At 41.6% G+C, this 142,443-nt stretch overlaps 5 protein-coding genes and 1 pseudogene across 16 annotated transcripts; 4 read left to right on the top strand and 2 right to left on the bottom strand.

The window, feature by feature from the left end:
- The first annotated feature begins 3,935 nt into the window (after positions 1-3,935).
- On the top strand, positions 3,936-15,944 carry LOC129845674 (citrate synthase, mitochondrial-like; annotated as a pseudogene).
- Positions 15,945-16,626: 682 nt separating this feature from the next.
- LOC129845642 (coenzyme Q-binding protein COQ10 homolog B, mitochondrial-like) lies at positions 16,627-21,914 on the bottom strand. 2 transcript variants are annotated; one of them, XM_055913501.1, is made up of 5 exons: positions 21,772-21,914; positions 20,626-20,772; positions 19,940-20,132; positions 19,704-19,805; positions 16,627-18,781 (listed from the first exon to the last, which is right to left on the bottom strand). In XM_055913501.1, exons 1-5 carry the CDS (start codon positions 21,912-21,914, stop codon positions 18,614-18,616), a joined length of 753 nt encoding a protein of 250 aa, XP_055769476.1. In that variant the 3' UTR covers positions 16,627-18,613. The 2 variants fall into 2 exon arrangements, with proteins under 2 accessions (XP_055769476.1, XP_055769484.1); XM_055913509.1 differs by having other exon boundaries at positions 20,626-20,739.
- A 919-nt stretch (positions 21,915-22,833) lies between these two features.
- LOC129845547 (serine/threonine-protein phosphatase 6 regulatory ankyrin repeat subunit C-like) lies at positions 22,834-61,751 on the top strand. Of its 4 annotated transcripts, none has more exons than XM_055913430.1 (29): positions 22,834-22,981; positions 23,458-24,574; positions 26,710-26,793; positions 31,214-31,292; positions 31,671-31,741; positions 31,989-32,189; positions 32,424-32,511; positions 33,002-33,144; positions 33,344-33,556; positions 33,833-33,911; positions 34,723-34,837; positions 40,039-40,121; positions 40,416-40,533; positions 40,638-40,706; positions 40,852-40,992; positions 41,075-41,134; positions 45,258-45,369; positions 45,870-45,941; positions 46,244-46,445; positions 46,621-46,708; positions 46,882-46,999; positions 47,965-48,184; positions 48,317-48,404; positions 48,612-48,695; positions 48,833-48,978; positions 49,227-49,309; positions 49,738-49,820; positions 50,061-50,152; positions 50,325-61,751. In XM_055913430.1, the coding sequence occupies exons 2-29, from the start codon at positions 24,548-24,550 to the stop codon at positions 50,567-50,569; spliced, it is 3,204 nt and encodes a 1,067-aa protein (XP_055769405.1). In that variant the 5' UTR covers positions 22,834-22,981; positions 23,458-24,547; the 3' UTR covers positions 50,570-61,751. The 4 variants fall into 4 exon arrangements, with proteins under 4 accessions (XP_055769405.1, XP_055769408.1, XP_055769407.1 ...); XM_055913433.1 differs by having other exon boundaries at positions 50,061-50,171; positions 50,325-50,447; XM_055913432.1 differs by lacking the exon at positions 23,458-24,574.
- A 3,594-nt stretch (positions 61,752-65,345) lies between these two features.
- LOC129845652 (SOSS complex subunit B1-like) lies at positions 65,346-75,871 on the bottom strand. Of its 2 annotated transcripts, none has more exons than XM_055913529.1 (7): positions 75,802-75,871; positions 69,968-70,103; positions 67,476-67,614; positions 67,148-67,219; positions 66,918-67,002; positions 66,699-66,741; positions 65,346-66,317 (listed from the first exon to the last, which is right to left on the bottom strand). In XM_055913529.1, the coding sequence occupies exons 2-7, from the start codon at positions 70,044-70,046 to the stop codon at positions 66,145-66,147; spliced, it is 591 nt and encodes a 196-aa protein (XP_055769504.1). In that variant the 5' UTR covers positions 70,047-70,103; positions 75,802-75,871; the 3' UTR covers positions 65,346-66,144. The 2 variants fall into 2 exon arrangements, with proteins under 2 accessions (XP_055769504.1, XP_055769496.1); XM_055913521.1 differs by lacking the exon at positions 75,802-75,871 and adding an exon at positions 75,062-75,258.
- On the top strand, positions 74,650-102,004 carry LOC129845632 (E3 ubiquitin-protein ligase NRDP1-like). 2 transcript variants are annotated; one of them, XM_055913485.1, is made up of 7 exons: positions 74,650-75,128; positions 77,330-77,469; positions 88,790-88,905; positions 93,845-94,116; positions 94,439-94,574; positions 98,627-98,730; positions 101,307-102,004. In XM_055913485.1, the coding sequence occupies exons 3-7, from the start codon at positions 88,816-88,818 to the stop codon at positions 101,659-101,661; spliced, it is 957 nt and encodes a 318-aa protein (XP_055769460.1). In that variant the 5' UTR covers positions 74,650-75,128; positions 77,330-77,469; positions 88,790-88,815; the 3' UTR covers positions 101,662-102,004. The 2 variants fall into 2 exon arrangements, with proteins under 2 accessions (XP_055769460.1, XP_055769452.1); XM_055913477.1 differs by lacking the exon at positions 74,650-75,128 and adding an exon at positions 75,414-75,538.
- A 3,922-nt stretch (positions 102,005-105,926) lies between these two features.
- On the top strand, positions 105,927-140,334 carry LOC129845589 (diacylglycerol kinase alpha-like). 6 transcript variants are annotated; one of them, XM_055913459.1, is made up of 24 exons: positions 105,927-106,038; positions 113,116-113,245; positions 117,877-117,953; positions 118,076-118,220; positions 119,808-119,882; positions 120,048-120,097; positions 120,218-120,292; positions 121,265-121,381; positions 122,152-122,269; positions 122,735-122,823; positions 123,045-123,155; positions 123,239-123,337; positions 123,542-123,616; positions 124,059-124,132; positions 124,219-124,293; positions 124,788-124,873; positions 124,973-125,062; positions 125,270-125,430; positions 128,864-128,928; positions 129,066-129,156; positions 134,529-134,715; positions 135,194-135,314; positions 135,411-135,471; positions 138,950-140,334. In XM_055913459.1, exons 2-24 carry the CDS (start codon positions 113,149-113,151, stop codon positions 139,028-139,030), a joined length of 2,220 nt encoding a protein of 739 aa, XP_055769434.1. In that variant the 5' UTR covers positions 105,927-106,038; positions 113,116-113,148; the 3' UTR covers positions 139,031-140,334. The 6 variants fall into 6 exon arrangements, with proteins under 6 accessions (XP_055769434.1, XP_055769417.1, XP_055769448.1 ...); XM_055913442.1 differs by having other exon boundaries at positions 105,928-106,038; positions 123,539-123,616; XM_055913473.1 differs by lacking the exon at positions 105,927-106,038 and adding an exon at positions 106,720-106,911 and having other exon boundaries at positions 113,091-113,245; positions 123,539-123,616.
- Positions 140,335-142,443: the final 2,109 nt, after the last annotated feature.

Here is a 142,443-nt window from a genome sequence, read left to right as displayed (position 1 = left end):
GTTTCCATCTGTACATATATGGACGACAAGTCATTGTGGAATCCGACCACAAGCCCCATGAGACAATTATGAGGAAACCACTAGCCGCAGCCCCGCCAAGGCTACAAAGAATGATCCTTCAACTACAAAAATACGACTTCACAATCACTCACCGTCCAGGCAAAGACATCCCTGTCGCAGTCACGCTCTCCAGGAAGGACAGCAGCCTCAGTGAAGGCATAGACATGCAAGTGCACACTGTGTACAGCAACTTACCAGTTAGTGACACAAAACTGAAGGAGATCCAAGCAGAAACAGAAAAGGACTCGCAACTCGCACAGCTGAGGAAAGTCATACAGGATGGATGGCCTGAGGAGAGGAGAAAATGCCCTCAGAGCGTCTCAGAATTCTGGAACCATCGTGATGAACTATCACAGATCAACGGAATAATTTTCAAAGGAGAGAAAATCATTATTCCTACCAGTCTCAGAGAAGAGATTTTGACAAAAGATCCATGCTGGACACATGGGCATGGAAAAGTGCAAACAGAGAGCACGGGACATTTTGTTTTGGCCTGGAATGTGCAAACAAATAGAGGACATTGTTGGTAAATGCGCCATATGTCTTGAGCGACGCCCCTCAAACACCAAAGAGCCAATGTTACCTCACTGTATCCCAGACCGACCCTGGCAGGTCGTGGCAACCGATCTGTTTACTTGGAACAACGAGGACTACATCGTAACAGTGGACTACTACAGCAGATACTTCGAACTCGACAAGCTTCACAGCACCACATATGCAGCTGTGATACACAAGCTGAAAGCAGCCTTTGCCAGGCATGGCATTGTAGAGACTTTAATATCTGACAATGGGCCCTGTTACAAATAAAATGAGTTTGAATCCTTCACAAAAGCATGGGAGTTTACACATGTCACCACAAGCCCGCATTACCCTCAAAGTAATGGCCTTGCTGAAAAATCTGCGCAGATTGCTAAATCACTCATGGATAAAGCAAAAGCAGACAAGAGAGACCCCTACCTTGGTCTCCTTGAATACCGCAACACTCCAGTTGACAACTTCAAATCACCAGCCCAGCTGTTGATGAGCTGCAGACTTCGCTCAATCCTTCCCAGCACCAACCAGCAGCTGCAACCTGAGGTCGTCAGCTACAAGGAAATGCATGAAAAACGTGCACAGAGACAACAACAACAAAAGCGATACTACGACAGGTCAGCTAGACCACTGCCACCACTGATCGACAGAGAGTCAGTTAGAATCCAAGAGCATGGCCTCTGGAAGCCAGCAGTCGTCATCCAGCCAGCTGACACTGAACGTTCATGTCACGTCCGCACCGCAGAAGGAGCGGTGTACCGCCGCAATCGCCGTCACCTACTGAACACAAAAGAACAACACACTGATGAGATGAACTGTTCCCCTGAAAGAGAACGTGATGGACTAAACACACACACAGCACAACATACACCATACTTACCTGCAACACCACAAGAACTGTTGACTGACACAGAAGCATGCTCAGCATCATATCGCACAAGGTCAGGAAGAGAGGTCAAGCCCAGAGCTGTCCTAGACCTGTGAAATGTCAAAGGGTGTAGGCGGATCGCTGCCCTAAAAGAGTTCCAGACTGTAAACTTGTTATTGAAAGTTCACTTGAAATGCTTTGGTATTGTATTTATTTGAAATGTTAAGATGTTATTTCTACAGTGAAAGCTGAGTTGCTGAGAATCCCTTGTTTGAAAAGTAACAGTATGTTGGATTATTGTTGGATTATTATTATTGTTTCAGAGTCTATGTTGATTCAGTTGGTATAGTATGCAATATAAATGGTTATTTACCTTGAGTTCAAACTACAGAGCATGTATTCAAATGAAACGCTTAGAATATGTAAACATTTTTCTTTTGTTTTAAAAGGGGGATGTAATATTCATATGTGTAAACATACTCAATTGTAATTGGATGCATTTTACCGCCATATCATACTGTGCTATGATTGGTTAAGACCACCCAAATGGTTAGTGATGGTCAGTTTTATCCTGGTTGGCGATACGTGAACATGCCAGTTATAGCTAGCTAATAAAGAGCTACGTTAAGAAATATCCTGTAGTACTGCATTTTATTATTTTGTACAAAGTGTGCAAAACAAGACAACATGCTTTTAGAAATTAGGTAAAATGGATTTGTTTCCCTGCATTAAAGTCCCCGGCCACTAGGAGCGCTGCCTCTGGATGAGCGTTTTCCTGTTTGCTTATGGCCGTATGCAGCTCATTGAGTGCGGTCTTAGTGCCAGCATCAGTCTGTGGTGGTATGTAGACGGCTACGAAAAATACAGAAACTCTAGGTAGTGTGGTCTATCTACAACTTATCATGAGATGCTCTACCTCAGGCGAGCAAAACCTCAAGACTTCCTTAGATAACATGCACCAGCTGGTGTTTACAAATATACATAGACTGTCTTACCAGAGGCTGCTCTTCTGTCCTGCCGATACAGTGTATAACCTGCCAGCTGTATGTTATTCATGTCATTGTTCAGCCACGACTCTGTGAAACATAAGATATTACAGTTTTTAATGTCCCGTTGGTAGAATATACGTGCTTTTAGTTCGTCCATTTTATTATCGTTCCACCTTTTCCTGTAGTACTGATAGCAAAGGCAGATTAGCCACTCGTCGCCAGATTCTCACAAGGCACTCCTATCTCCTTCCGACAAACATGCGTCTCTTTCTCCTGCAATTGATGGGGATGAGGGCCTGTTCGGGTGTCTGGAGTAAATCCCTCGTCGGGATCATTAAAGAAACATTATTTGCCCAGTTCAAGGTGAGTAATTATTGATCTGATGTCCAGAAGCTCTTTTCGGTCATAAGAGATGGTAGCAGCAACATAATGTACAAAATAAGTTTAAACATTGCGAAAAAACTAACACAATTGCAAGGTGTGTAAAGAGCCCATAAAACGGCAGCCTTCCTCCGGTGCCATACCGAGCTGTGCAAAGGTGATGTGTTTTAGTGTTGCATTACACACGTTTGTATGAAGAGCAGACTACTGTACTATTAGATAATGCTCACGCAGTTAAGCCATTGTTTATTTGCATGTTACACTAACAAAATAACAATCATGTCTGTAAAGACCACACTATTGTGGCAACCTAATTTAAAATCTTTGCTTGTTTAAGACACCTACCAACATGGGCAGATAATGGTCAAAGACAGTACAGTATGAAGAAAGGCTAAACCTGCTTCTCCAATAAAAATCCCCGATCACACTTGTAGGCGATGGCATGGCCACGTTGGCTAACTAAACTAGAAACACGTCATCGGGTCCGGTCGTCTCGCGTCGAACTGCGCATGTGCTTGTCGTTAAATCAAAGGCACTCCTTCGGTATAAAGTTGTTTTTGTCGAAAATGAAAACGTGTCAGTTCGTCACTTTCACGAGGTTGGGCTAGTAACATGTTCCAGTAAAGAAATTGGCTCGAATCTAGGTTGCGCCTTTAGATTGAGAGAATTAACAAGTCAAAAATAATTGTTCGCTTCTCAAACTCTTTCGTAAGCGTTGCCGGAAGTCATGCGATGTTGTGCCTGTGGGTTTAGAAACTTTATTGTTTAGTTCGTCACCCAAATCCCAGCCAATCCCCTTTGTAGGCCTGTTCATCTCGCTCAACCTTCACCTATCTATTTTATTTTTATTAACAACAAATCAATACAGAAAGTACATAAGGGAACACAAGTGTATATATAGATTATATACAATGGACAATCGAGCTAGGGGGTACAATATCACATTACAATTACACAAGGACCTTAAGGGACAAACATACACGTACAATTCTAACAGCTTTTTTGTTAGAGTATTTAACGTTAACTGTCTTAAAATACAGTTCAACCTTCAACTATCAAACTCAGTAGGAGCACCGTCAATGAGGTATGAGATTTTTAGCAGTACAGTTGGATAATATTTATATACCAAGACAAACCCCTTACATCCACCATGTCCCTACTGTCCCCCTGCAGGTGTTCACCGAAGCTCTTGCATTCAACAAAGGTAAAGCCGTTAGCTAAAGGAGATGCTATCTACTTGAGGGCGCTGCATTGTCCCAATGTCATAGAAGGTAAGCTATAAGGTTCGCTAGCCCCAACGGCTTTCTAGCCACTTGCCAATCAGAACCAAACGAAGCTAGCATTTAGGTAGCTCGTTAGCTAAATAATGAAGGCATTGGCTAACCCTGAAGTGATGTCTGTTGTATTTAGTTAACGTTAGGCAGCAACGAATTTTTATCCGGTAGATTTGTCCTTGAGTTGAAGCACAAGTATACAAACACAAGGAAGTTATCCAAATATAACATTTTCTCTGTAGCCTTACCTAACTAGAACAAGTTTAGCATTCAGATAGCCAAATCCAACCTCGGATTGTTATTAGCTAGCTGGTTTAGCCAATTCAACAGGGTCGTTTACTCAATGGCTAACTATTGTTATTTTCTTTGTCATTTACATTGTAAACGCGTAACCGCTAGCTAACAAAGCTAACCAGATAAACTATGTAACCAGTTATGCTAACGTTACTATTTAAATATTGGTTGTGTCTACGAGTACCTAGTTATTATTCTGCCAGCTGTGTAGCTAGCTAGTTACCGACTTTGCTAGCCCTAGCTCAAAGGCTGGAGCTTCGTAGCTAACGTTAGATAGCCACCCCCTTTCTCCATTTGAGTTTAATGAGATTTGTCCCAGTTTGTCAAATAACATCTAGTTAATACTGTATCGTCCTCAAGTGGGCCTTCACTACCTTGATATGGTCCCATGGACTCAGGAGTCGGAGTCGATCAGAGACCGGCTAACTTTAGTTGCTGTAGGCTACTGCATGTTTCAGGCAAAGACAAAGTTCCCATCTCTTGCAATGCATTTTCCATTCCAACAATGTTAATCTCACAGCTGGAGGCAAATCACACGGGCTTTGGCTGTAACTCCACTTGAAAAGGTATCCATTGCTTGCAAAGCAAATGAGGACCAGTGTGGGGTTTTGCAAAGCTTAGCGTGCTAAAATAACTATAAACTAGAAGGATTTTGCATTAATTAAAGTTTAAGCTACTGACTCATGTAGGCCTGACATTTGTCTTTGTTCTCAGGAGTAACAGTTCTCATAGCCTAACCATGAGGCCACAGCCTGAAATATGTGTGTGTATGCAACAATGTACAAGGCCTAAGATATGAACAATAATGTGTTTGTGTGGCAAGAAGGGCTCTGTTCTGTGTGACCGAAACTGTGCTAATCTTAGAGAGGCACAGGAGGGGTGTAGAGGGAGGGGGGTGAATCAGGAGACTGCTGACTGTGGTGTACAATAGACAATAACAGAAACTATACACACGAAGAACATCTGTGAGGTTCTGAGTTATGCACTATAACCCAATACTATAACACATGTGATTGAATATTAGCAACTGTTGGCCTGGGTGTCTGTGTGTGTGTGCTGGAAGTAACAGTTAGCCTCAGATAAGTGTGCTGGGAAGCTGTAGTTAGCCTTGAGCGAGAACAGTGGGCTTTGTATACAGGTGCAAATAGCTCAGACAATGTTGCAGAGCTGTCTGACCTCAGTCTCTGGGGTGAGGGAGCGTAATCTACACAGCAACGGGACACCAGAGAGCGCTAAGGTGCTGGGACTAGCTTAAGCGCCAACACCAACGATAGGCTGGGTGAGTCTAAGCCATGCCCAAGCTCTACTCTGACAGGCCGGCTCGGAAGCGGGAATTATCTCTGTCATGAGTATATTATAATATCTTTGTCAGGAACAAATCAGTTCTCTGTCTTATCCTGCGTGATGACACAGTGAACCCGTATATACGGAAATTGCATTTGCCATTTATTAACTTTTGAATTAAACAATTATTTTAACCAAGTTCAGGTGTGTTATTGTTCCTATCTCAGTTGAACCTTCGCAGCCTTAACACCAGCCATGATTGATTAGTTGGAACACAGCCTCACTCAAATGATTGTGCTGCTTGCTAACTACTTTTTCCAATGAGCTTATGTCTTGATAATGTGAAGGCTTCTTTTATCCAGTTAGGCAAAGATCTACCCTATTTAAATAAAAAAATATTACTTTAATCTGTTACGACGCAAACTGCATTCAGGTCAAGACCCTGATGAGGGCGACGAGCATGCAGATGAGCTTCCCTGAGACGGTTTCTGACAGTTTGTGCAGAAATAATTTTGTTGTGCAAACCCACAGTTTCATCAACTGTCCGGGTGGCTGGTCTCAAACGATACCGCAGGTGAAGAAGCTGGATGTGGAGGCCCTGCGCTGGCGTGGTTACACGTTGTCTGCGGTTGTGAGGCCAGATGGACGTACTGCCAAATTCTCTAAAACATTGGTGGTGGCTTATTGTTGAGAAATTAACATTCAATTATCTGGCAACAGCTCTGGTGGACATTCCTGCAGTCAGAATGCCAATTGCACGCTCCCTCAACTTGAGACATCTGTGGCATTGTATTGTGGGACACAGACGCTCATTGCACAAGGTGCACCTGTGTAATTATCATACTGTTTAATCAGCTTCGTGATATGCCACACCTGTCAGGTGGTTCATGGCATAGGAGGAATGCTCACTAACAGGGATATAAACAAATTGTGCACACAATTTGTGAGAAATAAATATTTTGTGCGTATGGAATATTTCGGGGATCTTTTATTTCAGGTTATGTTCAAATATTTTTTATTGAACACACACAGGAATGGTGTATAGGTATGAAAGGCAGGTATACAATTTTTAACTAAACATAAAAGAGCAGACAGAAATAAAAAGATCCAGAGTTCTGGGTACAAAACAATTATTACAAAACAAGACATACAAAACAAGGACAGGTAGAAAGAAAGAGGGTGGGTGTCACCCCCCCCTTATTCCCCCCCTTTATCCCTCCTCCCCCTTTATCCCTTCCCCTTATACCCCTCCCCGCTGCTCGGGTGGCGGTGCCAGCACGTGCCGCCCAGAGGTGGATTAAAATATTACAATGGAGAGTGCGTTAAAAAGTACAAATTCACAGCGCCGAATGGTCCAAGTAAGAGAGGAAAGGCTGCCAGATCTGATCAAATGTTAATAATTTATTGTTCAGAATATATCTAATCCTTTCTAAGTGTACAGTGTTTGCCAATTCGCTGAGCCATAATTTGGTAGTGGGCGCTTCCCTCTTTTTCCAGAACAACAAGATTAGTTTTTTTGCCGAAATGAGACTGTAAGAGATGAGTTGTTTTTGGGGGTTGGTTAGTCCGATTAGGGAATCAGACACTCCCAGGATTATCAGAAGCGGGTCTGGGTCAATTGAAGTCTCCAGAACTTCAGAGAGGATCCTAAAAATTCCACACCAGTAACCATGCAAGCTAGAGCATAGGGCAAAGCAGTGGAGAAGTGTACCCTGTGCAGCCTGACATTTATCACACAAAGGGGATGTATCAGGAAATATCCTATGCAGTTTGGTTTTGGAATAGTGTAATCTGTGTAATACCTTGAATTGTATGAGCCGATGTCTGGAGTTAATGGAGCAGGTGTGGATATACTCCAAGCTATCTTCCCAGTCTGCCATCGAAATGTCAGTCCCTAGTTCTTCCTCCCATTTTGCCTTAATGGCCTCTGTAGAGGGTGTGCTAACCGATTGAAAAGAGTCATATAAACGAGATATCAGTTTGTCTGAGGTGGGGGATGTTTTTATGCATCCGTCAAACATGGAAGGCTTAGCATTCCCAAATGTTGGGAGGTGTTTCCTAACATAGTCTCTGATTTGTAGGTATCTGAAAAAGTTATTTCTGGGAAGATTATAAGTTTCCCTCAGCAACTCAAAGGAAGCAAAGGTCCCTTCTATATATAAATCCCCTATGGTACTTATCCCCAACTCTCCCCATTGCTCAAAGGTGTTATCAAGGTTGGAGGGGGCAAAGGAGGGGTTCCTGGCAACAGGGAGCATGAATGACATTGGTCTAAGCTCAAAGTGGGTTTTAATTTGCTTCCAGATTCGGACTGTGCTATGTATAATAGGATTGTTACGATAAAGTGACCTCTCCAGATTGACAGGCGACAAAATCACAGCACCAATAGAGAAGGGGTGACACTCCTCACGCTCCATACTAAGCCAGGTGGGTGACGGACGTGCGTCATCCAGCAAAAACGTAACCGCACGGAGGTTAGCGGCCCAATAATAAAATATAAAATTTGGGAGAGACAATCCTCCTTCCATCTTGGATTTGCAGAGGTGTTTTTTACCTATCCTGTGTGTTTTATAATCCCAGATGAAAGGATTGATAATTGAGTCCAGTTGTTTATGAAAGGATTTAGGTATGAATACTGGGATGTTCTGGTATAGGTAGAGCAGTTGTGGGAGGAAGACCATTTTAATGGCATTAATTCTTCCGAGCAGAGAAATTGGGAGAGTTCTCCAAAATTGTATGTTTGTTTTTAGTTTTTGCATCAGCGAGGGGAAATTCTCTTTAAATAGTAAGGAATGTTGTTTGGTAACTACAATTCCTAGATAGGTACATTTTTCTGAAGATAACTTAAGTGGAAGATGTTCTAGCCAGGAGGTGTTTTGTAACCGAATGGGCATTAATTCACTCTTGTTCCAATTTATTCTGTATCCCGAGAAGGTACCAAACAAATGAATCACATCAAGAATAGCTGGAATACTAGCTTGGGGTTCTGTTACATAGAGGAGAATGTCATCTGCGTATAGGGAAATCTTATTTAGAGTATCTTTAGTATTATAGCCGTGTATTGCTGCATCAGATCTAATCGTCTGAGCGAGAGGTTCAATGATTAGGGCGAAGAGCATAGGCGACAGCGCACAACCCTGCCTTGTCCCTCTGTAGAGGTTAAATCGGGGCGACAATGATTGGTTAGTGAGTATTCTCGCACAGGGGTTCCTATATAAAAGCTGGATCCAATTTATGAACCCATCTCCAATATTAAATTTCTGTAGGACTTTGAATAGATAGGACCACTCAACTTGGTCAAAAGCCTTCTCGGCGTCAAGAGATATAATGGCAAGGTCCATGTTTGGTAACCTCTGAGAATACATAATGTTGAAGAGGCGCCTGAGATTGAAGAATGAGTTTCTGTTCGGGATAAAGCCGGTCTGGTCCGAATGGACCAGTTTGCCAATTAAAGTGCTAAGCCTGTTAGCCAGGGTTTTTGCTAAAATCTTTTGGTCTGTATTGAGGAGGGATATTGGTCTGTACGACCCTACCTCTTCCGGATCTTTACCCTTCTTATGTATAACTGTAATGAATGCTTCATCCAAAGTAGATGGGAGAGCTCCATCCTCTCTGGACTGAACCAACATTTTGTGCAGGTAGGGAGAGAGCATGTTGGGCCCGAGAGCATCTGGGCCCGGGGTCTTGCCACTCTTTAGAGTTTTGATTGTTTCTCGAATTTCTTCAAGAGATATTAAATTATTCGGGCAGGAAGATTACAGTCATCCAAAAAGTTTTGCATAATTAAGGGGTTAGAATCGGCTTTAGATGTATATAGAGTCTCATAAAACTGACGGAATCTGTCATTGATGTCTTTGGGGGAAGAGAGTAATTCCCCAGATGCAGACTTAACTTTGTGAATCATTCGGTCACTCACAATTTTTCGAAGTTGTCTGGCGAGTAATTTGTGTGGTTTGTCACCAAACTCAAAATATTTTTGCTTGGCGTAGAGAAAATTATTTCAGGTTATGAAACATGGGACCACAACTTTACATGTTGTGGGTTATGTTTTTGTTCAGTGTATTTTTATCTGTCAAGGTCAGATCTGTGGATTCTGACTTGAGTTTAAAAATATTCATTTTTAAGGTTTTACTCTACAGTAGGCTGTGTCCTTATGCCCTTCAACATGGATGATCTTCACTTAGTGCTGTGAGCAAGGAGTCAATTAAAACATTGTTCAATCAGTCATGTTAGAATACCTGTAAATGTATTTGCTACTGCACAAATGTCTATCATTCACAATTGTCTGTTTATTATCCTTTATCGTGGAACTCAAACTTCAGTCTCTCTTGCAGTGATGAGGTAGGCTAGGTCATCGTAAGGGATACTTTGCAGCGCATTGTGGCTTGCTGATGTTTTAAAGTGTGGACTAAAGCCACTCTGAATAGTTGAAACTTGAAGCCTTTCTATGCTGACTTTCTGTCCATGTAACGTGTCAGACACTCAACCTTGTTTGACTGATTGCCTCTCCTGACACAGTCCTTCTTGTGCCTTTCAGAATGTAGCATGTCTCATCGTGTCTTCCAGAAACGCCACTACATCAACAGTAAGAACTCTGGCTGGACCTCCTTCATTTTTCAATTTGATTTAGGCTACATACGTATGCTTTTTACCTCGCAATGCTGTGATGGCTTGCGTCATTTTGAACTAATAATAATATCTATTTTATATACCACTTTTCAGTCGCTTTAAAAACAAAACAATTTAACAACAAATGTAGGGATCTGGTGGTTAGATGATAGGTGATGATAGGCAGTTCAGAAAGGTATCTTGAGGGAGCGTAAATGGTACAGCCAGGCAGGGAGGTAGAGACATCTGACACAGGCTACGGAGCAATTCATTGGGCACTTTGTCCTCTTCGATAGTACTGAAATGTTGCACCCACCTGGGTGATGCTCCGGTGACTAAAAGCTCCAGTAAGAGCACCACACCACAGCACTGGTCCAGAAAAAGCCCCCTATGAAGCGAGCCTCTGCATCCCCTCCCACTGCAGTCCACTTTCCTTCTAGGAACTGGGGCAGGGGGCCAAAAATCTGATGCTGTTGATCTGGTGTTGCTGCATCATTCAAATCATTTTAGCTAGGCAAGCCAAATATAAATTAACTAGCCATAATCAGTCCTGCAATCTGGGTGGCCCTAAATAAAGAGAGCTGTTGTTTTTAACTTACGTCATCTTTCTAAAATGTGTTGTTTTTTGTTGTTGTTTTTTTTTTAGAACCTGAGAGATGTGCTCTCGAATCTCATCCCTAAAGAACAGAGTAGGATTAAGAACTTCAAAACGCAGTATGGCAAGACCAACATCGGCTCGATCTCTGTGGATATGGTACGTTCAACTCACCTGTCATTTGTAAATGTTCTAGTACCCTTTTCAGTAACAGTTGTAGTGTGAAATATGGTAGCTGTGCATATTAATGCCTACGCAGAATTGTGTGTGTGTGCGCAATTGTCTTTACAGATATACGGTGGGATGAGAGGTATGAAGGGCCTGGTGTATGAAACCTCAGTGCTGGATGCAGATGAGGTGAGTTGGTCTGTGCAGGGCAAGAGGGTTGAATGCAAAGTATCGGGTAGGGGGATAGATTGGGCGTTTTTGCCTCTTTACTATTGCTTGTTGGTATCTTAGATGGCTTCATTTTGCCTAGATAATAGATGAGATTGTTTAAACAGTCTAGATAATGAAAAAAAGAAAGGCATGCCCGTTGCTATATTTTCTTGAAGTCCCATGTCTGAGGCTGTGCTGAAGAGAATAGCTTTGAAACAGATTGATTTCCATGCTTGCTCAGCACTCCCCTGAGAGAGATGGCAGTATGCAAATGGTTTGGATAGTACTGAATGAAATGGAACTAAATCAAAACCCTCCTGTGTCTGATGCTTGAAGCTAGACAACTACCTACTTAAATAGTGATTTGAGATTCTAAATGGTTTTCTTTGGGGAGCTTTGTTTTTCAAGTCCCACCATATTCATCAGCTTTTGTTAGGTGAGAATAAGAAGGGTGTAAGAAGGGTGAAGCGCCCGGACCAAGGGCACGTGGACAGATCTCCCACCAAGTCAAATCGGGGACCAGATGATAGCTTTTGATCCTGTTTATCTGTGGGAGCAGGTTTGCTTCTATTTTGGTTTAATGACATCAGATGATAATTTGCATAGAAAACTATATTCAGTGGCCCCCTTTGTGATTGTAAGGCCTTAAACCATTACGTTTGGTGTGAATAGTTTGACCAATTATCCTATTGCTGATTCTGTGTATTGTATTTGTCCCCAGGTGAACTGGCTGTCCAAGGAGTGGGCCAAGCGTGCAGCTCTTGCCTCCCACGTGGTCACCATGCTGGATAACTTTCCCACCAACCTCCACCCCATGTCTCAGTTCAGCGCTGCCATCACAGCTCTGAACAGCGAGAGCAGCTTTGCCCGGGCCTACTCCGAGGGAGTCAACAAAGCCAAGTACTGGGAGGTGAGCTCAGGAAACTTAGATTGAAGAATGTTGAATGGCACATGCCATTGTGGGAAATCATGTTGCTCAGTAGGACGAAATGTAGTAAAAGCTTTAATCAACTGAATGCGTCCCAGTTGTAATACGATCTATTTAAAGAGTGCTTTTTGTCCGACTAGAAAATGGTTTCTTCTCTGTTTGTCTATGAAGACTCCATGGATCTTATCGCTAAGCTGCCTTGAGCGTGGCGGCCAAGATTTACCGCAACCTTTACCACGAGGGAAGCAGCATCGGTGCCATTGACTCCAGTCTGGACTGGTCACACAACTTTACCAACATGTTGGGCTACAGCGACGCCACGTTCACCGAGCTCATGCGCCTGTACCTCACCATTCACAGGTCAGTTTTATAGAGAATGCTACTTCATTCATAATGATGTAGTTTATCGTCCATTCGTCTGCACCTTGTTAACGTTTGGGTGTGCATATTCAGCTCCTGCTCCGTCATTGCATCAGTGCAGTTATGTGGTTGCATTACTCATTCATTCACACACTTCCCTTTCTCCTTTGCTACAGTGACCATGAGGGTGGTAACGTGAGTGCCCACACCAGCCACTTGGTGGGCAGTGCCCTGTCTGACCCCTACCTCTCCTTCAGCGCAGCTATGAACGGTCTGGCTGGACCCCTTCACGGATTGGCTAACGGGTGCTAATGTCCAAGTTAACATCCAACCTACTACTGCTCATAATACTGTGATTTAAAGCAATGCTAATCATAATTGCTTAGAAATAGCACATTTTCTATTATTGTGATTGTTAACATAATGGCGAGATGGGAGCAATATGAAACTATAACAGCAGTCGTGATAATGGCGAATGAGAGCAGTGATTTGACTAGGTTGGAGTGTGCCCCTGCCTGACCTCTGACCTGCTCTCCTTGTAGGAGGTGCTGGTGTGGCTGACACCACTGCAGAAGGAGATGGGAGGAGAGATGTCTGACGAGGCCATGAGAGACTACATCTGGAACACCCTCAAGTCTGGAAGGGTGAGTGGACTGGTCTGGTCTGGAGGGCAGGCCAAGTTGGGTCAATGAGGGTGATGAGTCAACGACAGGAAACCCAAGGGACACTTTTCCATCTCTACGTAAAAGTGAAGTGATCAGGTGCACAAAAGAAAAGACACATTTACATTTGAGGAATAAGCTTCAAGGGGAATGATATGTAACCTTAGAAAGAGATTCAACCTACCTTTTTGGCCTTCTGTTTGTGTTCGCAGGTGGTTCCAGGCTACGGCCACGCTGTCCTGAGGAAGACAGACCCCAGGTACACCTGCCAGCAGGAGTTTGCCTTCAAGCACTTGCCCAACGACCCCATGTTCAAGCTGGTGCACCAACTCTACAAGATCGTGCCCAACGTGCTGCTGGAGCAGGGCAAGGCCAAGAACCCCTGGCCCAATGTGGATTCCCACAGTGGAGTGCTTCTGCAGGAGGATAGGACAAACCTATTGGAGTACACTTCCAACTGATTGGGAGGGACACAGGGTGACGGTTACAAGAAAGGCCTCCACCCTCTCTTGAAGGGGTGAAGAAAAACGTACAATGTCAAATTTCAGCTTATTTTCTTAGTTTTTTCCAGCCTAGTGAACTGTCAAAGCCATATAAAAAAATATATATATAAAGCATCTAGCCTCTCTCCTACGTTACTTTAGCTCTCCCTTACCTTCCTGCAAAGCCCTTATAGATATCACATACAATTGGGTGTACTATAATTAAGTCTTCCCCTGTGCTGTGCAATTAACTCCATATCTCTCTCTCTTTCCTATCCTAACAGTTCTACGGCATGACAGAGATGAACTATTACACGGTGCTGTTCGGCGTGTCCCGAGCCCTGGGCGTGCTGGCCCAGCTGATTTGGAGCCGAGCCCTGGGCTTACCCCCTGGAGCGCCCCAAGTCCATGAGCACAAACGCACTCATGACCCTGGTGGTAGTTTTCTGTCTTGCCAACGTAGTGGTACTCATGACACTAAATGATGTGTCACACACTACAAGATTCTTCATTTGGTCGTAAGGATTCTCGATACCACGCTGTCTAGTGAAAACAATGTGATGTGATTTAATTGTGCAGCTAGAACGAGCTGTGGGCCAAAGAGCCTCAAAACATTTTGTTAGACATTCACGCTTGCCATAGAGTTAAAATATTTAACCAATACATTTTGAATTAAACATTGAACTTCAGAGCTATAATATTTAACCAATATATTTTGAATTAAATAACATTGTGAACTTCAGAGCTGTACTGATTTGACACTAGCTTTGGTTAAAGGGAAGTACAAACGTAGGCTAGTAGTCATCGCTCCTGTTCGAGAGTCAGTCTACACATTCTGATGCGATACAACGTCATCATCTCACTAGCTTCTCTAGTGAGCTCTCATTGGCTGTTGCTGATCACAGTACTCAAAATGTGTCGTTGCACATCTCACACTACAGGAGCATGGCAGATTTTGTGCTGATAAAATCAAACGTTTGAAAATATCAGGATGAGTCAGACAGAACCGGTAGCCCTGAGATTGCGTCTCTGGCCCGTTCACATTATACGAGCGTCAGTAACGGCCGTGCGCCCCGACTAGGCAACGACGTGGGAATTTTGTCTCCGATCTCAAACTTGTCTGGGACAGGTAAATCGGGACAAAATCATGTAGTGTACGCCTGGCTTATGGTAATATTTTTTTATTTTGTGAGACTGAGCCATATATATATATATATATATGAGTCTTATATATTTAAGCTGACCTTGTTTTGTAAAGAACTCAAAATATCATGTCAATTATTCAGTTGTAGAATCTGGGGCACTTGCATTGTCAGACAAAATTTTCCAAAATAACGAAACAAAAGACAACACTCCATGGCAGGCACGGTCCTTCTGTAATATAACCACAGAATAATATGTATAGTCACAGTCTGCAAATGACCAGGGTCTGTAGGTTCGTAATAAGATACTGCTGCCCCTTTCATCAATGATTGATGTCACACCACTAGAAATCAAGGCCAAGTTCACTTATTACACCATTTTTTTGCCAGTGTTCGCCAAACCCATTCTGGTAAACGGAATACTATGCAGGTTGCTTTGTACAGTGCTTCACAAATAGCTCTGTTCTATTGGGAAGGGAGGTTGTTTTGAAAAGTGATCAGGGTAAGAAGACAGCACTGTTTTCCATTTTATTTTAAATCTACCCGAGCTGAAAGGGTTGAATTATTATATTGTATTATCAAACTTTTTCTTCAAGACCTGAGGGCAACTTCAAAACATCAATGGAACATTTCCTTCTAGTCAGAAAAATCAATGTAATTCGAGAGCTGGCTAGCATTGACTAAATAGTACGCGTGACCCGTTAATATTGGTGTCTCAATCGATGTGCTATTAGAATGTTTTGTAAATGTTTGTTTTTAGAAAGTCTGCTGCTTTTACTACGTCCAACTGTAATGTCTCATCTTTCTCATGACGCAAGTACACATCTGAAAGGCTATATCAACTAATCATTAAATAATAATTTGTTCAACTGACTTGCCTAGTTAAAGGTTAAATAACAACAATCCAGTTGAACACTATTTTTGAAGGTACAGATTTGCTTGGTTTAGTTTTAAGGCTGCTCTCAGGTGTAGTGGGAGGGGGCTTGTGTTTGTAATAGTCTGTTTCAATGCAGACCATATCCAATACACTCCAATTGCGCACAACACCGACAGTACCCTCCTGGCTATTAATTTAATTTGTTTTCAAACAGCCCCCCCCCCCCCCCCCCCCCCCACACTGTCTACCCCCTGTAGTGTATTTCCCAAATAGTATATATGTATTTTAGGTTTTAAAAGTTTGTCCTGTTCCTGTATTTGATCCTGTTCTAACCAAACCTTGGGTTATTCTGGTTTAAAGATAGATACATCTTATGTGAGATTGTGAAGTGGAGGAATCAGATTTTTTTTTATTTTCTAGCAGAGCTGGATGTGGGAGAGAAAATGGATAACAATTTTAAATAAAAGGCAAATTTTAACAATTACTCTTCTCTTGAATGCTGATTTTTATTGCCGTCTTTTTATAGAGATGTGGTTGTTGCATATTCTTTACAGAAGGTGTGGTCATAACGGGTTACCACAGAACAGTTATGTTATTCTGTGCCGGCTGTATATGGAGTGTTCTGAGGACATCTCAGTTATTAAGTGTTCCAGATATGTCTCCACAGCACTCAGGTTTCTGCTTCCCTTTGGCCTGGTCAAGACGTCATATGCCTGTGGTACAGAGACTGGATTCCAAATAAACAACGGATCAGTGTGCTTTGGTCAGAAAATACAAAAATTGCTATGTGTTGCAACTGATTTGAACTGTGGCTTCAAATGACAAATTGGTTGACAATCGATACGCTTTCTCCTAAATTGCCAAGCACTCCTGTGACAACCTGAAATGTCCTGATATTGACAAATGTGACAAAAAAGTTATACTTTGGTTTATTGGCTTTTGTTTTAAAGTCTAAAATACATACGTAAAAGGGATGCACTTAGGGGTTGTAATGGCTGGCAGGACCTAAAGAGCCCTGATTCCCACCAACAGAATCACCCCTTTTCAACATCTCCAGCACCACCCAAACCTGTGAAAATGGAGTGTTTCTATGTTTTGAAGTAAAAAATATCTTCCTCTAAGTGTTTCCAATTAGTAGGTAATGCCTACTCATAATTGGTTAAAATCACGATGCACACTGATGTCATTGTAAACTTTTTCAAAACAAACATGCCGTTTTCACATTTGTTGGGGTGGTGCTGGAGATTAATATGACGTTAAAATGTACCTTTACCCCAAAATAAACATTAAGGCAAATCAGGGGAATGTTATAGGAAAGCGATATAGAAATCTCACTTTCAATCAAATGTGAGTGATTAGAATTCAGAATATTACAATTAAACACCACATAGGCAAATGTCAATCCGCCATAATACTATACAAAAATAAACGCAACATGCAACAATTTCAAAGATTTTACTGACTTCATATAAGGAAAACAGTAACTTAAAATAAATTCATTTGGCCCTAATCTATGGATTTCACATGACTGAAGGGGTGCAACCATGGGTGGGCATAGGCTTGGTCTGAGAAATTAGGTCACCAACTAATAACATCCTGTGGTCCTTAAATATCTTTGTGGTTAAACTAATTAAAACCTAAATACACTGAACACAAATAAACAACATGTAAAGTGTTAATCACGTGTTTCATGAGCTGAAATAAAATATCCCAGAAATTGCCCATATGCACAAAAAGCTCTCAAATGTTGTGCACAAATTTGTTTACATCCCTGTTTGTGAACATTTTTCCTTCGCCAAGATAATCCATCCACCTGCCCGGTATGGCATATCAAGAAGCTGATTAAACAGCATGATCATTACACGAGTGCACCTTGTGCTGGGGACAATAAAATGCCACTAAAATATGCAGTTGTGTCACACAATGCCACAGATCTAAAGTTGAGGGAGCATGGAATTGGCATGCTGACTACAGGAACGTCCACCAGAGCTGTTACCAAAGAATTGAATGTTAATTTCTCTACCATAAGCCACCTCCGTCATTTTGGAGAATTTTGCGGTACATCCAACCGTCCTCGCAACCGTAGACCACGTATATGGCATCATGTGGGCGAGCGGTTTCCTGATGTCAGTGTTGTGAACAGAGTGCCCCATGATGGCGGTGGAGTTATGATATGGGCAGGCATAAGCTACGGACAAGGAACACAATTGCAGTTTATTGATGGCAATTTGAATGCACAGAGATAGTGTGACGAGATCCTGAGCCCCATTGTGAGGTCAATTTTTTTAAGGTATCTGACCAACAGATGCATATCTGTAATCCCAGTTGTGAAATCTATAGATTAGGGCATAATGAATTTATTTCAATTAACTGATTTCCTTATATACACACACTCAGTAAAATTGTTGTGTTTATATTTTTACATAGATTTAATGTGTGGACATGATTCAAACCAGTTAAAACATCTTATGAAAATCAAATGGGTGTGACATGGTAATTCTGACCACCCAAATTATATTATGTTCAGTTCTCTTATTAGTGCCCAGTTAACTAGCTGAAGTATTTACTAGATTGGTAAAAATAACCTTGAAAGCCTGACAATTCATTACACCTATCAAAATATGTAATTTGCTTCAGTAAATATCAGGCTCTGCAGCAAAATGGCAATAAATAGGAAAATGGCCTACGAATCCAGTACATACGGAGGACGGTCCAGTCTCAAATGATGCTCTTTTCACATGCAAGTGGTGGCTGTGTTGTTCAAGCAGTCAAGCTGTAGATCCATTCCCCACTTCAACCGTGTCCAACAACAGTCATTTAATGGTCGTCCACAAAATGCAATGGGTTGAAAGTGGGGAAAACGTGTGTAATCTCCCAGATAAGTACAAGCACATGGAGGCTCACGTTTGGTTCACCTCATGGAACATGAGTTCTCTGGGTATTTTAGTCTCTGGGCCGAACTTGGTGCAAGCTCGGCGCTCGAAGGCAACAACCATTTGCTTCACGACTTCATCAAAGAAGACCGTCGCTAACTGCGAGTGTAGCAAAGAGCGAAACTCAAAAGATATCTGCAAGACAAAGGTGGAAAATTGTTGAGGTTCTGTTCATAATAATGTTTCCCCAATAGATGATTAGGTCATTAAACCTGCAATTATAATGTCTGTTTAATCAGAAGTTCACACTACTATAATATTCAAAGTATTAAATAGTTTGCTGCATGTAGGGCTGTGGCGGTCCAGGCTACATGAGGTGTGCGACTAGGATTAGAAAAAGTCGCAAAAAAAGGCATAATTTCTTATGCTGAGCATCATTCACAAATGATAGGCTAATATTGTCACCCATCAGACTATTCTTGATTCAATCTTCTCTTTACATATACTAAATGTGTGACATTTTTGTTTTCATTTAGAATGGACCATTATCATGCACCTGTATCGAAACAGGGGCAGCAGGGAAAAAAACACATGTCATCTATGCACTAAAAATAGCAAATGGAGGATGCTTTCCCCCATGGTTTATTTGCATGCCAGCCAGGTAGGCAACACTCCTGTTGTAAATATAAGCAATGCGCTTAATATTAGGAAAGTTGAGAAATAAATATAGTAGGCCTAGCCTATAGAACGCTGATGGGTCCTCCTCTTTTTATTAGCGGTCATCACTCCATTTTCTCCCACAATTGCATAGCCTATAGAAATGTTGAGCAACATGAGCACTCATGAAGTGTTTGATTCGATTTTTGAATACATTTGCATGGATGTCAGAGTGATTAGAGGGACAATAGAGAGCCGAGTTTGGTAGCAAGTTTGGTAGGCTACTAATGACCAGTAGAAGCATCAGAGCTTGAAGAAGCCTAATTACTGTGACTAAACGGTCATGTGGAATTTGACTGCCTTCATAGCTCAGGACCGCCGGTGTGGCGGTAAAATGGTCACCGCAACAGCCTTAGCTGCATAGCAATAGTATTGCATGGTGCGACAAGGAAACACTTACAGAGAAATCAACAGTACAGGTTCTGGGATAACCAGGTATTCCAGGGCTGAAACGCCATATTGTCTCCAAGTGGTTGAACAGTTTACCATCTGTGCAAACAGCCTACGGAAAGGGGAAGTGCCAGTAAAATGAGATGCAGTGCATGTTATTATTGGTGAATAAATGTTAAAGAATAACTTTAAAGCACTGCAAAACAATAGACTTGTAAGATCATGGAGTTGATTGAGTTTACGAACCTTGACTAGATGAGGGCGCACATTGGTGATCATGGAGGTGTATCTCTCGACTATAGGGGGGAAACCCACTTCTAGTTTGGCTTTAGCATGGCTGGCTCTCTGCATGATGAACTGAGATTTCTTACACCACGGAACAAAGTGCTTATAATCGTCCACGTTGGCCACCACATCATACATCTCCTGCATCGAGTAACTACAGAGAAAAAAAAGGGGGAAATAGTATTCTTAGCATATTTGCATGAGACCATACTTTGCTGATATGATGATACATCTAGTCTTCACACTGAATAATGATGAAATGTGCTTGATTTGATGTTAGTATATTTGTCATTTACATGATTCTGTTGTTCAGGGACAGTAGTAGGCTCTTATCAAAGTTCACAGATAGAAAACGCTAAGTATGCGGCCCTTGACGTGTTTTCTCAATATTGTTATGGAATACAGTACATGGCATAGAACTAGAACACAAGGGGATGTTTTGATTGAGGTTGGAATAAAACGGAAAATTATAATAATACCATTTTAGTCTAAGAGCTGTTTGAAAAGAAAACCTGAAATTTCAGTCCGTTTTGGTGGGATTGAGTTTTGGCCTGCCTGGTGACAACACAAAAATGGCTGCAATGGACCTTTAAATTAATCAGCATTTAGCCATGTCCACTGAAGCACAGATGCAATCTCTACATTACCCAATGATTCTTCGTTCTGAATACTGTTTCCTCTTGTTGGCCAGACTAAGGAAGGTTCTGCTAGGGGGAATGATAGTTGTCCTCCTGTCCAAATGGACAAGAATCCTGGGGGTCCTAGTCATAAGGATGCCACAAGATGTCACATATCTGTTGGTCCAAGAATGATCAGTCACGGACTTGCAAAACACCACTTTAAAACACTGGTTCATTGCATTCTAATAAACCCCATCAATAAGACCCTTGTTATACAATGCTACCAGTTGAAACCCAAGACACCCAAATTACCGTAAAACGTTAATTAAACGCGTGTCTCATATAGCCTCATGTCCTTTTATAGCCGGGCAACATAACACATTTCTGCAAATAAACACTGGTTTTAAATAAATGCCGGGTCTAAATTAATTGTTAACGAGGTAACCAGGAATTGTTCATTTTATTTTTTTACATTGAATAGTTCAGTAATGACTCGAAATAATGACGGTAAGCATCTGTTATTATCACCAGTAAGAAACTTCTAGCCATTTTGGGGTTGAAGGTAGCATAGTGGTGAGAGCGTTGGGCCAGTAACCGAAAGGTTGGTGGATCAAATCCCCGAGCAGGCAAGGTCAAAATCTGTCATTCTGCCCTTGAGCAAGGCAGTTAACCCTAGGCCGTCATTGTAAGTAAGAATTTGTTCTTAACTGACTTGCCTAGTTAAATTAAGGTTAAATCATAAAAAAAATAGGCTGCTAACAACTGAGAACTGCTAGCTAACTGGCAAGCACAAAAACAAACAGCTACTTCGTGACTACAGATCCCTAGAAAAAGTACGATCGTCTTCTAGTGGCTAAAGTAGTTACTGCCCAAAATGCACAGTCAAAGGATAATAAAAAAAATAGCTTTTTTTCTTTTTTCAAATAGAGAAACGTGGCACCCTGTGTACATGATAACACTGTGCAGGAAATTAATAATTGTATTAAATTGCTGGAATTAAACATTTAACTATGCAAATTAATAAAAGCTGTACGCATTAAGGAAATATAAGCCTGTCCAATACGCGCCTGTTGTGTTCAGTGATTTAAGCAACTAAAGCTCGGGCTATTAATTGAAATTTCTTGGTATGTACTTTGTAACCGCACCATCATCACCCCTACCCCACTCGCGTACCTGATTGGCTGTTTAATCCGTATTCTTGGCCCCAGCACTGTATTCAACCGGTTTTTGCCAAATGTAGAGAGATCTCGCAACTCACTGAATGTCCGTATGCCTATAGGCAATCGCAGGGTGGAGACAGTCGCCAACCCAGCCATTTGTTATTTTAAAACACAGTGATGACTGGCAACAACAATCTAACCTAGCAAATTACCTAACCTAGCTAGCTCACGCTACACAGCCAAGCTATAGGATGGTCGCTTCTAGAAAGCTAAGTGGCTGATGCTATACACATTTACGTATAATTAGTAACGTTAGTTCAATAATGTAAAATGTCTAGCTGATGCTATACACATTTCCGTAAAATTATTAACGTTAGTTCAATAACGTAAAATGTCGAACTAGTTAAACAAGTAGTTTGTAACAGGACAATGTTAGCTACCTAGCTAGCTAACGGTAGCTAGCCAGGTAGCCACCAGTTAACGTTAGCTACCTAACTAACATTTCAGAAATGTCATTTATCGCTTTTTAGCCTCAATCGAATGAACTGCCATAACTGTTTAGCAAGCTAGCGACATAACGTTTCGTCTGCCATCTTCTTCCTCCTTTTTTATTACTTTATCCGGCCAGGTCAACCGGTGGCAAGTAGTATCTATTATATTGACAAGGTCGTCGATTGACCCCTCTAACAATGGAAATACATATCCGCAAAGGCGGAAGGCAGGTGGGAACATACGCGCGTGAACAAGAAACACAACTCTCATATAATAACATTGCCGGAATGCCATGCGCGTCCACTTTTATATCGGTACTTCGTAAAAACCTAAACATTACGAAACTTTTGTTCGATCAAATAAGCGTCACGTAGTATATTCGCAATTACATTTTTTGTTAACCAAGTTCGAGACTCATAGACCTCTATACCAAAAATCCCCACTTGCTTAGTTTATTCTCGCGCTGACATATTTTGGGCGCGGAGTTGATTCTCTCGCTTCGGCTTTTCCTCTTTGCTGATAGTCACGTAACGTTATGCTGCGTTCATAACCAAGTGTGAAGGTGGGACTACACGACTGGGAAAAATCTTCTTGAACTCTCCTCCAGTTGGTAATAGAGATAAATAGCAATGGCGTCTTTTTGTAAGAACCAGCAATTGTTCGTTGGAGAAAGCCTATGAGGAAAGTTAATGGCGTTTTTGTAGAGTTTTTGGATAATCCCCGAAAATAAGGTCAGTAGTAAACACAGGTTTAGGAGATTTTATATGTTTATGTGCTTTATTACAGGTAACAAATTTAGGACTCATCACTGCATTCTCTACCAGAAAGTTTTTTGGCCGTCTTTGATGTCACTTAGGTTGATACATTGCTATGTTTTCATATATAAAGCACTTTTACATCATTACTACATTTTAGACATACAAGTTACCACACCGGTCTTGGGGATGGCTAAATCTAGAAATGAATTTGGTGTCTACTGAGTTAGGTAAATCAGCTTTTAGTTTTCTTGTTTTCTTTGTGGAACAACCTTCAAAATGTTCTTAAATTTGATGTTTTGGTGCCTCTAGGGCAATACAGGAAGCTGATTGAGGACCTTATTACTGATTTAATGTGTTGTTTTTTTATGACCATGTTTTTCTTTCTTTCTGCTTGCATTTTTTATTTATATTTTGCTGTGTCTCTATTTTCTCAAATTGATGTAATTCAGGGCTCATCTGTAAAAGAGACCTTGGTCTTAGCCGGAGCATCGGCTCTCGGACCAACAGACTCCAAGACAGCTTCTACTCCAAGCCATAAGACTGCCAAATAGTATATTGATTGTACCCAAACTATCGGCACTGACTCTATCTTGCGCTGACCTTATGCACACTCACTAGACTTTATATACACACACTATGCTGTCACTCATACACAAATCCTTCAAACATTCAAACACTACACACACACACAAGCATACACAATTTTACATGAATCATTTGCTGCTGCAACTCTGTTCTTTATTTTACTCTTATCATTATCTATCTGGATGCCTGGTCACTATACCCTGCCTGGTCACCTCGTACCTCTGCACATTGATGTGGTACTCCCTGTATATAGCTCCATTCTTGTTTATTTTATTTATGTCATTCCTCTTGTGTTAGTTACTATTTTATTTTTTAAACTTTGCATCTTTGGGAAAGGTTCGTAGGCAAGCATTTAATTGTAACGTCTACACCAATTGTATTCAGCTCATGTAATAAATACAATTCTATTTGATTGATAACAGCATTTTCTGCAGTTGAATGCAATGAAAATATTATTTATGAAAAGCAATCAATGAATGTGTTTTGAACACTGTAATTTGTTTAAAAGCATAATATCTGTACTTTCAGTGTGTTTCACGCTGCTTGTTGGACGTTAGCCAATCTTCATTTCTTAACGCGTTCAAAGCACCTGAATGTTTTCTTGGAGTAGACCGATATAGAAGGGTATAACATTCATTGCAGACATATTTTTTTCCTCACATAGTTACGATATTACTCAACTAAAGGAATAATCTGGTGAATCATTACGTTTATGGATAGATGTTGGTACACTATTCAAAGTGACCACTGTATGTCGCTGCTGCACTAGCTAGCTTCTAATTTACCAACTGCAGCCGTTCAGTAACGCACACTTGTGTCTATCAGAGCAATAACAACGACGAGCAAACACGCCACAGAACAAACCCTTGCCCGAATAATTGCCACAATAACACATATTGCAGTTACATCTCCACCCGATCCTAATGAAGAAGCTTCGGTTTGACTGACTGGGAGATGGGAGTACAAAACATAACAGACCAGGTGGGTAATGCGAATTAACGTTAGCTAGCTAAAACATTCCTTTTTGAAACCGTTGCTTCCTTTATCACTATTTCCTTATGAGGGCGGGTTTGATAGCTAGCTCACGTTAGCTGCGGTGCTTGGCCTGAAAAGTAGTTTATGGCCATTTAAACGATGCAGTCTGATCACATTCTACATGCTCCAATAAAGTATTCTAACGTGGGACTGTTTGCTAAAATTGTCACCAATGACTTGTTCGCTTGCTAATACCAACTAGTTACATTTGGCAATAGGATTTTACACGCGAACGTTAGACCAGTTTGCCTAACCAGTCTAGTCTACTAAACTAAATTATTTATGATGGAGTTGAGCGGCGACTGAACCGCGAACGTCACATACAGTTGTATTTTTTTTGATCAAACTACTGATTTCGGCACCCAACGAATAGCACCCAATTACAAAGAACACTGTCGTGTTTAATTTCAGGCTATTCGTTGGGTGCTGAAATCAGTAGGTTTTAATAGAAACGTCATTTTATGTGACGTCGGAGCTCCAGTCCGTCCACACTAGTTGCCGCTCAACTCCATTATAAATAGCGGAGTTGAGTTTAATCGGCTAGCTAGGCTTCCATTCCATGCCGTAGCTAGTTAGCTAGCATTGGCGATGAGTCATTCAGATTTGTAGCCAGCTAACTGTCTAAGCATTTGGGATTTTATCACTTTCGGCATGCACAACTTGTTCAGACAACAACCAGCCAATGTATTAAATGCTTAGTTAGCTAACAGTAGCTAGCTGGCAGCGAGGGTACGGATTTAGCTACTGTACCTCGCTGCATTCAGCTAGCAAGGGACTGGGCTGTCACTAACATTTGTTGGTAAGGTCTCTTGTTAGTTGCACATAAATGCTAGCTAGCTGCACATTGTGTGTTTAGCTAGTTAACGAGACACTACGTTAAACTATAATAAGCTAACTTCACTCCCATCAGCTGTTACGATTGAATCACACTGCGTGATGAGGCGTTTTCCAAGTACGTTGTGTTGGGTGCATGCAGCTAGCTAGTGAGAAAATCTGACTAGTCTGTTAGTAATTCCCAATCAAATTCAAATGGCTAGCTAATGACAATCATCCACCCTGTGTTATCAGGGAAGCATCACACTAATATCATGCTGACATGTAGTCTGACTATGGCATCATAGTTTTATGTTATTGAGGAGAACATTTCAAACAACTTTGCAAAAAATTGGACCATATAGGACTATTTTTTTTATTCACAGGAGGATCGGTATGTCATTAGTGTGGCTTGAGGATAAACGTCATTAGGCCAGAATGTATGCGTTCACTGCTGCCCGCGCGTGTCTCTGTGTCGGCCACTCATCTCTGCCTTGGCAAACATCTGTGTTCTCGAACCACATTGCATTTTGTCTCACAGGGCAATGAATGCAAGTCAATGATACCTATATTAGCAATTCCCAAATCATGTCCAAATTAAGCAATACGGCCAGAGGAGGTGTGTTATATGGCCAATATACCACGGCTAAGAGCTGTTAGATTCAATGCGTAGTGCCTGGATACAGCCATTAGGTGCCTTATTGCTATTATAAACTGGTTACTAACGTAATTAGAACAGATTTTTTTGGTCGTACCCCTTGTTATATGACCCGTGGTATATTGTCTAATATACCACAGCTTTCAGCCAATCAGCATTCAGGGGTCGAACCACCCAGTTTATAATCATTTATAAGTAACTTTGAGTTACACAATTCATTTTGAGATACTTTAGGATGATTTGGACAGTAAGTTCGAAAATAAAAAATACATCAAAACCTCAACCCCGTCTAAATAAAAGTTAAATTAAAAAAAAGACTATAAATCATAGTGATGATATTAATAATGAGATGTGCAATGTCATTTTGTTTCCGATATTTGATTTATTTATTTAAAATAAAATAATTTTACTTCTGTTTTTAAAAGTCAATTACTCAAACGCCAAAATAAATTGTATAAAATAGATTTTAACACAAACTTCAGGGAGCATTTTGCCCCATAGAGGGGGGTGTTCCCCCCCCCTCCCCTTTCTAACACTTCTGTTTTTGACTCTTAAAAACATGGTATTTATTTTAACTCAGAATATTTAATGTGTTTATATTCTCTTCCAGACTCCACTGGTCCAGGCTATATTTAGCCGAAATGCAGAAGAAGTGAAGTTATTGTTGCACAAGAATGAAGAAGTCAATGCACTGGTAAGATGGCTCGCTACACATGAACATGACCCCGTGTGAATCAATTTCCACATCTCACTTAACGGGCCAGCCAGTTAAGCAGGAAGGGATTACCTGTCAAATCCTCTACATGCTTTGACCTTCCTGTCAAGTTTGAATCAGACATAGTTAATATCACACAGTCAATCAATCATCCTTTGGAGCAGTAATGTTATACCCACAATATGTTGCACTTCACATTCTTGGTTTCAGCTTCCAACAGTAGCTATGCATGTTGTTCTCTTAAAGAGCCATCTTGTGAGTGTAAAATGTATTTTGTGTGTATATGTACACTGAACGTAAGTGCACGTGGCCTATGTATTTGAGGACAAGGAGCAGATTAGCTTATGGTTAAGGGATTGATGGGAGGAAAAGCTTAGCAGTAAGGGATTTTGGGCATCTTCCATCCAAGTAAGTAGCTGGTCAGTTCAGGTTCCTCACTCATTCATTCTACTGCTCTGGTAATCTGACCAGTTGGCTGTCAGATTAAAGGACCCCCCCAGGGGAAGTTGCAGCCACTGTTTCAATGTCATTTCCTGTCCTAAAGAGGAAATGCACATTTAGGTTCCACCTCCAAAGAATGAAAGCTACTTATACATATTCACAAATTGGGTGTGGAAATTTCCACGTGGAGTTAATAAACATTAACAAATAGGTTAATGACAGCAGTCTGTGTAGCTAGCTAATATGATAACCTTATCTAGCTAGCAAATTTGATCTGTTGCTGTTTTTTGTTGTTGACTACACCATATTCAAAAGATTAGCCAGCTTGTGCTATAGCAGGTTCTGGAGCTGGATTCGTCATAATCATTGCTTTAGGGAAAACATTGCTACAGATGGAAACCACTGGCCTATCTTTGACTTCGCCATCTATTATTATCTCAAGTTTTGGCATCTTCCTTAAATTGCGGCAGCAAATCCGCCATAGAAATAGTTAGAAAGAATAAGATGAAGCTCCGGTAATATGGATAACTATTGAAAGATAGTTGATATGTGTTTTTCTACATTGTAATGGACACGGTGCAACCTTTGGTAGGTAGGCTGCTGGCACGTTTCGGCTGCAGTACAAATCCTATCATATCACACAATTTCTAAAATGGTCAGGTGTGTGTGTGTGTGTGTGTATGTATGTGTATTATATATTTGTATTTTAAATGTTTTATTATACAGACTTGATAAACATTTAAAAAAAGTGAAAATGGACAATAAACATATGTTTAATTTGCTGCATGGCTCAGGTGGTAAAGTGGACACGAGCTGTTTGGCTCATCTCAGTCATGAAGAGGAAGAACTTTGCAGCTGTTTCTGATTTAATAAACACATGCCATGCTGGTCGTTGGTAACATTAAAATAAAACCCAGCCCTAAAAAGAAATGTAGGTTTGCAAATAATGTTTGTCATATCATAGGAAAAGACACTGCATTCACATGGATTTGCACAAAGTGGGCATTTCGGATTTGTCACTTCAAGGCCAAAATACATTGAGCCCCGAAGTATTGGGGCAGTGACAAATTTGGTTGTTTTGGCTCTGTACTCCAGCACTTTGGATTTGAAACGATACAAGGTTAAAGTGCAGACTACCAGCTTTAATTTGACGATATTTTCATACATATCGGGTGAACTGTTTAGAAATTACAGCACTTTCTGTACGTAGTCCCCCCATTTTAAGGGACCAAAAGTATTGCGACAAATTCACTCATGTCTATTAAATTAGTAGAATGTTAAGTGTTTTGGTCTTATATTCATAGCACGCAATTACTACATCAGGCTTATGAATCTACAAATTTCTTGGATGCATTAGGTGTTTGTTTTGGTCGTTTAAAATGTTTTTGTGCCTAGAAATTAATGGTAAAAAACGTCTTGTGTCATTTTGGAGTCACTTTTATTGTAAATATCAATTGAATATGTTTCTAAACACTTCTACATTAATTTGGATGCCTACATGGTTAAGGATAGTCCTGAATGAAAGATGAATAATGATGATGATTTACAGTTGAATAAGTATCATAACCCCCCCAAAAATTATGCTAACATCCCCTGTTATTGTAAGGGTGAGAGGTTAACATGTCTTGGGGGTATGATATTTCTGCATCTGTAACTTTCTCATTCATCATAGTCATTGTATTTTTTCAAATCCAAAGTGCTGGAATACAGAGCCAAAACATTAACAATGTGTCACTGTATAATACCATCGTTTTTCAGCTTGAAAAAGTGGATTTCTACTGATGTGTGCTTTTAAAGAAACCCGACACAATGATCTAGGTCCACTTTACACACACACAAGCACGCACGAACAGGCAGCCTTCACAGGAGCTAAAACAGGGAGAGGCTAGAAACTTCTACAGTGAGAGGAAGGGGTGTTAAATTGAGAGCATGCTTTAAATCAGCACTCGTTCAAATATGGCTTGGTGCCAGCGTGTAAATTCAGTAGCTGCAATTTGTCAAATGTCACAACTTAAATCAGTAAATCAGTTTTGTATTATATGTTAATATACTTTGCATTTGTCATGGAGTCAATATTTGGCAGAGGTCAAATATTATACCACTGTAAATACTCAGTTGTGACCACTAGACCTGGGGCTGTATTCAATCACTACTTAAAGTCAAAGAAGATTCTGTACAAGCACAGCAAAAAAAAAGCGATTTTAATTAATATGCAGTTGAGCTTTCTGTACTTCACTTTCACATTGTTTACATAGTTTTGTTGCCATAATGCATCCAAACATGAATTCTTGCAATGCAAGACAGATGACATATTTGACTTGTACGACCAAAACCCACAGGGATCCTTGTCCTTAAACAGCCTCCCTTCCCGGAGGCCTAAAATTCTCACACGGCCTCCAGCCAGTCAGTCAGCCAGTCAGTCAGTCAGTGATTGAATGATGCGTATGGAGAATAAGACTGTGATTTCCTTACTAGGGCTGCAATGAGTGAGGCCTGAGCCATGAGTCATTCACTTGTGGGTTTACACTGACTGCACACATTCCAGTACGGAGGACAGGGTCAGCTAACAGGCTAGAGATGCCTGAGCAATTTTACTCACCGAGGTGGATTTCAAGCTCTTCTTTCGTTGCCTGGCTACTCAGACTCCTTGCGCTGCCACATGCTATAACGTTAGTTTCTTCTCCGCAACGAGTCTGGATCTGTGTACCTCCCAATGATTTCTAGAATGCGATCACATTCGAACCATTCTGATTGGTCACAAAAACCGATTGGTTAGTCCAGAGCCAAAATACACGTGGGTATGCTGCGTTTTGAAACACACGTGGGTATGCTGCGGTTTGAAACACACGTGGGTATGCTGCGGTTTGAAACACACGCGGGTATGCTGCGGTTTGAAACACACGTGGGTATGCTGCGGTTTGAAACACACGCGGGTATGCTGCGGTTTGAAACACACGCGGGTATGCTGCGGTTTGAAACACACGTGGGTATGCTGCGGTTTGAAACACACGTGGGTATGCTGCGGTTTGAAACACACGCGGGTATGCTGCGGTTTGAAACACACGTGGGTATGCTGCGGTTTGAAACACACGTGGGTATGCTGCGGTTTGAAACACACGTGGGTATGCTGCGGTTTGAAACACACGCGGGTATGCTGCGGTTTGAAACACACGCGGGTATGCTGCGGTTTGAAACACACGCGGGTATGCTGCGGTTTGAAACACACGTGGGTATGCTGCGGTTTGAAACACACGTGGGTATGCTGCGGTTTGAAACACACGTGGGTATGCTGCGGTTTGAAACACACGTGGGTATGCTGCGGTTTGAAACACACGTGGGTATGCTGCGGTTTGAAACACACGCGGGTATGCTGCGGTTTGAAACACACGTGGGTATGCTGGGGTTTGAAAGTTAGAGTTTAGTTAGAGATGATCCAATCGCTGATGACTATGTACAACGACACTCATTTTGACGTCAACACAAACTTCTTCAACGATGGCAGTCTCAGACTGAAGTATGTAGCAAACATCGAGAGCAGTGGAAGAATTCAGTTTGAGTTGCCAGGGAACTTCTTTCAGTTTGCGGAATAAAAAAATCAGGTCTACCTCTGCAAAATTATTAGATGCAGCAGGCCTAACCCCGACTGATTATTTTGTGAGATTAAAGTTCCACTGTGCATTCATATTGAATATTATTTTTACGTGAAATTTTCAGAGAATGGCAATTTTATTTATGCATTTTCAATATCCTGTGATTGAAAGCTATTTTACCTAGTTGGTATCAAGTTCAAACCTGTCATGTTAGATGTAGCATGTCTTATATTCTTTGGCTTTGGGGTTTATTGTTCAACTCACTGTTTGTTTTTAATACACTGCCTTAGGATGATATCAGAACCAACAGGGGGCTTAAATCTGGGCTCTTGCTAACTGTTGTTTCTCTGTCTGCTGTCTCTCCTCAGGACCAAGAACGCCGTACCCCCTTACATGCTGCTGCGTGTTTGGGCGATGTTCACATTATGGACCTTCTCATTAATTCAGGTAACGTTCTCCAGCATGAGACAGACTGTTTTCAGAGGGATTCACATTGTTCACTCAATTATCCCTATCCTATTGTTGAGTAAAGGACAGTTAATCATATCTGTTAGAATATACAACTAGCATTGAAACCCTTCCCTCTTGTCAATGAGGATAAGAAGCCCTATCCTAAAGGTAAATACTGATAATGAAATCAGAGAAGTGTGCAAATGTTACTGACCATCTGAGATCTGAGGCCCATTGATTGGCTGAATTAGTATTGAAAATTTGTTCCATCTGCATATTTTATTTTTAATCGGTTGAGCTGAGCTACAGAATAGTTGACTGAGTTCGTCCTCTATCTCTCACTCTCTCTCTTGCTTGCTCGCTCCTCTCTCTCAGGTGCTAGTATTAACGCTAAGGACCAAGGCTGGCGGACTCCCCTGCATCGGGCAGCTGCCTCACAGAACGAAGTAAGACTATTTTTGCAGGACAGTGCCATGTGAAGGCCATGTCAAATACAATATGTAAAACCTGCTACAGTCATTTACCTGGAATTCCTCATCAGTCTTAATAGCACTTCTCAGGGCTCATTTTCTTAGGTAATCAATATGGCAGATAAATTCATCTTCTCTCCTTCCTTGAATGAGTAGCAATATGAATGTCAGTGATAGTCGCACTCCTCATACTTTTTATTTATTCTCCTACTGTCTTTCCCAGAAGGCCGTGGGGCTGCTGCTGAGACAGGATGCGGAGGTCAATGCCCGGGATAAATTCTGGCAGACGCCGTTGCACGTGGCTGCGGCGAACCGGGCCACACGCTGCGCTGAGGCTCTCATCCCCAAGCTGAGCAGCCTGAATGTGGCGGACCGCTCCGGCAGGACGGCTTTGCATCATGCTGCACACAGCGGCCACGTGGAGGTCAGGGGTCACAGCGGGGTTTTACGGTCATAGGGTGGAGGGTTTTGAGTAATACTGAAATGGCACCCAATCCCCTATATAGTTCACTATTTTTGATCAGGACCCGCATAGTATCCACTATACAGGGAATAGGTGCCATTTCAGACATAGCCCAGGTGCTGAATTGGTCTTCCTCTACGCAGAAAGGTGTCTTACTGTGCTCGTTTTAACTCACTATCTCCTGTCTGTATCCAGATGGTGAATTTGCTCCTCAACAAAGGGGCCAACCTGAGTGCCAGCGATAAGAAGGAGAGACAGCCAATCCACTGGGCCGCATACCTTGGTGGGTGGGACCTTAGAATGGACACTTCCTGAAATTGACACACTTTCTTCTCCTTGTTCAAGAGGCTTGGTCTGAGCAAAGGCAATGAGCAGATTCACTGATCTGCCAATCAACCTGCAAACTTCCCATCAAGGGGATTAGGGTTGTCATGATACCAATATCCCGATACCAGATTTTCCATGGCAAAAAAAAAAGATAACACAAATGTGACTAGGTGACAAATTAATGCTGTTTGGTTCTAACTTTGGTCGGTTTTCCTCAAGAAATGAAATCCTCCATGTTTTGTTTCCTTGCCACGATACGTCCGAGTATCGTGATACTGGTAGCGTGACAACCCTACAGGGGATCCTTGTCTACAAAGAAAAGCAAACCTGTGCCAAATTGCATATCCTCACGCACAAACAGAAAATTGCCAAGGCTCGTTAACCTGTCTGTGTGTCTGTAGTGTCTGTATGTTCCATGAATGTACGGTTGTCTCCTCGTCCCTCAGGGCATCTGCAGATCGTGAAGCTTCTTGTGTCGCGGAGCGCGGACGCCATGTGCAGGGACAAGCGCGGTTATACCCCGCTCCACGCCGCAGCTGCCAGCGGCCAGATTGAGGTGGTCAAGTACCTACTGCGGCTGGGCTCAGAGGTGAGGGGCCAGGGGGTGGGGCTCCATATGGTCACTCAATCTTTGCTTGTGTGTTTATTTTTTTTTTTTTACAAAAGTGCATTCCTAGTATAATATTTAGGTTAGGGCCTATCAGGGAAGTCTTCAGGCCCTATACCAATCCCAACTCCCACCACCATCTCACCATCTAATTTCTGCCTTTTCTTTGTCTCCACGTCAGATTGATGAGCCTAACGCCTTTGGGAACACAGCGCTCCACATGGCGTGCTACACGGGCCAGGAGGCGGTGGCCAACGAGCTGGTGAACCGCGGCGCAAACGTCAACCAGCCCAACCACCACGGCGGCACGCCGCTGCACCTGGCCGCTGTCTCAACCAACGGGGCGCTCTGCCTCGAGCTGCTAGTCAACAACGGCGCTGACGTCAACATGCAGGTCAGTCGTAGGACGCCCGGGAAATGAGGGAATAAGGGATCGGCTTGCACCCCAAATGGCACCCTATTCCTTATATAGTGCACTATGGGCCCTGGTCAAAAGTAGTGCACTATATAAGGAATAGGTTGCCATTTGGGAGTCTTAGTCAACAGATGGCAGAAGTGGCATTTATAAACAAGGATATTTTGAATAACATCCCAAGTTGTTTTGTGTGTTTGAGGTAAATCGATTATTTTCATAACAAGAAATGTTTTTGTTTCTCTCTTTCTCTCACAGAGTAAAGAAGGGAAGAGCCCTTTGCACATGGCCGCTATTCACGGGCGCTTCACCCGCTCCCAGATCCTTATCCAAAACGGTAATCACACACACACATCATAAAACACAATATTATCACACACTACACTTCAAATACAAGGATAGTGTGTTTGTGAAAAGTGCCTGCACTATTTCAGGGACAAACTTCAGTTGAAGCGCACCAGCCGAACACACCCAACACTCATCCTCCAGCCCATAGCAACCACCACAACACCACCAGCTGAACATTCCCAACACTCATCCTCCAGCCCATAGCAACCACCACAACTCCACCTGCCGAACACACCCAACACTCATCCTCCAGCCCATAGCAACCACCACAACTCCAACAGCCGAACATTCCCAACACTCATCCTCCAGCCCATAGCAACCACCACAACTCCAACAGCCGAACACACCCAACACTCATCCTCCAGCCCATAGCAACCACCTCAACACCACCAGCTGAACATTCCCAACACTCATACTCCAGCCCATAGCAACCACCGCAACTCCACCTGCCGAACACACCCAACACTCATCCTCCAGCCCATAGCAACCACCGCAACACCACCAGCCAAACATTCCCAACATTCATCCTCCAGCCCATAGCAACCACCACAACTCCAACAGCCGAACATTCCCAACACTCATCCTCCAGCCCATAGCAACCACCACAACTCCAACAGCCGAACATTTCCAACACTCATCCTCTAGCCCATAGCAACCACCACAACTCCAACAGCCGAACATTTCCAACACTCATCCTCCAGCCCATAGCAACCACCACAACTCCAACAGCCGGATGGCATCTCACAACTGTGTGAAAAACGATATGGTGCAAATCCCCCCTCTCTCTCTCCTGTGTGCAGGTGGGGATATAGACTGTGTAGATAAATATGGCAATACTCCTCTTCACGTTGCTGCTAAGCACGGCCACGAGCTGCTGATCAGCACCCTGATGACTAACGGTGCTGACACAGCCAGGTGAGAAACTAAGCATCTTAACACTAGAACTGCCATATGCCAACGGCCACTGACGTTTTATTTTGTAAATAAATAAAAATCTACCCCCCCCCCCCACAAAAAAGCTATGTCCTTCTCCTTCCCTGACTTTTCCTAAATGTTTGTGTTTTTCACTGCTCATTTGTCAGAATTTTGAAATAACAGTATTGAGAGCCTTTTTACTTGTTTTCTTCCCACACCTATTCCTAACTTAACCCCTCCAAAACAATGTACCCAGCCAGGCGCTAATGCGTCTCTTTCTCCTCACTGAATTACAAATGAATGAATGTGCGATAATTGTGTACCTCCACAATTGAATTTAAATTAGGCCTAACTGAATGAGAAGGAGGGTGAAGAGGTTGATTTAATTTAGGAAGACAATAGTGTAATGATGAGTTTGTTATGCCTATTAATCAGCAGCAAATAATTTGACCGAGCGCCTTGGGGGGGTTGATACCATTCTCTTTTATACTTTACTTTGTAAAAATAAGCTGTTATGGGACTGTTTTATTTCTCTGACTTATTGAATTTCATCGTAAAGGAAAGGAAAAAAACATGCCACGTGTTGCAGTAGGCCTTTAGAATAATGGAGAACATGTCTTTGACTCTATCCAACTTGATGAGCGGGAAACAAATGATGCCAGTCAGCCTTCACAGCCGGCCCATCAAGACTACACCTAAACAAATTTCACACATAATAAAAAGTTACCCTATAGCCAATCTGATGAGCATATTCTGCAGTTTCTATTACGCTTACCTTTGTCAAGGAACTCTCATAATTCAAGAGGTGCAGCTCTATTTCCAAATGTTACCGTGCTTCCAAATGTATCCGTGCTGTCTATGCATTCAGCACATGACCACTCGCGGGGCAGCATTGCTCTTGCTACTAAGCAAAAACGAGTAACATAAGAAAATTCAAATATGCTGTTCTGTTGTCAATGGATGAGTGGGCGATAGAAACCAGGTAGAAACTGATAATGGTTTATGTGACTTCACTGGACTGAATGATGAGGAGAGTGAAGAGGGTGATTGAATTTGATTGATCTGAATTTTGAGTGTGAAGAAGATTTGAATTTATAACAATAGTGTAATTATTCTAAAGAACAACATACAATGTGTGTAGTTCACAATGGCAAACCGAACCAAACGAATGGACGCACTGATGGCATTGCAAATGGTGCAGAATTTAGATGCGTTGGAGCCGGATGGAGGATCAGTTTTGAGTTTGAAATTGATGTGGAGTCATTTTGATCTGATCGGTATGGGATTGACGAGAGACCATGCCACGCAACCGCCTCAGCGATTATGCGACACCTTCGGCAGGTGTACGCGGAACAAGGCCCGTGAAAACGATGTGCAGTGCAATCGATTTTGTTTGTGGGGCTTGCTCACACAAAGCCCCAAAGCTTTGGACCCAAAGCATAAAGAGAAGACGAGATTGGTTCATGCATAAAGCCACGTGTAGAGATTGGTTCATGCATAAAACCACGTGTATAAGGGCACAATAGTGTCCAGTACAATCAACAAATGTATATCTTGTCAACTTTTTATATCTTGTCATGAATTCGTAAAGTATTCAGACCCCTTCACTTTTTCCACATTTTGTTACATTACAGCCTTATTCTAAAATTTCCCTCATCAATCTACACACCATAACCCATAATGAGAACGTGAAAACAGGTTTTTTGAAATTTTTGCAAATCTATTAACAATTAAAAACACGATAATTATATCAATATTCATCAGACCCTTCGCTATGAGAATCGAAATTGAGCTCAGGTGCATCCTGTTTCCGTTGATCATCTTTGAGATGGTTCTACAACTTGATTGGAGTCCACCTGTGGTAAATTCAATTGATTGGACATGATTTGGAAAGGCACACACCTGTCTATATAAGGTTCTACAGTTGACAGTGCATGTCAGAGCAAAAACCAAGACTAGGGTCAAAGGAATTGTCTGTAGAGCTCCAAGACAGGATTGTGTCGATGCACAGATCTGGGGAAGAGTACCAAAAAAATTCAGCAGCGTTCAAGGTCCCCAAGAACACAGTGGCTTCCATCATTCTTAAATGGAAGAAGTTTGTAACCACCAAGACTCTTCCTAGAGCTAGCCGCTCTGACAAACTGAGCAATCGTGGGAGAAGGGCCTTGGTCAGGGAGGTGACCAAGAACCCGATGGTCACTCTGACAGAGCTCCAGAGTTCCTCTGTGGAGATGGGAGAACCTTCCAGAAGGACAACTATCTCTGCAGCACTCCGCCAATCAGGCCTTTATGGTAGAGTAGACAGCCGGAAGCCACTCCTCAGTAAAAGGCATATGACAGCCCGCTCGGAGTTTGCTAAAAGGCACCTAAAAGACTCTCAGACCATGTGAAACAAGATTCTCTGGTCTGATGAAACCAAGATTGAACTCTTTGGCCCGAATGCCAAGTGTCACATCTGCAGGAAACCTGGCACCATCCCTACGGTGACGCATGATGGTGGCAGCATCATGCTGTGGGGTTGTTTTTCAGCTGCAGGGACTGGGAGACTAGTCAGGATCGAGGGAAAGATGAACGGAGCAAAGTACAGAGAGATCCTTGATGAAAACCTGCTTCAGAGCGCTCAGACCTCAGACTGGGGCGAAGGTTCACCATCCAACAGGACAACAACAATATGTAAACATCCAAGACAATGCAGGAGTGGCTTCGGGACAAGTCACTGAATGTCCTTGAGTGACCCAGCCAGAGCCCAGACTTGAACCCGATCGAACATCTCTGGATAGACCTGAAAATAGCTGTGCAGCGACGCTCCCCATCCAACCTGACAGAGCTGGAGAGGAGAAACTCCCCAAATACAGGTGTGCCAAGCTTGTAGCGTCATACCCAATAAGACCCGAGGCTGTAATCGCTGCCAAAGGTGCTTCAACAAAGTACTGAGTAAAGGGTCTGAATACTTAGGTAAATGTGATATTTCATTATTATTATTATTAAAATTTGCAACATTTCTAAAAAAAGTTTTTTTTACTTTGTCATTATGGGGTATTGTGGGCCGCAGGGTAGCCTAGTGGTTAGAGTGTTGGACTAGTAACCGGAAGGTTGCAAGTTCAAATCCCCGAGCTGACAAGGTACAAATCTGTTGTTCTGCCCCTGAACAAGGCAGTTAACCCACTGTTCCTAGGCTGTCATTGAAAATAAGAATTTGTTCTTAACTGACTTGCCTAGTTAAATAAAGGTATAAAAATATATATATACTGTATGTAACTACACTGAAATATGTAAGAAAGTGAAAAGCTGTGAAAATCTCAATGCTTTCCAATTTGTAAGTCGCTCTGGATAAGAGCGTCTGCTAAATGACTTAAATGTAATGTAAATGTGTATAGATTAATGAAGTAAAAAAAAAAAAGAAAACGATTTAATCCATTTTAGAATAAGGCTGTAACGTAACACAATATGGTAAAAGTCAAGGGGTCTGAATACTTTCCGAATGCACTGTATTTCCACAAATATTTATTTATGCAATTCATCCTTTACAATTCTTCATGCACTGGTGCTTTTGTTTAGGATTACAGCAAATAATTTCACTTGTGCACCTGGCTGGTTATATAATGTTTTTTGTTTTGTCAAAAGAAGCTGTAAGTGGACTTTTTAAATTAACTCTATTACTAATCAAATCTAAAGTTGATCAAATGGATTACACTGCAATGTTTTTATTGTAAGGGAAACTAAAATAGGCTATAGGCCTACGTTTTTTATAGGACTTAGTCAAGGATATGTTTTGTATAATTCTACAATCTAAATAAATAACTATTGGTATTTAAAAAAATGTATATATATATATTTCTTCATGCCGCTAATCCTTTCTAATAGTTGATGCATGTTTGCTGCATCTTGCGGGTTGATATGCATCTGATGCATATGCTAAAGGAGACGCCTGGCAACGTTCTCTAGCGGGTACTTATAGGCTGAAAGGCCTTAAGATGCTTTTGGGAAACAGGGCCCTGGTTTGTCAGTCCGCAGTCTGTCTCGCCTCTCGGTACCTGTTTTATTTTTGTGCGCTGTGGTTGGCTTCAGTCAAATTTCTTTTCACGGAGGAGGGAGAGCATGATGCTTCTTCATCTCCTGTGAGTGCATTTACACATCCCATGTAATGTAAGTGGTAACGATGAGTTGAAATCCACTTAATTATTGTTTTGTGGCACATTTCATTTATTTTCTTTCGCGTGTTTCATAGGCCTATAGCCAGCCACAGAGTTGGGCGCATAGGCTATTTACTGTTTCTTTGATTGATGACCAAACGGCTTGTGTTAAATAGTTTATAAAAGGTGTCGAACTGACTGAATAAAGTTAATCTCCTATATCCCTTTGCTATTCATAAATCATACAATGTAGGTGTATTTACATGGTATCGCAACGGAACAAGTCAACTCAAGATCTTATTTGTATTTTCCTGGGATTCTAAGCCCATGTCGAGTCTTGCCACTGACCGCTAATGTGACTGGTCAGTGTAACCTAGTGAACGGCTCTTTTTGAACAGATCTTTCATTCTAACATTTGTAAAAAAGAATCTGAAAAATACAACACTAGTGCATTCGGAAAGTATTCAGACAGGACCGACTTTGGGAAACCTTGTTTTAGGTTATTGTCCTGCTGAAAATATCATTAATTTCCCAGTGTCTGGTGAAAAGCAGACTGAACCAGGTTTTCCTCTAGGATTTTGCTTGTTCTTATCTCCTTTACGTTTCTTTTGTTTTAACCCAACTCCTAACTCCTTACCCTAACCCTAATTGTAAACCTAACCCCTAAGCTTAAAATAGCCTTTGTCATCATGGGGACATAGGAAATGTCCCCACAATGGATCGTTTTGCTATCCTTGTGGGGACTTTTGGGGATTTTTGGTCCCCTCAAGGATATAATAACCGACACACATACACAATCAGGTTACAGAAAAGACACATAATTCAGGTGTAGAAAAACAGTATTTATGGCAAAACAAGGACATCTCTCCTGAGAGAATGTTGTCAGAAGATCAGCTCATCCACTGCTTATGCAACATAATGGTCATCTCAACAGATGTAGCAGCAAAGCTCGCATTTCTCTTCTAGTTAACGCTGTATGTTACATATTTGAGACTATACAGTATCTGATCTCCTAGCCCGTCTTATATCTTCCCGTATCCATCTGTGTCATTGTCTCTCTCTCTGTAGGCAAGGGATTCATGGGATGTTTTCGTTGCATTTGGCTGTGCTCTACGGGTTTTCAGACTGTTGTCGCAAGTTACTCTCCTCAGGTAAGTCTTTAGACTGAAATTGTTGTTTGTATAATGGAAACGGATCATGTTTCATGGATGTGTACGTTGAAATTGACCTAAGTAGTTCTGTATCAGATAGAATGTGAGCGGGCATGTACGTACAACACATTCTTTAACTACTTGCTTTTCCTCATTTAGTGTTATGTTCAGAAACAGAGATTTGAATAGATGTCCTTCTCAGTACACACAAAGGCCATTGTTCCATCCAGACCTCCTGATGTGGTCACCCTGTATGACCACACTTCCTGTTTTGTGCTGTCGCACTTCCTGCAGGTCAGCTGTACAGCATTGTATCATCTCTAAGCAACGAGTATGTGCTGTCAGCCGGGTTTGACATCAACACCCCAGACAGCCTGGGGAGGACCTGCCTGCACGCTGCTGCCTCTGGAGGGTGAGCACGCGTACCCGCGCACACACATTTTGTAATGAAGAGAGAGCTTTGTTAATGGTTGTGTAATCATCTCATTTGTATTTCTGTTCTCTCTTTGACTGCAGAAACGTTGAATGTCTTAACTTGCTGTTGAGCAGTGGTGCCGACTTGAGTAAAAAGGACAAACTGGGAAAGTGAGTGGTCTCATTCTGGAATTCAACAAACTTGTTTTTCCCCATAGCATTTTTGTCAGAGTGAATTCTATTCTATTTTATTCTATTCTCTTCTCCCATGAGTGTGCCTCATCACCTCTCTCCTCTTCCGTTCCTCTCTTGGCAGAGCTCCTTTGCACTACGCTGCTGCGAATGGGAGCTACCAGTGCACGGTTGCCCTGGTGAGTGCTGGTGCCGAGGTGAATGAGCTGGACCAGAAAGGCTGCAGCCCCCTGCACTACGCTGCCGCATCGCAGACCTTCTGCCGGTGAGACACACAGATAACACACACAGAGGGGCAAAAAAATGCCAGACTCCAAAATTTGACTGACATTTTGTTTTTGTTTCAGAGTGGACAGACATTACTCAGTCGGACACCAGAGTGAGGAGAGGGAAAAGGAGGACTTTTTGTAAGTCCCTCACCATTATGTCATCTCAGTTTTATCAAGCTTAAAACATATAAACCTACCAACTGACCAAGCTCAAAAACGTTGGTTTCTCCAGAAGATGGGAACTGTTTAGAAATGTTCAATTTTCTGCAATGGTTTGCAGTTCAAGTTATCCCGCCCGTGTACACTGAACAAAAATATAAACGCAACAATTTCAAAGATTTTACTGAGTTACAGTTCATGTAAGGAATCAGTCAATTGAAATAAATTCATTAGGCCCTAATCTATGGATTTCACATAACTGGGAATACAGATATGCATCTGTTGGTTACAGATACCTTAAAAATAAGGTAGGGGCGTGGGACCACCATTTTGCCTCATGCAGCGCAACACATCTCCTTAGCATTGAGTTTATCAAGCTGTTGATTGTGGAATGTTGTCCCACTCCTCTTCAATGGCTATGCGAAGTTGCTGGATGTTGGCGGGTACTGGAACATGCTGTTGTACATGTTGATCCAGAGCATCCTAAACATGCTCAATGGGTGATATGTCTGGTGAGTATGCAGGCCATGGAAGAACTGGACAATTTTCAGCTTCCAGGAACTGTGTACAGACCCTTGCAACATGGGGCCGTGCATTATCATGTTGAAACATGAGATGATAGCGGAAGATGAATGGCACGACAAAGGGCCTCAGGATCTCGTCATGGTATCTCTGTGCATTCAAATTGCCATAAATAAAATGCAATTGTGTTCGTTGTCTGTAACTTTTGCCTGCCCATACCATAGCCGTACTGTTGACATCAGCAAATGGCTCGCCCACATGACGCCATACACGTGGTCTGCTGGTGTGAGGATGGTTGGACGTACTGCCAACTTCTATAAAAAGAAGTTGGAGGTGGCTTATGGTAGAGAAATGAACATTAAATTCTCTGGCAACAGCTCTGGTGGACATTCCTGCAGTCAGCATGCCAGTTGCACGCTCCCTCAACTTGAGACACCTGTGATGTGTTTTGTGACTGAACTGCACATTTTAGAGTGGCCCAGTACAAGATGAACCTGTATAATGATCATGCTATTTAATCAGCTTCTTGATATGCCACACCTGTCAGGTGGATGTATTATCTTGGCAAAGAAGGAAGGCTCACTAACAAGGATGTAAATAGATTTGTGTACAAGATTTGAGAGAAATATGCTGTTTGTGCATATGGAACATTTCTGGGATCTTTTATTTCAGCTCATGAAACATGGGACAAACACTTCACATGTTGCGTTTATACATTTACATTTACATTTAAGTCATTTAGCAGACGCTCTTATCCAGAGCGACTTACAAATTGGTGCATTCACCTTATGACATCCAGTGGAACAGCCACTTTACAATAGTGCATCTAAATCTTTTAAGGGGGGGGGGTCAGAAGGATTGCTTTATCCTATCCTAGGTATTCCTTAAAGAGGTGGGGTTTCAGGTGTCTCCGGAAGGTGGTGATTGACTCCGCTGTCCTGGCGTCGTGAGGGAGTTTGTTCCACAATTGGTGTGCCAGAGCAGCGAACAGTTTTGACTGGGCTGAGCGGGAACTGTACTTCCTTAGTGGTAGGGAGGCGAGCAGGCCAGAGGTGGATGAACGCAGTGCCCTTGTTTGGGTGTAGGGCCTGATCAGAGCCTGAAGGTACTGAGGTGCCGTTCCCCTCACAGCTCCGTAGGCAAGCACCATGGTCTTGTAGCGGATGCGAGCTTCAACTGGAAGCCAGTGGAGAGAGCGGAGGAGCGGGGTGACGTGAGAGAACTTGGGAAGGTTGAACACCAGACGGGCTGCGGGGCGTTCTGGATGAGTTGTAGGGGTTTAATGGCACAGGCAGGGAGCCCAGCCAACAGCGAGTTGCAGTAATCCAGACGGGAGATGACAAGTGCCTGGATTAGGACCTGCGCCGCTTCCTGTGTGAGGCAGGGTCGTACTCTGCGGATGTTGTAGAGCATGAACCTACAGGAACGGGCCACCGCCTTGATGTTAGTTGAGAACGACAGGGTGTTGTCCAGGATCACGCCAAGGTTCTTAGCGCTCTGGGAGAAGGACACAATGGAGTTGTCAACCGTGATGGCGAGATCATGGAACGGGCAGTCCTTCCCCGGGAGGAAGAGCAGCTCCGTCTTGCCGAGGTTCAGCTTGAGGTGGTGATCCGTCATCCACACTGATATGTCTGCCAGACATGCAGAGATGCGATTCGCCACCTGGTCATCAGAAGGGGGAAAGGAGAAGATTAATTGTGTGTCGTCTGCATAGCAATGATAGGAGAGACCATGTGAGGTTATGACAGAGCCAAGTGACTTGGTGTATAGCGAGAATAGGAGAGGGCCTAGAACAGAGCCCTGGGGGACACCAGTGGTGAGAGCGCGTGGTGAGGAGACAGATTCTCGCCACGCCACCTGGTAGGAGCGATCTGTCAGGTAGGACGCAATCCAAGCGTGGGCCGCGCCGGAGATGCCCAACTCGGAGAGGGTGGAGAGGAGGATCTGATGGTTCACAGTATCGAAGGCAGCCGATAGGTCTAGAAGGATGAGAGCAGAGGAGAGAGAGTTAGCTTTAGCAGTGCGGAGCGCCTCCGTGATACAGAGAAGAGCAGTCTCAGTTGAATGACTAGTCTTGAAACCTGACTGATTTGGATCAAGAAGGTCATTCTGAGAGAGATAGCAGGAGAGCTGGCCAAGGACGGCACGTTCAAGAGTTTTGGAGAGAAAAGAAAGAAGGGATACTGGTCTGTAGTTGTTGACATCGGAGGGATCGAGTGTAGGTTTTTTCAGAAGGGGTGCAACTCTCGCTCTCTTGAAGACGGAAGGGACGTAGCCAGCGGTCAAGGATGAGTTGATGAGCGAGGTGAGGTAAGGGAGAAGGTCTCCGAAAATGGTCTGGAGAAGAGAGGAGGGGATAGGGTCAAGCAGGCAGGTTGTTGGGCGGCCGGCCGTCACAAGACGCGAGATTTCATCTGGAGAGAGAGGGGAAAAAGAGGTCAGAGCACAGGGTAGGGCAGTGTGAGCAGAACCAGCGGTGTCGTTTGACTTAGCAAACGAGGATCGAATGTCGTCGACCTTCTTTTCGAAATGGTTGACGAAGTCGTCTGCAGAGGGGGGGGGGGGGAGGAGGAGGATTCAGGAGGGAGGAGAAGGTGGCAAAGAGCTTCCTAGGGTTAGAGGCAGATGCTTGGAATTTAGAGTGGTAGAAAGTGGCTTTAGCAGCAGAGACAGAAGAGAAAAATGTAGAGAGGAGGGAGCAAAAGGATGCCAGGTCCGCAGGGAGGCGAGTTTTCCTCCATTTCCGCTCGGCTGCCCGGAGCCCTGTTCTGTGAGCTCGCAATGAGTCGTCGAGCCACGGAGCAGGAGGGGAGGACCGAGCCGGCCTGGAGGATAGGGGACATAGAGAGTCAAAGGATGCAGAAAGGGAGGAGAGGAGGGTTGAGGAGGCAGAATCAGGAGATAGGTTGGAGAAGGTTTGAGCAGAGGGAAGAGATGATAGGATGGAAGAGGAGAGAGTAGCGGGGGAGAGAGAGCGAAGGTTGGGACGGCGCGATACCATCCGAGTAGGGGCAGTGTGGGAAGTGTTGGATGAGAGCGAGAGGGAAAAGGATACAAGGTAGTGGTCGGAGACTTGGAGGGGAGATGCAATGAGGTTAGTGGAAGAACAGCATCTAGTAAAGATGAGGTCAAGCGTATTGCCTGCCTTGTGAGTAGGGGGAGAGGGTGAGGTCAAAAGAGGAGAGGAGTGGAAAGAAGGAGGCAGAGAGGAATGAGTCAAAGATAGACGTGGGGAGGTTAAAGTCACCCAGAACTGTGAGAGGTGAGCCGTCCTCAGGAAAGGAGCTTATCAAGGCATCAAGCTCATTGATGAACTCTCCGAGGGAACCTGGAGGGCGATAAATGATAAGGATGTTAAGCTTGAAAGGGCTGGTAACTGTGACAGCATGGAATTCAAAGGAGGCGATAGACAGATGGGTAAGGGGAGAAAGAGAGAATGACCACTTATATTTATGTTCATTGTATTTGACGGCTTGTTGTTTGAGCACAATTTTTCCTCTCTCTTTGTTGACGTAGTTGTGTATCCAGAAGCTTGTTGGTTGACCTAACATGACGGTCTTCTCCTCTGTATGTGTAGTTGTTTGGAGTATCTGCTGGATAACGGGGCTGACCCGGCTCTGAGGAACACCAAGGGTTACAGCGCAGTCCACTACGCAGCAGCCCACGGAAACAAGCAGAACCTGGAGCTGGTGAGTCAGTGGGAGGAGGGACTGCAGGCCTGTGTGTGTGTGTGTGTGTGTGTGTGTGCATGCTGCAGACAGACAGGCAAATTAAAGTCGTATCATGGATGCATTTCAACAGTGGCTTACCCTCCTCGTCTTCTGCACTATGAAAGAACAGGACAAGTGACGGTAAAGTCCTAGTAGACATCCAACCATGTTGCTTTCACTAGTCCGTTGTTTTTAGATAAGTGCCGATGAAGATGAGGAAAGGAAATCACTTTAGAGCATCGAGACGCTTTCAAAGTCGCACTTGGTTTGAAACTGGTAATGGCCTTTGTAATAAAGTGGTATTTTCAGCCACACCTTTAAGAGCTGAGACTGGGTGTTGGTAAATAATTTACTGTCACTTCCTCTTCATAAGGCTAAGCTCAGGTGACTGAGTCGTGTACCGCTTCCTTTGGGAAGTGCAGTGATCTCAGCATGTGGTACAGGTTGTACACTCCTGTCTTTGTCCCTCTGTTCCCCAGCTCTTGGAGATGTCGTTCAACTGTCTGGGAGACGTGGAGAGCAGTGTTCCAGTTAGCCCTTTGCACTTAGCCGTGAGTACAGTACACCCGCTTAGCCTCGTTTCCGCTGGCCTGAAGGTCTACTTGACTGTCCTGTCTATGCGCTTTCTATAGATTGTTTCAACTTCAAATTAACACGTTTAATTATGGCCCCTCCTTAGTTCTACAGTGCAAGTTCAAAGTTGGAGTGAACTATCTATTTAACACATTTATCCCCCCCCCATTCTCTCACACTTCAGTTTGACTGTTGTGTGGTTCTAGTTCTGAAGTTGATGTCCCTCGAACACAGTGACCCATCGCCGTTCTCACACTCATGTTTTTCTCCCTCCACCCAGGCGTATAACGGTCACTGTGAGGCGTTGGGGGTGCTGTCTGAGACGCTGGTTAGTCTGGACGTTCGGGATGCGGGGGGGCGCACCGCCCTCTACTTGGCGGCCCAGAAGGGACACGCTCAGTGCTTGGAGGTCCTGCTGTCCCACGGGGTCTCCTGCCACCTCAGGGAGCGCCGCAACAAGTGGACCCCACTCCATGTCGCAGGTGTGTGCGTTTTCCACTTTACGTGGTTTTTGTGATTTGTTAGATTCTAATCCACAATGGTGTTTGGATGTGTGTATGAGCTTATGTCGATATTTTCAGTCCTCTCGCTTACCCGCTCTTCATTGTGTGTGTGTGTGAGCTTGTCTCAATATTTGACCTTCTCTGTCACCTCCAGCTTCCAACGGCCGAACAGACTGTCTGCTCATGCTGGTCAACCGAGGGGAAAAGGCTGACATCATCGACATTGCCGACGTACAGGGACAGTGAGTGACTGTCATTCATTTCTTGAACATGTTTGTTGAATATGTGTGCACCCACTAGAATAGGAAAATGCATTTTTTAAAAACACAATTCTCAGATAGTGGGCTCCCTTTTTTTACCTACTGGTTATTTGTGTGTAAAACCCCTGGGATTGTGTGTGTGTGTGTGTGTGCAGGACGGCTCTGATGCTGGCAGCTCTGGGCAGTCACACTGACTGTGTCCACATCCTGCTGGAGAAGGGAGCCGGGGCTGACGCCGCCGACAAGCGAGGCCGCACAGCCCTACACAGAGCTGTGAGTGTCCCCACCATGTGTATGTGCTTGGTCTAACCATAGCATCTGCCCAATCTCAAAATATATTGCCAATTGGGGTCCCCTGCAGTCACCTTCATCGAATCTGGGTAGATGGGACACTTAGAGAAACTGCTGATAAGCTACACTATATATACAAAAGTATGTGGACACCCCTTCAAATTAGTGGTTTCGGCTATTTCAGCCACACGCATTGCTGACAGGTGTATAAAATCGAGCACACAGCCACGCAATCTCCATAGACAAACATTGGCAGTATTTTTAAAATGTTATTTATTGAACCTTTATTTAACTAGGCAAGTCAGTTAAGAACAAACTCTTAATTACAATGACGGCCTACCCCGGCCAAACCCTCCCCTAACCCAGACGACGCTGGGCTAATTGTGCACCACCCTATGGGACTCCTGATCACGGCCGGTTATGATACAGCCTGGCATCAAACCAGGGTTTGTAGTGATGCCTCTAGCACTTCGATGCAGTGCCTTAGACCGCTGCGCCACTCGGGAGCCTTACTGAAGAGCTCCGTGACTTTCAACGTGGCACCGTCATAGGATGGTTTGTCAAATTTCTGCGCTTCTAGAGCTGCCCCGGTCAACTGTAAGTGCTGTTATTGTGACGTGGAAAGGTCTAGGAGCAATAACGGTTCAGCCGCAAAGGGATAGGCCACACAAGCTCACAGAACGGGACAACCAAGTGCTGAAGCCTCGGGTGCAAAACTCACTGGAGACCAACTCCATATTAATGCCCATGATTTTGGAATGAGATGTTCGGCGAACAGGTGTTCACACAGTTTTGGTCATGTAGTGTACTATTGACCTGCGGTGATGGTCCAAGAAAGTTATTCCTTTCAACTGTTCTTCTCTATCTCTCTATCTCTCTCTCTGTCTTCTTTCTCTTGTCAGTGAAGGGTTCTGTCTCTTTAACTCTTTCTCTGTCTCCTCCTGCAGGCGGTGATGGGCTGTGAGGACTGTGTGTCGGCCCTGCTGGAGCATGGTGCTTCGGCTCTGTGCAGGGACTTCCGAGGGCGCACCCCCCTGCACCTGGCTGCTTCCTGCGGCCACATGGAGCTCCTGCGCAGCCTGCTGCAGGGCGCCACACGCACCGACCCCCTCGACTCAATGCTGGACTACAGTGGATACACTCCCACCCACTGGGCCGCTTACCACGGTGAGTCACACACACGACCTTCCCGGAGAGGCTACAAATAACCTCAGTGAGTAACTCACACAGTGTGGGATTGGGCTAAATAGTATTGAGAGAACTAAACTGTGTCTTGACTCCATCTCTCGTCTCTTTCAGGGCACGAAGACTGTTTGGACGTTTTACTTGAACACAAACCTTTTAGTATCCAGGAAGGAAACCCCTTCACCCCATTGCACTGTGCTCTGTGAGTACCGCTGCTTGTTCCCCCTGCTCTTTAGGGTTCTGGATTCTGCTATTATTATCAGAGCTTCTGTTTTGAAAAACGTAAATCTGTCGGCATGATGAGACCTGGTGTTGAATCCATCAGAATGTTGACCTGTCTACTGCTGTCCTTTTTGTATGACGAAGAGATGGAGGATGTTTTCTCACAGTTTGTCTTGTTCCTTTCCAGAATAAATGGCCATGATGGTGCTGCTGAACTCCTGGTAGAGACGGTCGGACCTCAGATGGTGAACATCAGAGACGCCAAAGGAAGGTGTGTGTCTGTCTTGACTTTCTGCATAGGCCTTTGTGTACGGAGATCTGTCAAGTCTAGTGTATTGCAGCTTGCCACTCGCTTACCTGTCTCGGTCTTGTCTGTCTGGTTGTGGTTGTCCTGGGCTGTGCCTGAAGGACCCCGTTGCATGCAGCTGCCTATTCGGAGAGTGTGGGCGGGCTGCAGCTGGCCCTGGTCCAGGGGGCAGAGGTCAATGCCGTGGACACCACAGGACGCTCCGCCCTGATGGTTGCCTCCGACAACGGACGGACCGCAGCCGTCGGTGAGTGGCCAGAAATGAGGAAATGTGATTATTGCACCCAGTAAATATGAGAACAGAACGTTTAGTGGGCTTATTAGTTTAGTGTACATTTATATATTTATTAAATGTATTTATGAACTGTGTAATTCAAACATTAAATAGCAACCCTTGCTAGTGACCGTAGCAAGTGGAGGAAGCTTGTTGTCGACTGTTCTGCAGCCGAATGATGATGATGATGTGTAATTGTGAGAGATGTGTGAACCCAATAGAGATCCTGCTGCACCAGGCCAAGGCAGACCTGACCCTGCTGGATGTCAACGACAACACCGCCCTTCACCTGGCCTGCAGCAAGGTGAGAGACACAGAAAGTCCTGCAGCAAGGAAAGACACTCCGTTCTACGCCTAGCTGACACACGGTCTACTGTTATTTAGAATTATGACTCGCTGTAGCCAAATTCACAACCTAAGTTATTTAAAAATTCTGTCCTCTATCAACTATACAGAAAACAAGCATGACAGATCCACATATCATTGGAAAATTGCTTTACACCTTCAGTGTATTACTGTTGATACCAAAGCATTATTAGGTGGCAGGGAAATGGCATGTGTGTACTAATGTTTCAATCCCAGTGTACTAAACCTGACCTTTATGTGTTTCCCTGCAATAGGGGGTATATTTGTACATCAAGCTGCCTTGCACTACAGAAACAGGAGATCTTGCCTTTATAGGCTGTTCTCGGACAAGGCGTGCTTGCTTATTTAATGTGTTTTCTCCCGCAGGCTCATGAGATGTGTGCCCTGTTAATCCTGGGAGAGATCAGCGACCCCTCCCTCATCAATGCAACAAACAGTGCACTGCAAATGTGAGCCATCATCATCTCAGCGACTCAGCCTTTCATGAAAGACACTGTTCAACACTGTATAAAACCCAAGCTTCATCTCTCACTCAGCCCTTTTAAACTGCCAGTCTGTATGATTCCTAACTCCGGGAGTTAAGATGAATGAGAGCTGAAGCTGGGGGATCTATACAAAACCGTGAAGACCTAGCGTTTTGTTTACCCAAGTGGTCTATTGACTGTTTATCCCATTTCCCTCTTTCCCAGGCCCCTTCATATCGCAGCGAGGAACGGTCTGGCTACAGTGGTCCAGGTGCTCCTCAGCCAGGGGGCAGCTGTGATGGCTATAGATGAGGAGGGTGAGTCACCACAGTGTCGGTTAGTGTTGGCCATTTTCTTATGTCGCTTCGGATAGCGTGTCTGATATGCATGTTCACTAAGCAGGTTGTTATTGGGAACCATAAAAAATAATTTGTTCTTCCTAAATGTGAAATATATATTTTAAAATTTGTTCCTGTCTCCTATCGTCAGGCCACACCCCGGCCCTGGCCTGTGCCCCTAACAAGGACGTGGCGGACTGCCTGGCCCTGATCCTCTCCACCATGAAGCCTTTCCCTCCCAAAGACGCCAGCGCCGCCGCCTCCTTTGGCCTCAACCTGCTGAAGCACTGTGGCATCGCCACCACCTGCGGGCCCCTGCCCAACGGCACCCTGCACCACGCCTACGCCAAGGACCGCCACGGCACCGCCGGCCTGGACGGCTGCTTCACCGAGTGAACCCCCAACCTGTTCCCCTCAGACCTCCCTACCCTGTCCCCTTACATCTTTAACTAGCCAGATCTGCCCTCTTTAATCCACTATGATCTGGGGGACCCCCCCCCCCCCCTTCTAACACACACAACAAGAGCAGGAATTTACTTTGATTTACGTGTGTGTGTTTGGATGTGTGTGTTTGGATGTGTGTGTGTGTGTGTGTGTGTGTTTGGATGTGTGTGTGTGTTTGGATGCATGTTTGGATGTGTGTGTCGGTATATGTGCGCGTGCGTTTGTCTTTTGTGTGTTTAAAGAAAAACAAAATCCCTTATGGGTGCAGTCAAACCTATATGCAATTATTTGCCTCTCTGTGGCATATCGTCTCTGTCGTCGCTAGCCTGGCCTTAGGTCAGACACCCTCTGTCTAGTGTCCAGGACAGAGCACGTCACTGAGTCCCTCTGAATCGTACCGGCAGAGTTTCTGTATCATCATGAAGTTATCACGGTTTTGTTGAATTAACAGATTCACAAGCATGTGTTATAAGCTACAGTCTAAATTAATTCTAAATTAAAATTATTGTGAATTTTTGATATTGCACTTCAACAACGAATAAACTTACCTCGCAAATCCCAGTGAAAGAGATGACCTAGTAGAAGGAGAACGGTGCCTCGCCAACTTCTACTCTGACTGAAACTGGTGCAATAGGCAGCATGTGTGGGTCTTTCCAGTGCTGTGCCTCTCTCCGAAGACTAGAATAAAACTGAAGTAGTAGAGTGAGGGAAAACACGAGAGAAAGTGGGAGAGAGTGATAGACCGTCGCTGGGTTTGACTGTACAGTTAAGGGTCTGGGTGAGTTGAGAGCTCTGCAGAGAAGCCCATGGATTTGAAAACAAGCGGTGACAAGCTGGTGTTGACTCACCTAGAAGTCCAACAACAAGCACCTCCCACTGGCTAAGGCCGTCTGAGTGACATCATCCACCAGGTCCAGTAGATGCCTGACTTTGGTTGGCTGGGTTTTTCTGCATTAGCCTCCTCTCACTGAGTCCATACTGAAGGGAGTAGTTGTGGGTCTTGCCTGAACCCCACTCCCGCTTGTCACTGTCGTAGAATACTTTTGGTACCTTAAGTAAGGCGGTTCTAAGACGTTTCTGGATATTTAACAATGTTGTGCCTATGGAATACTGAGAGACGACCACAACCCCTTAACCTCACCTAGTTTATACCCTCTGATCCCCCACCTGATCCCTGATTTATTTAAGATTTTAAAAGAGAACAATACTAGTGGGACATTTTTAAAGGATGAAATGTAGATTTGAAGAGAAATGGGTTTAGCACACATACTGAACAGCATAAGCTATTTTTGTTGCTGTCGTATAAACACTTGTTTACATAATGTAAATGGTCGTCGTATTTACTTGTGAATCGACAGTCTAATATGTTTGCACAATAAGGCCATGCCTCCAGTAGGAAAATAAAGAGCGAAGACGTGTTTTCAATATAGCTGCTAAAATATTCCTGCCTTTTCCATGGATTCTATTCACGGTTTCTGTCAATGCGGGTCTACATTTGGTGTGTACATTTTTTGGGGGGTTATTGGGAAGCAATATTCAAACAGACTTCAAATTCTTTAGCATTTTTTTTCTTTTCATGCAGTTTGCTGTGTGGAAAGGTTCATGTTTTTACCTCAACATTGGGGATGATTTCAAGTTTTCAAGAAAATAATTTGCACTACCCCTAAAGTTAAAGTATTATTTTTCAAATGGAATAGGTAGAATGTGTTTTTATTGTTTTTCTATTCTTTCCAAACAGTCATACTTGAAAAAAAGTCTGTAATCCCAATCAAACGGCATGCGCTGTAATCCTCACTTGTCACGTTGATAGGCATAGCATTGGGAGTTGTCAAAAGTACAGCCAAAACCACAAATGCATTCGTTTTAAATTTTAATTAGGCACGTCTTGTACTTACCTCAAAGCTTTTAACAACGCAACTCTTTGACCTCTGTTTGGGCCACACTATAGATCCATTCATTTTTGTTGAAAGCTTCTCTGCCGCCTTTTGCACAGTAGTTGAATCAGTTTAGTTTTAAGGTTATCATTTGATTACGCTGTTTATGAAGATTGTTAGTTATGTTCATCTGAACAGAATTCAAAATGATGTTCACTCAGTTTGTAATTGTTTTCTTGAGATTGTAGAGATTTCCCCCCCCAATTTTTTTTTATTACAAAATCAGTTTTTATCAGCATTTGACTCTGGTCAAATATTCATAAAGTAATTTGAATATTTAAACAGGAAAAGGTATTTTTAAATCCATGGTGTACTGTAACATTATGCATTAGCCTGCTTTGTATCTGTATTTTCCATATTCCAAATGTAGTTAGATGGCAAAATTGCACAAGTAGTGTTACTGTACCGATGCATATCTTTTCTCTTAACAGTACACCATATTGACAAAGTATGGCTGACACAAAAATACAAATATTTATATTATGTTGGTACGGTTATGTATGGACAGCTACTTTTTTCCCCTTTTTTTTTGAGATGACAATCAGCATCACAAGGGCTTTTTATTTATAAGTAAATGCTTTTCGGAAGTTGTTTTTAAGAAGTGTATTTCGGGATTTTATTTATTTGAATGTCAAAGAATCATAAAAGTCATTTGAGCATTTCTTTACACCCGTTTTGAAGTATGTGTGCTCCCATTTCTCTTTTGCGGCAACAAGAACACCATGTTGACATGTCTGGTACAAATACCTCCATTGTGTTATACACTGACAACCTTAACCCCCTTTCTCCGTTACATTGTTGTTTCTCTCTGGATATGCCTCATTCCTATTATCAGTTGTGTAACCTAGAATTGTTCTCTTTTGAATGGAATATCAAAATAATTTTTCACGTCTCCTTAGATGTACATACTATTCATTATATTAAGAAAAAAAAACATTTGATGCATCAATTTCTGAATCATATTGCAGCCTGAGATTCCTTGTCAGCTCCTGGTGCAGTCAATCATAGGGCTGGGAAGGAACTGTGTTTTAAAAAAGAGAATCTTAAAAAAGTTAAAGCTTATCTTGCACCTATTCAGATGCCAGTAAGGGTATTCCACAAGGGTTTTAATGTCAAAGCCTTTTAAAGAAAAAATAAGATGACAAGGTCAATATCCTTTACATGATGTAGGAATAGCAAATTCCAAAACCAGTGACGTTGTTCCTCATATTTATACTAATATGCTGAAAAAATGATTGTATTAAGCTACCTGAAATTTGTGGCATTTTACATAATATGATGTCAGAGAAGGTTTAGGCCCAGTTCGATGAGGTAAGATCACATCGAATAGTAAGCCATTTAATAATGTTCTAGGGTGAATTGCTTTGTTAATTATAATTGTTGGGTTGATTTAAATGAGAATAGGAACTTACTAGATCCCATAATTTTTTTTTCTCCTATATTGTGTAACGGTGTGACATTTCATTGACCGTGGATTTGGTGTAGCCTACGGTTTTGTTGTCGTTAGGCTGGTTAGATATGACATTGAAAACCCCAATCTCCCTTTTGGAATAAGTTTCATTGTGAAACTGAATCCCTTACTGATCAATCAGATGCCTAAAGACATACAAGTAAAGAGTTATAGGACTAAATTTATGAAGCCCCTTTCCTTCCCCTTTAAAAAAGTTGTTATTTCCTCCCTCCCTATTTAACTATTCTGTTTACATTGTGGACATAGGTTAACCTAGTATTGTGATCTTTGGGGCCATAGAATGTCGGAAAGCATTTTAGATTTTCAGTGATGCAACAAAAACAACAATTTTCACTCAGTCCTGACCCAAAGCACTTATTTGAAGAATAAGCACTTTTGTATATTTAATATCTCTATATGTGTATTTATGTATACCGGTACATACAGTATGTTACCTATGTAGATATAAACTTCTATATAGGGAAAACAATACCTTCAGTGGAGAGATGAGAGTAGATGAACTGGTGACTGATCTTTACAATCATGTGTGATGTGCTTGTGGGAGAGATGCACTGTTTTAATTGGAGGGGCATGTTTCTCTTTGGGGTTAGCATAAGAGAGCAGTGAAAAGTATGGTCGCACCTTGGTGTGCACATGTGCAGCAAAAAAACACATTTCAAATGGAAAATTATACTTGCGCTGCCTTTCATTGAGTTGCCAAAAAGCGGGATGAAACTGAAAAACACTTGACTATTTACCGAAATTTGAGATATTACGTACATTTGCAGACATCTTAACTAAGCCATATTAGTCAATTGCTGACAAAAATGTGAATGTATGGTCTAAATTATGGCAGGGGTTTTGGTTTTCGAGTAACTGACTTTTGCTGCACTGGTTAAGTTCTAGAAATTATGGGAAAAGAATGAAAAATGAACTAAAGCAAAATAATCTTTACCTCTGCCTCCTCATGCAAAGATGTGGTAGGATTGTGTTTCATCTTTTGATATGAAAGGATGGCTAACTTATTTGTGCCATTGAAGGGTATTATTGCATTCTGCGGATGGGTTAGCCTAAAAACGTGGTACATCCAGCATATATTCCTTACATTTAGCGGTACAAGTTTCACTCCAATATAATCGTTTTGACTCTTCTAAATCATTTGGTGAATGATACTTTTAGTTCCCCTCTAGTTTTTGTTTGTCAACAATGGGCACTAGCACTAATAGCTGAGCTATCCCTCCTGTTAACCATGGACTCACCATGGACTGCTATCAAGATTGCCTTACAATACCTCTTAGAAATGATGTATAGTTGTTTTGCTACTCTATATTTTGTAGCGCGTAGCCGATTTTTACATTTGCGAATGTGTCCGTTTTTGTCTATCAAAACAGTCGACCTTAATAACTCCCCATTCTGTCACCAAGACTCACAAGTGCCGTAGAAATCCCTGTTTGTCTATGAAAAAAGGAATTGTCTTTGATTCTCAGTGGAGATGGTATTTTGTGTGATGCTCAGCACAAAGAGAGGAACAATGTTTTTTTTTTAGGGGATTAGATTGTGCTTCATCCTTTATAATTCATCCTTTTTTATGAAGGTAGAATTGTAATTCTGGATTGCATCTGATTAATTAACTAATGTATCAATTAAACACCGTTTTTGGTTGATTTCTCACATGCAACGTCTGAAATTTTATCAGTATGGTATGGAAAAGCATCTGTGTAGAATGTTTTTGTTCTGAAGGACTAAGAACGATAATACCTTACAATGGCTCAAATGGCAAAGATGGACAACTTTCTCAAAATGCTTCAGTTTGTAGGAATGAGAGACATGGGCGCTTTGGCCAGTGGATGGAGTGAAATAGATAGCATTAGATAGTTGTGAATGTGCATGGTGGAAGACTGATCAAGTCCAAATTGTATTTTGAAAAAGCAGTATGGGTAGTAGGGTAGAAAATGGTAAAATTGCACAGACGTAGTTGAGTCCGAGTACTGTAAACTGAGTTACAGGAGAAGTTGGGGAAAGAACTATTAAAAACTTTGGAAGGAAGCAGATTCAACACATCTTCATTTCTTTCCTTTTTGTTGTTGTTGTATAGATTAAGAGTACTTATGGACTGACAAAATGTTGCCATCAGATATGTGAATGGAAAGAGAGATTAAGTAGGGTCGCGTTGAAATTGGAGAATAGGAAGAACATACACTATTGATATAGTGGCCTAATGTAGCTGCCTTTATCTTGATGAGACACTATGGTCCTTCTAGTGAGAAAGCATTCATATGGTATCGAACACTTATGTCATGCTGATTCAATAACCTCTAAATTAGGTGTGGAAGGGATAGAAGTTTGAAACAAAGAGCATGTTGGTTTCTTTTAGTTATGCCAGTGATCACCATGGTGATGCTGTCCGTAACGTAGTCCTCTGGGATATCTTCCACTTACCTCTAGGACATCGATGTCCTTCATTACTTGAAAACTCATTGGATTAAGGCAATAGCTAGGCAGTTACCTTTTTTTGTTGTCTTTTAGTCCCATTTGAAAGGATTCTTTCAAATCAAGAGAACACCGTGAACATTTCCTCTTCTCCAAGCATGATATAAACGGCAGAATTAGAGCTTTCTTTGTTATTAGAATTTGTTGAAAATAAATGGCTACAATTTTCTCAAAAAAGTAAGCAGGTAAAATGCGGTACATCATATTAAATGGATTAAACAAGATTCATTCATCTCATGACGTTTATAGTCATAAATTACATTTGATCACCAAAACAAACACCTCTTGAAATTGACAGAATTATGTCATCTTCAATGTCCAGATTCATGCGTGAAGCACACTATTAAGTTCTTCCATGATTCCAACTGCTGCATGTCTGTCCTATCTATGTAGACAAAATGTTTCATAGAGAAGATGGCATGTCTGATCATGTTAAGATTCTTGATTTTTATAGATTGTAGGCTATGTTTATGCCTTCATTATTAATTTGTTTATGTTGTACAACTACTACGTGGACAAGATTTACATGATTATTCAGTCGTAACATCCAAATTCTTGTTAAAATTGAACCAAACTGTCGGTCCCACTTTTCTGCTATTTGACCCTCAGGTTGTGTGGCCCATGTTGTACTGTCTGAAGTTTGTCTGGTCCTAACGTGTTTGATTACGTTTGTCACTCTTGTGCCTCTGAAGTTGGTTAAGGCTTAGTAACACTTGTTCAAAACAAAGCAAACTGATGTATGGGTTGACTTTATTCTCTAACAGTATTTGGCTTCTTTGAAATACTTCAGAGACGATGTAGACCCACCAATTGCTTTATTTTGCCTGTCTTCTCTTCAAGGACAGTTACTGAGTTGACCCTCCAAAAAGACTATAGAGGGGTGCACTGGTGTTGTCTCCTTAGTGGAGAGTAATGTCCACACTATTTTTATTGTATGCCTTCATGTATTACTTGATTAGCCGTTATCAGACATTGAACAGCTTACCTCAAGATGTTATGTCTCGCAATGATTTTTACCCAAACCAGTGCATTTTATTGATATATTGGACCTCATTGGAGAGTAAATGTGATACATATTATGCAACTATTTTTGTCATTTTTTTTCTTCTTTGATTTGATGGTTGTTTAATGACTCGACTGCTTCTTGACAGCCACCCATAGGATGGGGCAATGCAAGTAGGAATCCTGGGTGGCGCAGTGGTCTAAGGCACTGCATCGCAGGGCTAGAGGCATCACTACAGACCTGGGTTCGATCCTGGGTCTGTATCACAAACTGCCATGATTGGGAGTCCCATAAGGCGGTGCACAATTGGCCCAGCTTTGTCCGGATTAGGGGAGGGTTTGGCCGGGGTAGGCCGTCATTGTAAAATAAGAATTTGTTCTTAACTGACTTGCCTGGGTAAATTTAAAGGTTAAATAAAATAAGTAAAAACCGTTAAATGAGGATATTGAATCATGATATTTCCATTAAAGAAATGCCTCGATAGGCAACCAAAGGAGAGAAATGTCTTGGACCGGAAGTTGTTTTAGATCCACATCATAAAGTAACTTATCAGACTTCTGTGAATTTCTATGTATACTGTATGTCACATGGCTAGTCCAAATTGTTATAGTTAAAGAATGTTACCTTGTAAACTGCGAAACCCAGCTCCTCTATTACCACCCAAAACAATCCTGACTGACACTTTGTCGTGATCCAGACGGGCATACTAAACATTGTCCTTATAAAACCATTGAGTGAATAGGAGCACTTTTTTTTTTTTTTTTTTTTTTTTTTTTTTTACACATCAGCAAAATGGTCTTCCGTTCATGCCAATTGAAAGCCTTATTGTTGATAAAAGTGGAGGTCACACCTCCCAGGAACACAACTGCTCACAATTACAGACCCGGTGAAGCCAGTGAGCCATTGTTGTTAATTCAAAACACAACATGATTTTAGTGCTTCCCAGTCTTATCATCCATGTCGTGCACTGTGGCTTCAACTCCTCGAGCAATTGTTAATTGGTTTGAGAAATATACAAAGAAACACTCATGCTGTTGTCATGAATCCAAACACCCTCTGGATGTACAACTTGACTATAGTTTATTTTGCTCTCGTTTGATTCTTGCCTTTGTCTTGCTTGCCATATTTGTCAAGGGACCTGAAAAAACACATTGAAATAGTGTTGAATCCCAGTAGTGATAATACTGGAGTTATAGTGTGAATTCATAATAAAAGCAATATTGGCAAGTGCACTTTGTTGGGTGTTCTAAGCACAACATCACTAAAAATGCACTTCAGACAGAGTAGTGTGTAGAGATTGTTGTTGATTTACTTAACTAAATGGTATTGAAATTAACATGGTAAATTATTATCAAGCAAGACTTATATTTGTGACATTTGTAGTGCCATTTTAGCAGTATGTTGATTTGATCAGGATGTAGTTTTAGTTGGTGTTTGTACAACCCCCCCTTCTACAAAATGAACAGACTTAAGATAATCACAAATTAAAAGTTGTGGCTTAGGCATTTTATAGGCTAGTTTGTATGCAACCCCTTTAATTGTGTGTGTGTGTGTGTATATAGATTGTTCTCTGTACTGCAACATGTTCTAAGAATAGGTGGTGGAAGAAGATTGTGGACAAGGAAGACAATGGATCGCTATGCCATAGAACTTAACAATGTTTTGATTACTTTTATAGTACAGTGAGTAGGCATAGAGTTCTGTCTTTTAAGTGTGTTCGTGTGTGACCATTTGGGCAGTTAGCTGTGATGTCTTCATTAGTGTGAGGTGAAGAGTGTGCGATGGTAATATGAACCGCTATCAGCAAAAGGACAAAGAAAACATGTATTCATTCCTGTCTATTGTATTTCTTTACCCACTTCCTGGTTTATAAATACCGTAAAGAATATTGTTTTTCCTTCTAATTATTAACGTGAAATACATTTCCTTTGAAACAAGGGATGTATGTAAGATTCTGGTGCAATGGCCTGTAATAGTTTTTGGTTGACTCATTTTAAATTTGATTGTTAATTTGAGCATATTGGAAAATAAATTATAACCTAAAGGTTAGGCTTACTGCTTTCTAGTACATTATCCTATATGCTATGTGGGGTAGACTAATATGCATTAACAGACCTTTTGAATTAAATGTAAAGCACTGGTGTAATTGAAAGCTTGAGGTTGGTGGTTAGAAAGTCCTTTGCTTTAACAGCCCTTATTTTGGTTCTGGATATATTAGCATCTTATTCAGGAGAGCGTCTCGGTTTGATTCGGTCATTGGGCATTGCTTTGTATTATGCTAGGATTTGTTTACTCCAATAGACCAGCCAAGCAAAATGTAACACAAGCCCGGTCTACGGGCTACAACCTTGAATTATGTGCTTTGACTGTCCATATTGCCTCTGCTAGAATTTCATTGGCTTCTTGTTTCGCTGCAATTTTTTTCACCATATTGGAAGTTTCGGGTTAAAGTTAGTAATTGGTCAAAAAGTTGAACGTTAGGGACTATTAGTGGTTAAAATATCTGCCTATCTGGTTGTAGTCCGTAGAAGGGATAAACTATGCCAAGCCGATGTTGACTTCCCATGTGACTTCAGCATGAACTGTAGGTGATCATGAAAGTGTTATTGTGCTTCATTTAGGCCAAACTATAAATAAGGAGGTGCAAAGTGAGCAAGTGGAAATGCATGAAATGCTTTCTCTTTGGCACCTTAGGCTCTGTTTTGAAGTACTGCTGCCTGGTGAAGAGCTTGAGCATGCCTGCATTCAGTATTTTCTAGAGCGTTCAGTAAACATTTCTTATACGTTTTATTAGCATGAGATTGTGTGATTTTTGAGTCCATATTACCTCAAATATATCAGTTACAATTAATACATTTAAGTTAAAACAAATGGTCTCACCTCAAATGTCCATGCTATTTTGAAACTTTTACTACTAATGTAATTGATATGATCATGTTTTATTTTGCCTACCTCCTTGATGCACAGCTACTCTTTGTCTCCTTAGCTCATAACCACATACAGTGAGCTACAAAAGTAGTGTGACAGTGACACATTTGGGGGGGACTATGTACAAAAAGTGCTGCAATTTTGTAACGGTTCACCCAATATGGATGAAAATACCCTAAAGGTAAAGCTGACAGTCTGCACTTTAACCTCATAGTCATTGTATCAAATCCAAAGTGCTGGAGTACAGAGCCAAAACAGTTTTCACTGTCCCAATACTTTTGTAGCTCACTGTATACTAGTGTCTGAAAAATATGAAAGCATATTAATCACTTTTGATCTAAAAGACAAAAAAAAAGTGAGCTTGATTTTGTGTGTGTACGTGTGCTTGTAACATGGAAAGAAAAATGATATCCCAACAACCACTGGAATGTGAAGCCAAACTGTATTTTGATCGAATTAAATCTCTTAAGGTCTAACTGTTGTAGCATACATGTGAACCTCGTCTCTGGTACATGTTTGCTATCCTTCAGATACTTGTTGCAACAAGGTACTTTATGATTGTTTTTTAAACCCTCCTGAAAGTATCCACCAGTAATCATCCTGTTTTTCATAGTACGGTGGGTTTTTACTGTGTGTAAGTTGAGCCATACGTCTAAAAGTCTAGTTTACAGCTGCAACTGTGTGTACAACTACCAGAGATTGGGAGAATGTGTGTGCATCTAACTTACTTACAAAAGCAACAAATAACTAAAGCTGTTATTGAAGTAACATTATGGATATATGTCGCATGTGGTGTTTGTGTGAAGGGAAATCTTATTGCATCCAGCCTTAAGCCTTCAAAAGAAAAACAAATCTAGACCTTCATTTGTGATCATGCTACCACCACAACTCCCCTCACCTCTCCCAACCAAATGACCTTTGACTGAAGCATAGGAATGTGAGATACAGTAATAGGGGTTAGAGATCTATTCCCTAAAAGACACACACACACAAATATCCTTCCAACCCTGAACAAATCTCCAAGTTGTTCATTATTTTGTGACAATGCAATCCTTGAAAGCACTTTGCCTTGTTATATAATTGTGTGCTACTGAATGGTTATTTCTTACAAAATGTTACGAAAATGTATAAAATACATGATTTCATGATTTTAGTGAAACGGCGTAATCTGCATTGACCTTTCTGACATTACAGGAGAAACTTAATAAACCAAGGCATTGAAACCTGATCGATTTTATACAATGTATGCTACAGCATTTGAGTCTTGTCATTCAGTGTTGTGGCTTAGGATTGGTTATGTTTAAATAAATTGCTATTGCTTAATATCTATCTACTTTGTGTTTTCTTTATTTTACATTTTAAAGACAGAATCCTTAATTGAAACAATAGCAAAGCATGCTCCTGTTTACCTAAAAAGCTAAGAGTGAAGGCATCACTACAGATCCGGGTTCGATCCAGGGCTCCCGGCAGTGTCGTCCGAGTTAGGGGAGGGTTTGGCCTGCTGGGATGTTCTTGTCCCGTTGCGCTCTAGCGACTCCTTGTGGCATGCACGTTGACTTCGGTCGCCAGCTGTATGGTGTTTCCACCGACACATTGGTGCGGCTGGCTTCCGGGTTAAGCGAGCAGTGCAGCTTGGCAGGGTCGTGTTTCAGGGCACGCATGGCTCTCAACCTTCGCCTCTCTTTCGAGTCAGTACAGGAGTTGCAGCGACAGGACTAACTACCAATTTGAAGATCATGAAAAGAGGGTCAAAAGTACCAACAAATCTTTTTTTTTTTTTACTGCTTAGGGATGGGGTTGGAGAAGTGTAACCACTCTCACATTCATAAACGGATCTATGGATGCAAGGACTGACCATCCATGATATCAAATGTGTAGTTTTAACCTTGTTATGAGGCTATACAGTGTTTGTTTACGTTGTTTACAAATATTGGAGTAAAAATAGATTGTCATTTAAAGTGTGACTTGCTTCAGCTCTTTGAAAGTATTTTTGTGGTCGTGGAAGAAGTTTAAAACATTCTAAGTGAAGCGGTGAAATATAGTCAAAGTTAAATATACACTGCTCAAAAAAATAAAGGGAACACTTAAACAACACAATGTAACTCCAAATCAATCACACTTCTGTGAAATCAAACTGTCCACTTAGGAAGCAACACTGATTGACAATAAATTTCACATGCTGTTGTGCAAATGGAATAGACAAAAGGTGGAAATTATAGGCAATTAGCAAGACACCCCCCAAAACAGGAGTGATTCTGCAGGTGGTGACCACAGACCACTTCTCAGTTCCTATGCTTCCTGGCTGATGTTTTGGTCACTTTTGAATGCTGGCGGTGCTCTCACTCTAGTGGTAGCATGAGACGGAGTCTACAACCCACACAAGTGGCTCAGGTAGTGCAGTTCATCCAGGATGGCACATCAATGCGAACTGTGGCAAAAAGGTTTGCTGTGTCTGTCAGCGTAGTGTCCAGAGCATGCAGGCGCTACCAGGAGACAGGCCAGTACATCAGGAAACGTGGAGGAGGCCGTAGGAGGGCAACAACCCAGCAGCAGGACCGGTACCTCCGCCTTAGTGCAAGGAGGTGCACTGCCAGAGCCCTGCAAAATGACCTCCAGCAGGCCACAAATGTGCATGTGTCAGAATATGGTCTCACAAGGGGTCTGAGGATCTCATCTCGGTACCTAATGGCAGTCAGGCTACCTCTGGCGAGCACATGGAGGGCTGTGCGGCCCCACAAAGAAGTGTCACCCCACACCATGACCGACCCATCGCCAAACCGGTCATGCTGGAGGATGTTGCAGGCAGCAGAACGTTCTCCACGGCGTCTCCAGACTCTGTCACGTCTGTCACATGTGCTCCTGTGCTCAGTGTGAACCAGCTTTCATCTGTGAAGAGCACAGGGCGCCAGTGGCGAATTTGCCAATCTTGGTGTTCTCTGGCAAATGCCAAACGTCCTGCACGGTGTTGGGCTGTAAGCACAACCCCCACCTGTGGAAGTCGGGCCCTCATACCACCCTCATGGAGTCTGTTTATGACTGTTTGAGCAGACACATGCACATTTGTGGCCTGCTGGAGGTCATTTTGCAGGGCTCTGGCAGTGCACCTCCTTGCACAAAGGTGGAGGTAGCGGTCCTACTGCTGGGTTGTTGTCCTCCTACGGCCTCCTCCACGTCTCCTGATGTACTGGCCTGTCTCCTGGTAGCGCCTCCATGCTCTGGACACTACGCTGACAGACACAGCAAACCTTTTTGCCACAGTTCGCATTGATGTGCCATCCTGGATGAACTGCACTACCTGAGCCACTTGTGTGGGTTGTAGACTCCGTCTCATGCTACCACTAGAGTGAGAGCACCGCCAGCATTCAAAAGTGACCAAAACATCAGCCAGGAAGCATAGGAACTGAGAAGTGGTCTGTGGTCACCACCTGCAGAATCACTCCTGTTTTGGGGGGTGTCTTGTTAATTGCCTATAATTTCCACCTTTTGTCTATTCCATTTGCACAACAGCATGTGAAATTTATTGTCAATCAGTGTTGCTTCCTAAGTGGACAGTTTGATTTCACAGAAGTGTGATTGACTTGGAGTTACATTGTGTTGTTTAAGTGTTCCCTTTATTTTTTTGAGCAGTGTATAAATGTCTGGTTACTTTGATAGACTATATTAACCTTAATAATTTGGGAGGATGGGGCAGTTTGGATCACCTATTTCATCACATAAGACTACTACACGTTTACTCTCCTACTTGGAAACCACAGTTTACTACTGTGTAAGGCAGCCAACAGACCAGTACTAAAGGTAAACTATAACTACATGTAGACAAACAGCAGTAGATTAGTTTATTTGGCTGGAGTGAGCTCTGTGACATAAATCGTATGTGCTCCCCCACTGTTATAATTTGAAAAGTTCTGAAAAGTTAATTTAACTGGAAAGTTAGATAAATTAGGTGATGTGGTTACTAAAACTGTACCTCTTGATTGGTAGTAGAATAATTATGTAATGCAAGCTGTAATACTTAAGGAATTAGAAATGTTTTAGGCTTTCATTTGGGGAGCGAAGTATGATGGTGCATCTAGTGGAAGACGTTTAGAAATGTGTTTGAGCTATAGTAACCTCTCTTCAACCATACATTTCTTTCTTAATCAAATGACAAAGCTGTTGAAAGTTAAGACTGGATGGATAGCTCAATAAATAGGATATATACATAAAGTAAGGAGACAGGATGAAAGACCTAATGAAGGGATGAATGCAAAGCTAAAGAAAGTCTTGGGATATGGATGAAAGGACATTTTCGGTTGAACGTGTTGTGTCACGGTCTAACTCACACAGCCTATAGACCAGTACTAAAGGTAAACTATAACAACATGTAGACAAAGTGGTAGGGTTTGAGTGAGCTGTGTAGCATAAGTCTTTTGCACTCCCCTATTGTTATAATTTGAAAGTTCTTAAAAGTTACATGGCAGTTAATGCAATAGATAATTCTGTTCTGATTCCAGAGAAGTATACCAAGATGTCATACCTTTAAGTTTTTGTCTAAAGTGCTGGGTAAGTGGTCAAAATGTCAGTTGTAAAAGTTGAGATGAAAAGTAGTTGATACGGTTAGTAAAACAGCTGTCATTTTTAAATTGGTAGAAGATCATTCCTTTTCTGATTCCAGATTTGAACAGCAGAGAAGTAGACGAAGATGTCAAACCTTCCAACTTTTTGGGAAAGTAAAAATGTCCGTTGTTTATAAAAAGTGTGAGAAAATGTAGTTGTGGTTACTTAAACAGTTGTAACGTTTGATTGGTACCAGATCATTTTGTTGGGAAAGTGGTCAAAGTAGCTGATTTGTGTCAACAGTTACTGTTTAGACTGAATAGAATGTTGGGAGTTATGTCACAATGGGAACTTTAGAATTATGAGAACAAAAAAAGGACAAAAGGATTAAGTCTGAAAAGTATAATAGAACTCTAAAAGTTGTATGTAAGCACACTATTCCAGACCAGTTTGAACGGTGTTAAAAATAAAAAAATTCATACAACATTTAAAGTGTGGCTGCTGTCGCAAGGTTCTGAATCTGATGGGGTATGACAGTTGAACTAAGCTCATGAGACATAAGTTATATTCTTCAAGAATCAATATCATTCATTTATACATCCAAAAATGGATGTAGCAACTAAGGATTCTAGCAATTAAGGATTTCTGATTGACCAAAATCCAATCTGTCAGGTTTGGGCTACGTTTGGCACATTAGTTAAAAGAGTAATTTTATATTTTAGACTTCTCATTGGAAAACTGCCTGACTTTGAAAAATGCTTCCCATTAAGCAGCTTAATTGTAAAAAATGAAAACAATTATTTTTCTCACATACTTTTTCTTGATTGTTACATAACCTTTAGTGAACGCTGTTCCTTGTAAACAAACATAATTAAAATACAATTTCTTAACGTTTACCACATACGACTGGGAAAATACATTTGAACAGCCCTCCAGCTGGTAATTACTAGTGAAAAACTTGTCTATCATCCTTCATGTGATGCTTCCTTACCCATAGGAAGTCCCACCCAGTTGACTACTTTCAAATGGTGAAGCCCTCAATAGCAAGGTTCATGCCAAAATTGGTTTTATCCATTTAGAGTCCTATCTAACTCTATGGTGGCAAATTTCCACTTCGAACGCAGCATTAGTCTCTCATCATTTGACATTTATGGAGAGGGATGGACTTTCCTTCCTTCTGCTCCAATCATCTTTTTGCTGAACGTCTAGTCTCCTTTCCATTACTGACAGCTGTCCCTCCTGCTCCTGGATTGGCTGCTCTGCTGCCAACATCACTGCCAGCCCGCCCTCCCTGTTGAGGATTAGTCGAGCTCCCGGAACCTTGGGAATTTACACCGTTCCCATTGGTAGTTTCATTTCCTAGAATAAGAAATTGGCATGCTTCATTTATAAATCTTCATAAATAGTGAAAGGGAAAAGTAAAGTGTTATAGTGTTCACAATTACCCAATTGCCAAAAAGAAATACACTGCCGTTTGTATATACTGAAGGTGGCTGAACCAGCCGCTGACAGGTAAAATAAACAACTTTACAGCTTAAAGCAGAGATCAAAAATTATATTATTTCATGGAATTGTATTCCTTTAGTTTACTGATACAGACATGTCATTGACATTGAGGTAGACTTCCAGGTGGAAATGTTGCATGAATCACCTTATAGCAGCAGAGGAAAATAAATAACACTAACGAAGGCCGTTCGTCATAACTCTTAATTTTTTGTTGGTCTTTGATAGTGGTCTTACCAGCTGAGCTGTTATTCAGTATGTTTCCTTGGTCACCGACTACCTGGGAAATAAGTAATCTGTTCACACACACAGTACAAGAAAAGGGTACTTGAAACATCGAACTAAATTCGTAAGTGAACGTTACTTAAAATAATATTTTTTCCCCTATCCTTCCATAAAACATTCTGTAATAAGACGCTTACACACTAATATCCCTACGTTCAAAACACCCCTTACAGTCTTGTTTTTCATCTGGTCCATGTTAGAGTACTCTGGGTTAGGCTCACTGAAGTTTGGCACCTCTGAATACACCATGCAGAACCTGAACAAAACATTAAGTGAGCATTAGTTTAGACCAGTAAATTATGACATAAGATGCATCTCTCAGCAACATTTACATTGTTGCTCCTCCTTTTTGTATATGTAGCATGAAATGTTATTAAGCACAGAGCATCTATAGAACTTACTCTCCAATCTTCGACAGCTCTCCACCTCTACCCGTGTACAGAGTCAGGCAACCTTTGAACACAGACGCATATCTGGAGAAAAGAAAAGGCACAAATTTCAAGACAAAATACATTTCCCCCCAGGATTTTAAAGGTGATCCAAGATTAAAAGACTAATAACGTATGGTATGTATTCATCCGAATGTAAATTCATGCTGGTAGTTAGAAATGATGACTGGGTGGTCCTTTTTTATTTCTGTGTTGATTTTATACTCGGCTGTAGGCTTGGAGCCCTGTCCATAAAGTGTGGCATTAACTTGACTGTGCAGTGACTCAATAAATGACTCACCCCTTAGTGAGTCTGATGATGTCACCGGTTTGGATCAGTCCCCCCACCTCATCACAAACTGAGATGCTAATGCTGCCTGTCTTGTCGGCCACCTTACAGGTCCGCACCTCATACCCATCCTTTGTCTTTGTCACTCGTCCTATGTGAGAGGGGGTAAGAGGGACAAGTAATCAGTGGCCTTTGATTGGTGTACAAAGACAAGAACAAGCTAGTTGTACAAGGATAGTGTCAAATATCTCATTACACTTTTTGTCATTTAGCAGATGCTCTTATCCAGAGTGACTAGTGCATTCAGCTTAAGATAGCTAGGTGTAACAACCACATATCACAGTCGTAGTAAGTCCACTTGTTCTCAATAAAGAAGTTATCAGCAAAGTTAGTGCTCGTAGGCGGCCAAACGGAGTGCTTGGGTTGGGATGTAGCGTTTGAGCATAGCCTGAAGGTAGGGAGGGGCAGTTCCCCTTGCTGCTCGATAGGCAAATACCATGGTCTTGTAGTGGATGCGAGCTTTGACTGGAAGCCAGTGGAGTGTACGGAGGAACAGGGTGACATGGGAGAACTTGGGAAAGTTGAACTTCAGGCGGGCTGCGGCGTTCTGGATAAGTTGCAGGAGTTTGATGGCACAAGCGGGATCCCAGGCAACATAGAGTTGAAGTAGTCCAGACGGGCGATGACAAGTGCCTAGATTAGGACCTGCGCCACTTCCTGTGTGAGGAAAGGTCATACTCTACGGATGTTGTAGAGCATGAATTTGCAGGAGCGAGTCACTGCTTTGATGTTTGCAGAGAATGACAGGGTGTTGTCCAGGGTCACGCCAAGGTTCTTTGCACTCTGGGAGGGGGACACAGTGGAGTTGTCGACTGTGATGGAGAGGTCTTGGAGCGGACAGGCCTTCCCTGTCGAGGTTGAGCATGAAGTGGTGGGCCAACATCCAAGCTCAGATATCTGCCAGGCATGCAGAGATACGTGTTGCCAGCTGGGTGTCAGAAAGGGGGAATGAGAAAAGTAGTTGAGTGTCATCCGCAATGATAGGAGAGAACATATGAGGATATGACAGAGCAAAGTGACTTAGGAGAAAAGAGGAGAGGGCCTAGAACCAGACACCAGTAGTGAGTGCACATGGTGCAGACACATATCCTCTCCACGCCACCTGGTAGAAGCGGCCTGCTAGGAAGGATGCTCCCAAGTGACACAGCGGTTTAAAGGCACTGCACCTCAGTGCAAGAGGTTTCACTACAGTACCTGGTTCGAATCCAGGCTGCATCACATCCGGCCGTGATTGGGAGTCCCATAAGACGGCGCACAATTGCGCCGCCCTATGGGCCGGGGTAGGTCATTGTAAATAAGAATTTGTTCTTAACTGACTTGCCTAGTTAAAAAACGGTTAAATAAAAATAAATACAATCCAAGAGTGTGCAGAGCCTGACATGGAACCCAAACCGGGCTGCGCGCGTGCGCCATCGTGCATAAATGTATTTTGTCCTCCCACACCAAACGGGATCACGACACGCAGGTTAAAATATCAAAACAAACTCTGAACCAATTATATTAATTTGGGGACAGGTCGAAAAGCATTAAACATTTATGGCAATTTAGCTAGCTAGCTTGCACTTGCTAGCTAATTTGTCCTATTTAGCTAGCTTGCTGTTGCTAGCTAATTTGTCCTGGGATATAAACATTGAGTTGTTATTTTACCTGACATGCACAAGGTCCTCTACTCCACCAATTAATCCACACATAAAATGGTCAACCGAATTGTTTCTAGTCATCTCTCATCCTTCTAGGCATCTCTCATCCTTCTAGGCTTTTTCTTCTCTTGACTTTATATTGCGATTGGCAACTTTCATAAATTAGGTGCATTACCGCCACTGACCTCGTTCGTTTTCAGTCACCAACGTGGGTATAACCAATGAGGAGATGGCACGTGGGTACCTGCTTCTATAAACCAATGAGGAGATGGGAGAGGCAGGACTTGCAGCGCGATCTGCGTCAGAAATAGAACTGACTTCTATTTTAGCCCTTGGCAACGCAGACGCTCGTTGGCGCACGCGAGCAGTGTGGGTGCAATAATTGAATAATATAGATTACACCGCTCATAGTCAGCCTGTGAGACGCCCAGCCCTGAGAGGGTGGAGAGGGTCAAAAGATCGTTCTGAGAGAGATAATGTGAAAGTTGGAGAGTAAACATCAATTATGAGGAGAGTAAATATCCATTTGTGGGAAAGAGAAAAGGGAAGGTCAACACAGATACGTTTTTTGACAGCTGGCATGATTCAAATAAACCAACATGAATTGTTATCATTAGTCTACATGATGGCATATAAGGATGTTTCTCTGACTATCAAGCCTCTGTGTTGTGCCATTATATTGTGTGTAAGATTTTACATACGTTTTGTTCCACCCGAGTGCATTACAAGATAATTATATACATTCTGTTTCTGTTCATCATTAATTGATTATTTAAAACATTACTGTTAGTAAGGAGTTAGCACCTGTTTCGAGTACGATGAAGATAACACTGAGATTCTTGAGTCCTGGCTTGATGTCCTTGACATGGGTCTCGGTCGTCATCTTTCAGATTCTCGTCATGTATCCAAAAGTGTAAGTCAACTCTGGACCAAAGCAGCCCTGAAATGTTTACAAGAATGCGTGTGTGACCGAGGTAAAATTTGTTTTACATTGGATATTTATTCGGTTTTCTCTCGTCAATAACTATTGAACCAAACATGCCATGACTAAGAACATTGATTATTCTGAATCAGGGGTGGATAAAGAACAATCCCCCCCCAAAAAATGTAGAAATGTTTTTTATAACTATGATTTCGGATTTCAATCTTTCATACCTCTTAAACAAAGTGTGTCATGAATATGAAAATTATATATTCTGAATCTGTGGGCTATGAACAAAAATCCAATCCAGAAGAAAAAAATGAAAGAAGAAGAAACAACAATAACAAGAAAAGGTGTGGATTATTCTCCCTACTCCCTTGATTCAGAATATATAATTTCCATAGTCATGGCACACTTTGTTTAAGAGCAACTGAAGATTGAAATACGGAAGGATAAAAAAAAAATCAAGATATTATTTTTAAGGCACACATTTTTCTCCATACTCCCCTGATTTAGAATATAGAATTTTCATTGTCATGGCATGCTTTTTAAGAGCTATTGAAGATTGAAATCCGTAAGGAAAAATATATAATACATTGTGTCTAACTTTGACTTATCATTATTCACGATTCATGATTCATTCAGGACTATCCGTAATCATGATAGAATTCACATAAATGTAGAAGTGTGTAGAAACATATTTTATTCTTATTTACAATAAAAGTGACTCCAAAACGACACAATGCATTATTTATCATTAATTTCTATTGGGTACAAAATAATCTGAAACAACTGAATCAAACAGCAAATGCATCCAACAAGTTAGTAAAGTAACACGTTTTGGGTAATCATTGAGTGCTAGGAAATTGGGACCAAATACTAAACTTATGACTACTTTAATACACATATTAGTGAATGTCCCAATACTTTTGGTCCCCTAAAAATACCCTCAAATTAAAGCAGACAGTCTGCACTTTAACCGCATAGTCATTGTATCATTTTAAATCCAAATAGCTGGAGTACAGAGCCAAAACAAAAAATGTGTCACTGTCCCAATAATTACAGAGGACACTGTATTTCTAGATGTCTAAATAAAAAAGGCATGGATTTTTTTCCATTCTCTCCTGATTCCAATATATCATTTTAATAGTCACGACATGCTTCATTTAAAAGCTATGAAGATTGAAATACCCCCCAAAATAATTACATTAAAATATTAAATGAAAAAGGCATGGATTTTCCTCAATCTTCCCCTGATTCAGAATATATAATTTGCATTGTCATAGCAGGCTTTGTTTATGCGCTATTGAAGATTGAAATCCCCCATAAAAAATATATATACACATTTCAAATAAAAAAAGGCCTGGATTTTTCTCCATCCTCCCGATTCAGACGGCAGGTAGCCTAGTGTTTAGAGCGTTGGACTAGTAACCGAAAGGTTGAAAGATCGAATCCTTGAGCTGACGAGGTAAAAATCTGTCTTTATGCCCCTGAACAAGGCAGTTAACTCACTGTTCCTAGGCTGTCATTGAAAATACAATTTTTTTCTTAACTGACTTGCCTAGTTAAATAAAAGGTAATAAAATATACAAATATCATAGTCATGGCATGTTTTATTCAATAGATATTGACTAGAGAAAACCAAATATCCACCGAATATCCAACATAAAACTACACTGAACAAAAATACAAACATGCAACAATTTCATGGATGAGAAAACCAGTCAGTATCTGCTGTGTCTACCATTTGCCTCTCGCAGTGCGACACATCTCATTCATATAGAATTGATCAGGCTGTTGATTGTGGCCCGTGGAATGTTGTCCCACTCCTCTTCAATAGTTGTGCAAAGTTGCTGGACATTGGCCGGAACTGGAACACATTGTTGTACACGTAGTTCCAAACATGCCCAAACATGCTCAATGGGTGACATCTGGTGAGTATGCAGGCCATGGAAGAACTGGAACATTTCAGCTTCCAGGAACTGTGTACAGATTAGAGGTCGACCGATTAATCGGAATGGCCGATTAATTAGGGCCGATTTCAAGTTTACATAACAATTCGAAAATCGGTAATTTTGGACGCCGATTTTGCCTATTTTTTTTATCACATTTATTTAACTAGGCAAGTCAGTTAAGAACACATTCATATTTTCAATGACGGCCTAGGAACGGTGGGTTAACTGCCTTGTTCAGGGGCAGAACGACAGATTTTTACCTTGTCAGCTCAGGGATTCAATCTTGCAACCACAGAAGTATATTTTTTAAACCTGCATATTTAGCTAAAAGAAATCCACGTTAGCACGCAATATTAACCAGGTGAAATTGTGTCACTTCTCTTGCGTTCATTGCACGCAGAGTCAGGAACAGTTCCGTATTTCACTGAAAGAATAAATGTTTTGTTTTCGAGATGATAGTTTCCGGATTCGAGCATATTAATGACCTAAGGCTCGTATTTCTGTGTGTTATTATGTTATAATTAAGTCTATGATTTGATAGAGCAGTCTGACTGAGCGATGGTAGGCACCAGCAGGCTCGTAAGCATTCATTCAAACAGCACTTTTGTGCGTTTTGCCAGCAGCTGTTTATGAATTCAAGCCTATCAACTCCCGAGATTAGGTTGGTGTAATCAATGTGAAACGGCTAGCTAGTTAGCGGGGCGCGCGCTAATAGCGTTTCAAACGTCACTCGCTCTGAGACTTGGAGTAGTTGTTCCCCTTGGTCTGCATGGGTAACGCTGCTTCGAGGGTGGCTGTTGTCGATGTGTTCCTCGTTCGAGCCCAGGTAGGAGCGAAGAGAGGGATGGACGTTATACTGTTACACTGGCAATACTAAAGTGCCTATAAGAACATCCAATAGTCAAAGGTATATGAAATACAAATCGTACAGAGAGAAATAGTCCTATAATTCCTATAATAACTACAACCTAAAACTTCTTACCTGGGAATATTGAAGACTCATGTTAAAAGGAACCACCAGCTTTCATATCTTCTCATGTTCTGAGCAAGGAACTTAAACTTTAGCTTTCTTACATGGCACATATTGCACTTTTACTTTCTTCTCCAACACTTTGTTTTTGCATTATTTAAACCAAATTGAACATGTTCCATTATTTATTTGAGGCTAAATTGATTTTATTGATGTATTATATTAAGTTAAAATAAGTGTTTATTCAGTATTGTTGTAATTGTCATTATTACAAATACATTTTTAAAAGAAATCGGCCGATTAATCGGTATCGGCTTTTTTTGTCTTACAATAATCGGTATCGGCGTTGAAAAATCATAATCGGTCGACCTCTAGTACAGACCCTTGCAACATGGGGCCGTGCATTATCATGTTGAAACATGAGATGATAGCGGCAGATGAATGGCACGACAAAGGGCCTCAGGATCTCATCACGGTATCTCTGTGCATTAAAATTGCCTTCAATAAAATGCAATTGTGTTTGTTGTCCATAGCTTATGCCTGCCCATACCATAACCCCACCATGTGGCACTCTGTTCACAACGTTGACATCAACAAACCGCTTGCCCACACGACACCATTCACGCTGTCTGCCATCTGCACGGTACAGTTGAAACCGGGATTCATCCGTGAAGAGCACATTTCTCCAGCCTGCCAGTGGTCATCGAAGGTGAGCATTTGCCCACTGAAGTAGGTTACAATGCCGAACTGCATTAAGGTCTAGTGAGGTTGACGACCACGCAGATGAGCTTCCCTGAGACGGTTTCTGACTGTTTGAGCAGAAATTCTTTGGTTGTGCAAACCCACAGTTTCATCAGTTGTCCAGTTGGCTGGTCTCAGACGATCCCACAGGTGAAAAAGCCAAATGTGGAGGTCCTGGGCTGGCGTGGTTACACGTGGTCTGCGGTTGTGAGGTCGGTTGAACGTACTCCCAAATTCTCTAAAACGACGTTGGAGGCAACTTATGGTAGAAAAATGAACAATCAACTATTTGGCAACAGCTCTGGTGGACATTCCTGCTGTCAAAATCAAATCAAATGTTATTGGTCACACACATATTTAGCAGATGCTATTGCAGGTGTAGTGAAATGCTTGTCAGCATACCAACTGAGCGCTCCTTCAAAACGTGAGACATTGTGTTGTGTGACAAAACTGCACAATTTAGTGGCCTTTTAGGGGCTCCTGAGTGGTGCAGTGCTAGAGGTGTTATTACAGACCCTGGTTCAATTCCAGGCCGTATCACAACCGGCTGTGATTGGGAGTCCCATAGGGAGGTGCACAATTGGCCCAGCGTCGTCTGGGGCAGGCCGTCATTGTAAATAAGAATATGTTCTTAACAGACTTGCCTAGTAAACATAATAATAATAATTGTTCCCAGCACAAGGTGCACCTGCATAATGATCATGCTGTTTAATCAGCTTCTTGGTATGCCACACCTGTCAGGTGGATGGATTATCTTAGCAAAGGATAAATGCCCACTAACAGGTATGTAAACACATTTAAGAGAAATAAGATTTTTGTGCATATTAAACATTTCTGGGATCTTTTATTTCAGTTCATGAAACCAACACTTTATTGTGTTGTTCAGTGTAATTTGACCTCGGTGTGAGACTAGGCAAATTTACAGGAATACATGGCCTTAATGATACATAAGGTAATAATTTAAACAGCAATGCAAGATCAGTGCAAGTATGTAACCCAGGTCGACTAATTACTTATAAAGTAGCTAGCAAGACCAGTCTAGCAACTAGGGCGTAATCATTAGTCCAAACAGTTATAAAACGGAACGGTTTGCAAATAAAACGAGAGTTTCTATTGGTCAAATTCAAGTAGGTCATATATACAGTCATTGGTAGGTCCCTCCCCGTTTCGTTCAAGAAACATTTTGCAACAGAATTGACTCAATGAATACGCCCCTGCTGTAGTTTAACAAACTGCAGTAACGTTACTATGCTAGCTAACGTTAGCTATAGCTAACTGGGTGCCAGGTCGTAAGCTACACATTTCATTACCTCAACAGTGTGTATTGTCGTCCACAGCTGATTTGTCCGGTATAATGGATTTTAAGCCATGGAACAAGTGAGTTAAAAAATAAGTATTGTTTTCCTGTTTGTAAAATAGCTAGCTAGTTACTGTTAAAAAATAAAACCTAACTACTGTTCATTTTTTGCGACCGTCAGTACGTTAGTGGCGGGCATTCTGTTGGTCAAATTTAGTTTCAATCAAAATTGTGTCCAATGACTATAGATTATATGGGAAGCGCATGAGATAATCATGTGATAGGTCCTTTATCTGAGAAGGGAAACTGCTCGTACCGAAGATAGGTTGAGTCAACTGTCTATCAACGATTTTACAATTTGGTTGCTTAGCGGCGTAGGCTGGACGTGGAAACGTGGTGACAGGAATCAAGAAAAAAATTATTTCATGCTGGAATGCTAACCCAAACGTAATTTAAAAGGCAGTTTAACCATTGATTGTCATATCAACAGGTAACGTTACCCAGTTCGACGACATATAACTAGAGTTGCTCTCTATCTGCTTGTTTTCCTGTGTGATTCCAGCTTGTGCCAGCTATCTACCTGTAGTAACTAGCTAACGTTAGGTCACGTATGTAGTCAGCTGTGGCTAGCTTGATTAGTTAGTTGCACATTAGCAAGCTGTCTCGTCAAGACTTTCTGATCGGTATCCATCACTAATCTTTCCTCTGTTTGCAACTGACTGCTGTTTGATAGTTAGCTAGCCAGCCACATACCTACGGCCGGGATTCCATTTTGAAACGGCAAGGATGATTTCCGTGTTTGCGTAGCTAACTAACGTTAAGGTTGCAACAGTACAGTGGCGGTCGGTGCCGTTTAAGATGAGGGAGGACGATTTAAAAATATATATATACATATATATTTAAGCATGGCCTTATTTCTATTAGAGCATATTGGATGACTGCTATTCATATTCCATTGACACAGCTCAGTGTAACGTCGATAGGTTTAGGCTACAGCTTAGGGGCACAGGTCAAGATCATTTTTAGTAATCAAGGTGACAGACAGTGACACATTAAATACCGACTTGCACACTATTGTGTGCATCTAGCTGATCTAGGGTGTAATTAGTTCAACAGTTGCAAATGAGAGTTTTTATTGGACTAATTTGGGTATATTTGTTAGCTTCTGTTTTAAGAAATGTTTTTCAACCGAATCAGCAGAATGAATACACCCCTGATCACAGGCAAACAGAGTTGACTTTCATAGCAGCCACATACAAAGAGCATGATCACTTTGCTCCTTGTAATTCCTGTTCGGGTCTACGTGCTCTCCTCCTGTCGCTTGTGAACTTCAGTGCATAACACGTCAGCTGTCTGACCAGGCAAAAACTTTTCCAAACCTTCTTATCATAACCGTTACGCACAGCCTACATCGCCGTTACCATATTATCTAACGTCATAGTCAACATAGTTACTAGAACTAACGCATTAGTAAACCACCTACAATCATGCAGTACAGTCAGCAAACAGTTTAGCAGTTACTCCGGCAGGCCCCGGTGGCAACACATATTAATAAAACCAAAAGCTTACCTTGACTTGGAAGAGTTCCAGTGTTGGATAGCCAGCTAGCTAACATAGTATCCCTCTCAGTTTGAGCTGGCTGAGTTAGCTAAACTAGCTAAGTAAGTGAAAGCGAAGAAGAAAAATACTACTAAATATAGCTAGCTCTCTCCCTCTTTCTTCTCCATTTTTGAAGAAATGTGTATTTATATATTTTTGAGTCAACTGCTCACCACTGCAATGCAGTGCTAGCTAGCTGTAGCTTATGCTTTCAGGACTAGATTCATTCTCTGATCCTTTGACCAAATGTCAGTTCATGCTGCAAGAGCTCTGATAGGGTGGAGGACGTCCTCCGGAAGTTGTCATAACTACTGTGTAAGTCTATGGAAAGGGATGAGAACCATGAGCCTCCTATGTTTTGTATTGAAGTCAATGTACCCAGAGGAGGACGTAAACTAGCTGGTGCTACCCCACAGTGTGCTGTTGAGGCTACTGTAGACCTTCATTGCAAAACATTGTTTTAATATTTTTGGGGGGTGGCATTAATATATTTAGTATAGTTTTATAAAAAAAAAATTTTTTTTTTTAATGTTTCACAATTTTTATGAAATTCACTGAGGAGGATGGTCCTCCCCTTCCTCATCTGAGGAGCCTCTGCTGATTGCTAATCATATCGTAGACTGTCTATTAGGTAAATTAAAGGAAAAGTAACAACGTTGCATAACGTTACTGTTTCTCCCAGATGCATTTTCTGAGGACGTCATTACCCTGGCCCCAGGTTGCTCCTCTCACCTTCCCAAAACTCTGCCCCTGCGGTCTGTGGTCCATATTTTAAATGAAGAGGAGGGCTGAGGATTCTGGCCCAAGGAAGGAAAGACACCGGTGAGTGGACAATAAGGTCAAATTGCTGTTTGTATACCGGATAATGTTATATAACCAAATATTGTTGGTGTCCATTACTGGACGTTAGAGGAAAGCCCCATTCAAGCCTACGCCATTGATTCTTCAACTAACCTGGTATTTGCGATACTCTCTTTGTTCTCGATTCTGGAAAACCATTATCTTTTATAAATGTCTGTGTAAAGTTGTAGGTCGTTCTACAAACACCAGAGACAACTCGGAAAGGTATATAACCTCCAAATGTATAAGATGACTCTTTTCCCTAATCGAGACCCAAGAGAGTATCACCACTGTACTTTTGTTTATGTGTAACTCTGTTGTTTTTGTCGCACTGCTTTTCTTTATTTTGGCCAGGTCGCAGTTGTAAATGAGAACTTGTTCTCAACTGGCCTACCTGGTGAAATAAAATAAAATGGCAGGTTACATAGGCAACACGTGGGTTTCAAGTTTGGATAAGCTATTTTTCACCATAAAAATTCACCTTTTATAATAAAGCATTCCAATCATCCTCGCATTTGCAGACTTATTTAAGATGTGGTGATTATATTTTAGTCATAATTTAGGCTTATAATATAACTCGATCACTGTTTGCAAAAATGACTGTTCAATGCAGCGCGTAGTGACAGAGTAGACCTAGGCTATAAGCTACAGGCTACATTAGATATCTTCTTTCTTTGCACAGGAAAGTGTTGGTCTTTTATAAACACATTTAGTGCAATTTTACTACACTTTATATGGCTGGAGACCTTAGCAGAATCTTTTTTTACAGGGTAGCTTACTCTGCTGACACTGACAAACAGATCAATAAAAATGACGTTGTCTGGTCCATATATAATAGGCCTACGAAAAGGGGAGACAAATACAATATTTTTTATTTATTTTACCTTTATTTAGCTAGGCAAGTCAGTTAAGACCAAATTGTTATTTTCAATGACGGCCTAGGAACAGTGTGTTAACTGCCTTGTTCAGGGGCAGAATGACATATTTTTACCTTGTCAGCTCGGGGATTCGGTCTTGCAACCTTTCGGTTACTAGTCCAACGCTCTAACCACCAGGGTACCTGCCGCCCCGCTCTAACCACTAGGCTATATGACGACCATCTAAACTGGAGGGGGAAATTATTGTCTAAAAACAAACAAAAGTATTACTGACCCAATGATGATAAAGACAGTGAATATGCAGACTCACCGGGGACATAGTCGATGTGCTCCGCTGGTACCAATAAGATAGGCTACTGTTCGCTCAATTAAGTTGAGAATTTTGATAACCCCCAGGACAGATTGGATTGTTTTCATTGTCTTCTCTTTATAGCAATTTGCTTTCCAAACTGTTTTTCTGCAATTGTACTTTTAAATATTGCGATATGCTTGGCTGAGTCTCTGCTTTTCACTGACCGTTGCAACTCAACAATCATCTATTTGATGTGTGTGCGCTGGCCAAATTGCAGGCCCTTCCGACTGTAGGCTATGATTTAAAACAATCCACAGCTTTTTTCTTTTAAAGAAGCTAATGATCCTCTGTGGCCAAATCATGCTCTCTGGTGTGGTAGCCTATTTTGAATGATTTGATTTTCTATAAGTAAGCAAATTACACTATATAATTTTTGCAATTATGTTAGGGAAGCTTATGTTCCCCTAGCCTTATGGAGGAACTGCCTATGCCAGGTTAGTTGAAGAATCTATAACGTCTAGTAATGGACACCAAAAATCTTTTGGTTATATCGCACTGGCAAGAGAACAGACATGCACACATGGCGAGAAAGATCTGGTACTATTTCAGATAATTGATTACTATAAAGTCAGTGATTCAGTTTGTTTAACATGTTGGGCTTTATACATCTCTGCAAATCTTGCCATAAGATACCGACCCTACCGTAACGCTTGTTTATACTGAGCTGTACTGGAGTTGGAAAGCCACCATGGTTACATTAAACACCGTGGAGCCGGCGTGAGATATGGTTCAGGCAACGTCCCTCAAAGCGAGGATTGGATACAGTTCCTTTAGAAAGCATTCATACCCCTTGACTTATTCCACATGTTGTGTTACAGCCTGAATTCAAAATGGATTAAATATATATTTTCTCATCGACCCACACACAATACCCCTTAATGACAAAGTAAAAACATGTTTGCAAATGTATTCAAAATTAAATATAGAAATATCTCATTTGCATGAGTATTCACACCCCTGAGTCAATACCTTGTAGGACCACCTTTGGCAGCGACTACAACTGTGAGTCTTTCTGGGTAAGTCTCTTAAGTGCTTTCCACAACTGGATTGTGCAACATTTGCCCATTTAAAAAATATATATATATATTATTATTTTCAAATTTCTTTAAGCTCTGTGAAATTGGTTGTTGATTATTGCAAGACAACAGTTTTCAGGTCTTATCATAGATTTAAGTAGATTTAAGTCAGAGCTGTAACTCGGCCCCTCAAACATTCACTGTGTAGCTTTAGCCTTGTGTTTTTAGGTTATTGTCCTGCTGAAAGGTAAATTCATCTCTCAGTGTATGGTGGAAAGCAGACAACCAGGTTTTCCTCTAGGATTTTGCCTGTGCTTAGATCTATTCCGTTTATTTTTTTATCCTGAAAACTCACCAGGCATAACGATTAAAAGCATACCCATAAAATGATGCAGCCATCACTCTCCTTGGAAATACAGTGCATTCGGAAAGTATGTAGACCCCTTCACTTTTTCCACAGTTTTATTTATTTATTTCACCTTTATTTAACCAGGTAGGCTAGTTGAGAACAAGTTCTCATTTACAACTGCGACCTGGCCAAGAATAAAGCAAAGCAGTTCGACACATACAACAACACAGAGTTACACATATACAGTATGTGCAAATGAGATAAGGGAGGTAAGGCAATAAATAGGCCATGGTGGCAAAGTAATTACAATATACCAATTAAACACTGGAGTGATTGATGTGCAGAAGATGAATGTGCAAGTAGAGATACTGCGGTGCAAAGGAGCAAGATAAATATATACAGTATGGGGATGAGGGAGTTGGATGGTGTAACGGCAGTCGTAATCCTCCTCGGACGAGGAGAGGCGAGACGGATCGGACCAATACGCAGAGTGGTTAGTTTCCATAGTGATTTAATAATTAACAAAAACAATATGCGATACAAAATAACTACCGGGACAGTCCTGTGTGGCGGAACACTGACACAAGAACAAACACCCACAAAACACACGTGAAACCCAGGCTGCCTAAGTATGATTCTCAATCAGGGACAACGATTGACAGCTGTCTCTGATTGAGAATCATACCCGGCCGAACACAAACATCCCAACATAGAAAATCAAACATAGACAAACCCACCCAACTCACGCCCTGACCAACTAAATAAATACAAGAAAAAGGAAAACAGGTCAGGAACGTGACAGATGGGCTATTTACAGATGGGCTATGTACAGGTACAGTGATCTGTGAGCTGCTCTGACAGCTGGTGCTTAAAGCTAGTGAGGGAGATATGTGTCTCCAGCTTCAGTGATTTTTGCAGTTTGTTCCAGTCATTGGCAGCAGAGAACTAGAAGGAAAGGTGGCCAAAGGAGGAATTTGCTTTGGGGGTGACCAGTGAAATATACCTTCTGGAGCGTATGCTACAGGTGGGTGCTGCTATGGTGACCAGTGAGCTAAAATAAGGCGTGGCTTTATCTAGCAGAAATTTGTAGATGACCTGGAGCCAGTGGGTTTGGCGACGAGTATGAAGCGAGGGCCAGCCAACGAGAGTGTACAGGTGGGTAGTATATGGGGCTTCGGTGACAAAACGGATGGCACTGTGATAGACTGCATCCAATTTGCTGAGTAGAGTGTTGGAGGCTATTTTGTAAATGACATCGCAGAAGTCGAGGATCGGTAGGATGGTCAGTTTTACGAGGGTATGTTTGGCAGCATGAGTGAAGGATGCTTTGTTGCGAAATAAGAAGCCGATTCTAGATTTAATTTTGGATTGGAGATGCTTAATGTGAGTCTGGAAGGAGAGTTTACAGTCTAACCAGACACCTAGGTATTTGTAGTTGTCCACATATTCTAAGTCAGAACCGTCCAGAGTAGTGATGCTGGATGGGCGGGCAGGTGCGGGCAGCGATCGGTTGAAGAGCATGCATTTAGTTTTACTTGCATTTAAGAGCAGTTGGAGGCAAAGGATGGAGAGTTGTATGGCATTGAAGCTTGTCTGGAGGTTAGTTAACAGTGTCCAGAGAAGGGCCAGAAGTATACAGAATGGTGTCGGTGGTTACATTACAGCCTTATTTAAAAATGTATTAAATAGTTTTCACCCCTTAATCTCCACACAATACTCCATACTGACAAGGCAAAAACGGGTTATTTGACGTTTTTGCAGATTCATAAAAAAATGTAAACTGAAATATCACAAGTATTCAGACCCTTTACTCAGTACTTTGTTGAAGCACATTTGGCAGCGACTATAGCCTCAAGTCTAATTGGGTATGACATTACAAGTTTGGCACACCTGTATTTGGTGGAATTTCTCCCATTCTTCTCTGCAGATTCTCTCAAGCTCTGTCAGGTTGGATGGGGAGCGTCGCTGCACAGCTATTTTCAGATCTCTCCAAAGATGTTAAATCGGTTTCAAGTCTGGGCTCTGGCTGGGCCACTCAAGGACATTCAGAGACTTGTCCCGAAGCCACTCCTGCGTTATCTTGGCTGTGTGCTTAGGGTCGTTGTCCTGTTGGAAGATGAACCTTCGCCCCAGTCTGAGGTCCTGAGCGCTCTGGAACAGGTTTTCATTCGAAAATTATTGTACTGTTATTATTGTACTTTGCACTGTTCATCTTTCCCTCGATCCTGACTAGTCTCCCAGTCCCTGCCATTGAAAAACATCCCCACAGCTTCACCAAATGGATGGTGCCAGGTTTCCTCCAGACGTGACGCTTGGCATTCAGGCCAAAGAGTTCCATCTTGGTTTCATCAGACCAGAGAATCATGTTCTCTGGTCTGAAAGATCTGTGCCTCCACACAATCCTGTCTCGGAGCTCTAGGGACAATTCCGTTCGACTTCCTAGCTTTGCTCTGACATGCACTGTCAACTGTGGGATCTTTTTATATAGACAGGTGTGGGCCAATCAATTGAATTTACCACAGGTGGACTCCAATCAAGTTGTAGAAACATCTCAAGGATGATCAATGGAAACAGGATGCACCTGAGCTCAATTTCAAGTCTCATAGCAAAGGTTCTGAATACTTATGTAAAAAAGTTTTTTCTGTTTTTGCTTGCTTTGTCATTATGGGGTAGTGTGTAGATTCATGAGCATTTTTATTTATTTCATCCATTTTAGAATAAGGCTGTAATATAACAAAATATGGAAAAGGTTAAGGGGTCTGAATACTTTCTGCATGCACTGAATGGAGAGTGGACTCAGTAATGTGATTGGATTTGCCTCAAACATGACACTTTGTATTCCGCACAAGAAGTTAATTGCTTTGCACATTTAAAAAAAATATGCAGTATAACTTTAGTATTGCGAACAGGATACATGTTTTGGAGTGCTTTTATTCTGTACAGGCTTCCTTCTTTTCAATCTGTCAATTCTGTTTAGTATTTTGGAACAACTACAATGTTGTTGAGCCATCGTCAGTTTTCTCCTATCACAACCATTAAACTCTTTAACTGTTTTAAGGTCACCACTGGTCTCGTGGTGAAATCCCTGAGCGGTTTCCTTCCTGTCCGGGCAACTGAGTTAGGAAGGACGCCTGTATCTTTGTAGTGACTGGCTGTATTGATACACCATCCAGAGTGTAATAACTTCACCAAGCTCAAAAGGGTATTCAAGATCTGCTTTTATTTTTATTTTGCCCATTAGAAGTAGGTGTCCTTTTTTCCGGGGCATTGGAAAACCTCCCTGGTCTTTGTGTTTGAATCGGTGTTTGCAATTCACTGCTTGACTGAGGGACCTTACAGATAATTTTATGTGCGATCAGGTGCTGATTTTTTTTTTTTAAGGACTAGCCTCATCTCATGTTAAATACTATTATTGCACACAGTAAGTCCATTCAACTTATGTGACTTGTTAAGCACATTTTTACTCCTGCACTTATTTAAGCTTGCCATATCAAAGGGGTTGAATACATACATTTCAGCATTTTCATTTTTTATTAATTTGTGACAATAATTGAAAAAACATTCACCTTTGACATTATGGGGTATTGTGTGCAGACCAGTGACAATGTTTTTCACTTTGAATACATTTAGAATTCAGGCTGTAACACAACAAAATGTGGGAAAAGTCAAGGGGTGTGAATCCTTTCTGAAGGCACTGTACTCAATTGTATCTTAACCCACACTGCTCCATCGAGAACATTGAAATAATGTTAGTTTTCACAGAAAACTGGCTTTTCGTCATCTGCTAGCTAGCAGTAGCCACCTTGGCCATTATGAAATTGTTAGTACTATCTTGAATCCTTGATGTCCCTACCCTAAGCACTACCCTAACCATTTTAAATTTCAACTTCAAGGGGGTAGGGACGTCCCAAGGAATTCTGATAGCAAGGACCATTAGCTGACGCTGCCATTGCAAAATGGCTGCGTTGGCCACTGCTAGCTAGCATGGGAACAAAAATAGCAGTTTTCTGGGTAAACAAGCAGTATTTCAATCTTCTCGATGAAGCAATGTGGATAAAGTTAACATTGAGTACAGTGGCATATCCCTGCATTGAAGTATGTTTTCCGATCCATTTCTTGCGCCGGCTCCACGGTGTCTTAATGTAACCATGATTGCGTTCCGACCGCAGTGCATCTGTAAACGTGCATCGAGCATAACGGTATGTTCGGTATCTTCTGGCAAATGCAATCCATCCTCCAACTCAATGAAGTAGCATTTGACCAATCCAGGTAGTTATTTCAAAGTGCACTGATGCCTAAGAAGTATCCACACCATAAATATTAACCGACTGACTCAAATCGGTCTTATGTAGCAAAATGTTAAGTTGTTTTTTACATTGGATAAAAGTAGACTCAGAGCTACAAAATGGTATATCATACACTGCATTTGAGGAATAATGGGAAAGCAATTATGCTTTGAAAGTTGACAAACTTGTAAACTCACTTTTGAGAATGTTCTTTCAATGTTTTTGTTCCTACTGGAGAGCTCTCCTTTGTTGACACCCATTCAGCATTGTTCACACCCGCTTAAGCCAGCCCCACCCATCTCTTTTAAGGATTCACATATGAGGTCATGTGCTAAAAAGTGAGTAGTGTAGTAAAGATTAAGACAAAGTAGTATCCTACGATAAGGAAAAATTCCAGGTAAACAAAGTGTCCCGATGATAAAATATTTTATAAATTAGATGATGCTTACCCAGACACACTTGTCTAAATTGATGGGTCATGTAAAAGAAATGCTAGAACCCACAGCCACATATTGCCAAGTGGATGGGTCTCTACAGAGGGTATAAACGGTACCGCCAAATGGTTACTTGCATAGTAGCAATATCAAAATAGATGTGATGCCCGTAGACTCTTCGTCACAAAACTCCCTGATCTTCTCAAAAACATAAGTTTGTCGAGCTGTGTCCAGTCCAGGTGGTGCTTGTACAGGCAGACCATCTATGGGAGGAAGGATGTCAGCGTTGCGCAACAGCTGAAACCTGTGAAACCTGGTCCCGACTGAGTCCGACCGCTCCTTGGTGACAACACCAGGCTCCAGAGCATCGAAGCTGTAAAACAGGAAATAACAAAAAAAAAGGACGATTTTACAAACTTGCACAACATCAATTCACCTCCCAAGTTTAGATAAGAAGAAGAATCTCATGCAATGAAAATGATATTCACCCGAAGCGCTGATGTTGCTTGATCTGTGGCAGTGGCCTGAAGTATGTAGTCAGGTGTTGTTGCCAGCCATAGCTTTCCACCAGCACCGTACCATCCTCCAGTCCAACCAGCTGTGGGATGTTGACCCCTGTCGCAGTGCTGTCCTTCACAACACCAGCAATCTCAGACAGTGTTCACTCTGGTCTTTCTGAAGAGCTGCTTGAAGAGGCCAAAGCACGAACTTGGTGTGGTCTGTGATCAGGAAGTGAAGGTCCAGACTGGTGGAGCTTGTGCATGGTCCGCCAGGCACAATACCAGAGCACAAACGTGTTCTTATTTTGGCCACTGCAGTTATCACAATTCAGGTCAACATGTGTTTTTCTCCAACTAGTTGGTGAAGAAATGGTGCATGTAGTTGACTGCGCTGCTGCCTTTGCTGGATGACATGCCTTCATCAATCAAGTAGTTGACTTGTTGTGGTATTCTTTCACAGCAGACATCAAACAAGCCAGATTTGCGAGGAGTTAAAAAGTAAATGGGACCTGGCATAGGAAGGATAGTGCACCTGCAAACAACAAAATAACATTTTAAGATAAGTTAATGAAAATAAAATGTAACGTAAAACGTAACTTATTTTTTATGCATCATTATCAGGTAAGTTTCACTTACCTACAAATGTGCAGAGCAGCAGAACTGCATACAGAAAGAGCATCATCTTGGAAACTGGAAGTATGACTACACGTACCTCTGGAAAATACAGAAATAATGTGAGATCAATAAAAGTAGTGCCAATCATGTTGGAGGTCAATTAAATAATCAAAACTTGTTGTTTATGCTTTACATACCAAGTGTTGTCATCGATTCCTTGTAGAGACGCCACACTGCTGCTTTTGTCACATGGGATGGCAGCAGCTTTCCACCAAAGTGTTTGTGTCCTGGGTGGCGCCCTGGTAACAGGATTGCATTATCCTCTGCGTAGTTGGTAAAGTTCATCACTCGTAAGTTCTCATGCTTCAGGTGTAACCTGTGCTTGCTTGGGCCAGCTTTCTTTTTGATTGGAGGCATTAGACCATTCTCCTTGTATGACTGGTGGAGGAGAGTCAGGTGTGTTCTACTGATGCTGAAAGACAAATTCCAGATTTTGGCATAATTATACAATAGACAGCCGTAATTATCGTCAGACACACCTGGCTAACTTAATGGGTCATGTAATCATCTGGCGAAGTGGAGTCTTTTTGTTTACATTTACATTTACATTTAAGTCATTTAGCAGACGCTCTTATCCAGAGCGACTTACAAATTGGTGCATTCACCTTAGACAAACCGATTTGTCACAGCTAGCTAAAGTTAACCAAATAGGTTCAATGTTAGCTAGCTAACATTAGGCTATAACTAGAAATACAAAATGGCATTCTGAGAACATTACTACACATAGATCGTAAACATAATGTGAGCCAGCCATCTAACGTCAGCTAGCTAACAGTCAGCTTTAACTTGGTCTTTTGTTTATACAGTGGTTCTTCCTGTAAAAGTTGTGTCATACTGCAGCACACCTTGCAGGCTGCCTCAGAATTCTATGGCACTTTATTTAATTGTTGCCATTAGTGCTAGTTTGACCACCAGAGGGCGTCTTTGAGAAGCTTTTGACAGTCTTCAATATTGGCTGTACTAGAGAATTTTAAACCTTTTTTGTTGTTGTCTCAGAGCAGTGCTGTCTTTTTTCCCTACCACTTGCCTCTTCCATTAATTTTGAAAGAGTATTTTCCAGTAAGCATAATCAGTGCTATAACTCCCCCTTGCGCTGGTCTGGAGCAGTGACGCAGGGTACCATACTAAACCACAAATTACCTCCAAGTCCCGCAGAATAATCTACATTTTTAGTTGAGCAACCACTGTACATGGAGCTAGCTAGCTATTAAATAAGACGTCCTGTGTCGTTTCCATTGCTTGGCCCGTTGTTGTGTTCAGTCACTCTAGTTCACACTGACTGTGTACAATGCCATAATAATCATCTTAAGCTTTAGCCCTCACCCAAACTCTGACCATTTCACTCGCTCTAGCAGAGGTGGTTAGGCTGTTTTCATGTTATCCCGAGCGTTGGTGATGAACTGTGCTCCTGGCAACAATTCTTATTACGCTTTTTTCGACGACGTTTACTGACACCAGCCATGTCTGTGTTGAGCGTTTGTAAATTCATCAGTTTATTCTGCGCTCTTGCACACTCAGACGAGAGTGCTCTGTAACAGTTGTTGCAGTGAAGTTCTATTGAAATGGATACTTGCATAGTCAAGTCTTTTTGTTAAGTTTTAATATGCGATTCATAAATTAAAAAATGTAAAGCTGCGTTAGACAGGATTACCTACTGACCAGCTCAAATAGACAAAAGCGTTCTATATGGCAGACCAATCCAAACTCATCTCTCGGCATGTCCAGCCCACTCATTATCTCAGCCAATCATAGTGGGAAGGTTGCTGGCTTTCCTGTGGCTTAACCAACTAGGCTCGTAATTTTTAACAATACTATTCGTATTTACACATGGCATACAAGTTTGTTATTAAGGCACATGAAAGTTCACAACTTCGAGGAGGCATTTCTGCCCCCAAAAAAAACATTTTGATCAACAACAAAAACGTTTACGTTCAAACGGCTCTCCTGTGAAGTAGTGACCCGAGACATACGCCTAGTTTCCTGAAACGGGTCACAAATGTTCATACTACCACTAGTCTTGGTCAAAAATAAAACCCACTTGCACTGTAGTGGGTAAGTGTCTTTTATAACCCGTCTTGACACAATGAAATCACCTCAGAGAGGGTGTGCAGTAGATTCTGTTAATTTATGACAAGCCCTTTGCTTGTATTTCTGAAAGACGTCTCATCTAAGTGGGCTGATTTTTATATTGAAGTCATCACTCTGGTCTAAACTGTTAAAAAGGTCATCAATGCCATTACAGTACATGCCTGCTTTTGTAACGTGGTGTAGAATGCTCATTCTAGTGCTTTCCCCACTGTGCTGAATAGGCAGTGTATTTGCTTATTCAGAACTTACTTCAGTGCGTAGAGCACACAGCGTTCAAAAAGGTCACCAGCAGCAAAGACTCATGTTACCATGTTTTATAGCTGAGGATTGGCACACTTCCCTTTTGAGGAAGGAAAGGAAAAGGCACACAAAGGCAATAGAATTCCTGTCTGCGTATCAGGTGTCCAATATTGCGCCTTTTTTAGCAATGAGCAAAAGATAATACACCAAATCTAGGCTAACTAATTAATTCAAGACTGGTTGAAGAGCTTTTTACTGTAAGTAACACAGCCATTAATTGTAGTGCCATCTCCTCTAAGTGCCTTCCAATGTGCTGCCACATATAGGTTGTTTATTTTAAACATGGTTGAGTCATTTGAACTTTTTTTCTGTGAGTATATTCCATGTCGACTATGATCCTGCTCATGCATGATATGTAGGCATATGTTGTCATGTTTGATTGTATGTACTCTGTAGACTAACCATTTCCCTACCTGTGTTGCAGGTTGTAGTTGGTTCCGGTGATGTGCCATGGGCTACGACGTCACCCGGTTCCAGGGGGAAGTGGATGAGGACCTGCTGTGCCCTATCTGCAGTGGGGTCCTAGAGGAGCCCGTTCAGGTCAGTGACGTACACATCTCCGCACCATTGTAGCCGTTGGATTGCATTTCAGTGCTCTGAGAGATCACTGAAAAATAAGGAATTGTCAGTGTTGTAAATTCAGTTCCATTTCAGTGAAATAGGATCCAGTATTTGTCAGCTCGTTGATCACACACCTGCTGTGCCATTTCAGTCTAAGTTTTTGCTAATTTCTCGAATTTCAGTCTTATAGGCTGTGTGCAGGCCATTTATTTTGTAGTGCTACAAAGGTGATTATAAACCAGGTCGTTCGAGCCCTGGATGCTGATTTGGCTGAAAGCCGGGGTGTACAGTGCATTCGGGAAGTATTCAGACCACTTGTTTTTTTTATATAGCATTCTATTGGTTGCTAGGAATTTTGTATAATAATTTACTTTTTAAAAACAAAGTTTTGAATCCAGCGTCATTTTGTGTATCAGTTCATAAACCATGTGCCATGGAATCGGTACATCAACTAAACTGAACAACAATATAAACTAAACATGCAGCAATTTCAAAGATTTTACTGAGTTACAGTTCATTTAAGGACATCCGTCAATTGAAATAAATTAATTCTGCACAAATCTATGGATTTCACATGGCTGAGTAAGGGCGCAGCCATGGGAGGTGAATAGGTCCACCCACTTTGGAGCCAGGCCCACCCATTGAGGAGCCAGGCCCTTTTGTGGGGGAAAATGTGTTCTGATTTGCTGGGCATTATTACAGACACACATACTCCTCAGTTTCCTCAGCTGTCCTGATCCTGCAGGTGAAAAAGACGTATGTGGAGGTCCTGGGCTGGCGTGGTTACACGTGGTCTGCGGTTGTGAGGACTGTTGGATGTACTGACAAATTCTTTAAAACGACAGGTGGTTTATGGTAGAGAAATTAACATTCAATTATCTGGCAACAGCTCTGGTGGACCCAATTGCACACTCCCTCAACTTGAGACACCTGTTGTCTTGTGTGACAACTGCACATTTTAGTGGCCTTTTGTTGTCCCCGGCACAAGGTGTAATGATAATGCTGTTTAATCAGCTTCTTGATATGCCACACCTGTCAGGTGGCTGGATTATCTTGGCAAATGAGAAATGCTCACTAACAGGGATGTAAACACATTTGACAGAAATAAGCTTTTTGTGCATATGGAACATTTCTGGGATCTTATATTTCATGTCATGGAACATGGGACCGACACTTTACATGTTGCGTTTTTATATTTTTGTAAAGTATATTTTGCAATCGATATAGAACAGCTATCAATTTTTTGGTCCTTAAATGAAGCTGGTATACTTTTTTATTTATTTATAACCAATTTTGGTCTTTAATGCTGGGCCGAAAGACAAGTTCCTTACTTCCACTTGCCTATTCCATTTTTGTGGTAATGCCGTAATTAGCCCAACAGCCCTTAGCCTTAGTATATTGGTCATATACCACACCCCCTCTGGCTTTATAGCTTAATTATCATATTTTCTGCAGTGCTCTTGCCGCTATGCTGTTTTTGCATTTCTGTAAACAGTATATCACTGGACTTGTAATTTGATTCTCTATGATGATGCTCCAGTGATGACGATTCATTGCTAGTGAAAGGTGAAAGCGATTAGACATATGAGAATAGCCCCATCTTGGCCAGGAAAGAGATGGGCAGAGAGAAAGGATAGGGAGGAGAGCTTAAAGGGCAATCTGCTTTCAGAGGGATGCTGTGTCAGCAAGGGGGAGAGCAGACAGGACAGCGAGAGAGAGAGAGGACAGGACAGCGAGAGAGAGCGAGAGAGAGAGAGGACAGGACAGCGAGAGAGAGAGAGGACAGCGAGAGAGAGAGAGGACAGGACAGCGAGAGAGAGAGAGGACAGGACAGCGAGAGAGAGGACAGGACAGAGAGAGAGAGAGAGAGGACAGGACAGAGAGAGAGAGAGAGAGGACAGGACAGAGAGAGAGAGAGAGAGAGAGAGAGAGAGGACAGCGAGAGAGAGAGAGAGGACAGCGAGAGAGAGAGAGAGGACAGGACAGCGAGAGAGGGAGAGAGAGAGGACAGGACAGCGAGAGAGAGAGAGAGGACAGGACAGGGAGAGGGAGGGAGAGAGAGAGGACAGGACAGGGAGAGGGAGGGAGAGGGAGAGAGGACAGCGAGAGAGAGCGAGAGGACAGGACAACGAGAGAGAGCGAGAGAGAGGACAGAACAACGAGCGAGAGAGGACAGGAGGGCGGGAAGAAGGCAATTTGGAGAGATGAGCACTGCATGGAGATCTGTTTCATCTTTTTAAAGATGAATCAAAGTGCCCAATGTTTGTAGTGATGCATAAAGATGGGGCAGAGGTGAACGGACTAGTAGGGATAGAAGAAGTGAGTGGGGATGCATAGTCTTGTTAATGTAAATGAAGCATAAGGATACTAGTATAACAAACACATCTCCCAAACTGAAACCAACTATGAGGTGAGTGGCTTTAAATAGACACTATTGATTCTACCTACCTGCAGAGGATAGCATTGTTTTGCTACACGTTTGCCCTTGGAGTAAATAGTTGCTGGTTTGTGCTTTTTATAGTACATAACACTTTGTCCAGCCTAGGCATTTCTTAATGTGTTTGTGTGTTGGTCAATTGCCTGTGGTAGTAAGTGTTCTTTGTTTTGGAGTGTTTTTGTGAGTGTGACTGCGTCGGTCTGTGGGCACGTGTGTTCATGCATCGGTAGGTTAATTCAGCAAGAAGGTAGTGTGGCAGTACAACGTCACTTCCAGCCAATGTAGCCTATGCATTCTGAGCTGTCGTAGGACTTTGCACAGCGTGCTGGCAGCAGTAAAGGAATGTGGACATAACTGCCGTAGGGCTTTCAGTGGAGACACATACAGTATACTGAGAGACGGAATGATTGGAATTGTTTGCTTGCATCTGCACTCTGCTGTGTCTAGCGCTGCTGCTTACTCTGGCATCCCCTGCATGGGCCTGGACAGATGGTATGTACACTATAATACAGTGCCTTCACATTTTGTTGTTACAGCCTGAATTTTTTATTATTTTTTTATACGTTTTTTTGGTCAATGACCTACACACAATACCCCATAATGTCAAAGTGGAATTATGTTTTTAGAAATGTTTACAAATAATAATAAAAAATAAAAAGCTGATTTCTAGAGTGAATAAGTATTTAACCCCTTTTTATGGCACACCTAAATAAGTTCAGGAGTACACAATTGCTTAGCAAGTCACATCAATTACATGGACTCACTCTGTGTGCAATAATAGTGTTTTAATATGATTTTTGAATGACTACCTCATCGCTGTATCCCACACGTACAATTATTTGTAAGTCCGTCAGTCAAGCAATGCATGTTAAACACCGATTCAACCACAAAGACCAGGGAAGATTTCCAATGCCTAGCAAAGAATGGCATCTATTGGTAGATGGGCTGGTGAATTTATAACTTACTCTTTTGGAATGTGTATCAATACAGCCAGTCACTACGAAGATACAGGCGTGTGTATACCACTGACACACAATCTCTATTTAATCCATTTTAAATTCCGGCTGTAATACAACAAAATGTGGAACAAGTCAAGGGGTGTGAATACTTTCTGAAGGCGCTGTACATCAGAGACCTGAGTGAAAGCTGTATAATTCAAATGATACTTTAGCCTAATTTGCTACATAGGTCATCTGCCTTTTTTTCAATTATTTTCCATTGGACAAAAGATTTAACCCACATGTTGGCTTAGGTTGTTTTTTTTTGCCAAACTAACAATGTCTTACTGTATTTAAATTATTTTATGATTTCAACTAACTTGTGTTTTAATTCAGAGCATTGACATCTTCCAGACTGAAAGAATGGGAGGGAGTGGAATAAGCAGAGGTTAGATGTGCACAAAGCCATGTATTTAGAGATTTGGGCCATTGAGGTTTCTTTATGATGATTAGTTTACATGACATCACAACATTCTTTATGGCAGCCATGTTAGCGAAACAACATTTTGGGGGTATCTGATTAAATCACCATGGGAGCATACCAGAGTTGCGACCATTTATTTTTTTCTTTAGCCATGTTAGCGCCCCATTTGACATTTACATGGGGAATATTTATTCCTAGCTAATTTTCTAGAATTGGAACATTATTCAAAGTTATAGAAGTTCTCAACTCTCTAAATACAAGAGTCTGGGTATGCATCTGAGGGTGTGTTAGTCCCAGTCAGTGTGCTGTGCTGCACTCACTGATCTTGCTGGAGTCAATGCTGCTGTGTGGACTGTCCCAGGGCTGGGCTGGGTGAATTTATACTCCCTCTGGGGCCCCAGTATGAATCAGCAGCACTGCAGCATAGAACTCTGCTGTAGTGGGAGGAATCAGGACTAGGACTGTCTGACCCTATTCCCTATAGTGTACTATGTTTGATCAGGGCCCTGGTCAAAAGTACTGGACTATATAGGAAATATGGTGCCATTTCGGACTCACCCAGGGACTGCATGGGAAACAGAGCAAGAAAGTCTCTGGGGAATCCATTGCTACCCAGTAGCAGCTGTGGCTGTAGCCTTGAGATTTCTTCCCGATTCACCCAGGGACTGTAGTGGGAACGGCTATTGTAGCCAACAGAAGCTAGCCAACCCGTCGCTAGCTTAGCATCAGTACCGTCACCCCTGCATTGGTGAGATCTTCACACACAGCAGAACTGCTATCCCCAAATGTAACCATACTTGCTGAACCCCCTTTTCTTCACTGCTAATGGCTTTAGCTTTTTTATCATGCCCTCTGCCTCTTGTCATTTAAAGAATTTGATCTTTGAATTAAAATGTCTCTTTCTGCCAACATGTTTTTAACAGCAAAATGATCATATATTATAGATTTTATAATGACAGAAAATATATTTTTAATAGAAACATGCATTTTTGCCGGAGCAGGTCATTTAGCATTTGCTCTCCATTTCTTCCTCTGTGTCCCTCCTTCTCCCTCCCTTAGGCCCCTCACTGTGAGCACGCCTTCTGCAATGCCTGCATCACCCAGTGGTTCTCGCAGCAGCAGATATGCCCCGTGGACCGCAGCGTGGTGACGCTGGCCCACCTGCGCCCCGTGCCCCGCATCATGCGCAACATGCTCTCCAAGCTGCAAATCAACTGCGACAACGCCGGCTTTGGCTGCGTTGCTGTGCTGCGCCTGGACCAGCTGCAGTCGCACCTCAGGGACTGCCAGCACAACCCCAAGAGGCCCATCCAGTGCGAGCAGGGCTGCGGGTGAGTGGGGTTGGCTCCAACAAAGGCGTTCACCAAAACTCTATTTTGGGCCATGTTTTGTTACTCATTTAAATGATATAGGTAAAGCTGTGAAACTGAATGTCATCTATATGAGGGAGTATGAGCACAAACAAAGAGGGGGGTGAGAATCAGGTTGGGAAACTCTGCTGTAGGTGAGTAGTGCTACTGGCTCAGGATTAGTGGGTCATCAGGGCAGTGGGTATAGGGTATTGGCTAAAGGTTGTTGTTTACTGGGGTTGTGGGTGAGTTGGTTGCACTAAAAGGCTGTTGCTGAGTTATGTCCTCCCTCTTCCCCCCTCAGTCTGGAGATGCCTAAAGATGAGGTGTCTAGCCATAACTGCATCAAACACCTGCGCAGCGTGGTCCAGCAACAGCAGGGCAAGATCGCAGACCTGGAGAAGGCCTCTGCTGAACACAAGCACCAGCTAGCGGAGCAGGTTTGTGTGTGTCTGCATTTGTACGTGTGTGTGCATGTCCGTGCGTGCGTATGTGCAGTACAAGTCAAAAGTTTGGATATGCCTACTCATTCCAGAGTTTTTCTTTATTTTCACTATTTTCTACATTGTAGAATAATAGGGAAGACATCAAAACTATGAAATAACACACGGAATCGTGTAGTAACTAAAAAAGTATTAAACAAATCAAAATATATTTTATATTTGAGATTCTTCAAAGTAGCCACCCTTTGCCTAAATGACAGCTTTGCACACTTCTTGGCATTCTCTCAACCAGCTTCACGAGTTAGTCACCTGGAATGCAATTCAATTAACACGTGTGCCTTGTTAGTTTGTGGAATTTATTTTCTTAATGCTTTTGAGCCAATCAGTTGTGTTGTGCCAAGGTAGGGTTGGTATACAGAAGATAGCCCTATTTGGTAAAAGACCAAATCCATATTATGGCAAGAACAGCTCAAATAAGCAAAGAGAGATTACAGTCCATTACTTTAAAACACGAAGGTCAGTCAATCTGGAAAATTTCAAGAACATTCAAGGATGCAAAAAAACATCAAGCGCTATGATGAAACTGTCTCGCATGAGGACCGCCACAGGAAAGGAAGACCCAGAGTTACCTCTAATGAACTTATCCTCTGCAGCAGAGTGACCAGCCCAAATAAATGCCCAAATAAATGAAATTGCAGCCCAAATAAATGCTTTAGAGTTCAAGAAACAGACACATCTCAACATCAACTGTTCAAAGGAGACTGCGTGAATCAGGCCTTCATGGTCGAATTGCTGCAAAGAAACCACTACTAAAGCACACCAATAAGAAAAAGAGACTTGTTTGGGCTAAGAAACACGAGCAATGGACATTAGACTGATGGTAATCTGTCCTTTGGTCTGATGAGTCCAAATTTGATATTTTTGGTTTCAACCGCCTTGTCTTTGTGAGACGCAGATTAGGTGACGGATGATCTCCGCTTGTGTAGTGCCCACTGTGAAGCGTGGTGTTGGGGTGCTTCACTGGTGACACTGTTAGTGATTTATTTACAATTCAAAGCACACTTAACCCGTATGGCTACCACAGCATTCTGTAGCGATACGCCATCCCATCTGGTCTGTGCTTAGTGGGACTATCATTTGTTTTTCAACAGGACAATGACCCAACTCACCTCCAGGCAGGGGCGCCGCCAGGGGTTTTGTGCCCCATGAAAAGATATCACATTGGGCCCCACCACCACAGGCCACACCAACTCTGCGCAATTGCTGTTACCACACACCTCCAGAACCAATTGACCCGTTCAATGCTTTAAATAGCTACCTTTGCATGCTTGCAACTCTGTTGTAGTCCAATATTTACTGTACGATATTTACTGACAATGAGCTGTGAAAATATAACACTGTGCAGACATGCATGCAACATTCTGCATACAGTGGAATTCACTATTTGATGCAAGACTGATACCCTCTATAAGAAATGTGCAAAAGTCCATCTTTTACAGTCTAAATGTCATTTTAATGGTAAAATTCTTGAATAGAAAATTCTCTTAACGTTAATGAATAACTTAAAATAAATATAACTGAAATATAAATTAACCTTCCCAATTAAAATAAATGATCATCTATAGAATGATATAACAAATTAAATAATAAAATCCGCAGCAGATTTTTGAACTAAGTATACCTACCAACTGGAAAATAAGCAGCTGTAAAAGTGGAAATGGAAATTAAAAGGCCTGATGGTGGCGCTAGAGGAAAGGTCAAGTGGTCACCAAATCAATATCAATTCTTCAGATTGGGGTCTTGATTGTGCACAACTAATTGTATGGCAATCCAGCCATTACATTGAGATATATCCTGTTCTCAGTCTTGTTCTCAGCCTGTCGGCATCATGTGTGTAGTGATCCAATATCCATAGCCATGCCATTTAACAGTTAGTTATCACTGGCCCTTACTCAGACTTACTCACCAAGAGCCCAGCGCTGAGCCTTCTTGCTAGCAAAGTCACTGATCAAGTCTTTGAAGTCCAAGTTTCTAGCTAACTGACTTTCAATGGACAGCATGGCAAGACTGCAAGGCCTGTCCTGGGACATAGTGGATCTCAAATATTTTTTTTAAATCCATTTTAGCTTACTGAAAGCTCTCTCGCCACCAGCAACAGTCACAGGCAGTGTGCAAAAATTCGTAAAGCAATGCATACTTCTCCAAAAATGCTTTGCAGCTGCATCTTACAAATTGCATTCAGGAGACCAAGAGGGGACAAGTTAGGGGGGAAAGTGGCAGCATATGCAGTGTTCAGGTGTCTTACTTCATTTTGAAACTCAGGTGTAAGATCTCTGGAATACTTCATGATCAGTGGTTGGCACACAGAAGGGACTTTATCCTCACTAATCTGCCCAACTTTCAGAACAGAAGAAAATTATTCTACAAGTTTTGCAGTGGTGTGGAACCTAGTGTCCAAGTCACTTATGTTGTCCATAGCAGTAAACACCGTTGCTGCACTGTCCTGAGCTGTCACCTCTTGAGAGGTCTCATCATGGAATCTCTTCCTTTTCCTCTGGCGGCTGTATTCCTTGCTAAATTGAGGTGCAACGTCCATTTGCGTAGCAATCAGTGTTGCCTCAGACAGGAAAGACTCCCATCCATCTCTAAGAGCCTGCATCTATTCCTTTAAGGCTCTGATATTGGCTGCCTCTGTATCAAGGAGATTTTTCCTGACTGGAGAATCACATTCCTGTCCTCAACGCATTGCACTACCTGCAATTATGCCAACTGACATGTCATTCAACACAATGCTGCTCACCTCCTTCAGTTGGGAGTAGGGATGGTTCAGGGGATGGGTACGGGGAGACAGGGCTGCTGAGCCTGAAGCTGCATTTGTTGGGCATGGCACCAGGAAGGGGAAGGGACAACTGATTTTAGTATGAATAGCTTGCTAAAAGTTTGCCTGCATTGATTAAATGTCAGCTAAAAGAGGAGCGAAATGTAAACACCCAGAATTTTTTGTGAAGATATTAAGTAACTATGGACTAAGCTAACCGGTTAATTTCCACCACTCACGGATACACACACCTTCCTTTGTGAAAAATTGGGTGACTTTTCTCTCCTCTCTCCTGTCTTTCTTTTCTTTCTTTTTGTTTTTGGAAGCCATATTTTCTTTAGGAAGCTAAGACATGATGCTCCACTGGCTCTCCTCACTCGCAATTCACAGCCAGCAAGTACCGTTCGCGCCTGGTTTGGGGGCAGGACCGAATTATTTCATGTAAATAGAGGGGGGGCAATACAGAGGCTCTCTGGATGTTGTTTACTTTTTGCCAAAAACAAGAAAAGAAAAAAACTGTTAGTTTTGTCAGTAATTTGTAAATAAAATATTATATTAATGATGATGGGTACATTTTCTTCAATATTAAATTAACCAAATGTTCTAATAATTTTTTAGGGCCCCTGTTAGTCACAGGCCCTTAGAATCGTCCTAACTTTTCCCCCTGTACGGCGCCCCTGCCTCCAGGCTGTGTAAGGGCTATTTGACCAAGAAGGAGGGTGGTTGTGTGCTGCATCAGATGACCAAGCCTCCACAATCACCTCAACCCAATTGAGATAGTTTGGGATGAGTTGGACTGCAGAGTGAAGAAAAACAGCCAACAAGTGCCCTGCATATGTGGGAACTCCTTTAACCTCTTTCAGCTAGGGGGCACTATTTTTATGTTTGGAAAAATAACGTTCCCAAGGTAAACTGACTATTACCTACCAAAAGGTGGCTACTTTGAAGAATCTCACATTTTAAAATATATTTTGTTTAACACTTGTTTGGTTGCTACATGATTCCATATTTGTTATTTCATAGTTTTGATGTCTTCACTACTACAATGTAGAAAATAGTCAAACATAAAGAAGAACCCTTGAATGAGTATGTGTGTCTAAACTTTTGACTGGTACTGTAAGTGTGCTTATGCTCTCACTGTGTGTCAGTGCCTGTACATCTGAGTCTATCTGGTTGATATTGCATCAGCATGGTCTGCTAGCCCATTGTGGTGTCTCCTCTCTGCCTCCAGAAACGGGACATCCAGTTACTTAAGGCGTACATGAGGGCCATCCGCAGTGCCAACCCCAACCTGCAAAACCTGGAGGACACCATTGAGTACAATGAGATCCTGGAGTGAGTGGATTATTAAGCACTGTGGTGCACAGAACACTTCACAATCAGACAGTTTAACTTACTATGCTGTAGAGGGCTGCATTCCCGCGGAACCTGACAGACCATTGCGGCGCGGTCAACATTTTTCATGCTGCGGTCAGACAGATAACTTTGGGATTAAAATATTTTTGGGTCCCGCAGATTAAGGCTATTTGGAAACGGTCATCTTTCTGTTTTGTATGCGTTAGCCAATCTATTGTATTAAAATCACCTCTTTGTCACACTATTCACACTCCTAATTCCCTGCTTCAAGTTCAGTAGCCTATAGGCTCCCTCTGCTAGTTGGGCATTCAAGATCAAGTGCACTTATAAGGCTATACAGTGCCTCCAGAAAGTTTCACACCCCTTTACTTTTTCCACATTTTGTTGTTACAGCCTGACATTTTTTTTATGGTTTAAATGGAGATGTTGTGTCACTGGCCTACACACAATACCCCATAAAGTTTAATTATGTTTTTAGATAACTTTACTAATTAAAAATGAAAAGCTGATATATCTTGTCAATCAATAAGTTTTCAACCCCTTCGTTATGGCAAGCCTAAATAAGTTCAGGAGTAAAAATGGGCTTAATTCACAAGTTATATGGACTTACTCTGTATGCAATAATAGTGTTTAACATTAATATTTTGGAATGACTCTGTACCCAACACATACAATTATCAGTTGAGCAGTGAATTTCAAACACCGATTCAGCCACAGAGACCAGGGAAGTTTTTCAATGCCTCAAAAGAAGGGCACCTATTGATAATTTTTTTTTTAAAGCAGACATTGAATATCCCTTTGAGCATGGGGAAGTTATTAATTACACTTTGGATGGTGTATCAATACACCCAGTCACTACTAAGATACAGGCGTCCTTCCTAACTCAGTTGCCGGAGAGGAAGGAAACCGCTCAGGGATTTCACCATGAGGCCAATGGTGACTTTAAAATAGTTAGAGTTGAATGACTATGATAGGAGAACTGAGGATGGGTCAACAACATTGTAGTTACTCTACAATACTAACCTAATTGACAGAGTGAAAAGAAGGAACTCTGTACAGAATAAAAAATATTCCAAAACATGCATCCTGTTTACAAAATGTGGAGTAAATCAAGGGTCATGAATACTTTCTGAAGGCACTGTATGTGTGGTCTCAATTAAATGCATGGGCAGAGATGCATGGCACAGTTATTATTATTTTTTATTTTTTTTGACCATTGAAATCCTGTGTTTTTTTAATTTATTTGTATTTTTTTAATTACAAAAACAATATCATGAATGACCGATTTTGTTTGAGCAATTGAGCACAGCATTAGCCATGGCAAAATACATCAAGTTGTAGGAAATTTGCTTTAAAAAGGCAACATTTTCTCTCAGCTCCATGAAGAAATGTGGAGAATTGTAGGAAATTGGCTTAAAAATTCAACGATGTCTATCTAAACCGCCAAGATGGGGGGTCCTCTAAAATGTTTTCTGAACTGCCACGCCCACCACCTAAGCCCCTTTTTGATCCAGAAAAACCCTGAGTTATCTTTCCAAGGAAGTTAACATAAATATGATTAGGCTACAGTGTCTGGAAATAAATATTGATAATGAAACGAAGTGGAGGGCGCTCAACCAACGTGGGTCAAGGTGCAACCAAAAAATGCTATCATTTAAAAAGAAAAGGCACCTTTGCCTTTTTATCAGCTTAAATATTAATAACCCTTTTTTTTGTCTCTGCTGCAAATAGTCCCGCTCCGAGAAGGTGGGTCATAGGCTATGCAAAATGTAAGAGAAAGTGCAAGTGTCCACTCTCATCATTCTTTCTGCTTCAAGTATCAGAAGCCTACTTCTCCTCGCCTAGTTAGATCAGGTGTGCGTGTGGTCTTTAAATAGAGCAGGCTATATGCATGGGAGGAGCAGCACGTGGCACTTATCTTTCCAAGGAAATGTACTTCCTAAATATGATTTAAGCTATAGTTTAGGCCTACTACATTGACTGGAAATAAATATTGGTCACCCATATTTGTCTCTGCCTGCAAATCGTCCCGCTCCTATTAAAGTAAGCTATGTTATAAAAAAACATAGTTTAAGAGAAAGTGCAAGTGTCCGTTCTTGTTTCAACTCTTTCAAACTACGTCTAGCCTAGTGGCTGATGTAGCCCAGTACCTAATACCGATAGCCTAATGTAATGGACCACGTGAGAATCTCTGGTAATTTAACCTATTTCTTGGATTATTTTTTGCAAATTTGAATATTGCCTATAGAGTGCAACATTGCTGGGACCATTGCTGCTCAGCAAGGTGTGTCACACATGCCTAAAATAACATTTGGGTGACTGCGGTCGGGTTCGGTACCAGTTCTTGTTGATGGGAGTTGGACAAAAAGCTAGCGGGAGCAGGCGGGTGCGGTATGAAAAGCTGCATGAGGGGGATGAACAAATCAGTCCTGCGTAGACCTCTGCTACGCTGCAACACTTTCCACTTTTGAGGCATATTCATGAATTATGATGATTTATAATAACCATTATAATATCCCAACTCTCCTCGTCCTCCCCTCTACCTCTCTTCCTAGGTGGGTGAACTCCCTCCAGCCGGCTCGCGTCACCCGCTGGGGCGGCATGATCTCAACGCCAGACGCTGTCCTCCAGGCGGTCATCAAGCGCTCGCTCATCGACAGCGGCTGCCCGCCTTCCATCGTCAACGACCTTATTGAGAATGCCCACGAGAGGAACTGGCCTGCCGGCCTGGCCACGCTGGAAACGCGGCAGATGAACCGGCGCTACTATGAGAATTACGTGGCCAAGCGTATCCCGGGGAAACAGGCGGTGGTGGTGATGGCCTGTGAGAACCAGCATATGGGGGAGGACATGATCCTGGAGCCAGGCCTGGTCATGATCTTTGCCCATGGGGTGGAGGAGATACTATGACCGGGCTGGGGGTGGTGAAGAGCAGAGGGGGAGACTTCTGACTGACCTGAATTGAACAAAGGAGAGGAGGGAGCAGCGGATGCTATGACACGTATGTCTACGTACTGAATAGCACCCTATTCCCCATAGGCCCTGGTCAAAAGTAGTGCACTATATAGGGAATAGGGTGCCATTTTGAATGTAGCCTATGACACAGCAAGAGCAGGGGAAGATCCTATGACAGGGTAGGTTTAAAGGAGATATGACACCAATAGAAGGCTTTAGAGGGAAAACTATGACAATCGGGAGTATGGTAGTATCAAGTGGGGGTGCTGGGAGTGACAGGTCAAAATTGTTGGGGGGGGGGGGGGGGGGTCTCCAACTAAGGGTAGAGGAAATGGAAGTGAAGGGTAAACATCCTGAAGGAGACGCACTAAATCAGGAATACCCTGCTCTCTCTGCCTTAAACACGTTTTTTATTTAGAGAAATGAAAACTTAACATGGATTGATCAGTCATAGGAAGAAAGAAACAAATAAGATTGTAGCATAATCTGCCTTCTCCCCGCCCCCACTGCTGCTGACAAAATAGCCCATTGGCTGACTATAATGAGATGACTCATCTTCCCCCTCCATAGCTTCCAGTTTATATATGACTCATAGAGAATTATAGAGGCCTCTAGTGGCCAAAAGTCCGTATTAGTATGGGCAGTGCCATTGAGGCCTTCCACCATTTTAATGTAGTTAACTGGGTGGGATTTCCAACATCATTGGCTGGTGAACCTGTTGGAGTCATGTCCAAAATTGACTACTTCAAAATGGAGATTGCCTCAATGGCACTGCCCATGCTGTCAGATGTTATAATGGCACAGATAAGAGTCCTCTCTCTGTGGTGTGACTTCATCAGAAACTCATCTATCAATAATAAAGCTAACATATATGCAATCTAAGCATACTTCATTGCAAAGTCCAAAAACATTTTCATTTTTTTTATTGAGACTGTCTCTGTCGGATTTCAGGTCAACACATTTCTTCAGATTGTTCTGAAGAAAGCTCAGGACCCCTTTGAGACATGTTTTCTTTAGCTCTCTATCTATTACCATGGCATTGTCTCTTTGGGCCAGGAAATGTGGGTTATTTCCTGCTTATGAGAAGGAATGCATACTGGGAATGGTTAAGTGAATCCTATTGGATGTGCTCCGCTGTATGTGAGCCCAGAGAGGCACATAGATCGGGGGAACTGCTGAACATACACACAGAGCACGTGGATCACCATTGTTTGGTTTGGACCAACTACATTTCCCATCATTACTGCATCACACAAATATCATGATTGCATCACCTTCCTCTTTGTCAACAACAGACCTCCTTGTTCCTCCTTGGGATGCAGAGCTGATCAAGAATGTCACTCAAAAGGTGGGAAAAGGAGTAGTGGATGGACAGAGTCCTGGTGAAGACTGTGGACTTAGATATTTTATTTTTATGGACTTGAGTGTCATGCCTTATGTTTTTGTAAAGTTATTGTTGTGTATTTGATTTTCTGAGTTATTGAGTGTCCTATGTTGAACTTTTTCTTTTATGATGCTATCTATATAGTTGGTGTGAAGTGGGTCCAATTTGGATGAAAACAAAGCATTTATCCACAGCCATTATGTAAAAATTTACATCAACCAAAAAACTTCGGTTTTTGTTAAATTATTTTAATTTGGTTTACCTCGGTCATTGTCAAATAGCATGAATCTAACACCACCGTATGTCATGTAGCTTATTCTAATATTTTGTGTTCAGTCATACATAAAGTACTTCTCTGTGGCTTGGGTGGTTTGTAATGTTGTTCCCGGATGAGGTTAGGTGATTTGTGACCCTGAATCCATCACCACAGTGAGCAAGGATTTTACTGATACTATTTTTCCTAACAGTTTGGACTATTCTGCCTTAAATCATTCAAGCAGTGATAGTCTACTGGCATGCTTTCATTTCAGCATTTTTATTGATTATTTTGTAACTCACTTGTTCATTTGCGAGCAAAACTATTGATTGGTGTTACTTCCAACTAATGAACACAAGTTCACACACATTTTACATCCGCTTATTCTGGAAATGAATTAAATTCATTTTCTGGGGGTGACTGAATACAAATGGACACACACACACACACACACACACACACAGACGAAGTAGTTGAAGCTTAACCAAGGTCTAGACTCCTCCTGAGAGCTGCTACAAAGCTGGAACCTAGCCTTAATCCACTTCCTCACTCTGCATGGCTGGCTCTCTTTGCTCTGTCAGTTAGGTGCCTTGATATGATACATGTATGGAACTCAAACTCCGGTCCTGAAGGGCTGTGTGTCGAGTCAAGTATACATCTCAAACTGTTTTTTTGTGTGTGTTTTTTTACATTTCCTTTTAAAGGTATTGAACTCTTACTACTTTTCGATACCCAAATCAAAGGCTTGTAAAGTGATTTGAAGTAATGGGGTTAGTGAGATGAGATCACTAAGTAGCTTGTCGAGCATAGGTACACACAAACATCCCTCCAAGACTTGCATTTCAGATCCTTGCTATTGTTCTTTGTAGTGTTATGTGGCTTTGTCACCTGTGCAGATTCAGTTAGAATCAATGGTATGAATAGAGGGCGTTGTCTTTCCTAGAGGATGGATGAACTATAATACGGTCAACAAAAAGGAGATGGACAAAGTGTTGATAAAACTTCTGAATAATTAATGAAGGATTAATGGCTAGAACCTCCACTTTATTATTCAGTAATGTAGAGAGCAATGAGAGACTGGGCAAATATGTATTTTGATGTTAAATACTGCAATCTAGGGTGTATTTACTAGGAACCAAATGCAAGCAAACGGGTCAAAACAATGATGGCCTGAACTGAACTGGTCCAATAAGATGGGCTGGTTTTAGTTTCAATGTTTTCTGTTGCAAAACGTTTTGCTACATGCCTTAAGGAATACACCCCTGTAGTCAAGAACTTACTGGGGTGTATTCATTATGTCTTGCAATGGAAATGTTTACCGTTTGATGCAAACGGGGAGGGCCCTACCTGAATTTGTCCAATAGAAACTAGTTTTCATTGCAAAACATCTTCCGTTTGCAGTGAACGGGTTCTGTTGCAAAATGTATTAACGTTTGCAACAGAATCCGTGTAATGAATACACCTGTCTGCCTTTTTCGCTTATTCATATGCACTAGTCTTGTGAATTGTGTGTGTGTTACTGTGATGATGATGACTAATAATACCACATAACTGGGGAAGAATTACACATTTATTGTAAATTTAAGATTTATTGTAAATAGCTCGCTATCATCAATATACATATACTGAGGCACTTCGATTTCTGTATCTATCCATATAAATTTTGATTTTGTGAGATTTGTGGTTTCATTAAAAGCTGATAAGAATTCCTGGTTGTTTCGAATGTTGTGTTAATTTATTTTATTGTTAAACCTTTTGTATATACAAATAAGGGAATAAAATGTATTTCCAAATACAAGGGGAAATCTTTCCCCATGAAAAACATTCAAGTATAAAGGCCTAAACCATGTCTCAACTTGTTCATGTATTATAGTCATATTGATGAAATATTCCACCTGCATTTTATTTATTTGTTATTAGCATCAAATATAACTAAATATACAGTCATACTTTACAACACAGTATACAAAAAAAGAAACTTTATACTCAGGGTATAAATCAAATCAAATTTTATTGGTCACATGCAGATGTTATTGCGGGTGTAGCGAAATGATTGTAATACACATTTAAACAAAAATACATAAGACTTCACAGGTATTTAGTTTTTTTCCCAATTTCATTTGAAAAACTAACAATATTGGCTTTTCTTTAGCCCACCTGCATTGATGTATAACATATTTACCGTACAGAAAGATATGAATTATGCATATTTTGTTCTGATCTAAATCATGATTATTAAATAAAAGCAAAGCTTAACCCTATCACCAAAATATCTAAAAAATAAATGCTCAAGATCTGTCCCAAAACATCTTTGTACAAATACAATCATAGAATAAATGGCCTTTTTCAATCTGACAAAACACACGATGTCATTTTGAAATTTTCTGGTTAACTGAAAATAATTAAGTGAATAGTTTTAAAACAAGTGTTCCATCTGCCCTGTGATTGTAGCCTGGCTGACGCGACCCACGTGACTCACAGCGCAAGGAGAGCTGGGGTGTAATCATTAGTCCAAACAGTTGCAAAACGTTCAACGAGAGTTTCTATTGGACAAATCTAGGTAGCTCCCTCCCCGTTTCATTCCGTCTGCTTCCATTTAAGAAACGTTTTGCAACAAAATCGGCGTACATCCATTCTATTGTTTTTTTGATGAAACGTATCTCCCTTCTCGCGTGTATTTGGGTTATATGAGGTTTGTAGCGTATATTACTTTGGCTATCAACTGCACAGCGGAAATCGGAGAAAATAGGCATCATTGTGAGTGCAGCTGAGCGTTTTTTGGAACTCTTCTGCTAAGGCATTACAATGAATCATGTCGATTAATGCCCCGCCCTCAAAGGCACATGAGCCTGTGTAGGGATGTGACTGAAGGAGGGGTTGTTTTGATTTCTTTTTGTATTTGGTAGTATCTTAATACCCCGTATCGTAGGTGGCGGCAATGCACCAATAGATGTAGTCTGCCATAAAACTTTTAAAGAAGAACAATCAGCGTAATAAATACAACCGTATTTTCGATTTAGGTGTCAGCAACACTACTGGGATTTTTTTATTGTCCCCATATTGTAACAAAGTTGACAAATTCGATACATTCTATTCTTCCTCAACTGCCCACTCGATAACAATTCCGTGGCTCTTGTATTTTTCATCTGTAGTAGTATATTCTGTCAATCATCCATTGTCAAACGCGAGAAGACCCCTACCTCCTGACTCAATGGATTACGTTACCCCTTAAATTACACTCCATTTTCCAAAATCTAAATAGGAACTGTCCTATAATATTGTCACCAAGGCGGTGCTAGTGTAATTGTCGCAAACTGCAAGCCCTTCCCCGCCCACTAATCCCTTGGATTTATATAATGCTCTAATACACGAACAACATCTGCTCACTTAGTTGTGGCCATAGCAGTCGCGTAGCCGTCCTAACCATCCATAGTTGTGGCCATAGCAGTCGCGTAGCCGTCCTAACCATCCATATTCGACCGAATTCTACTGTGGATAGCGGGTTTCTTTTGGGTCCACTTGTCCCTCGTCACCAGAGCCATCTATTAGGACGCACTTCACCAAAGTAAGCTGTTATTACATTCCCTTACAATTGATTCGTCTTCACCTGTAAACAATGAGTGTAGCCTACTGAAAGAGCAATGACCACTTGTCGAGACCACGCAATGTGTAGGCTTTGGCACCTGAGTTTTTTTTTTATATATATATATATATATAGTTGTTTTTTTTTATTCCATAAAAGGTCAAACAACATATTTAGTCTATGCCAGCCTATTACCGCGCCCTGGACTTGTTTGACTAACAACTTGGAACTGATTTAGTCAACTCTAGTCTACACTGTAATTTAATGTTCGACCTGTAAGACTTCCAATGCATCCATTGTCATTATTTCTCAACTCAAGTTTGTATAAATATTGGTTGGATCTGTGTAGGCTACATATGGAATGATTTACACAGAACAAAATATACGTTCCATATAAAAGCAATTTTAAGGAAAATGTATGCTTGTGCTTTTCATACCTTCTGCTTTTAGACCAGTTTCCCTACCCTTCCCACTATTTCCTCATGGGATCCTGCTTTGTCAAAATTGTACACTCAGGTGTGTAGGTAAAGTGTGTAGGTGACCGATTGAATAACTCATTGTATTTGATCCTTGAGTCAGCCATGCATTAGAGATGCCACAACTTCATCTCCTCATACTAGATCAAAGCTGGTGTCATGAATCATGATGTTGGTATACTGCAGCCCACTACTGTATGTCAGTAGTTTTTCTCAACCTGGGTTTCTAAAAAATTAAATCTGACGTTACTCTGTTAATCCAGTACAGGACATTACAGGATGTACCCTGTCAAGATAGAATCAAATCAAATCAGGGAGTTAAACAAAATACCCTTAATCCCAATGTTTGACAATTAACCCAAAACCTTCAAGCCTCTGAAACATAGTTTTTAGTCATTTTGGGGTAATGTAATGTATTCTATTGTCAATTACTTTCATACTAAAAAGGATACCTCTGGAATGTGACTTTAGGCTTATGTTGTTGATGGTAAAAAAAAAACACATTGAATGTGTGTAAACTTCAATTGACTTAGTGACATCCTCATTGATCAAATGTAGTTATGAAAATGAGCAGCAGTATGCATTATTGTCTGTTGTTGATTCTCTCTTAAGTAATTAGATTTTCCACTAAAGTTTCCAGGCCACTGGAACAAAGTACTGACGTAGAATAAAGACATTTTCCTTGGGTGATGAGAGTCATGCTCAAATGATTCCCTTAATTGGAAGAGTTACCCCAAACAGGCATGATTCCACTGTCTGGGCCAGCTGGAGATTCGCCATTACATGTTGCCAGTCTCTTTTCATCTGAGTATGACACTAGAAAGTGTCCCTCAGGGATGCATTTGATTAGAACATGGTTTTGACGTTATCTTGAGATGGGGTGTGAGGAAATAACAAATGTGATAGGCATTAGGAATTTAGAGCTTAGGAACTGTAGGAAAATGACACACTGGTAAGGAACTACACTGAGTGTACAAAACATTAATAACATCTGCTCTTTCCATGACAGACTGACCAGGTGAAAGCTATGACCCCTTATTGATGTCACTTGTTAAATCCACTTCAAATCAGTGTAGATCAGGCCTGGGCAATTATTTTCCATGGAGGGCCACATTAGAATATATTTTTGCTATTGCGGTCCAGAATCATATTACAGGATTATACATCATGTGTATGACTCTGTTGACAGATATATCTACTGGAAATCACGTCCAGATATGCTACTTATTTAACTTTTTTAACATGCACAGAAATAAACTACATCCATGTTCTCCTTTTGGTAGGTATTTTCATTATTAAACATGGAATGAACTACATGGAGGGAAAAGTACACTGCATTCAGCACCACGGACAGAACTCTTGTTAACGGGTATGCACAAGAAAGAGAGAGAGCTCAATATTACATTTAAACTACTCAATCAGTGTGAGGAGTGAAGACTCTGATGGGCATTGACTAGAGCAGTGAAGTCTGGTATAGTTTCTTGCGTCGCTATGAGTAGGATTGCTGAGAGGTGAGAGTCAGTAAGAGATGATCTGTGCCTTGACTTGTTATATTCCATCACTGAAAATGTCTGTTCACATACATAGCTTGACCCAAATAGTACATACACCTTCTGAGCATGACTCCTAATCTTTGGAAAGTTTTGTTCATCAAGAGATGCATAGAACCTCGTCAGTGACATTTTGAATAGTTCTCCAATCACTGCATCAGACTGGAGATCGATAAGCTGAAGTTGCAAGTCAGTGGAAGTGTTATCCACATTGAAGGTGAAAGGAGAGGAACCAACAGCATGTCATTTTCCAACACTTTGAAATCCTCAAAACGATGAGAAAACTCACCTTTCAAAGCACGCAGCAGTGATGTATACTTCTCCCGCTCGTCATCTGATAGGGAACAGACTAGTAGTGTCGGGAAGATGGATGAGATTGTTGGCTTCTACTTGGCGGGTCAGGAGGAGTAATTTTCCCTTGAAGGCTTTGACAAGGCTGTACATCGGATGTGCAAAAAGGCCCTTCCCTTGTAGTTTGGAATTCAGATCATTCATGAGGGCCATGATGTCCACAGTAAAGGCAAAACCAACCAACCATTCTTTATGTTGCAGTTGAGGGAAATCCACATATTTTCCCTTTCATTTGCAAAAACTCAGCAATCTCCGATTTCAGGTCCCACACCCTTTTAAGCACAATTCCCAAACTCAGCCATCTCACGTTTGTGTGGTAGGGGAGATCTGCATGACCCGACTCTGTCTCTTCCAACAGTGAGACAAACTGCCTGTGGTTTAAAGATTTTGCTCTTATGAAGTTTACCACTTTAGTGACTGTATCCACAACATATCTCATTTTCAGAACACATTTACAGAGCATCTCCTGATGAATAATGAATCAAATAATTTTCTGATCTGGGTTCAGCTCAGCTACTTGATCTTGTATCCTTTTCAAAAGGCCAACGTTTTTTCCTGTAAAGTTTGGGCACCCATCAGTGGTCACACTGGATAACTTTTCAAAACTAAGTCCCAGCTTCGCCACACACTTATTAACCTCCTCCAATAAATCTTTCCCTGTGGTTGCGCTCTTCGTTGACTGCACTGAAGCAAGCTCCTCTGTAATTTCCAAGTCTGGGGTTATGCCTCGTAAGAATATCAACGAGTTCGCCGTGTCACGTGCATCACTGGTCTCATCCAGGACCAATGAGAAACAGGTGAAATCCTTTACCTTGTTTTTCAACTGTTGTTCCATATTCTCTAGATGTGCTCAACACGCCGTGTTCGTCTTGACAGGGAAACATTTTCAAACGGGGCGGCAGGGTAGCCTAGTGGTTAGAGCGTTGGACTAGTAACCGAAAGGTTGCAAGTTCAAATCCCCAAGCTGACAAGGTACAAAACTGTCGTTCTGCCCCTGAACAGGCAGTTAACCCACTGTTCCTAGGCCGTCATTGAAAATAAGAATTTGTTCTTAACTGACTTGCCTAGTTAAATAAATAAATAAAAACAGCTCTTTCTTGTCGGGGCAAACTATTGCTGCAGAGTCAATTAAACATTCTTTAATGAATTTGTCCTCAGCCAATGGCTTGCTACAGTTGAAGTCGGAAGTTTACATACACCTTAGCCAAATACATTTTAACTCAGTTTTTCACAATTCCTGACATGTAATTCTTGTAAAAATTCCCTGTCTTAAGTCAGTTAGGATCACCACTTTATTTTAAAAATGTGAAATGTCAGAATAATAGTAGAGAGAATTATTTATTTCAGCTTTTAATTCTTTCATCACATTTCCAGTGGGTCAGAAGTTTGCATACACTCAATTAGTATTTGGTTGCATTGCCTTTAAATTGTTTAATTTGGGTCAAACGTTTTGGGTAGCCTTCCACAAGCTTCTCACAATAAGTTGGGTGAATTTTGGGCCATTCCTCCTGACAAAGCTGGTGTAACTGAGTCAGGTTTGTAGGCCTCCTTGCTCGCACAAGCTTTTTCAGGTCTACCCACAAATTTTCTATAGGATTGAGGTCAGGGCTTTGTGATGGCCACTCCAATACCTTGACTTTGTTGTCCTTAAGCCATTTTGCCACAACTTTTGAAGTATGTTTGGGGTCAACGTCCATTTGGAAGACCCATTTGCGACCAAGCTTTAACTTCCTGCCTGATGTCTGGAGATGTTGCTTCATTATATCCACATAATTTTCCTACCTCATGATGGCATCTATTTTGTGAAGTGCACCAGTCCCTCCTGCAGCAAAGCACCCCCACAACATGATGCTGCCACCCCCGTGCTTCACGGTTGGGATGGTGATCTTTGGCTTGCAAGCCTCCCCCTTTTCCCTCCAAACATAACGATTTTCATTATGGCCAAACAGTTCTATTTTTGTTTCATCAGACCAGAGGACATTTCTCCAAAAAGTACGATCTTTGTTCCCATGTGCAGTTGCAAACTGTAGTCTGTCTTTTTTTATGGCAGTTTGGGAGCAGTGGCTTCTTCCTTGCTGAGCGGCCTTTCAGATTATGTCGATAAAGGACTCGATTTACGTTGGATATAGATACCTTTGTACCTGTTTCCTCCAGCATCTCCACAAGGTCCTTTGCTGTTGTTCTGGGATTGATTTGCACTTTTCGCACTAAAGTACGCTCATGTCTAGGAGACTGATCGCATCTCCTTCCTGAGCGGTATGATGGCTGCGTGGTCCCATGGTGTTTATACTTGGGTACTATTGTTTGTACAGATGAAAGTGGTACTTACAGTCGTTTGGAAATTACTCCCAAAGATGAACCAGATTGAACCAGAGGTCCAGAGATCTTTGTTCTCCAATTGACTCAAATTATGTCAATTAGCCTATCAGAAGCTTCTAAAGCCATGACGTCATTTTCTGGAATTTTCCAAGCTGTTAAAAGGCACAGTCAACTTCGTGTATGTAAACTTCTGACCCACTGGAATTGTGATACAGTGAATTATAAGTGAAATAATCCGTCTGTAAACAATTGTTGGAAAAATTACCTGTGTCATGCACAAAGTAGATGTCCTAACCGACTTGCCAAAACTATAGTTTGTTATCAAGAAATGTGTGGAGTGGTTGAAAAACGAGTTTTAATGACTCCAACCTAAGTGTATGTAAACTTCCGACTTCAACTGTATGTTTAGCAATTTTTGTGGGACAGTACATAGCTAGCTCTCGCGATTCCATTATTTGCTGAATGCAGTTTTGTGAAAAGTCCTTGCTGCTTTTTCAACTGAGAAAGCAACCCTTTTGATGCACTTGCCCTCTGCTCAGAAGAAATATTCTTATATTTCTCTTATGCTTCGTTTGGAAGTGTCGGGACAAGTTCATTGTCTACTTTTCTTTGAAATCTTTGAAAAACACATTTTTGCTCAATTTCTAGCTACCTACTATTTGTAACTGTGACGTGTATGTCAGCCTGTCAGTCACTGTCTGTCCTCATGCAGTTGTTATACGTGCCTTCAAAATAAATGTCCCACAAGCAGTGGTAGTTAAATGATTACACAAAGGTGACTATTCATAGGGCTTTTAATTTGAATAATAAATACTTTTTTCAAAACTACTGTCGCAAATTCTTTATGTGATCTGAGCATGATTACGCAGGCAGTATTGAATCAGATCGCGGGCCGCATACGGCCTTTGCCGAGGCCTGGTGTAGATGAAGGGGAGGAGACAGGTTAAAGAAGGATTTTTTAAGCTTTGAGACATGGATTGTGTACGTGTGCCATTCAGAGGGTGAATGGACAAGACAAAATATTTAAGTGCCTTTGAAGGGGGTATGGTGGTAGGTGCCAGGTGCCAGGTTTGTGTCAAGAACTGTAACGCTGCTGGGATTTTCACATTCAACAGTTTCCCGTGTGTTTCAAGAATGGTCCACCAGCCAACTTGACACAACTGTGAGAAGCATTAGAGTCAACATGGGCCAGCATCCCCGTCGAACGCTTTCGACACCTTGTAGAGTCCATGCTCCGACAAATTGAGGCTGTTCTGAGGGCAAAATGGGGGAGGGGGTGCAACAAACCTGTTCCGTGGGATGTCACGTTCACTATTCATAGATAGTGAATGTCTCAACTATCTCCCCTTCTTCGCCGACTTGCTAATTTACTGCTTCTGGACTCAAAGTGGACAAATTTATTTTCTCTCATTTTTATATATATATTTTTTTTTTGTGTAGGATTCATATTTTTTCTCCTTCTCAGTCTCAGTCCTGTCTCTCTACCTCAGTCTCTCTGGCCAGTGTGGGAGAAACTTGCGACCATGGCTGCTCCAAACCTAGCTAAAGACACAGCTACAAACCCAGACGGGAGGGATTTGAGCCCTGTGGACTTCATCCAGCTGCAGCAGTACATGGAATGTGAGTGCCATTTTTAATTAAAAGGAAAGGTGGGTCAGATACAATGCTAATACCATACTTCTAGAATTAACTTCAACAGTCTGTGGCTCTAGGTCTAATGAACCTGACGAAGACCTAGTTGGGTAAAAATGTTATCTTATTGAATACTTGGGAACCACCACCAGGAGGTGGAATATTATTTCATCGTTTTGATGTCTTCACTATTATTCTACAATGTAGAAAATAGTAAAAATAAAAAATAAAATCCTTGAATGTGTCCAAACTTTTGACTGCTACAGTATACCTAATCCTTTCACACCAGATACAAACATACACATACAAACAACATCTTACGGAGGCACACAAACAACGACTATAACTCATCTGCCCAGACCCTCATGCTCACCCCCCCCCCCCCCGCCCCGCCCCAGTGCCTGCACTATTGTTTGCCATATGGCCTTTGTTTTTTCCCCTCGGTTGCCCATGCTATTTCAATAATAAATCTTCCATTGTGTTGATGAGTGTTGAGAAGAGAATCGTCCAACCCACTGTGTATCTCACTACACCCCCATATGCCATGTCTTGAAATATGCAGACAGACGGACTAAAAGTACATTTACAATGTAATATTTCTGACAGCCAACTTTCTAGCTCCGCCCATAACTTTTGGACTTTATAGCATTCCCAGAAAGCATGGATTATTGAGTCATTGTTAGTTTTACACTTAAGACATGATTCTGCTGTTGTGCTATAGAATTTGTGAAATTTGTCTTTTGAATAAGACATTATATATGTTAGTTTATACTGGATTAAGGGTACATTTTTGTTAACTGTAATTTCGTTAGTTATGCTCCAACATTTGGTATTTTATTAGGATCCCCATTAGGGATGCACAATATATCGGTGAACATATCGGAATTGGCCGATATTAGCTAAAAATGCCAACATCGGTATCGGCCGATGTCTAGTTTAACGCCGATGTTAAAAACCGATGTCAAAACTACCATGCATACCTATATAACATAATACGTAATAACGCCATGTAAAATTTTGCGCTACACGTGCAACACAGCATTCCTAACCTAGCCCACACAATGTCTGCTGTGTGGATTGAGCAGTCAACAAGTCGAGCAGTCATTTTGAAGAGTAAGAACATTTCAGCGAGACAACTCAAAGGTGAAAACCATTAACGCCAAAATAATGGTATTTATTGCCCTTGACATTCAATTGTTCTCTGTCGTGGCTTTCGTCGACTGGTAGAGCACCAGTACACACTAACAAGTGCTCTATTTTTCAGATATTGCCCTACCGGAGTTACACAGTAATAGCGTCACTGCTATTTGCTTCGCGACATACATACTATGGAACACTGTTTAGGTCTTTGCGTGTCAAAAAAGATACAGTAGCACTGTCAAAGCTGTACAAAAAAGTCTGCAAACACCGGCCACAAACGATGTGTTTACAAAACCGCATTGGTAATAAAGCATCATTTGTTCGACCGCAACTTCTGGGGTGGCTAGCTTTAGCTTGGTACCTAGCTGGCATCAATACAACCAGCCTGAAAACAATGACCAGTAGAAACTGCAGTCATTTTCATTATTCTTAGCAATGATTTAGGAATCTTTGTGAGTAAGTATTAGCTAGGTTGCCACTTGTTGTTCGGCTATTGAAATTGAACTTCAGTTCATGAAAATAAATAGCTAGCCAACTACTTAACCCTGTTGCTCATAGCTAACATTATAAGATTCAGCTAGCTTCATCTGGCTAGTGAGGCTCGACCGGACCGGGTTATGTGTTATGAAGCTAGCCACAATAAGAATTAGGCACAATAGTGGAATTTGCAGTTTGCTTTCAAAATAAAAGTATGTAATTGACAGTGATACAAATTAATACAAATAGTAGAATTGTGTCATACTTTTATTTTGAAGGGTAATTGAAAAGTCCACTATTGTGGCTAATCCTTATTGTGGCTATTTTCACATAGATGGGTCCGACCACCATTAATAAAATAAGAACTGTCTTATAAATTAGGGTAATTTTAGATGATGACACCTAGCTATACAGCTACTGAAACAGATTATGTCGTGTTATTTGACACGTCAAATAGTGTTATGCATATTTTTTGACACGCAAAGACCCAAATGGCGTTCCATAGAAATCCTGGTTGAGAATGAAATGACTGAACAAATTAACAATGAAACAGCACAGCAAGTAAGTGAAATAAATAGGTTTTGATTATGTTTTACTGGTAATGGGGACGTAAATGCCAGCAAAATAACTTTTTGGTCAGTGTGGTGTGTGTGTGTGTGTGTAACCTTTTATTTAACTAGGCAAGTCAGTTAAGAACAAATTATTATTTACAATGACGTCCCGGACGACCCTGGGCCAATTGTGCGCCGCCCTATGGGACTCCCAATCACGGTTGGATATGATCCAGTCTGGATTCGAACCAGGGACTGTAGTGACGCCTCTTGCACTGAGATGCAGTGCTTTAGACTGCTGTGTCCATGTGTGTGTGTTAACTATTTTGTACTAGAATGCTTAAAAGGCCGCTAAAATTTTAAATATCGTTTATCGGTATCTTTTTTTGGGGCAAGGAAAATAGCGGATATCGGTATCGGCCAAAAGTGTCATATCGGTGTATCACTAATCCCCATTAGCTGTTGCAAAAGAAGCAGCTACTATTCCTGGAATCACACAAAACATGAAACATGACATAATACAGAACAATATACAAGAACAGCTCAAGGACAGAACTACATAAATGTTTTGTTAAAAGGCACACGTAGCCTACATATCAATGCATACACACAAACTATCTATGTCAAATAAGGGAGAGACGTTCTGCCGTGAGGTGTTCAGTTTTTTTTATTTGAGCAATATGAGATGGAACGGAGTTCCATGCAATAATGGCTCTATATAATACTGTACACTTTCTTGAATTTGTTCTGGATTTGGGGACTGTGAATAGACCCATGATGGCATGTCTTGTGGGATAAGTGTGTATGTCAGAGCTGTGTGTAAGTTGACTATGCAAACAATTTGGGATTTTCAACACATTGTTTCTTATAAAAATAATTGATGCAGTCAGTCTCTCCTCAACTCTTAGCCAAGAGAGACTGGCATGCATAGTATTTATATCAACCCTCTGATTACAATGAAGAGCAAAACATGCCGCTCTGTTCTGGGCCAGTTGCAGCTTAACTAGGTCTTTCCTTGCAGCACTGGACCACACGACTGGACAATAATCAAGATTAGACAAAACTAGAGCCTGCAGGACTTGCTTTTTGGAGTGAGGTGTCAAAAAAGCAGAGCATCTCTTTATTACGGACAGAGCTCTCCCCATCTTTACAACCATTGAATCGATATGTTTTGACCATGACAGTTTACAATCTAAGGTAACGCCAAGTAAGTCTCCTCAACTTGTTCAACAGTCACACCATACATTAACAGATTCAGCTGAGGTCTAGAACTTAGGCAGTGATTTGTACCAAATACAATCCTCTTAGTTTTAGAGATGTTCAGGACCAGTTTATTACTGGCCACCCATTCCAAAACAGACCAACTCTTTGTTAAGGGTTTCAGTGACTGTGGTTGCTAATGCCTATATGGTTGAATCATCAGCATGCATGGACACACATACTTTATTTAATGCCAGTGGCAGGTCATTTGTAAAAATAGAAAAGCGTAGAGGGTCCAGAGAGCTGCCCTGCGGTACACCAAACTTTTGACATTAGAGAAGCTTCCATTAAAGAAAACCCTTTGAGTTCAATTAGATAAATTGCCATATTGTGGATTAAGAGCTGAAGTTGAAAAGCCATAACACATACACTACCGGTCCAAAGTTTTTGAACACCTACTCATTCAAGGGTTTCTCTTTATTTTTTACTATGTTCTACATTGTAGAACAATAGGGAAGACATCAAAACTATGAAATAACACATATGGACTCATGTAGTAACCAAAAAAGTGTTAAGCAAATCCAAATATATTTTATATTTGAGATTCTTCAAATAGCCACCCTTTGCCTTGATGACCAAACTTTTCACTGGTACTGTATAAAAAAAGGAATACTTGGGGAGCATTATAGCAGACAGTGTGGATGTACTTTTTGTCCTAAATTATCCTCTCTAATCCAGCATGCACCTTGAACCAGTGTTTTTATGGATGTTCTCATACTACTCAACTAAATCTTGCGGTAATGTTCCAAGAGGGTGAACAGGGAGACTGCATGAAAGGGTACTGCTCCCTTGCCTCACTGGAGTTTCAAATAGTCAATCAAATTTCAAACAAATGTATTTTATAAAGCCCTTTTTACATCAGCAGTTGTCACAAAGTGCTTTAGAGTTACCCAGCCTAAAACCTTGAAGAGCTGCACTAGAATGGAACCCAAAAGGCAGAGGTTTTTAGATCTTTGAGGGGCATGTATTTTGCCTGTCAGACGTCCTGTGTATTTGTTTGATGTATATTACATCTTCTGCTGGTGGTTTACGTACTGAATCTTTGACCCTGCTGTAAATTGATTTTCAAAGGGATTGTTGCCAAAATGTACATGTATTTTATCTTTTAGGCTTTTCTGCCTGTCCCATATCTGGCTTCTCTTTATATGCTTGTATCCCCTGTGTTGACTTTCAGTATTGTCCTCTATGCAGATGGCAGTCTGAGAGTGAAAGATGTGATGAAAGAGTTCCATGCAGGCGGGCGGTTGGTCCAGTACAGATTTGGAGAGGTGAGCTTCAAGAGGGTCCTTTCCAACCATGGCCCATCCTTCTGCCAGCACCCTATGTTGACTTGAGATTACACAACACAACCCTTGTTGTCTCTGATGTACTGTTCTGTTTGGAATCTCAGCGAATCGATGCAGTTGGCTTCTCTTTGTTCCTCAAGACCTACCTGGAGGCGGATGACTTCCCTGCTGATTTCTGCCAACGCCTTTTCCACTACTTCCAGAATGCAGAGCGAGACGTTTATATGAGGAGCCCTCCACCCAAAGGGGGTGAGCCCCACCATCCCAACTCTTTTGTATTATTACTGTGTATGACATACAGTATAATATAATGTATATGATATGTCTTACTTATACCTTCAATATCCATCAATTGCTCTTAAAAAGTGACCGCATTGATGTGAACATTCATGAGTTTACGATATGTTATACTTTGATGCATACTGTATTTGGCTCTCTGCTTGATTATGGGTCTAAGTTGATGTGATACAGTACGTTCGGAAAGTATTCAGACCCCTTGACTTTTTCCACATTCCACATTTTTAATACATTTATGAATGTTTTTTTTACTCATCAATCTATACACAATAGCCCATAATGACAAAACAAAAACAGGTTTCTAGAAATAAAAAAAATAAAAAAACAGAAATATTACATCTACATAAGTATTCAGATCCTTTACTCAGTACTTTTTTTAAGCATCTTTGGCAGTGATTACAGCCTTGAGTATTCTTGGGTGTGACGCTACAAGCTCGGCACACCTGTATTTGGGGAGTTTCTCTAATTCTTCTCTGCAGATCCTCTCAAGCTCTGTCAGGATGGGGAGAGTCGCTGCACAGCTATTTTCAGGTCTCTCCAGAGATGTTTAACCGGGTTCAAGTCCCAGTTCTGGCTGGGCCACTCACGGACATTCAGACACTTGTCCTGAAGCCACTCCTGCGTGTGATTAGGGTTGGCTGTGTGATTAGGGTCGCTTGGCATTCAGGCCATAGAGTTCCATCTTGGTTTCATCAGACCAGAGAATCTCTTTTCTCATCGTCTGAGAGTCTTTAGATCCTTTTGGCAAACTCCAAGCGGGCTGTCATTTGCCTTTTACTGAAGAGTGGCTTCCTTCTGGTCACTCTACCATAAAGGCCTGATTGGTGGAGTGCTGCAGAGATGGTTGTCCTTCTGGAGGTCCTCCCATCTTCACAGAGGAACTCTGGTGTTCTGTCAGTGACCATCAGGTTATTGGTTACCTCCCTGAACAAGGCCCTTCTCCCCTGATTGCTCAGTTTGGCCCGAACAGCCAGCTCTAGGAAGAGTCTTGGTGGTTCCAAACTTCCTCCATTTAAGAATGATGGAGGCCACTGTGTTCGTAGGGACATTTTTTGGTACCTTTCCCCAGATCTGTGCCTCGAAACAATTCTGTCTCGGAGCTCTATGGACAATTCCTACGACCTCGTGGCTTGATTTTTGCTCTGACATGCACTGTCACCTGTGGGACCTTATATAGACAGGTGTGTGCCTTTCCAAATCATGTTCAATCAATTGAATTTACCACAGGTGGACTCCAATCAAGTTGTAGAAACATCTCAAGGATGATCAATGGAAACAGGATGCAACGGAGCTCAATTTCGAGTCTCATAGCAAAGGGTCGGAATACTTATGTAAATAAAGTATCTGTTTGAATTTTTTATACATTTGCAAAAATATCTAAACCTGTTTTCGCTTTGTCATTATGGGGTATTATGTGTAATCTAATTTAGAAAAAGGCTGTAACGTAACAAAATGTGGAAAAAGTCAAGGGTTCTGAATGCACTTTATATAAGTTCCAATTGCTAAACATCTGAATAAACTCCTGGTTTTGTCTCTCAGGTGGAGTGTACCTCAAAGATGTGTCTTGTTACTTCTCTGTGTTGGAGGAGGGACAGCCGCGAGACAAACTGGAATGTGAGTACTGTCTTTTCACCAATGGAATTCTGTGTGATAGTTTGTATTCCATGATGGGTTGATCTTTTAGCTGTTTTCAATTGACCAGTGAGGAGAGATAAGTAGAGTGAAAACAAAAAGGATTTGTTATTGATTTACTCATTTCATCACCTGTTGTGCTTTCAGTTACTTTCAAACTTTATGACAAAGATGGCAACGGACTCCTGGACAGCTCAGTAAGTGACTGAAATGTACTTTCTGTATAATGAATACATTCTACTCTCATTTTAAATCAAGGTGATGTAGTGAACAGTAGGAGTTGTGAAAGAACAAACTGTGGTTTTACTCTCAATAAGGAAGTGGATCGGATCATCACCCAGATGATGCGTGCGGCAGATTACCTGGGTTGGGACGTGACGGAACTCAGACCGGTAAGACATCCACTTAAATGCCTGTCAACTATCCTTATGGGAATACTCACTGGGTCTTATATTCAAGCAAAACGTTCACCAGAGGGGTATACTACAAAGCAGGATCAAGGAGGTGGCCAGCTAACTTGACTAAATATTCCGAAATCATTTTTTTTAAAGATAATCTTGAAATGGGCATGGTCTAATTGACTCAACAACCAAAAAATGCAAATCTTAGTTTAGCTTTCTTAATGAATCAGAAAATCAACAGTTACTTCTGGTTGTTTATAATGATTGCTGGCTATAGCTTATTGATCCTGCTTTGTAGTATACCCCTCAGGGTTCAGCGAAGGGTAAACAACAGTGTTGATGTTGGAATTATTATGCCTTTCTTTTTGATTGACGGGGCAAACATTATTTTCATGGAAAGAATTAGACCACATTAATCTAAATACACACTCTCTCAAATTGTTTTGTCTCACCCCAGTAATCTAGTTAGTGGTCTTGATTGAATTGGGTCCAACGCCCCCACCCAGAACCCAGTTACAGTCCTTGTGCAAGTTTCTGGTTAGAGAGTTGTAGTGATTAGCGATGAGAGACTAATGTTAACAGTATTTAGGTACAACACTGCATGTTGCTTACACTTGACATTCCATCAATTCTAATTATCAAAAAAGAGATTACAGAGATTATCAGATAAGAGATTGCATACTTAATATTTGTCAGGTTAGAGTTTGTTCTGCAAGTGAAATTCAATTTAATCTACAAAATTAAATCTGAAGTGATGTCCATACATGGAAATTAAGCTTCCAATGAATTAAGATAAGTGAGTCCAAAATTAGATAAAATGTAATTTGGTTTGAAGGTTGATGTTCTGGTTATAGACTTTGGTTCTATAGGGCTAACACCTGGCAGCAGCGCAGAGAGACTTGTATTGTGATTGGTCAGGAACCAGAATCAGTGGGAGTCTAACTACTCCGATTGGTCTCTAAGGTGCTGAAGGACATGATGACGGCGATGGATGCTGACAGCAGTGGAGCGGTGACCCTGCAGGAGTGGATCCAGGGAGGGATGAACAACGTGCCCCTGTTGGTGCTGCTGGGACTCAAGGCAAGAAGCACTAACAGCCAGACTCTGACTCATCTGGTTAACTCAATCAGTATACATGATTCAGCACGTGACAATAGACTCCTTATGTCTAGAACATTTGCTATGAGCTGTATGGTTCAACTACTGTACATCTCAATAAAGCTTTATTAATTTTTGTTTAGATGATACTTTTAAATGTCACCCCAAAGTTATGTCTTATCTTTTCCCTGTCTTATCCAAAAATCTATATATTTACGGCCCTCAGACTTTGTTGGCAATACTGTATCAGAAATAAGTCTGCACACATACAAATGGTACTTGTTTGGATTGGCGTGCTGTTTACTTTACCATGCTGTTAGTCGCTTCAGAGGCACAGCCACAGTGTCTCCCTTTCCAGGAGTCTACAATGCAAGAGAGACTACTCTGCTGTTTACATTAGTTGTTAACAAAGGCCCTGCCCCTCTTTTTTCTTTCTCTCGCTCCTCTCTCAGTTCTCTCTCTCTCCTTCCCCTCTCTCGCTCTCTCTCTCTCTCTCTCTCTCTCTCTGTTCTCTCTCTCTTTTCTCTCAGTTCTCTCTCCCTCTCTCTTTCTCTCTCTCTCTCTCTCTCTCTCTCTCTCTCTCTCTCTCTCTCTCTCTCTCTCTCTCTCTCTCTCTCTCTCTCTCTCTCTCTCTCTCTCTCTCTCTCTCTCTCTCTCTCTCTCTCTCTCTCTCTCTCTCTCTCTCTCTCTCTCTCTCTCTCTCTCTCTTTCCCCCCTCTCTCACTTTTCCCCCTCTCTCTCTCCTCTCTCAGATGGCAGAGAGGGATGGGCAGCACATCTGGAGGATGAAGCACTTCAACAAGCCTGTGTACTGCAACGTGTGTCAGAGCATGCTGCTGGGCCTCAGGAAACAGGGCCTCTGCTGCACCTGTAATAGCCCTATATCGTCACAAGGGGGCAACCTCTGTCTCATATTCATAGATATACTTAGACTGAAGTTCTGAGTGTCTGAGTAGAGACTGTAGTTCTGTTGTCACTGACTGAAGTGTGGTCCTTGAGAGCTACAGTGTACAGGCCTTAGGGCATACATGCTTTTGTCCCAGCCCAACAACTGACACACGTGATTCAACTAACCAAGTTCTGTATGAGTAGTTGATTCCGGTGCATTAGTGCTGGGTTAGAATAAAAGCTTGCACATCCTATAGCGCATCTGGACCAGGGTTAGTGACCACTGCTGTAGTTCTTTATTCCCCATTGGTTCCCTGATTGCTACACAGATCTGTACCATATGCTACTCAAACCTAAGCCTAGTAGGGAAACACGATAACAAAAAAACACGATAACATTTTCAAAGAGAAATGCTTAACAGTGGCCTTGTTCTTCTCTCCCCCTCAGTGTGCAAGTACACTGTCCATGGTCACTGTGCCAACAAGAACCCTGGTCCATGTGCCTGCACCTTTGTTAAATCCAAAAAACAGATTGGGGTGAGCCTTAATAGAGTTCTGTTTCACATTTCATTCCAGAATCATGATTTTAGACCTGAATATGATCATGATTTTAGACCTTAGACCTTCATTTTGATTCATCTGCACACCTGATCATAGTCATGTCCTTTTCAAGAGTGTGTATGCAGTCAGCAAAATCTTGCCCTGGTGGCTATAGTGTTCATATGTGTTTGTGGATGTTGTCCCTCTGTCTGCTCCAGATTCCAGCTCACGGCTGGGTCAGTGCTGACTGTGACTCCAGTAAGTGTCACTTCTGCAACAAGAAGATCAAGACCCTGGCAGGGAAGCATTGCGTGTGGTGCCAACAGATGGTAAGTGTGTGTGCATTTACATTCTTGGCTGTATGTGTACACATATGCTGCCACTAGTCTTTGCAATGAATGTCTCGTTTTAGCGCCATGACGACTGTGTCAACTTCGGGTCATCATCGTGCGACTGCGGGTCGCTAAGAGACCACATTCTGCCACCGTGGGCCATATACTCATCCTCCAAGGTCAGCCATTGAACCCACGACAAGCCCATGACTCCATTCCATAAGAGTTGCAAATGAAGTCACACTGTTTATAGCCATTCAGGCTATGCTTCAGCTAAAAGCAAAAAATGTTGGCAGATTTTTTTGTCACCCAATAATCCTACAGTATGTGTCAAATGTGTATATCCCTTGCTATGCTCCTAACCCTCTCTGTTTCTGAAGAAGGATGAAGAAGGAAGGAGTAGTTCCATGGAGGACACTAACCTGGAGGACATCACCCCAGACGGGCACATTCTGCAGGTAGGGTCCTCTTAGTTCCACTGACAGGGACACCGTACCATCTACTTCACACACACTACTGGCCCTATCTCAGGGCTGCCCAACCCTCTTCCCGGAGATCTACTGTCCTGTGGGTTTTCAGTCCAACCCTAATTTAACACACCTGATTCTACTTATTAGCTGCTTAACAAGACCTTAACTAGCTGAATCAGATACGCTAAATTAGGGTTGGACTGAAAACCTTCAGGACAGTAGATCTCCAGGAAGAGAGTTGGCAGCCCTGTCCTATCCATTAGCATGTGCTTTAACACAAATGTGTGAAAGCCAGTAATGCATTTTTATTTGCTATGGATCTGCTTCTGTCACTCTTATTGACTGCAATTGTATTGTGCTGGCTGCTGCATGGCATGCGCACCAGTGCATGCACACGTTAATCTTATCTCCTCCCCATCTCTCTCTGCAGATTGCTCCTATTCCAGACACCCACCCTCTCCTGGTGTTTGTGAACCCAAAGAGTGGAGGGAAGCAGGGGGAGAGGTAAGGGCAGATCAGGACAGACATCATAAAACATTTCCTAGCCTGCACTAATGTACTCCTGTGAGTGAATGTCATGTATTTTTCAGAGTGCTGAGGAAGTTTCAGTATCTACTGAACCCACGGCAGGTCTACAACCTCTCCAATGGAGGCCCTGGACCAGGGTAACTACACGTACAGGTTGATCAGGGGTGGGAGGTGGGAAAGTGGACTGTTTGTGGACTGTTATGTTATTGTTATGACAGCATTATGTTTACCTTATGACAGTGGGTATATGGTTTCTTAATCCTTTTTTATGGGATATTATATTCATTGGTATTATAAACTTGGTGGGTCGAGCCCTGAATGCTGATTGGCTGACAGCCAAGGTATATCCGACCGTATACCACATGTATGACAAAACATGTAGTTTTACTGCTCTAATTACTTTGGTAACCAGTTTATAATAGCAATAAGGCAATAAAGAAGAACAGCCCTTAGTCGTGGTATATTGGCCATATACCACACCCCCTTGGGCCTTATTGCTTAATTATAGTATGCTTTTTCTCTATGTGGTTTGGGAAAGGTCACTAAAAGTACTTTGTGACAACTGCTGATGTAAAAAAGGGGCTTTATAAATAGTTTTGATTGATTTAATGTGTATGTGTATCCATATCAGACTGCACTTCTTTCGGAACCTTCATGACTACAGGATCCTGGTGTGTGGTGGAGACGGCACAGTCGGCTGGATTCTAGATGCTATAGGTGTGGGTTGCTTCCTGTCCCCTCAGAGGTTCATGAACAGTAGTCAAGGTCTCTGGGGTTCTCTAAAGCTGAACAATGTCTGCCTCTGTGTGTTCTCAGACAAAGCTGACCTGCCGGTGTGTCCCCCAGTGGCGGTCCTGCCACTTGGCACAGGGAACGACCTTGCTCGCTGCCTCCACTGGGGAGGAGGTAAGGGCTGTGTTTAACATAATGGGGGTGTCCTAAATTGCACCCTATTCTCTATGTAGTGCACTACTTTTGACCAGGGCCCATAGGGAATACTTTGCTATTTAGAATGCATCCCATGGCTTTGGTTAAAAGGAAGGTACCCCAAAATAAACGCTAATCATGTGTTTCTCTTGTGTAAACCCTCTGTGTCCATGGAAACCCTTGCAGGTTACGAGGGCACAGATCTCAGAGAGATTCTGAAGGAGGTCGAGGAGAGCTCATTGGTTCCTATGGACCGCTGGAGTGTGCAGGTGATTTCACAGGACCCCCAGGAGATAGGAGACCCTGTGCCCAACGAGATCATCAATAACTACTTCTCTATTGGCGTGGTGAGTGACGACCTTGGGGTCATAGAGCCTGCTGATTGGATAATGTACAGACTCCAACAGTCAATCACCTGTATGTCTCTCTTAACTGCCTTATCCTGCCTGTCAGTTTTGGTAGTTTGTTTGCAGCAATAAGAAGACATGAGCAGACTGGTAAGACAAATCACAATCACAGTGACATCTGTGAGTGATGTAGCTTCAGTGCCTTCGGAAAGTATTCAGACCCCTTGACTTTTTCCACATTTTGTTAGGTAATAGCCTTATTCTAAAATCGATTAAATTGTTTCCCCCCCCCCTCAATCTACACACAATACCCCATAATGACAAAGCAAAAACATTTTTAGATATTTTTGCTGATTTATTAAAAATGAACTGAAATATCACATTAATTACATAAGTATTCAGACCCTTTACTCAGTACTTTGTTGAAGTAACGTTGGCAGCGATTACACCCTCGATTCTTCTTGGGTATAACACTACAAGCTTGACACACCTGTATTTGGAGGGTTTCTCCCATTCTTCTCTGCAGACCCTCTCAAGCTCTGTCAGGTTAGATGGGGAGTGTCGCTGCACAGCTATTTTCAGGTCTCTCCAGAGATGTTCGAACGGGTTCAAGTCCGGGCTCTGGCTGGGCCACACAAGGACATTCAGAGACTGTCCCGAAGCCACTACTGCGTTGTCTTAGCTGTGTGCTTATGGTCGTTGTCCTGTTGGAAGGTGAACCTTTGCCCCAGTCTGAGGTCCTGAGCACTCTGGAGCAGGTTTTCATCAAGGATCTCTCTGTAGTTTGCTCCGTTGATCTTTGCCTCAATCCTGACTAGTCTCCCAGCACCTGCTGAAAAACATCCCCACAGCATGATGCTGCCACCACCATGCTTCACCGTAGGGATGGTGCCAGGTTTCCTCCAGACGAGACACTTGGCATTCAGGCCAAAGAGTTGAATCTTGGTTTCAACAGATCAGAGAATCATGTTTCTCATGGTCTGAGAGTCTTTAGGTGCCTTTTGGCAAACTCCAAGCAGGCTGTCATGTGCCTTTGACTGAGGAGTGGCTTCCGTCTGGCCACTACCATAAAGGCCTGATTGATGGAGTGCTGCAGAGATGGTTGTCCTTCTGGAAGGTTCTCCCATCTCCACAGAGGAACTCTAGAGCTCTTGTCAGAGTGACCATCAGGTTCTTGGTCACCTCCCTGACCAAGGCCCTTCTCCACCGATTGCTCAGTTTGGCCGGGCGGCCTGCTCTAGGAAAAGTCTTGGTGGTTCCAAACTTATTCAATTTGAGAATGATGGAGGCCACTGTGTTCTTGGGGACCTTCAATGCTGCAGACACTTTTTGGTACCCTTCCCCAGATCTGTGCCTCGACAAAATCCTGTCTCGGAGCTCTACGGACAATTCCTTCAACATTGCTTGTTTTTTGCTCTGACATATACTGTCAACTGTGGGACCTTATATAGACAGGTGTGTGCCTTTCCAAATCATGTCCAATCCATTAAATTTACCACAGGTGGACTCCAATCAAGTTGTAGAAACATCTCAAGGATGATGAATGGAAACAGGATGCACCAGAGCACAATTTCAAATCTCATAGCAAAGGGTCTGAATACAATTGAAGTTGAAGTTTAAAGTCTGAAGTTTACATACACTTAGGTTGGAGTCATTAAAATTCGTTTTTCAACCACAAAGTTCTTGTTAACAAACTATAGTTTTGGCAAGTCGGTTAGGACATTTACTTTGTGCATGACACAAGTAATTTTTCCAACAATTATTTACAGATAGATTATTTCACTTATAATTCACTGTATCACAATTCCAGTGGGTCAGAAGTTTACATACACTAAGTTGACTATGCCTTTAAACAGCTTGGAAATTTTCTGAAAATGATGTCATGCCTTTAGGACCATCTGATAGGCTAATTGACATAATTTGAGTCAATTGGAGGTGTGCCTGTGGATGTATTTCAAGGCCTACCTTCAAGCTCAGTGCCTATTCGCTTGACATCATGGGAAAATCTAAAGAAATCAGCTGTCATACCGCTCAGGAATGAGACGCGTTCTGTCTCCTAGAGATGAACGTACTTTGGTGCAAAAAGTGCAAATCAATCCCAGAACAACAGCAAAGGACCTTGTGAAGATGCTAGAGGAAACAGGTACAAAAGTATCTATATCCACAGTAAAACGAGTCCTATATCGACATAACCTGAAAGGCCGCTCAGCAAGGAAGAAGCCACTGCTCCAAAACCGCCATAAAAAATCCAGACTACGGTTTGCAACTGCACATAAGGACAAAGATCGTACTTTTTGGAGAAATGTCCTCTGGTCTGATGAAACAAAAATAGAATTGTTTAGCCATAATGACCATTGTTATGTTTGGAGGAAAAAGGGGAAGGCTTGCAAGCCGAAAATCACCATCCCAACCGTGAAGCACAGGGGTGGCAGCATCATGTTGTGGGGGTGCTTTGCTGCAAGAGGGACTGGTGCACTTCACAAAATAGATGGCATCATGAGGGAGGAAAATTATGTGGATATATTGAAGCAACATCTCAAGACATCAGGCAGGAAGTTAAAGCTTGGTCGCAAATGGGTCTTCCAAATTGTCACTGACCCCAAACATACTTCAAAAGTTGTGGCAAAATGTCTTAAGGACAACAAAGTCAAGGTATTGGAGTGGCCATCACAAAGCCCTGACCTCAATCCCATAGAAAATTTGTGGGCAGAACTGAAAAAGTGTGTGCGAGCAAGGAGGCCTACAAACCTGACTCAATTACACCAGCTCTGTCAGGAGGAATGGGGCAAAATTCACCCAACTAATTGTGGGAAGCTTGTGGAAGGCTACCCAAAACATTTGACCCAAGTTAAACAATTTAAAGGCAATGCTACCAAATACTAATTGAGTGTATGTAAACTTCTGACCCACTGGGAATGTGATGAAAGAATTAAAAGCTGATATAAATCATTCTCTCTTCTATTATTCTGACATTTCACATTCTTAAAATAAAGTAGTGATCCTAACTGACCTACAACTGGGAATTTTTACTCAGATTGAATGTCAGGAATTGTGAAAAAATGAATTTAAATGTATTTGGCTAAGGTGTATGTAAACTTCTGACTTCAACAGTACATATGTAAATAAGGTATCTGTTTTGAATTTTTTATACATTTGTAAAAAAATATATAAATATATATGTTTTCGCTTTGTCATTTTGGGATATTTTGTGTAGATTGCTGAGATTTTTATTTAATCCATTTTAGAATAAGGCTGTAACATAACAAAATGTGTAAAAAGTCAAAGGGTCTGTCTGAATACTTTCCGAAGGCACTGATGTGACTGTGATTTTCCTTGTCATTGTGCTCTTGTTTTCTTATTGTTACAAATTGCCCTTTTGTGGTGATAAAGATTTATTGAACACATGTAAATGCTACAATGTGTTAATTGACAGGATGCCTCCATTGCTCACCGTTTTCACTCCATGAGGGAGAAGCACCCTCAGAAGTTCAACAGCAGGTGAGAGTGACTGAAAGGTCAAGGATCAAACAAAGAGTGTTGAGTGCGAAGAGTGAAAAATCTGTTATGGCTGGGTGTGATTTTGTTAATCTCTGAGCACTGACCCAAAACAATGTGCTTTTTGTTTTCTCTGCAAGGATGAAGAACAAACTGTGGTATTTTGAGTTTGCCACCTCTGAGACCATCTCTGCCTCCTGCAAGAAGCTAAAGGAGTGTCTCAGCATTGAGGTGAACACTGAAGAGTCTTGAATAGTAGTTATTTTAGTTTGTGGTTAAATGGATCTTACCATAGTTTAAGTGCACAGTGTTGTGAGAAAATATTTGCCCCCTTTCTAATTTTCTCTACTTTTGCATATTTTTTGTACTGAATGTTAGCAGATCTTCAACCAAAACCTAATATTAGATAAAGGGAACCCGAGTGAACAAATACTACCGTTCATATTTCATAAACAAAGTTATGTAAAACCCAATGCCCTTGTGTGAAAAAGTAATTGCCCCCTTACACTCAATAACTGGTTGAGCCACCTTTAATTTTAATTTTGTTTCTTTTTAGATATTTTCATGTAGACTCTATTGTATGTTTTGGATCATTGTCTTGTTACATGACCCAACTGCACTTTAGCTCACAAACGGATGGCCTGACATTCTCCTGTAGAATTCTCTGATACAGAGGAGAATTCATGGCTCCTTCCATTAATGCAAGTCTTCCCGGTCCCGAGGCAGCAAAGCATCCCCAAACCATCACACTACCACCACCATGCTTGACTGTTGGTATAAGGTTCTTACTATGGAATGCAGTGTTTGGTTTTCGCCAGGCATAATGGGACCCATGTCCACTTGCGACTTTATCATGTAAATCTTGGTGGGGCAAATTCAACATGTTTTTTTATGATGCATGCCTAAAAGCTAAACAATACATTAATTCCACTATAATTGCGACAAAGGTAACCCACAAACTGTTAGGGCCTACATAAAGCCATCCCAACAGCAGAGCTTTCTTTCAGCACCATGGGGTGAATCCTTACCACCGCTACACCTGGCTATCAGCGGAGCCTTGTCTGGCAGCGAAACAGTTCATTCAGCCTCATTTACTGCCTTTTTAAAAAACATAGCTGAAATGGCTGACTTGCTTAAAAAAATGTGGTTTCTACTGACAATTGAGATGTACAAACTATGGCATAAGGGAACAATGAGCGCATAAGAGGCAATCCGTCATTTCGATTAAGACATTAATGAGCGAGCTAGAACGGACGTAGTCAATATAACTATTTGTTCAGCACTTTTGAAATGTACAGCGACAGAATTCAGCACATGGGCCGTTGTTACAGTATTGTCTCTGTACACCAAGTCCGAATCGAAGGATAAATAAAGGGGGAATATAAGCAGACAATGAAAGCTCTTACAATATTCAATTATTACATTTCTCTAAAACAGGCTATAGGCTACATGTGGACCACCAAGTTAGAACAGCAGGCAAAATTAAGAGGGGTAAATAGACCATCTTATTGGGGTGATGCACATGAGCTACTAACATCTTACTACACAACATACACTTAGTATTACTTTCTTAGCTACAGTATACATATCTCCCTGGCATATTACATCATTTATGCAGCAGCATACAAGACATTTTTGGACTCACCTTGTTGTGCTGTGCTCACTTGAACAGGAAGGTGGCGTGGCAATCCTTCTTATGGGTAAATTTTGTCATCAAACTTTGTCATCAATGTCTGGCATTCTCTGGATTTATGGTGCTTTGAAGACAACTGTGAGGTTGAATCATGACGTCAGTGATCTTCAGGTCGGAGCTCTAGCAAGAGGCCCGGGTTCCCGACTTGGAATTCTGAGTTGGATGACCATTCAAACCGTATTTTCCCAGTCGGCACTCATTTTTTTCAGAGTTTCCAGTTGTCTTGAACGCGTCAGAAGTCATGCTGGATTGACAACATGGCCTATGTATTCAACCTTTTCTGGCCCATGGTGTTGATTGTGAATTTTTATCCTTTTTAAGCTTGGAAAAGAGACCCTTAAACCCAGACTTGGACCACACACCCTCTCCACTGAATAGCAGGCTATTGATTGCTTTGCAACGCTTGCAGTTAGACACTGATTCCTGAATTTGCGATTTACAACTTGTTGTGTAATGTTTATGGCCGATGAGCACAGATGTGTTTTATCTATAATTTATCTTCATATGAAGAGTATTGAAAAGGATTTGCCAGTAGACTGTCGACTTGATTAATGATGATGACTGCTTGTCTAGCTAAGATTTTGAAAGTATGATGTTGACATGATTAGTCCAATCAAAGCTACGGTAGATATAACGTTATTTGACGTCATTTTATCTGTGGCCAATGACCTTGAGCCTTCTTGGATAGGTACGTCTAATGTAAATCTATGGCAGCACCCAAGGGACTTTAATTTTCGAGCTCTCCCTGTATATTTTGTGGCGATATAGTGTCCCCATGAGTGACAGAACACTGAGCCAATCACGGCGCAACTAGAGAACATTACTAACCCCTACGCTCTGTATTTCCCGCTGGCTGCCCCACCACAATAGAAAGCACTAAGCTAGGCTGAAATACAGGCAAAATAAATAGCTAAAACAAATATATACAATACCAGTCAAAAGTTTGGACACACCTAATCATTCCAGGGTTTTTCTTTATTTTTACTATTTTCAACATTGTAGAATAATAGTGAAGACATCAAAACTATGAAATAACACATATGGAATCATGTAGTAAAGTGTTAAACAAATCAAAATACATTTATATTTGAGATTCTTCAAAGTAGCCACCTTTGCCTTGATGACAGCTTTGCACACTCTTGGCATTCTCTCAACCACCTTCATGAGGTAGTCACCTGGAATGCATTTCAATGAACAGGTCTGCCTTGTTAAAAGTTAATTTGTGTGATTTCTTTCCTTCTTAATGCGTTTGAGCCAATCAGGTGTGTTGTGACAAAGTAGGGATGGTATACAGAAGATAAGCAAAGAGCAAAGAGAAATGACAGTCCATCATTACTTTAAGACATGAAGGTCAGTCAAACAGGAAAATTTTAAGAACTTTGAACGTTTCTTCAGGTGCAGTCGCAAAAACCATCAAGCACTATGATGAAACTGGCTCCCATGAGGACCGCCACAGGAAAGGAAGACCCAGATTTACCTCTGCTGCAGAGGATACGTTCATTAGAGTTAACTGCACCTCAGAAATTGCAGCCCAAATAAACGCTTCAGAGTTCAAGTAACAGACACATCTCAACATCAACTTTTCAGAGGAGACTGTGTGAATCAGGCCTTCATGTTCGAATTTCTGCAAAGAAACCACTACTAAAGGACAGCATTAAGAAGAAGAGACTTGCTTGACCCGTCATTTGAATCATGTAGTAACCAAAAAAGTATTAAACAAGATTCTTCAAAGTAACCACCCTTTGCCTTGATGACAGCTTTGCACACTCGGGCATTATCTCAAATCAATTTTTATTTGTAACATGCGCCGAATACAATGAAATGCTTACTTACAATCCCTTCACCAACAATGCAATTTTAAGAAAAATAAGTGTTGAGGATAAAATAGATAAATAAAAAATAAAAGTAACAAATAATTAAAGATCAGCAGTAAAATAACAATAGCAAGGCTATATACAGTGGGTACCGGTACCGAGTCAATGTGCGGGGGCACTGGTTAGTCGAGGTAATTGAGGTAATATGTACATGTAGGTAGAGTTAAAGTGACTATGCATAGATAATAAACAGAGTAGCAGCAGCATAAAAGAGGGGGGGCAATGCAAATAGTCTGGGTAGCCATTTGATTAGCTGTTCAGGAGTCTTATGGCTTGGGGGTAGAAGCTGTTAAGAAGTCTTTTGGACCTCAACCAGCTTCATGAGGAATGCTTTTCCAACAGTCTAAACACTTGTTGGCTGCTTTTCCTTCACGGTTTGGGATGAGTTGGACCGAACAATCTCAATTGGGTTGAGGTTGGGTGATTGTGGAGGCCAGGTCATCTGATGCAGCACTCCATCACTCTCCTTGGTGAAATAGCCCTTACACAGCCTGGAGGTGTGTTTTGGGTCATTGTCCCGTTTGAAAAACAAATGCTAGTCCCACTAAGCGCAAACCAGATGGGATGGCGTATTGCTGCAGAATGCTGTGGTAGGCATGCTGGTCAAGTCTGCCTTGAATTCTAAATAAATCACCCGACAGTTGCACCAGCAAAGCACCCCCACACCTCCTCCTCCATGCTTCACGGTGGGAACCACACATGCAGAGATAATTCGTTCACCTCACCTACCAAACACTGCATTCCACAGTAAGAGCCTCATACCATCAGTCAAGCATGGTGGTGGTAGTGTGATGGTTTGAGGACCTGGAAGACTTGCCTTAATAGACAGAACCATTAATTCTGCTCTGTATCAGAGAATTCTACAGGAGAATGTCAGGTCATCCGTCTGTGAGCTGAAGCTGAAGCGCAGCTGGGTCATGTAGCAAAACAATGATCCAAAACACACAATCAAGTCTACATGAAAATGGCTAAAAAGCAACAAATTTGAAGTTTTGGAATGGTCTGGTCAAAGTCCAGACCTAATCCCAATTGAGATTTTGTGGCAGGACTTGAGACGAGCAGTTCATGCTTGAAAACCCACAAATGTTGCTGAGTTAAACCAGTTCTGCATGCAAGAGTTGGCCAAAATACCTCCACAGCGGTGTGAGAGACTGATCAACAACTACAGGAAGCATTTGGTTGCTGTCATTGCAGCTAAAGGTGGCACAGCCAGTTATTGGCTGCATTTCAAACTCAAAGTAGACAGGCCTTGGCCCTAAACCCTGAGCCCTATGCTCTTGGGGTAATCCCCGGGGCCATATTTGTAAATAAGTTCGACATTGTGCTACTAATGCACAAATACGTCTCATAAATGTTTAGTTAGCTTTTGGAAATTATTTAAATAAATGTTTTTTCCTTCTTCAGAAGTAGCTAGGCAGGCTAACGTTAGTTAGCCATTTAATTTGCTAGCTATCATACAGTAGGCGTATATTAATAATTATATAGTTAATATAAGTAGACATGCAATCATAGTTGACTGTAGCGCATATAAATCACCCACAAGCTACCTGTGGCTGAAAACACAATCATCGCGGGATGAACGAGTGACGAATTTCCGAACAAACGTGGTCCATTTAAAAATCATTCCTTCCTCCCTCGCCCAGCAAGTGTATACTCGTCAGACATCACGATACGTCATCAGAAGTGTCCACTTCATTTGAGGGCTGAGGGGATAGGGTGTGTCTTTTAAGTGTATGGAATGCAGCCATGAGTGTAAGGGGGCAATTACTTTTTCACATGGAAATTGGGTGTTGCATAATGTTCTTAGTTAAATAAAATAAGTATACATTTTTGTAGTTATTGGTGAACTCAGGTGCCTTTTAATATTAGGTTTTGGTTGAATATCTGATAACATTCTGTATCAAAATATTCAAAAATAGAGAAAATCAGAAAGGGGGCAAATGCTTTTTCCCGGCACTGTAGATAGTCTTAGCAATAATTAATTTTTTCTCTTTACCCGTTTACCCTCTTTACCTGTCTGCCCGTCTATCTCTCAGTGCTGTGGGACACCGCTGGACCTGAGCGGTCACTCTCTGGAGGGCCTTGCAGTCATCAACATACCCAGCATGCACGGTGGCTCCAACCTGTGGGGTGAGGCTAAGAAGGCAGACAGAGACAATGTGTCAGAAGAGGAACCGCCTGAGGTCGTCACTGACCACGACGTTCTGAAAATGAGCTCACAAGGTACTTTATGGCATGCTTATCTCATACATTGTTGGAGGTTTATTTTGTTGCCTAGTGATATGAATATTTACTGTAGCATTGTATGTAATATTGTCACTTTTCCCCTCACACAGACCATATGGTCTTATTTTTGGAGGGCGGCAGGTAGCCTAGTGGTTAGAGCATTGGGCCACTAACAAAAAGGTTGCGATTTCGAATACTTGACAAGGTGAAAAATCTGTTGATCAGCCCTTGAGCAAGGCACTTAACCCTATTTGCTCCGGGGTCGCCGTTGATAATGGCAGACTCTGGCCATGACCCCACTCTCCACATACATATTAATACACACTTGTACATGCAAGACATAGGAGCAATATAAGCACCCACCAAATTATTATGATATAATTTGTATTACAGTAGTTAAGTCACTATGTCTGAGAATGAATGTATGCTTAATGAGCTATTGACAATATTTTCATGTTTTCTTTTCCCCCCACAGACCTAAGTGACAAGCGGATTGAGGTGGTGGGGTTGGAGGGGGCGATTGAGATGGGTCAGATCTATTCTGGACTGAAAAGGGCTGGACACAGACTGGCTCAAACATCACAGATCACTATCAGGTAGACTTAATACAGGCTCTATACACAATTTTTCAGGTGTTATGCCTTTTTAACTTTTAGTATTAAAACATATCTCTCTCTCATTGCCTTTCTCAGGACACATAAAGCCTTGCCTATGCAGATTGATGGTGAGCCCTGGATGCAGCCTCCCTGCACTGTAAGTGTTATTAATATACCCCTTAAGTGAGTTTGGCCGTGGGATCTCTATTACCAATTGAATTAGAAATTGTTACAACTGGAGGAACATTTATTCAAAAATAAACATTGTTGATGTCCTTATGTTGGCTTGTTAGTTTTAGCAGTGGGCCAAGTCTCTTGACTCAATTTTGTTTCAGAAATACAATGTGATGTACTGGAGATAGCCCTACACACCAGACAACTAATCAACGTCTTTTTGATTCATTAATTCAGCGATTCTTGAAAGACGGACCAATCTCAAATATTCACAAATATTTGTCTTAATATTAACACAAATGTGGAATATATACAATTGAAGTCTGAAGTTTACATACACTTAGGTTGTAGTCATTAACTCGTTTTTCAACCACTCCACACATTTCTTGTTAACAAACTATAGTTTTGGCTAGTCGATAAGGACATCTACTTTGTGCATGACACAAGTAATTTTCCCAGCAATTGTTTACAGACAGATTATTTCACTTATAATTTACTGTATCACAATTCCAGTGGGTCAGAAGTGTACATACACTAAGTTGACTGTGCCTTTAAACAGCTTGGAAAATTCCAGAAAATTATGTCATGGCTTTAGAAGCTTCTGATAGGCTAATTGACATAATTTGAGTCAATTGGTGGTGTACCTGTGGATGTATTTCAAAGCCTACCTTCAAACTCAGTGCCTCTTTGCTTGACATCATGGTAAAATCAAAAGAAATCAGCCAAGACCTCAGAAAAAAATTGTAGACCTCCACAAGTCTGGTTCATCCTTGTGAGCAATTTCCAAACGCCTGAAGGTACCACATTCATCTGTACAAACAATAGTACAAACACCATGGGACCACACAGCCGTCATACCACTCAGGAAGGAGATGCGTTCTGTCTCCTAGAGATGAACATATTTGGTGCGTAAAGTGCAAATCAATCCCAGAACAACAGCAAAGGACCTTGTGAAGATGCTGGAGGAAACAGGTACAAAAGTATCTATTTCCACAGTAAACCAAGTCCTATATCGACATAACCTGAAAGGCCGCTCAGCAAGGAAGAAGCCACTGCTCCCAAACCGCCATTAAAAAAGCCAGACTACGGTTTGTAACTACACATGGGGACAAAGATCGTACTAATTGGAGAAATGTCCTCTGGTCTGATGAAACAAAAATAGAACTGTTTAGCCATAATGACCATCGTTATGTTTGGAGGAAAAAGGGGAACGCTTGCAAGCCAAAGAACACAATCCCAACCGTGAAGTACGGGGGTGGCAGCATCATGTTGTGGGGGTGCTTTGCTGCAGGAAGGACTGGTGCACTTCACAAAATAGATGGCATCATGAGAAGGGAAATGATGTGGATATATTGAAGCAACATTTCAAGACATCAGGCAGGAAGTTAAAGCTTGGTCGCAAATGGGTCTTCCAAATGGACGTTGACCCGAAGCAGACTTCCAAAGTTGTGGCAAAATGGCTTAAGGACAACAAAGTCAAGGTATTGGACTGGCCATCACAAAGCCCTGACCTCAATCCAATAGAACATGTGTGGGCAGAACTGAAAAAGCTTGTGCGAGCAAGGAGGCCTATAAACCTGACTCAGTTACACCAGCTCTGTCAGGAGGAATGGGCCAAAATATACCCAACTTATTGTGGGAAGCTTGTGGAAGGAAGGCTACCCAAAGCGTTTGACCCAAGTTAAACAATTTAAAGGCAATGCTACCAAATACTAATTGAGTGTATGTAAACTTCTGACCCACTGGGAATGTGATGAAATAAAAAAATGCTGAAATAAATCATTCTCTCTATTATTCTGACATTTCACATTCTTAAAATAAAGTGGTGATCCTAACTGACCTAAGAAAGGGAATTTTTACTAGGATTAAATGTCTGGGATTGTGAAAAACTGAGTTTTTAATGTATTTGGCTAAGGTGTATGTAAACTTCCGACTTCAACTGTATATATTTTTGATAGACAAAAGTATCACCAATCACACCATGTAAAGGAACAACATCCTAATTCTTCAAAAAATATCCATAAAATGCAACTAAATGGATTCATGTCAACTCCGTGTAACGGCAGTCTAAGTCGTCCTCCTCCTCAGACGAGGAGAGGCGAGAAGGATCTGAGGACCAATGTGCAGCGTGGTAATTTTCCATGATTTAATTAACACAAAACAAGACACTATACAAAATGACAAAACAAACTAACCGTCACAGTCCTAGCTGGTGCAGTCAAAACACAAAGACAGGAAACAACCACACAAAACAAGCCACCTATATATGATTCTCAATCAGGGACAACGATTGACAGCTGTCTCTGATTGAGAACCATATTAGGCTGAACACAGAAACAGACGAACTAGACACACAACATAGAATTCCCACCCAGCTCACGTCCTGACCAACACTAAACAAGCAAAACACATAAGAATTCTGGTCAGGACGTTACACTCCGTCTGATGCTATAAAAGGCATTTAATTTGTACATAGTTCAACAAGTGTTTGAAGGTCTTGATTTGTTTAATTCTAACAGATTATTAAAATGTTTGTACAACTCTCCAAACTTAATTTTGTTTCGTTTTATACCACTATATGATACTCCAGGGCTAATTTCATTAGCATTTTGGCATGCTTTTCTAGAGAAAGAACATAAAACAATATTTTATAAAGCTAACATTATCCCTTTGTTTTTCCTCCGTTGCTTTATGACTATAAACCCTAAAATAAATAAACATATCTGAACCAAAATGTATATCCTATCAAGGAGATGGAGTTGACAGTTTATTGTTGTGACCATGGTGATTTCAATATTGCTTGTTTTAAATGTATTAAAAGTAGACAACTTTACAGACCATGAGCGGTCTTGTTGCACTACATGTAATGAGGACATGAAGAAATGGTCCTTATTGTGGAGCTGACCGTGCTCATTCCTGAATCATTTAGGGTTTTAGACAAATCTGACAGTTTACCAATTTTTGGGGGGACCAAACATTTTTAGCAGTCACAGTTTTGAGATCAATATTATTTAAAGTTTCAGAGGGCTATTGCAAGAAACGACATAAGATCCTTTTTCAGTTAATATGAATTATAACCAGTTTATACAATTTTAAACACATTTTTTGAGAGTTTGAAATTGGGATCCTTCGCTCCGGACAAGGGCATTTCCGTTCGTAGAGCGGACATGGAAATTAATAATATTGTAAATATTAAAACAATTCCAAAAACAAGTATTTCCCTTATAAAATTCCCTTAAATTAAAATGTATCTCAAATAATGCTATAAAAATAAAAATAAATCCCTGCCGGATAAGGATTGTCCCGACTTTCAATACTAGTTGAATTACTTCAATCAGGTGTATCCGTGCAGGGATAGGACAAAAATGTTTGCCTACCATAAGAGGGTATGGGGATAAGGGAAACACTGTTGTAGACTGTGATGACTGTAAAACCTCCTGAATTTTCCACCCTGTGTTCAGATCCACATCACACACAAGAACCAAGCCAACATGCTGATGGCTGCTCCTGCCAAATCATCAGGCTTCTTCCACCTCAAGTAGAGGAAAGGTGGGCTGAAGCACTGAGACTGAAGAGGTCCGGGTGTAGGGTGAAGTTGCGCTTTGACACTGATCTTGGATCAGTTTTTCATTTTCCCAACTAATGGTTAAGGTTTGGATTGGGTGAGTGGATGCTTATCCTAGATCTGTACCTAGGGGAAACTTCACCCAGAAGCAGAGGTCCACTGACTGCTGAAGGACCACTGCCATAAAGGAACCGACATTTTCGTAAAAACATTATTCATGTCTGAATTTCTTCCTGAAACACTAGTAGCCATTGATTCACATTGATACTCTACTCATTTCCATAACAAAAAACTCAGAACTATCCCAGGCTTGTGTTGATTTGAGTAAGTCCCTTAATGTTAAGCTTTATATTACATTGCTATTACATTTTGTATCTGTTTGTATTAGTTATGTATATTTCCATAGTATTCCATGAGTTTGATTACTTTTAAGCCTTATTATTATGTCTCAGCACAGTAATAGATCTCCTGTTTGTTTATCTGCGTTCTATAGCATTTTCACACAAATGTTTTTGTATCCATATTGATTAACGTGATAGGCCAATAGTCTGTGTCGCTATATAATGCCGTTCATTGTCAAATCTAAGTATGTTTCGCCTACTCAGCAAGTTTCTTGTAGAGGATACAGCTCAGACAGCTGAGGGTATCGTTCGCGTTGCCCGACCTCACTTAAAGGCCCAGTGCAGTCAAATTAGTTTTTTCTGTGTTTTACATATATTTCCACACTATGAGGTTGGAATAATACTGCGAAATTGTGAAAATTATGATAATGCCCTTTTCATGTAAGAGCTGTTCGAAAAGACAGACTGAAATTTCAGGTGGTTTTGATGGGATGGTTTTGATGGGATGCAGTGTTGGCCTGCCTGGTGACATCAGGTAAATGCATTAAGAACAATAAGAAAGAGTTCCAAACCTCTGCCAATAACAGCTAGTTTTCTGTTTTCCCCTCCCCACTCAAACCACTCCCTAAGTCATAGCAAAATCCTTGCTTGAGAAATTGCTCTTGCTAAGAAGCTATTTTTGTTTCTTTTTAAGCATTTTGATTGAAAACATTCACAGTAAGGTACTTAATTGTTACCCAGAAATGATTTGATATTGAGATTTTGAAAAACAGCTGCATTGGGCCTTTAACACTTTGTCACAAGCAGCACTTCCTCATGAACACTAACCTAATCTCTCTGCTTAGTGAGACTGCTTCCAAACCACAACTACTGAGATGCTGTCCTCAAGAAAAAAGGAGACCTGGCTTTTCTCTTTAAAGAAATAAATGTTTAGCCAACAGTATGTGTATTCATGTATCTATCATGGTAAGAGATCTTTTCAAAAAGACAGCAATTTCTTATCTCTGCCTGTAACGATGTGTGCTGAGAGTCGGGAAGCAAGTTTAGGAAGTGAGTAGTTTTAATAAATAAATGCAACATAAAACAAAACAAGAACCACGAACAACACACAGACTAAACACTGGAACAGAAACAATAACGCCTGAGAAAGGAACCAAAGGGAGTGACATATATAGGGCAGGGAGGTGATGGAGTCCAGGTGAGTCTGATGACACGCAGGTGCGCGTAAAGATGGTGACAGGTGTGCGCCATAACGAGCAGCCTGGTGACCTAGAGGCCGTAGAGGGATCACATGTGACACTGCCTTTCTCAAGGTCAGTTACCAGAAGGATATCGCTGTACGTGATAGAATGTACTTTTATAAAGGGTGTCAATGGCAGTTGGGCAGCTGTCATAGTGGTGCTGTGTCATACTTAACAGGTTTGTGTTTGTTGGCCATTGGTGTTAATGGCTGTGGGTGGCCACGTTCGTTGTAATGATGAGACCAAGGCGCAGCGTGCATAGAGTTCCACATAATTTTAATAAAGAGAAACTCACAAAACAATAAAGAACAAACGAAACGTGAAGCTACTGGAGTGCACAAAGGCAACTTACTGTAGACAAGATCCCACAACTAACAATGGGGAAAATGGCTACCTAAATATGATCCCCAATCAGAGACAACGATAAACAGCTGTCTCTGATTGGGAACCATATCAGGCCAACATAGACATACAAACACCTAGATGACCCACCCTAGTCACTATCACGCCCCAACCAACACAGAGAAAAACAGCTTACTATGGTCAGGGCGTGACAGTGGGACTCCCAACGGAGCTCAGAGACAGGTCCAAAGTAGGCCAAAGTAGGGTGCCATTTGGGACGAAGCCATCGTCTTCAGAAGTTTCCCTAAAATGACTGCAACACTAGAACTACAGTGAACAAAAATATAAACACAACATGTAAAGTGTTGGTTCCATGTTTCATGAACTGAAATAAAAGATCAGGCGTTTTCCATACACACAAAAAGCTTATTTTTCTCAAATTTGGTGCACACATTTGTTTACATCCCTGTTACTGAGCATTTTTCCTTTGCCAAGGTAATCCATCCAACTGACAGGTGTAGCATATCAAGAAGCTGATGATCATTGCACAGGCACACCTTATGCTGGGAACAATAAAAAGGCCACTCTAAAATGTGCAGTTTTGTCACACAACACAATGCCACAGATGTCTCGAGTTTTGAGGGAGCGTGCTATTGGCATGCTGACTGAAGGAATGGCCCCCAGAGCTGTTGCCAGATAATTGAATGTTAATTCCTCTAACATAAGCCGCATCCAACATCATTTTAGAGAATTTGGCAATACGTCCAACCGCCCTCAAACTGTTGCATTTTTATTTTTGTTCAGTGTAGCTAGGAGATGTGTTCCAAAGTAGCACTGCTTGTGAAAGGACAAAATAGGCCGAAATAGAACAGTTATATTACCCATGTCACCTAAAATAGCCTCGCCAATTGGAGATTTGCTTCTTTGCATTACACTGTTTAGTAACAACATTGTTTAGTCTTAATGAGCAAATTAGTGTTAATTGAGTCATTAAGGAGGGATGCTGAAACGAGAACCCTTAGGACTGGAGTCTGATACCCCTGAAGAAGCCTGGGCCGTTAATCTATAAATACACACCCCACCCTTCTAAAGGTCACATGAAACTGGGATGCTCTCCATATGTAGCGTATGGTACCTATGTGTGTCTACATGTGTACCATAGAGTACATGGCATACTCCACCAAAAAGAGATGTATGTGACGAGTAACGTGATCTGTATGAAGGTGGTCCGCTCACTTGGGGCCCCTTGACTCCTCAAACTCTCACTGCATTTTTACAATAGTACTGACGGAGCATGATTTGTGTTGGGAATTTGGGATTATCATGCCGCGTAATCTTGGGAAGAAATATTTCTATGACAACTTGTGAGATTCTCTCTTGGTGCAATGGCTTGCTACAGGCTTCACTTCAAAGTGCTCATCCTTCAAAGACGAGACAAATACTGCAGAACATGTCAAGTTCAAGCA

This window comes from Salvelinus fontinalis, chromosome 3 (genome assembly GCF_029448725.1).
Source record: "Salvelinus fontinalis isolate EN_2023a chromosome 3, ASM2944872v1, whole genome shotgun sequence".
NCBI classification, from domain to species: Eukaryota; Metazoa; Chordata; class Actinopteri; order Salmoniformes; family Salmonidae; genus Salvelinus; species Salvelinus fontinalis.
This window is presented reverse-complemented; position numbering and strand designations above follow the sequence as displayed.

Bases quoted from the DNA above. Each gene is read 5' to 3' on its own strand.
- LOC129845642 (XM_055913501.1), bottom strand. From the start codon at position 21,914: ATGGCTGGGTTGGCGACTGTCTCCACCCTGCGATTGCCTATAGGCATA. The intron at 19,806-19,939 runs GTTCGTAAACTC...CCCTTTCCGTAG, and splicing joins TGCGCCCTCATCTAGTCAAG to GCTGTTTGCACAGATGGTAA. The intron at 18,782-19,703 runs GTAAGTGTTTCC...TTTGTCTTGCAG, and splicing joins CCTGTACTGTTGATTTCTCT to ATATCTTTTGAGTTTCGCTC.
- LOC129845652 (XM_055913529.1), bottom strand. From the start codon at position 70,046: ATGACGACCGAGACCCATGTCAAGGACATCAAGCCAGGACTCAAGAAT. The intron at 67,220-67,475 runs GTGAGTCATTTA...TCTTTTCTCCAG, and splicing joins ATCATCAGACTCACTAAGGG to ATATGCGTCTGTGTTCAAAG. The intron at 66,318-66,698 runs GTAAGACCACTA...TTCTTATTCTAG, and splicing joins ACTGAATAACAGCTCAGCTG to GAAATGAAACTACCAATGGG.
- LOC129845589 (XM_055913474.1), top strand. From the start codon at position 112,954: ATGTCTCAACTATCTCCCCTTCTTCGCCGACTTGCTAATTTACTGCTT. The intron at 122,270-122,734 runs GTAATAGCCCTA...TCTCCCCCTCAG, and splicing joins ACAGGGCCTCTGCTGCACCT to TGTGCAAGTACACTGTCCAT. The intron at 125,063-125,269 runs GTAAGGGCTGTG...AAACCCTTGCAG, and splicing joins CTGCCTCCACTGGGGAGGAG to GTTACGAGGGCACAGATCTC.
- LOC129845547 (XM_055913430.1), top strand. From the start codon at position 24,548: ATGGGAGTACAAAACATAACAGACCAG. The intron at 48,696-48,832 runs GTGTGTGTCTGT...CTGTGCCTGAAG, and splicing joins ATCAGAGACGCCAAAGGAAG to GACCCCGTTGCATGCAGCTG. The intron at 49,821-50,060 runs GTGAGCCATCAT...CCTCTTTCCCAG, and splicing joins ACAAACAGTGCACTGCAAAT to GCCCCTTCATATCGCAGCGA.
- LOC129845632 (XM_055913485.1), top strand. From the start codon at position 88,816: ATGGGCTACGACGTCACCCGGTTCCAGGGGGAAGTGGATGAGGACCTG. The intron at 88,906-93,844 runs GTCAGTGACGTA...TCCCTCCCTTAG, and splicing joins TCCTAGAGGAGCCCGTTCAG to GCCCCTCACTGTGAGCACGC. The intron at 98,731-101,306 runs GTGAGTGGATTA...CTCTCTTCCTAG, and splicing joins GAGTACAATGAGATCCTGGA to GTGGGTGAACTCCCTCCAGC.